The sequence below is a fragment of the Sesamum indicum genome, linkage group LG12 (genome assembly GCF_026168435.1).
Source record: "Sesamum indicum cultivar Baizhima isolate 11 linkage group LG12, ASM2616843v1, whole genome shotgun sequence".
Taxonomy (NCBI): Eukaryota; Viridiplantae; Streptophyta; class Magnoliopsida; order Lamiales; family Pedaliaceae; genus Sesamum; species Sesamum indicum.
The window spans coordinates 10,233,379-10,342,245 of NC_142668.1; the positions used below are offsets into that span (position 1 = coordinate 10,233,379).

At 33.7% G+C, this 108,867-nt stretch overlaps 13 protein-coding genes across 19 annotated transcripts; 3 read left to right on the forward strand and 10 right to left on the reverse strand.

The window, feature by feature from the left end:
* Positions 1–2,983: 2,983 nt before the first annotated feature.
* Positions 2,984–7,111, reverse strand: LOC105165604 (cytochrome P450 CYP72A219). Its single transcript, XM_011084667.3, has 5 exons — positions 6,792–7,111; positions 4,661–4,881; positions 4,284–4,528; positions 3,779–4,163; positions 2,984–3,573 (listed from the first exon to the last, which is right to left on the reverse strand). Exons 1-5 carry the CDS (start codon positions 7,063–7,065, stop codon positions 3,148–3,150), a joined length of 1,551 nt encoding a protein of 516 aa, XP_011082969.1. The 5' UTR covers positions 7,066–7,111; the 3' UTR covers positions 2,984–3,147.
* Positions 7,112–9,249: 2,138 nt separating this feature from the next.
* On the reverse strand, positions 9,250–12,160 carry LOC105165603 (cytochrome P450 CYP72A219). Its single transcript, XM_011084666.3, has 5 exons — positions 11,855–12,160; positions 10,945–11,165; positions 10,549–10,793; positions 10,065–10,449; positions 9,250–9,776 (listed from the first exon to the last, which is right to left on the reverse strand). The coding sequence occupies exons 1-5, from the start codon at positions 12,126–12,128 to the stop codon at positions 9,351–9,353; spliced, it is 1,551 nt and encodes a 516-aa protein (XP_011082968.1). The 5' UTR covers positions 12,129–12,160; the 3' UTR covers positions 9,250–9,350.
* A 6,916-nt stretch (positions 12,161–19,076) lies between these two features.
* On the reverse strand, positions 19,077–22,281 carry LOC105165602 (cytochrome P450 72A225). The gene is made up of 5 exons (XM_011084664.3): positions 21,863–22,281; positions 21,496–21,710; positions 21,156–21,403; positions 19,827–20,211; positions 19,077–19,729 (listed from the first exon to the last, which is right to left on the reverse strand). The coding sequence occupies exons 1-5, from the start codon at positions 22,134–22,136 to the stop codon at positions 19,304–19,306; spliced, it is 1,548 nt and encodes a 515-aa protein (XP_011082966.1). The 5' UTR covers positions 22,137–22,281; the 3' UTR covers positions 19,077–19,303.
* Positions 22,282–23,995: 1,714 nt separating this feature from the next.
* LOC105165601 (cytochrome P450 CYP72A219-like) lies at positions 23,996–26,975 on the reverse strand. 2 transcript variants are annotated; one of them, NM_001304395.1, is given in 5 exon segments: positions 23,996–24,546; positions 24,823–25,204; positions 25,293–25,537; positions 25,649–25,866; positions 26,529–26,975. In NM_001304395.1, coding segments are annotated over 5 exon segments (1,545 nt in total). In that variant the 5' UTR covers positions 26,803–26,975; the 3' UTR covers positions 23,996–24,120.
* Positions 26,976–33,862: 6,887 nt separating this feature from the next.
* LOC105165600 (cytochrome P450 CYP72A219-like) lies at positions 33,863–39,055 on the reverse strand. Its single transcript, XM_088876623.1, has 5 exons — positions 38,590–39,055; positions 36,889–37,103; positions 35,864–36,108; positions 34,819–35,200; positions 33,863–34,454 (listed from the first exon to the last, which is right to left on the reverse strand). Exons 1-5 carry the CDS (start codon positions 38,861–38,863, stop codon positions 34,029–34,031), a joined length of 1,542 nt encoding a protein of 513 aa, XP_088732749.1. The 5' UTR covers positions 38,864–39,055; the 3' UTR covers positions 33,863–34,028.
* Positions 39,056–39,817: 762 nt separating this feature from the next.
* LOC105165598 (cytochrome P450 CYP72A219-like) lies at positions 39,818–46,259 on the reverse strand. The gene is made up of 5 exons (XM_088876449.1): positions 45,747–46,259; positions 44,067–44,281; positions 42,982–43,226; positions 41,924–42,305; positions 39,818–40,370 (listed from the first exon to the last, which is right to left on the reverse strand). The coding sequence occupies exons 1-5, from the start codon at positions 46,018–46,020 to the stop codon at positions 39,945–39,947; spliced, it is 1,542 nt and encodes a 513-aa protein (XP_088732575.1). The 5' UTR covers positions 46,021–46,259; the 3' UTR covers positions 39,818–39,944.
* Positions 46,260–47,265: 1,006 nt separating this feature from the next.
* On the reverse strand, positions 47,266–57,337 carry LOC105165597 (putative sugar phosphate/phosphate translocator At1g06470). Of its 3 annotated transcripts, none has more exons than XM_020694816.2 (13): positions 57,082–57,337; positions 56,063–56,810; positions 55,775–55,941; positions 54,091–54,176; positions 53,421–53,470; positions 52,201–52,268; positions 51,284–51,384; positions 51,111–51,123; positions 49,710–49,894; positions 49,304–49,390; positions 48,536–48,630; positions 47,803–47,944; positions 47,266–47,654 (listed from the first exon to the last, which is right to left on the reverse strand). In XM_020694816.2, exons 2-12 carry the CDS (start codon positions 56,578–56,580, stop codon positions 47,812–47,814), a joined length of 1,503 nt encoding a protein of 500 aa, XP_020550475.1. In that variant the 5' UTR covers positions 56,581–56,810; positions 57,082–57,337; the 3' UTR covers positions 47,266–47,654; positions 47,803–47,811. The 3 variants fall into 3 exon arrangements, with proteins under 3 accessions (XP_020550475.1, XP_011082963.1, XP_011082964.1); XM_011084661.3 differs by having other exon boundaries at positions 57,051–57,337; XM_011084662.3 differs by having other exon boundaries at positions 57,013–57,337.
* A 2,868-nt stretch (positions 57,338–60,205) lies between these two features.
* Positions 60,206–63,190, reverse strand: LOC105165596 (heat stress transcription factor A-4c). The gene is made up of 2 exons (XM_011084660.3): positions 62,230–63,190; positions 60,206–61,653 (listed from the first exon to the last, which is right to left on the reverse strand). Exons 1-2 carry the CDS (start codon positions 62,464–62,466, stop codon positions 60,547–60,549), a joined length of 1,344 nt encoding a protein of 447 aa, XP_011082962.1. The 5' UTR covers positions 62,467–63,190; the 3' UTR covers positions 60,206–60,546.
* Positions 63,191–66,816: 3,626 nt separating this feature from the next.
* ACD32.1 (alpha-crystallin domain 32.1) lies at positions 66,817–71,044 on the forward strand. Its single transcript, XM_011084659.3, has 6 exons — positions 66,817–67,037; positions 69,290–69,403; positions 69,482–69,710; positions 69,933–70,047; positions 70,263–70,421; positions 70,793–71,044. Exons 1-6 carry the CDS (start codon positions 66,939–66,941, stop codon positions 70,860–70,862), a joined length of 786 nt encoding a protein of 261 aa, XP_011082961.1. The 5' UTR covers positions 66,817–66,938; the 3' UTR covers positions 70,863–71,044.
* A 2,274-nt stretch (positions 71,045–73,318) lies between these two features.
* Positions 73,319–75,214, forward strand: EMB975 (Tetratricopeptide repeat (TPR)-like superfamily protein). Its single transcript, XM_011084658.3, has one exon. The coding sequence runs from the start codon at positions 73,632–73,634 to the stop codon at positions 75,108–75,110; it is 1,479 nt and encodes a 492-aa protein (XP_011082960.1). The 5' UTR covers positions 73,319–73,631; the 3' UTR covers positions 75,111–75,214.
* Positions 75,215–76,972: 1,758 nt separating this feature from the next.
* On the forward strand, positions 76,973–85,454 carry LOC105165593 (actin-related protein 2/3 complex subunit 1A). Of its 4 annotated transcripts, none has more exons than XM_020695178.2 (16): positions 76,973–77,130; positions 77,239–77,323; positions 77,409–77,494; positions 78,165–78,241; positions 78,430–78,524; positions 79,866–79,935; positions 80,497–80,566; positions 81,199–81,272; positions 81,366–81,405; positions 82,862–82,943; positions 83,104–83,192; positions 83,290–83,375; positions 84,114–84,174; positions 84,384–84,487; positions 84,595–84,653; positions 84,744–85,050. In XM_020695178.2, exons 2-16 carry the CDS (start codon positions 77,254–77,256, stop codon positions 84,806–84,808), a joined length of 1,128 nt encoding a protein of 375 aa, XP_020550837.1. In that variant the 5' UTR covers positions 76,973–77,130; positions 77,239–77,253; the 3' UTR covers positions 84,809–85,050. The 4 variants fall into 4 exon arrangements, with proteins under 4 accessions (XP_020550837.1, XP_020550838.1, XP_011082956.1 ...); XM_020695179.2 differs by having other exon boundaries at positions 77,007–77,142; XM_011084654.3 differs by adding an exon at positions 85,057–85,454 and having other exon boundaries at positions 77,012–77,323; positions 84,744–84,843.
* Positions 85,455–86,202: 748 nt separating this feature from the next.
* On the reverse strand, positions 86,203–91,488 carry CSY3 (citrate synthase 3). Its single transcript, XM_011084653.3, has 13 exons — positions 91,052–91,488; positions 90,522–90,702; positions 90,054–90,139; positions 89,711–89,815; positions 89,235–89,297; positions 88,969–89,078; positions 88,650–88,769; positions 88,498–88,573; positions 88,271–88,344; positions 88,051–88,171; positions 87,136–87,233; positions 86,879–87,002; positions 86,203–86,530 (listed from the first exon to the last, which is right to left on the reverse strand). Exons 1-13 carry the CDS (start codon positions 91,298–91,300, stop codon positions 86,399–86,401), a joined length of 1,539 nt encoding a protein of 512 aa, XP_011082955.1. The 5' UTR covers positions 91,301–91,488; the 3' UTR covers positions 86,203–86,398.
* Positions 91,489–97,827: 6,339 nt separating this feature from the next.
* Positions 97,828–103,703, reverse strand: COQ3 (coenzyme Q 3). Its single transcript, XM_011084652.3, has 9 exons — positions 103,419–103,703; positions 103,237–103,326; positions 100,641–100,719; positions 100,364–100,441; positions 99,763–99,811; positions 98,879–98,928; positions 98,485–98,634; positions 98,131–98,211; positions 97,828–98,041 (listed from the first exon to the last, which is right to left on the reverse strand). Exons 1-9 carry the CDS (start codon positions 103,664–103,666, stop codon positions 97,934–97,936), a joined length of 933 nt encoding a protein of 310 aa, XP_011082954.2. The 5' UTR covers positions 103,667–103,703; the 3' UTR covers positions 97,828–97,933.
* Between the last annotated feature and the right edge of the window lie 5,164 nt (positions 103,704–108,867).

Consider the following 108,867-nt stretch of genomic DNA (forward strand, 5'->3'; position numbering starts at 1 on the left):
GATTTTTCTTTGAAATTAAATGAATGAATGTGGTAGTTATTATAAATTTAATTCTGACGTCTTTACAACGAATATTGTGAATTTTAGATAAAGGACAAAATGCATTTTGCCCTCAGTATTATATGAAAATTGTAATTTACCCCTTTGTGAAAAAAAATTCTCAATTTACCCCTTTGTATTCTTAAAAAAGAAGCAAAATACCCCCTCATGCGAGAGATGCAACACACACGCCTTATGTGTGATTTTAATTAAATTTTACTTATAAAATAATATTTATATCCCTAAATCTGAACTGTTGAATTTTCTTGTACATATATATATATTAATAGTGGAGATTTATAAAAAAATCAATGGCTTAGATAATTTCTTATTTAGATAATTTAACATAGATCGATGGTTTAAGATTTATAAAAGTTGTAAACATAAATTATAAATTTTATAATATACATATAATATAAATAAAGAAATATAAAAATAATTATTTACAAAAAAGAAATTATAAATTATACATACACATACATATATACAATATATATCTAATATTAATAAAAAAATACAAAAAAATTAAAAAAAATAGGAGAGGAGTAGTCGGGCTCGTTGGCGACGAGGGGTGGGCAACGACAATGGGTAGCGAAGGGGGAAAGAAGGCACAGTTGGGTTTGCGGGGGTGGGATTCTGGGCATGGGAAAGGGGAGACGGCTGCTAGGGAGGGGAGGGGGGCGGTCTGTGGGGGATCGAGGAGAATGGACGCAGGCGACGAGGGGAAATGGGGGGTCGACTAGGGGCGGGGGAGGGGGTTTGGGGCTATACATACATATATTTAAATATTATATATAATATATATTATCTACATATATCATATATTATATATATTACATATATTACAAATATATATTTTTAAATTTTGTATATAAATTATATATGTAAATTAAATTTGGACCATTAATTTTTTAAGACTAGATATCAGCCGTTAATTTAAATAAGATTTTATATGAACCATAGATCATTACAAATGTAATATGAGCCGTTAATTTGTGTTAGATAAGATTCAATAATTGTAGAATAAAGAAAACTATTTTTTTTTAAAAAAAGGCACGTATATCACACTACTCATGCGAGGGAGGTATTTTGTTTATTTTTTTAAAATATAAAAAAATAAACTACTTATTTTTTTAACATAAGAGCAATAATTTAGTCGGTACAAATATTACACACCAAAGTGATTGTCATATATGTATGGGTTATTTTACCAAAATTATTAAACTTTATTATTCTCCCTTTTGGACCCAAATGAACTGATTTGGATTCATTTCAGAGCCAAGACCCAATTAAACCCCACAAAGCGCAACCCTATCCAATCAAAAACATCTCGAAACCAACCCCACATTTATGAGTCGGGTCAAAATTGGTGGATCCTAACACATTTCGCCATCATTATATAAACATTTTTCTTGTAAATGAATTTGAATCTGATCGGGTCTGATTAAATCTGAACCCATTATATAATAAGTGTATTGTTACTAACATGATTACCACTATTAACTACTAGCATTCTTGAGTCATGCAACATAGAAAGAGTCAAAACTCTAGAGCTTGTGCAGAACCAAATGAGCATCATGCTGAGGTTGAAGCGTTATGACCATGTGAGGAGCGTGCGTATAAGGCGGTGAAAGCTCGAACGGAAACGTCGTAGAATCATGGCCAGCGCCACCTTTGCCTCCAGCATTGCAAACATTTGGCCGATACATATGCGAGGTCCCCAGCCGAATGGGAAGAATATGCCTTGCCTCTTCTGCACCTTTGCAACGCCTTCGATAAACCCAGAGGGATGTCACATTGCTCATCACCCCTGAACACAGGGTCGCCATCTTCAGGAGCAGCGGACTTTATAGGGCTAGAGGTATTAATGTAGAACAATTAACCTAAAACTAAACTAAATTAATTAAGGAAAAATTACAATTTTAGTTCGGTCACTTAGGGAGTGGCATTTTTAGTCCTGTACAAATTGATTTTCACAATTTAGTCCTGTAACTTTATATTTTTTTGGCAATTTTAGTCTTTTCCCGACCAATTTGACTGGAAATTGTAATATAACTTGCAATTTTAGTCCTGTAAATAAATTCATGAAGGACCAAATCAATTCTCTCAAGTTATAGGACTAAATATGCCAACGTCTCTTAAGTTACAGGACTAAAATTGTAATTTAATTGGATCATGTGCAAGTCACATTCAATTATTTGGCTGAAAAAAAAAGATGAAAATTGCCAAAATTTTAAAGTTACAGGACTAAATTGGCGAAAATCAATTTTGTGCAAGAACAAAATTGCCACCCCCATAAGTTACACAACTAAAATTACATTTTTTTCCATTAATTGATTATGCTAAAATTTAAGATTTTTGAAAAAAAATAGTATTAATTCAATAATAAGAAAGTATTGAATAATGAGTTTACCCCACGTATTTATAGACTTACAATGAAGAAACCTAATAGAATAAGACTAGGAAATGAACATGTCTACCATGCACATAATCAGGAAGTTTGTAATAGAAACCTGTTTGGAGGGGGATGGAAACACAACTATTTCCCTCCAATTTTATGATTTTCTTCAAACTTTGGTCCAAAGCACCATTTCTTTTTCAATTTCAATGGATAAGAGACCATATTAATTAAAAGAATAAATATTTTTGGAAAAATAAGTACATTTAAGGGTACTTTTATCAATAAATATTTTGTCATTCAAATTAATTACTCTGAGGTCGTATTTTCAATGAATAATACAGACATAGATATTGAAATATATATTTATCTTTTCTTTGTTATCATTAATTTATTTTTCGTTCAGACCAAAAGTTCGGCTAATCTTGAAAAAATCGAGTCCGAAACTCGGAATCGTATATGATCATACCTGAAGTTACTATATGAAAAGTGCATTATTAATAATGTGAGTGATAAAGAGTTTAAAAAGAGTAATGAATGACGACCAAGTAAAATCATCATATGGTGCATCAAACATGAAGCAAGGACTGTAATTTAGTCTGAGCAACAATATGTTCAAAAACAGTACACCAATTTATCCCCATACAAAGTATTATAATACACCACCAGCAATCTCACTTCATGCAAATGTAGAAACAGTGATCAAAACTCTAGAGCTTGTGCAGAAGCAAATGAGCACCATGCTGAGGCTGAAGCGCTACCACCCTCTGAGGAGCGTGTTGGTAAGACGGTGAAAGCTCGAACGAGAAACGTTGTAGAATCATAGCCAACACCACTTTCGCCTCCATCATTGCGAACACTTGGCCGATGCATATGCGAGATCCCCAGCCGAACGGGAAGAATATGCCTTGCCTCTTCTGCGCCTTGGCAACGCCTTGGCTAAACCTCTCTGGCTTGAATTCCATTGCGTCGTCCCCCCAAATATCTCGGTTGTGATGTAATGAGATAAGTGGCAATGAGATCTGCACCCCGGCTGGCAACGTTAAGTTCCCCAACTTGGTTTCTTCAGTCACTCTTCGACCAAGAGTAACTACCGGTGGGTAAAACCTCAAAACCTCGTATAAGATCATGGTGACCTGCAATTATATAGGACCCCTCAAGAGTTATGTCAAGTGAATATATATAACATACAAAAGATCACTGTATATTTAAATATGTCCGATCTTAGAGAGTGTCAATATATTTATCCTGAGCATAAATCAAGTATGAGCTATGCACTTGATTAAATAGTTCTGGTTCGAGCTTAGGCAGATTCAAATTTTTTTATAGGAAACTACTTACGATCTTCAGGTAATTCAACCCATCAAAAGCTGGAGTTTGTCTTCCGAAAACTTGCAAAACCTCTTCACGGGCTCGTTTCTGCCAGTCGGGATATCGACTCAACAGAACCAAGGTCCACACGAGCAACGATGAAGTTGTCTCCTGGCCAGCAAAATAAAACAGCTTGCACTCCTCAACCACTTCATCAATAGTCATTCCAAAGGTCTTGTTACCATGTTGTTCGATTTCTCGGGCATTGGACTCCAACAATATGCCCAATAAGTCTTCGTTGTTCGCTTCCCCTGCTTTCATTGCCTCAACCCTTCTACTAATGATACCTCGGATCAAAGACTGAACTTCCTCTGCGATTTCCTTCATTCTCTTGTTCCGTTTTGTCGGGACAAATCTACAGCGAAAAAGCAAGTTTAGAGCATAGGAAGATAAGTTTTTTTCTTTATAATTTTGTGTGATCAAAGGCTCAGTTTGGATGATGTTTTTCATCAGAATCTAAGCATGTCTTGTTTACCTCCATCCTGGAATATACATAGACCGCGAGGCGATGAAGAAGTGCCCGGCCTGTTCTCTCTGAAGTTCGAATATTCTTCTCCCTTCTTGGTAGCTGCTACCAAACGCGGTTCTTGATATTGCATCACTCGACAAATTCTGTAGAAACGGCCACACGTCCACCTCACACGACCCTTCTGGCGATAGACTCTTTTCCCATTTGTTCAAAACTTCGTCACAACTCAAATAGAAGGCCGGAATCATGAGCTGTTGCCATGCAATCGCCAAAAAGCAGCACATGATCATCTTATGATGCATGAAAGTTTAAGGTAGTTTACTAAAGTATGAAATATTCTTTCAGACATCTTGGAACTAGGTAATAACATGGCAATAAAAAACCTTCAATTTCTCCATATGGAAAGCAGGGTTGATGATTTTCTTGTGTTTTGCCCATTTATCCAAATCATAGCTGAAAAGGCCTTGTGCAAGCAGCCTCGTCAGTGGATTCGCATTCTTGATCTTCTTGTAGATGTGAGTCTTGGTCATCACCTCCTTGATGAGTTCAGGATCTGATATTATAACCGTAGGGCTTAGGCCAAGCCACATAAAGGACTCAGTTCCTGCAAGTTATGATCGCACAAAAACGATCAATTTCATCTACTAAGGCTCAATAATCGACTTACAGTACATCGCTAAAGTTTCATCTGAACTCGGTCCACTTATCGTTTCATTTGTTATCATGTACTAACAATATATATATATATATATATATATATACCAAGAATCAAACTATTCGAACTCCACTCATATTTCAGGTTGATTAGAGCCCGTCTGACATAGAGTGTTTTCCATTTGTTATCTTGTACTAACAATATATATATATATACCAAAAATCAAACTATTCGAGCTCCACTCATGTTTCAGATTTATTAGAGCCCGTCTGACATCGAATCATATGACAATCAAAGCAAACTCAAACACAATTTTACGTTCCATGAGAAGTTCAAATCAAGATTGAGTACCACTTGTCCTAATCCATTGGTTCATTTACATCCATCCCACTACTATCTGGCTCTCAAGAATTTTATAAAGTTGAGACCTGATAAATCCACTCAATCATAGAATACTATTTCATGTTACTCTAACTTCAGTAAGTAACCCCGCCTGTCCCTATGCACATGATATGCATATGTTAATTATAAGGAAAAAATTTAAAAATGCCCTTTTAATAATAGGAATGTTTAAAACATCCCTTATAAAAATTAAAGTATCGTATATCCCTGTGATATAAAATAAAGTTCAAAAAACCCCCTCGCTACAGAAATTGGGCAACACGTGCTTCGACTGCGAATTTGCTATGAAAATACCCTTTTTGATATTTTTGCCCTTCTCTCACATCTAATATATATAATAATATATATATATTTATAAAAAATAAGATATTATTTTATATAATAATATTTATTAATAATTATATAATTATTTATATAATAAAATATAATTTAAATTAAATTAATTAAAAATTATATATTAAAAGAAAAAAAATGTAGCGGCAATGGCGAAGAGGAGGGCGCAGCGCCCTCCTCACCCCTGGCGACAGCCGTTGTCTATCTCCATCGAGGACGACATCGATCGCCCAGATCTAGGCGATCGACATTGCCCAAACGGGCGGTGGGCCAAGGGAAGGGGAGGAGGGAATTTATAATTATTATTTTAAATTTTTTAAAATTATAATTATATATATTATAAATAGTAAATTAAAATAATTATATATTAATAGACCTAATTTGATCGGTTGACTAAAAGGGCTATTTTAGTCATTGTTTCTAAAAAATAGGTTCAAGTTGACCAAGGGACGGTGCGATGATTTATTCATAATATAGGGATGATTTTTTATATTGCAAATTTCAGAAAGGGATTTTTGATATTTTGATATATCACAAGAGATAAAAATAAATTTAACCCTTAATTATAATTAAGGGTAAATATTACATCAAAAATAATTTGGGGGATAAAATATATTTTATATTAAAAAAATTATAATAAAAAACCCCATAGAATTTGAAATAAAAAATCCAATACACATTTGCCCGTTCACTTAAATTAACCAAACAAATAATAAAATTGGGGCACTGGAATCTTTTCTGAAAATGCTACAACACTAATAGCATCAATCAAGAGCTCACATACAAAACAATCAATCCAGCAAGACTTCATGAAAAATATTGGGTTAAATATCCCTATAAAAACACCATTAGATCAATTTCCAGGAATAAATTAAAGGACAATAATTTTTCTTTAAAAAATTTAAGCAAATATAAAGGGTTTAAAACATGAAAAATAAAAAAAAGAACGACATAACCCCTGAACTTCTAAAAAACCGGGGGAGTTATGGAGGTTTTTTTTTTCTTTTTTTTTTCCGAAAAGTTAGAATTTGCTATATATATATATATTCTTCTCACTATAGGCTAAAATTCAATCAACCCAAAAAAAAATAAAATAATAAATAAATACAAGAAAACAATCATACCATATGTTTGAATGGTTTTGGTATAAAAAGGAAGGATTCTTGGCTTGATATCATCATCAAGATTGATGGGGTTGGACTTAGCTTCTTTCACCATCTTCAGCCGCTCTTTCAATTCCCTATTCACCAATCTATAGGAACTCCCATTGAAACCCTGCTTTCTTAGCAACTTTTCCACCCTCTTCGGCCTCATGTAAGCCCATTTCACCACTCTCCATGCCCATATTAACACCACAAAGCCTAAAGATGCAGCAATTATTTGCCATACACCTTCCATTTTGTCTTTATGTTAACCTTTGTCAGTGTAGTACATATCTCCAGCTGACTGTCCCTTTTTATAGCTCCCTAAAAACTTAACTCAAATTGGATTTGATCGGACTCAAATCAATTATACAGTAAATACAATAAATCTGTGGTGTTATTGGTTTGTAGTTGATAGAAAGTGACCAATCATAGGAAAATTCTTATCCAGACTTGGTTCGACTGAACTAATCCAATTCATAGAGCAAGTATCAATATACTTACTTTGTGATTGGTCACTTTTCTTAAACTGTACATCAATCACATGGCAAGTGTATTGCATTTGTAATATAATTGGTTCAAATTTGATTGAGCCAAGAAAAAAAATTTTTTTGGCTGAATTTTCTTCCTAATTTTTAGTAAAATAAAAATATTGTTATTTACTATATACATATATATATATTAAGTGATAAAAGTTTTTAAGTTAATTTATAATAATGGGTTTTATAAATATAAAATTGATACCGGCAATAATCAGTGGTAAAAGTTCATATATAGCTTTATTATTAAAAATAATTTGTGATACATTTATAATAATAATTCAATAATAGATGATCGGCTACAATTAAGCTAATTTTTTTATTAAATACTAATTTTTGAAAATTTTATTATTTTTAATTATAAATAAAAAAATTGGTCAGAGGCACCTGATCTACTTTAAATTAATTAGGAATTTTCTTTGTATATTAGGATACTAATTAATTCAATTTGCATTTATCTTATGTTTGAGGATTATATTTTATATTTAATTTAGTTAGAAACCTCATCTACTATAAATAAACTATAAAAAATTTTACTCAGTCCTTATCTAAATTTATCTATCCCAAATTTTATCTTTCGAGATTAGAATACAGATTTTACTTTTTTACAAAATGCGGAATTAATTTAAAATTTATTATTTTCACAGAAAAAATAATATGAGATAATCATTAGCAACGTAAAAATATATACATATATAAACACACAATATTAAATAAAGTCAATAACATATTAGTTATATAGATGCAATATTGGTAATAATATAGTTTTTTATAATAATTTTCATAGGCAAATCTATCTATTATATATCTATACTCTTAATTAAATGAAAGGGGTATATAGTAACTAAGGATTCGATCTTATACACACACGAGGAAGGTAATATATAAGAAAGGAAAGAAGATGAGTTCTTCTTTCTTTGATCACTTAGATGCCGTGAGAGATGAACGTCTCATGCATGCACGGTTTCGAATAAGAGGAAGAAATAAGGAATTCTCTTTTCGACTCTGACTCTTCCACTCTAGTCACTGCTTTTCGTTCTATTACTTCACAAGTAGCTGCTTCAACTTTAGCCACTCGAACTTTCTATATTCCTTTTATTTCTTAGCAAATAATGACGCTTTGGTTGAAAAATGTGCATCGATCTAAATGTACATTTTTCATAAATTGCGATGAACTCACGTGATGTTTAATTAATTATTAATATCTTTTTAGTATTTAACAAATTATCAATTCTTTTTTATTTAAAAGACTGTTCAACAACTAACATAGTCTCCATTAGATTTTTATCTATTTTTTGTGGTAAACTAATCAAAATGTTTTTGTGACTATAACTTATCATTTTAATCATATTTTAATATTTTCTAATTTTTTTTATGAACATAGTGGACATACTTTTTAAAATAATTTTTCACCCAACTCGAGTTTTTTTTTTTTTTTTTTTACAAATTTTCAATTCTTTTTCTAAAGAAAAGAAAAATATAAAAAAGAACTAACAATTCCAAACCTCTATCCAAAATTACACAATTTCATCAAATATTGAGGAGGTGTTGATAATTTCTCAAATAAAAAAAAATATTCATAATTAGATCAAATTTTAAAAGAGTTCGTCATGATTTATGTTAAGAAAATATCCAGCCCACCAAATCTAGTATTAGACCTTGCATGTAAAAGTACGCTGGGCCCGCCAAATCTTATGTATGATTTTATCATTTAACAGCAAACCATTTTTTGACTACACTAGTAAACATAATATGTAAGTATTTTATCCCATCTCCTCCAAGTTTCTGCCATGCATTAATCCATCCATCCTTGAAAATAAACATGGCCTTAAAGTTCGAGAATTACTAGGTTTTGTGTATTAATTTTATCAATTTTAGTTCACTGTCCAATGCGAGCAACATTAGATTCATAAAGAGTACACCAATTATTCCCATATAAAGTATTACTTTACACCACCAGAAATCTCACTTCATGCAAATGTAGAAACAGTGATCTAAACTCTTAGAGCTTGTGCAGAAGCAAGTGAGCACCATGCTGAGGTTGCAGCGTTATTATCGTCTGAGGAGCGTGCGTGTAAGACGGTGAAAGCTCGAACGAGAACCGTTGTAGAATCATAGCAAGCGCCACTTTCGCCTCCATCATTGCGAACATTTGGCCAATGCATATTCGAGGCCCCCACCCAAAGGGGAAAAATATACCTTGCCTCTTCTGCGCCTTTGCAACACCTTCGCTAAACCTCTCTGGATTGAAATCCATTGCGTCATCCCCCCAAATTTCTCGGCTGTGATGTAATAAGATAATTGGCAATGAGATCTGCACCCCGGCTGGTAATGTTAGTTTCCCCAACTTGGTTTCTTCGGTGACTTTTCGACCAAGACCAACTACAGGTGGGTAAAGTCTTAAGACTTCATTCAAGATCATGGTAACCTGCAATCAAGAAGACGATTAAGAAGGACCTCACTAGAGTTATGTACCCCATTGCAGTTCAAGAATACCACTGATTTCTGCATGTGCAGTCGTGTTTTAAATTACAAATCCTTCCTGAAAATCAAATGACTAGGGGGAAATTCTGTATTACAAAAATAAACAGCATGGATGCCAATGTAATGTATAAAGATGTCCAACATCAGAGAGTGTGTGAATGCAAGTTATGCGATTAAATGGTTATGTCTCATGCTTGGGGAGATTCAAAGTTTTTGGTTGGGAACTACTTACAATTTTCAGGTGATTCAGACTATCGAAATCAGGTGTCTGGCTCCCGAAGACTTGCAAAACCTCTTCACGGGCTCGTTTCTGCCAGTCGGGAAATCTACTCAACAAAATCAACGTCCACACGAGTAACACTGAAGTGGTTTCTTGACCAGCAAAATAAAACAGCTTGCACTCTTCCACCACCTCGTCAATGGTCATTCCGAAACTCTTGTTACCATGTTGTTTGATTTCCTGGAAATTGGACTCTAATAAAATGCCCAATAAGTCTTCGCTACTTGCTTCCCCTGCTTTCATTGCCTTAATCCTTCTACTAATGATACTCCGGATCGATGATTGAACTTCTTTTTCGATTTCTTTCATTCTCTTGTTTCTTTTCGTCGGCACAAATCTACACAGCGAAAAGATTGGAAGATCCTTTTCAATAAAATCTAAGCTTTTGCTACAAAGATTTCTTAGAGGCAGGTCATTGACATGTTTCATTTTTTACCTCCATCCTGGAATATATATAGACTGTGAAGCCTTGATGACGTGCTCTGCCTGTTCTCTCTGAAGTTCGAATATTCTTGTCCCTTCTTGGTAGCTACTGCCGAACGCAGTTCTTGATATTGCATCGCTCGTTAAATTTTGTAGATATGGCCACACGTCCACCTCACATGATCCTTCCGGCGATAGACTCTTTTCCCATTTGTTCAAAACTTCATCACAACTCAGATAGAATGCCGGAATCATGAGCTGTTCCAAGCAATAGCCATAAAGCAGCCTTGTCTCAGTACATCACAGTATGATGAAAGTTTAAGATTGTTCACTTAATTATGAAATCTTTAGACATCTAGGAATCAAGTAATAACGAGCATGTAAAATACAAATCATAGCCACGGAGAACCTTCAATTTCTCCATATGAAAAGCAGGGTTGATTAGTTTTCTGTGCTTTGCCCATTTATCCATCTCATAGCTGACAACTCCCTGTGCAAGCAGCTTCGTCAGCGGATTTGGGTTATTGGGCTTCTGGTAGATGTCATACTTGTTCATCACCTCCTTAACGAGTTCAGGATCCGATATTGTAACTGTAGGCCTTGGGCCAAGCCACAGAAAGGACTCAGTTCCTGCAAGTTATGATCACACAAAAACAATCACTTTCATTCTGCTAGGACTGAAGAACAAACTAAATCACTCACGATTCATCCGTACAGTTTCATTTGAACTTCATCCGCTCATCTTGTTTCTTTCGTAAACATTCGATGCTATGTTCAAACCCGAATATGTCAATCAAAGACCACTAAATATACCCGAAAGATCTAACTATTCGACCCCACTTACGTTCAAGGTGAGTACATTCCATTCGAATCAAGGCAAACTCAAACACAATTTTAGGTTCAATAAGTAGTTCAAATCAAGCTTGATTACCACCTTGCTCTATTCCACTGATTCATTCACATCCATACCAGTGACTATCTCACTCTTTTCTCTGTCAAGAATTCAATAAAGCTAAAACCTGATGAACCCACTCAATCACTGAATGGTACATCATTTTACTCTAACTTCACTATGTAATCTCAGCTCCCCACTTACTTAAATTAGCCAACAGTTCAACAGATTAGGCAACAACTGCATCTTTCCCAGTCAGGCAAGAACACTAACATTATCATCAAATAATGTAAACCAAAGCTCAGACCACATAGCAAAAAATCAAGATCAATCACAACAAGATTTTATATACAGTATTTTCTTCACAAATTCCACATGCATAAACTTCAACCCACCACAAAACAATTACAAGAAATCAATCATATACCATATTTCTGAACGGTTTTGAAGACAAAATGAAGGACTCTTGGCTTGATATCATCATCAAGATTGATGGGCTTGGACCTGCCGTCCTCCATCATCTTCAACATCTCTTTCAAGTCCCCATACACCAATCTATAGGAATTCCCACTGAGACCCTGCTTCCTCAGGAATTTCTCCAGCCTCTTCGGCCTGATGTAAGCCCAATTCACTACTCTCCATGAGTACATTAACACCACAAAGGCAGAAGAGGCTGCAAGTATTTGCCATACAACTTCCATTTTCTCTTAACCTTGCTGTGGACCATCTACTGAGACTATCCCTTTTTATAGTCTCATTATCCATGTCCCTTTCCTTTTAAGGAAAATAGAAAGAAAATAAAATGCTTTCCTGCTCGAATTTATAAATACTTTTTTGGTTATTTCATATAATTATGAATATGTTTCGTAATTTATAAATATTTTTTAATTATAATGTCGTTCTAACAACAAGCCAGTTTCGTTAACTTCTTCTACATTTTCATTCAATTTTACGGTGAACAAAGCAAATGGCTTTTTGAATTGTAAATTATAATTTTATAAAATTTTTAAAACATTTTTTCAAAGTAATCTGCTCTATAGATTATTTATTTTGTTCACCCTTAGATTTTCTTTTACCTTTTTCAAAATACTTTTTTTTTTCAAATAAATCAGCAAGGGTAAATTAATAATTTCTACCTTAATGTCTAGACACTACATAATTATGTTCCATTTGAAGGGTATTTTTATAATTCTTTTGACAAAGAGTATTTATAATTATGATAAATCTCGATTAATATAGTTACAGTTTACCCAAATTTTTGTATTTTGGTTTGGGTACTGTTTATTTTGGAACTATTTGCCTTGGTGTCATCTCCATTTCTTTAATTTATATTTTATATTGTACTAAACAAATAAAAATAAGCTAAATAAAATTGTGCATTTGTAAAAAGCATAAAAAAATATTTCAAATTTTAATTACAATAATAAAAAAATAGAAAGAAATTTAGTGGGAAGGAGTAGGAGATTATTGCAAAGTTGAAAGTGATCCAAACTCTAGAAATTTGTGTACTGGGAGAAGAAGACAAGAGGGAAAAGGCATCAATGACATCATCGTCTCTTGTGCATTTGAGATATCTACACTCATGCCAAACCCGACAAAATTATTCCAATTTTGCAAGAAATTTCATGAATAATATCCCAATTATGAACTTAAAATAGCAAAATATAAATAAATAAATTATTCCCAAATACATATTTCTTGCTATGTGCTTGATAGGGAAACTATAATAATTTATAATTCCAAAAAAAATAAATTTGTCTTTCATAAATGAGAAAAACTTTAAACACTTTAAGGGTCTGCGTCTTTTTTTAACGGATCGGGGTGCCTGCCCGAACGACCTGAATTGTCAACCATTTATCTCAAACCCATCATGTGGCTATCGAAGATATGTCGCTCCTAAAATCTAGTACAATTGGCCCTCTAAAAATATCGATTGATACACTTTACAAGGTATGTCATTTATTACTATCAGAACATACTGTGCAACTCTTAGAACCTCGACATCAATATTAACTTAAGCATGAGAGGGTATTAATTGAGAGTCACCCATAAATTTAATATTTTGTGTGTAGGTCAATTATTACTAGTTCAACTCGAGATACTCATCCCGATTCGTATTTGCAAAAGGCAATAATTTGCAAGTGTGGCGTATTATATATAAATATATGATTTTTAAGAATTATTTAAATAAAATATTTGTATAAATCATATCATTTATTTTTCATATAAGATAATGAGTTAATATAAATATAATTTATAAAAAGATTTTGATAAAAGAAGATAATATATACATTGGAGAGATTAAAAATACATGAGGAAGATAAAAGATCATGATGAGTGAAAAAGTTAAAAAAAATAATTATTGAATTTAAAAAACTTAAAAATAAATGGCAGACCAAAATTATTTTGGATACCAAAAGAACTTCTCCAATAATATATAGAATTCTATTACATCTTCTGTCAAATTTAAAACATACACGTAAGGTGGACACTCTTTTTCAGTAAAATAAATAATATTTTTTGGGATAATTATACTTCCGATTTTAAGTTTGGTGTAATTGCACGTAGAGTACTCCCTGTGGATTGAAAAATTACATAAATTACTCCCAAGATTTACTTTTCTCTAACAAATAGGTACTTTCATCAGTAAAATCCACTTGAATTTTTGTTTATATTAACAGAAAAAGTTAAATGACCTTTGATTGACTTATTACTGACTCATTACATGTTAACCAATTTTTTTTTACAAAACTACCCTTACAATAACGAAAATATGCCTTCAACCACGCATATACCTGTAAGTTGCAAGTTTCTGTAACTCCACTATACATATAGAGTCCATAGACTCTAAAATACATCGACTAATACGTTTTTTCAAGAAAACGTAAAACATCTCACATCACAAAATGCAATAGATATTGCGAAAACCATCACAAAACTTCAAAATTTTGAGTACGAACGTCAAAAAAGATAGCGATTGCCATCTTTTGGCTTATACATAGGACCGTCGAGTAAGAGAGAAGGTACTTTCTAACTTAATTTGTACAAAATTCACAATATATCGATATTTCGTTGTCTGCATCCATTTGTTTGATTGTACTATTTCTTGCAATTTACCCATAATCTCAAGCCCTTGTTTCAATAAAATTAATTAAGACAGCTAGCGGATGCTGACATTGATATAAATAGATAGTTACATACGTGGAGTTTTCTCACCTCCTCGTAAGGGGGTTAAGTTAACCTCGTTTTCGGCTAAATAGGAATTTGGATTAATGATGATGACAAATAATATAATTCAAAATGTATGTTAGAACCCAAGTAGTGATGAGGTAGCTTTGGATCATCAGCTTAATCTTTGTGCTTGTCATGAAATGAAAGAATTGGACATCAGCTCTATGTAATTTATTGCTCAGTTACTTTGAGTGATAGTATTTATTTATTAATTTTTACGATCATATATTAATTTTTATAAGGGTATAATTTATTTTGATACCCCAATAATATATGAGTACTATCTGAAAAATTATAAATGATCCAATCAGTACCAACTTCGCCGTTGGTATTAATTTGGTACCTGATTAATTTTTTTTTATATATTTTTATATTGTATTTTTACATAGTAACCATTTTACCCTTATATTATAAAATAAAATATAATAATATACTTAAAAAAATATTTGCATAAATATGAATTAATGACATATTTTATTTTTATTTTCATATGTAACTATCAAAATAAATATTATATTTTATTATGTTTGATATTCTTTTACTATATTCATTTTTACTATTTTTAAAAAAATATTATTAAATAAATTATATCGTAGTCAAGTAAGTCTACTTAAGGAAAAGGTTTAAAACATAAATTTTTCTCTAATTAATATAATAAAGATATAGGACATGAGTATATCTTTATTCATCCTCAAAAAGTATTTGTTTGTATTTAATTGAGATACTAAAGTCTGATTGCAAATAATTAAATTTAAATAAATAAAAATTGATTTTTTCAAGTTTGCAATACATCTTGGAATTCAGTTTTAATGTGATTAATTACTAAAAATAATAAGTTATCTTATAAATAAAATTAGTGAAAAATAAACCAAACGAAAATATTTTTATCAGGTATAATAATTAAAATAAAACTTGAAAGTCAAATACTTCAAATAAAGAGAAACTATGTCGATTGAAATTTATAAAATTATTCTTTGGTATATTAATTATTTTCATTTCAGTATCTAAGAATAAAATAGTCATTATATAAAAAAATAATAGAAAAAATAATAAAAAAATCAATTAGGTATCGAAATGATATTAATGGTGAAACTGGAGCCCACCAATCAAGTTATATATAATTACTCGTATATCGAAATGATATTAATAATAAAATTTGAGTATTAGAATGAATTTTATTTTAATTTACAATATAGAAAATAATTTATCTTTCAGCAATAATGGTGAAAGTGAAGTGGTGTGTTTTGTGATTTTGGTGGCCTGGGGTTGACAAGGGACATCTAACAGCTTGGCCAAAAATTGTGTGGTCTTATTTCATTACAAGAACTATCAAGATGACGAGATAAACGTTTGAGTTTGTGATGGAAAAGGTTTTTCAGGTGCGTTCATATTTTGATATTATTGACAAAATATTAAGTGATAATTTAGAATTATTATAAAAGATATTTTATTATATGACAATAAATTTTATCTTGTCACTATATAGTTATTAGTGACAAAAATTATATAAAAAGTTGTCACTAAATATAATTAGTGATACATTCATAGCACCAATTGTTATTTATCGTCACTAGCTAGGCCGTCACCAATACATGTGTTTCTAATCGGAGATATAACATTTTTAGTCTCATAAGTGATGTTCAGTTTCACTTTTGGTCTCCTTCATTATGGAATTAGCACTTCCAGTCACGTAATTTAGAAAAATTAGTATTTTTTATTTTCATCTTTTTTTCCGGTCGTTACAAGTTAACAGTTCAGGTCACAGGCCAGCACGCGACCATTAAGTATTTTTGGTGTGAGGAAAAAATTGACCCTTCTTTCAATTGTAGCATAGGATGTTCCATTTGGCACACTTCTTCACTTGTGAAATTCTTTGTGTTACTTTTATGTGGTTTCAACTTACAGAAATATATGAAGCGCTGGGATCTAAGTTTTCAAGATTTATATTTTTTTTCTTAAATGTAGTTATATTTTCTGCCAGATATGGTCACAAGTTAGAAAACACGTCAATTTTTTGTCCAACAAAAAATATTTAATCAGCACGTGCCATTAAATTATAGACAAAAAAGTGGATATAAATTAAAAGTACTAATTTTTGTATTTTACAGGGCTACAAGTGCTAATCCCATAACGAATGGGATTATAAGAGAAATCGCTTAATTTATGGGATCAAAAATTCTATTTTTGCTTCACTATTTGTATTTAGTAACAATGTCGTGCATATTTTTTACTCATTAATTAAAGCAAATATAGTAATTATTAAAGGTAAATATTCTTATTATTGAATATATATAATTAATAGTAATATCAAAACTATTATTGATTCTTTTTTTTTTTTTGTCAGGAATCTTCTGTTTTGGTGTAGCGTGGCGGAGGTCTGCCGGCTTGTGGACACCCTTGTTGTTATTACTCATGTATAAACAAAAAAATGTCAATTTTAGATGACAGACGCCATGACGACAGATCAATCATACCAACAATTGAGGCCTACGTCATGCTATGTACCTCCGCCCACAAACTTACCAAAACACAGGTGAGCTTTGATTCTATCATTTTGATTCGTACTCGTTATGTTTGTTACTATGTAATAAATAAATTTCTTTTATTAATTAAAATTTATTGATATTAGTTCAAATACTGAATCATAATTTAAATTTATATTTGAAAAACTTATTACTTATTTATTACAAGTTAAATAAATTATTTTTAATCAAAATACCCTTATAAGGGTGAAAATATACCTCTTGATATGCATTAATCGTGTGAACATGTATAATAGTTTGGTCAGAAAAAATTTGTATGACATGCAGTAAGTCAGTTTTAAGTTAATAGGGGTAAATACTTATTTTCATTCAATTTATTTGCTAATATCCGCAAATTTGATAAATTTGAATTAGTAGAGGGCTATATTCATTAAACAGAAACAAATGTTAATAATATCAAATGTAATTTTTTAAATCACGATGACTGTATATATAATTATATCAAATATTAGGAGAAAATTATGTAATTATCTATATTATCAAATATTACGTTTTTAGAATATTAATTTACCACAACTCTTAACGGCCAACCATTATTGCGAATTCAATAATAAAAGGATTGCGAGTACAATCAATCTATGTGCGATCAAACCTCTTGATGTGCAGTAAATAATTTTTTCATGGTGAGAAAAACTCACTTTTTGTATCTATTTTATTTAACCATGGTTAATACACTATAAAAAATGCAACATTTAACTATAGCTTATTGCCATGGTTAAAAACAAAATAGCAGTAGAAAATAGTCATTGGCCACGACCATGCAACGGTTGTTAGCTGTGGTACCTGCGAGGGTGACTACAATATTTGTTATAGCTAAAAGTCATGACAAATTTTTTTACCATGACTATTAGCTGTGGCAAATAACTTTTTCTTGGTGGAAAATTTATATTTTCGCATCGATTTTATTTAATCGTGGTTAATAAAAATTATTTATCACAACTTTTAGTCTATAGCTATTAAAATTGTAGCCAATAGTCATTACTTTTTCTAGTGATAATAGCTTTTTACTACGATTTTTAACTGCCATTAATGTTGTAGTTAATACTAATATCTTTTCTGGTGATGTGTTTTTTAATTTCACTATTTTAGAACAAATTTGATTGGAATTTTGAAAGTTGGTCGGAAAAGTGACATCACAATTTCCACCAACTTTGAAAATGCTAACTCCTAAAATATCAAAATTAAAAAAAATGAAAGACCATTTTACTATTCCAACAAATTACAAAATTAAAATATCAAATAACTATAAGACTAAAAATACAATTAATTAAACCTTTTACCTATTGTTCTCTACCTTTGAAGCCCTGAAGAGCGCTCTTCTCTTTGCAATTTTTGTTGCTTCAATATCGTAAGTAAAATTCATATAGTAACTTTTTTTGAGATAAGTGTAATGAACTATTATTAATTGAAATAAATTAATTATAATTATTTCTATTGGATATCAATATCTAACAATTAAAAACTATTACAACAATTGTACTCTGATCAATAATATTAACACCTACTTCAGTAGAAACAACACCTACTATTTAGTAGACACAATTTCTTACTCATAAGGCGGGGTCCGAACCCATGCCTTTAAGGTCATAGGACCGCGATTTTGCCAACTAAACTATGCCTCCTTAGCAATTCATATACTAATAATAAAGCATACTACGTCCCAACCAGAAGCACGACTCTTTTGTCAAAATAAAGAATAATTCTATTTAAAAGTAAAATAATATTTTTAATAATAATTAATCACAATCGCACAATAACTATTGACGTAATAGATGTGGCTAAAATATTAATTAATTAATTAGAGTTGAAAATAGCGGAAATACTTTTATCCCATAGTTAATTAAGAACTATAACAAATATACTTTAAACACAATTCAGATCACGATAAATTACATTGATTAACGGTGATGAAAACTCAAATTTTTATATTACTATTTCTTACATCGATTGATAGCATTGATTCGTTTAACAAAATTTTGAGCCATACGTATTTATAGCGAAGAAAATTGTTTATTTCTTTGTAGGGGATTCAAACAACAGTAGCAACTATGTATATGTATAGCATTTTTAAGACGTAACAAGTAATCCTGGAGGCTGGAGGCCTAAAGTTTGCGCAGGATTAAGTGCGCGCCAAATTGAGGTTGAAGTGTCACAATCATATTGGGTGCATGAGCATAGGACGGAGAAAGCTCGAAAGAATAACGTTGTAGAATCATGGCTAGTGCCATTTTGGCTTCTAACATTGCAAAGTTCTGTCCGATGCATATCCGAGGCCCCCCGCCAAAAGGGAAGTACGAGAACTGCACGTTCGTTGCCTTGGCAACTCCATCACTAAACCTCTCGGGCTTGAACTCTTTTGCATCGTCGCCCCATATTTTGGGATCGTGGTGTACTGCAACTGTAGGCAGCAAGAGCTGAAGCCCGGCAGGAAGAGTTACGTTTCCTAATGGAGTTTCCTTATGAATGGCTCGTCCGAGCATCACTGCAGGTGGATACAACCTCATAACCTCGTGAAAAATCATATTCACCTGCAAGAAACGTAGGAATTTGTCACTCTAGAGAGTTCTAACACGTTTATAATGACAACACAAATATAACAAAAGTAGGAAAATTAACATCACTCACAATTTTCAGGCGATTTAGGTGTTGGAAATCAGGTTTTCCAGCAGTTCCAAGAACTTGCAAAACCTCGTCCCTGGCGCGAGCCTGCCAACCCGAATGCTTGCTCAATAGAATCATGGTCCAGGTGATCAAGGAGGACGTCGTCTCCTGCCCGGCGATGTAGAAAAGCTTGCACTCATCAATCACCTCCTTCATGCTCATTCCTGATTGAGTTCCATTCTGTTGGATTTCCCGGAAATTGGACTCCAACAATATTCCCAGCAGGTCGTCGGAATTGGATTCCCCCGCTTCGATCATTTGCATTCTTTTTTTGATGATTCCTAGTATAGTCGACTCCACTTCCTTCACGATTTCCTTCATTCTTCTGTTTCGTTTCGTCGGCAAAAACCTGCAGCCCACAAAATTGATTGCGGTTCCACAAAATCTAATTAATTAATTACGGAATTTTCATTAATTGTTACATAAGCTAAAAAACTTCCCAATTTACTTCTTTTGTTAGTATTTGAATGAAAAAGACATATGGCCGTTAATTTTTCGACATTTTGAATAACGGCCACGTGCTTGGTGCAGGCCTTTCATCGAAATACTTATAATGTAATTTGATGAAAGGACTAAAAGGGAGAATTTTCGTAATTTTTATAGGACCATTAATTACGAGAATTATGTAACTAATTGGACGATACTGATACTAAGATGTGGGACAAAAAATATTATTTTTTTTCTGATTTAGCACCACATTAAAGATTTTTACATTGCGTATGCATGTATTGATGTTCGCAGTTTTATGGTATTTTATATATTAATTTCGTTTATACTGATTGTTTTTAATCTAAATCAATTAATGTGTTCGTTGTTGTTGTTAGGTGTGTTTTTATTATTTTGTAATTGGTCAATCTGGTAGAATTGAAAATAATTAAATTCAATCTTATAGTCTATGTTAGTAATGAATATATAAGTTGTCGAAAATTAAATTTTTTAATATAAATATTTCAGAGACAAAATCAACAACGTTTTGTTATTAGTAGCGAAAGAATTATTCCCTACTGATTAATTAGTAACGAATATTTTTGTTGGTAATTCTTTTAACAAAGTCAGCAACATTAAATAAATTCGTCACTGAAATTAGTTACGAACGATTATCCTCGTTGAATTGGCTGTCAATGTAAATTGATAATTAGCAACAAATTAATTATTTCTTGAGTACCTTGTCGTAAGCAGATTAAGCCCGCGTATATCTACAGTAAAAGTTATAACTGCTAGCAATAATGCGTCTGAAATCTTTAAACGTTCAACGATGCATGCAAGAATCGAGTATCTAGCAATTGTACGTACCTCCATCCAGGGATGTAAAGTGTTTGAAGTGCCTGTAAGAGATGTTCCTCTTGTTCTCTTTGGAGTTCAAATATCTTTCTTCCTTCTTCATAGTTGCTGCCAAATGCTGTACGAGAAATCACATCGCTCGACATGCTTTGAAGATAAGGCCAGACGTCGACTTCGCATGATCCTTCCTTGGCTACAATCTTCTCATCCCATTTGCTCAACATGTCCGCACAGCTGAGGTAAAATGATGGAACCATATGCTGCAAGAATCAGACAAAACCTCAACACCCTAAGACATATTCATCGTACAGTTGCATTTGAGTAAAGAAATGAAAATTGACATCGAGTTTACCTTCAGTTTCTCTAGATGAAAAGCAGGATTAATCAGTCTTCTGTGCTTGTCCCATTTGTCTGCTTCGTAGGCCGCCACGCCTTTCGCTAGTAGTTGATCAAGTGGATTGGAAATCTTCTGAAAAACATAGTTCTTGGACATGATCTCTTTTATCATTTCAGGGTCGGAGATAAGTGCTGCTGGCTTTGGACCAAACCATATGAAGCAATTTTCACCTACAATTATAACCAGGGCTCAAAGAATGATGAAAACTTCAATAAGTAAACAAAACCATGAATAGCTATTGAATATTTATGAATCACACGGCACATCGCATGTAGTATGATTGGGGGTCGGATTCTCTATTCCAAATCTCATATTTGCGTACCATATTTGTGAAGAGAATGATGGATGAAAGGCATGACTCTGTGCACAATATCATTGGAAAAATTGATGGGCTTAGACTGTGCTTCTTCCCCCATGCTGCTCATTTCCTTAGAATCTCCGACCAAAAACCTGTAAGAGTTGCCATTGAAACCCTGCTCCCTCAGCCGTTTCTCCACCTTTCTTGGCTCCAACCACACCCAATTCAAGAATCTCCATGCATTTACTGACACAAAAACACCAAAGATTACTGCCACTAAGCTGTACAATATTTCCATTATATAATTTAATTAATTCCCTCTTGCTAGCTAAATTTTGTGTGTAAATATATGATTTTGCTCTTCAACCACATATATTTACGTAAAGCTTTGGAAAGAAGACCTTTCCTTGGGAGATATATATTTCCTGTATTTTGCACTGTCTCTGTTTATTTCCACAGTTGTCTTCTACTTTTCTACTATGTTGCGTGTTGTCCCTTCTATCTTCATTCTTGGGTTGAAAATTCTAACATATGTTCATCTCTCCACGGAAATTGAAGTCGTAAATAGACAAATATACAGACGTAATGCATCGACAACTATACATATTTGTTCAACGATTCCCTCAATTAAATATATATATGGAATTATTTAATATTAATATTTTACCACGTTATTTTGATATACATTCTTGTATAGGAAATAATTATATAATAAATCAGCAGCAACGAAATTTCAACATGGTTAAGAGAGAAAAGTTTGAAAGACTTACCCCATAATTTGGATGATACATTCTATTTGTGTTGCAATAAGGAATTCAAGATGCCAATAATTGAAGCGCAAATCTATAATTGCAAAATAATGGAGACGGAATTTTTTAATTTATTTGAGAATGGGTAGGATATTTAATTTGCTTAAAGGCAATTTTCGTTCCCTAACTTCAAACCATTCTCATTTTAATCCCCTAAGTTACTAAGGTTTTATTTTGGTCCCGTAAAACTGAAAAAATCTCAATTTTGGTACAAATTTGGTCGAAAAGTTGAGTCACTCGTCGGAAAAAGTCACATGCCAGACATGTGACTTTTTGAATTGGGGCTTGCATTGTGATTGGCTGAAAAAGATGATGTGGTGAAGACATAGCCTGAAGTTAGGGGACTAAAATGAGAATGACTTGAAGTTAGGGGACGAAAATTGCCTTAAACCTTTTATTTTCGGCCAATCACAATGCAAGCCCCAATTTAAAAAGTCACATGCGTGGCATGTGACTTTTTCCGGCAAGTGACTCAACTTTCCGACCATATTTGTATCAAAATTGAGATTTTTTCAGTTTTACGGGACCAAAATGAAACCCTAGTAACTTAAGGGACTAAAACGAGAATGATCTGAAGTTAGAGGACGAAAATTACCTTTAATCCTATTTAATTTTAGAAGAAGAATTTGAACTTATTTTAATTTGAGATCTTTCCTTGCCATTATTATTTTTTTTTTATTTTTTTATATATTCAACATACCGATTCTGACCTTTCTTTGCCATTGTTCTCCATTCTTGCTTCTGCAATGAGCAAAAATTAGTGCCTTCTATCTCAACCTTGAAGAGGTCCACCTTTCAAGAGGGAAATAGTAGTTTTTTTCTCCCCTCCAACCAGCCCACGTGTTTGGCATGTGAGATTTTTCATTACCGCCCCATGCCGTCCGCCAACGCCACTCCGTTCACCAAACGAGAGGTTAGTAAAATTTGTTGAATTTTCTGTAAATTTAGGAAACTTTTGTGTAATTTCTGTAAATATGTATGTATTAGGTTGTTTTGTGTAATTATTTTTCTGTAGTTTTAATTTATGTTCACTTATATAATTTTCTACAAATTAGACTTTATTTATGGGTTTCTGAAAATAGTTAGATATATATATACTATGAATTTTTGGTTAATTGTTAATATATATATATATATATATATTGTAATTTTTGATTAAATGTTGATAAAAATATGTTACGGGTGATTATTATTAATTTTTGGTGTATAATTCAAGAAAAGTGATCAATCACATATCAAGTGTAATACAGTTGCTGTGTGATTGGTTTTGTTTTGCCAAACTTGATCCGAAAAAGAATTTTCCCATTTATACATGGAACAAGATTTAAAAGTTTATTAAACTGATAAATTTACAGAATAAAATTCAAAACTTTTATTAATACTCAACACATCTTATACATGTTACAAACACAATTATGCACTAAATTCTCACTGATAAAACAAATTTCAGTCCGAAACCCTAAACCATAAACCCTACAACTTTCTCAGAATTAAGTGTGCGCCGTGTTGAGGTTGAAGGGTGATCACTGTGGCAGGAGCGTGTGAATAGGATGGAGAAAGCTCGAAAGAGTAGTGCTGCAAGATCATAGCCATCGCCAATTTGGCTTCTAACATTGCAAAGCTCTGCCCGATGCATATCCGAGGCCCCCAGCCGAACGGGAAATAGACGAGCTGCCCCTGCGTTGCCTTAGAAACTCCTTCACTGAACCTCTCCGGCTTGAATTCCTCAGCATCATCGCCCCATATTTTGCGGTCATGGTGCAACAAAACGGCCGGCATCAGAAGCTGCACTCCGGCTGGTAGAGTTACCTTTCCTAGTGTACTTTCCTTCATTGTAATTCGATTGAGCATTACTCCTGGTGGATATAACCTTAGAACCTCATGGAATATCATGCTTACCTGTTTAAAAAATTCAGACATTAATGCTTCTTAATCAGAAACATCATTTTATTTACACATTTTTTGGATCATTGCATGACACTCCTTTAATTATGGTCAAATTACGAAATCACATCTACTCTTTGAGTAATTATGCTGACAACCCCTACATGTCTTAATAATACTGAGGGGTTGTTGGTGTAATAAAAACATCATTAACACAGGATGTCAGAGTAACAAAAACATCCCTGATATGGGGTGTAATTAAACAGTAAGGACAATAGACATAGTACTTACAATTTTGAGGTGGTTTAGCTCTTGATAATCAGGTTTGTCTCTTCCAAAGAGCTGCAAAACCTCGTCTCTCGCGCGTTCCTGCCAATCCTTATGCTTGCTCAATAAAATCATCGTCCAAACAAGCAGAGTCGAAGTTGTCTCCTGCCCCGCAAAGTAGAAGAGCTTGCACTCTTCAATCACCTCCTTCAAGCTCATTCCAAACTTATTTCCGTGTTGCTCGATTTCCTTAAGATTGGACTCCAATAGTAAACCCAATAAGTCGTCGCCTGCAGTTTCCCCTGCTTTGATTGCTTTCATTCTTTTATTGATAATGCCGAGCACGGATGATTCCACTTCCCTCACAATTTTGTTCATCCTTTTGTTGTTCTTGGTCGGCAAAAACCTACGTGAAGCACGTAAACAAGTCACGAAAAATCTAGTACCGACATAAATAAGCAAACATCATGGCCAACAAGACCAGTTAATTGCACCTCGATCCGGGGATGTAAACAGTGCGAAGCGCTTCCATGATAAGCTCGGCCTGCTCTTTTTGAAGCTCAAATATCCTTCTTCCTTCTTCATAGCTACTCCCAAATGCAGTACGTGAGATCGCATCGCTTGTCAAGGTTTGAAGATACGGCCACACGTCCAACTCACACAATCCTTCCCTCGGCACAATCTTTTCCCATTTGCTCAACATGTCCGCACAACTCAAGTAAAATGCCGGAACCATATGCTGTAGAAAGGTAAAAAGAAACATCTCATGCATCTAGTCCAAAACTGAATACTTTTTTGCCAAAATGAGTAATCAAAAAACACCCATTCTCATACTCATTGAAACTACTACCTTTAATTTCTCGACGTGAAACGCAGGATTGATCAATCTTCTGTGCTTGGCCCACTTATCTGTTTCATAGGATGCAATTCCTCTTGCCAGCATTCTACTTGTTGGATTACCGCCAGGCTTCTGAAATACGTAACTTTTCGACAGAATCTCTCTTACCATTTCAGGGTCCAAGACAATTACTGCTGGCCTTGGTCCAAACCACAGAAAAGACTGCTCACCTGCACTTTCAGTATTACCTCCAAATCCTCAGTATTCAATCAAAATCTTAGCAAATAACTCAAACTATACAGTGTACACAGAAATTTTTGCAACTTCGTCATCAAGAACTTGAAATCCCTAGCAGTATATGTAGCGAAATTACACTTTTAATTTCATTGGCAAGGGATTCAACACATTTTAATCCTACATTCTATGCGATTTTTAAAATAATCCTAAAATTGAAAAAATTCCATAAATTTAATCTTTGCTTGGAATTTTTAAAAAATAGTCTCAAAATTAGAAAACTCGACAAAAGATTTAGTCCCATAAATCTCATAATATTGAGGACTAAATATTTCAAGTTTTTCAAATTTTGGACTACTTTAAAAATTTCGTAAAATATATAACTAAATGTGTTGATTTTTTTCAATTTTAACATCATTTTCAAAATCCTGTGGTGAAGTGTTGAACTCCAATTATATAGGACAAAGAGTGTAATTTAATCCGATATTTGGCATCAAGAACTGAAATTCTTGTGGGCTATAGCAACTACAGTTCCCACCACTAAAACAAGACCAAGAATTGCATTTCAATCATTCATCTACTACTCATCACTGGTAATTTACTGACAGAAAATCAAGAAAAATGAAATTTACATGTAAATAAACAAACAGGCGCATACCATAGTTCTTGACAGTTTTAATAATTGAGGGAGCCACTCTAGGCACAATTTCGTGGGAAAAACTCATGGGCTTGGACTTGGCTTCTTTCGTCATCGCCTTCATTTCATTGAAATCCCCGAAGAAAAGCTTGTAAGAATTCCCCTTGAAACCCTGCTGTCTGAGGATTTTCTCCAGCTTTCTCGGCCTGAACCATGCCCAGTTCAGTATTTTCCAGGCATACACTAATGCAACAGCACAAGAAATTAGCGCCAGTGAGCTGAGCAAAGTCTCCATTTTTCTTCAAATTTCTTTATCTGGAAGAGCAGTTGTTCGAGCTGTGTTTGCTCTGTGTGCTGTAAGAATCAGAGCTGCGAATTTATAAGTGATGACAGCGGAGTGGAAACTCTGTTCTTGTGTCTTTCCTCGATTCTTCCGTTCGTTGTGTGCGTCCACGCTCTCAATCAGACAAAGATGCACGAGATCAAGACGGGTGCATTTGGACAACCAGGAATATATATAATATTTTGGAAAACAGTTTGAGTAATGGTAAAAGAATATTTGGAAATGATCAAATATATTTATTTTTCCATTAGAACGTATGTTTCAATCTTTGAATTAATTTTTTCCACATTATTTTTTCAACTAAAATTATGCAAAATTGTACTTAATTTTATCTTATTATAAAGTCTGTTTATGATATTAAACTAACTTTAATTGACATTATTTTCAAAAGCTATATATCCCCTATTGTCAAAAAAGCATACTCTATATATAAATTTAATTATTACTAACTTATGTATGTTAATTATAATGGCATGTTTCACTAGAAATAATAATAATAATAATAATAATAATAATAATAATAATAATAATAAATAATAATAATTGTCGAGGATTCAATGCAGTCTCGGGCAGATACACTAAAATATTATTGTGAGTGAAGTCATTGGTTACGTACGTATTTTGGCACATGTGTCGAAACTTGATCTTCAAGTAATAGACTTGCGAGTTCAAGACGACAAACAAATGAGTTCATTGTCAAATGCGATCCATATCTCTCTCTCCTCTTCAATGCAATGTTTGAAAACCAATCAGGCTTAGATCCGTCATCAAAATTGAGATTTTATAATTTTAAAAGTTATAAATTTTAATTTCGTCATATACGTGAAATATTATTTTATTTTATAATAGGTATTGTTAAAATTTTATTTATTTGATAAAATTGATTAGGATTAAATGTTATAATTATCTTTGTTCGGTATTTATATTTGACAAGTATAATTGTAATCGAGTTATTTTAATTAATAATAATTCATCGTTTCAAATTAAGAAAAAAATAGCAATGTTTGAAATTAGAATTATCCAAGCTAAAAAGCATCTTAGTAATTAGGATGCTCATCATATTTATTGTTGTCCAAGCATACCTAATATTGCAAATACTTCCATAATATTTAATACGTACACAAAAGGAAAAATTATAATTTTATTTTTGTAATTTGGGGGGATACATTTTGTTCGAATTGATTTTTGTAATTTAATACTGTAATTTTAATTATTTTTTTGGGACAATTTGGCTGAAAAATTGCAGGGGACTTGCGCATGAACTAATTTAAATTTTAATCCCCGTAAATTAATTCGTGCGGGACCAACCAACTACCCTAAGAACAACAATAAAATTGCAATTTAATTAGATCGTGTGCAAGTAACATATAATTTTTTGACCAAATTGACCAGAAAACAAATACTAAAATTACCAAAATTTTAAAGTTTAAATCAATTCGCATAGGACTAAAAATACCATTCCCTAATTACAGGATTGAAATTCCATAAAAAATGTCCAATTAATGTAATATCGTGGATAAAATCGTTAGATTAGCGTTGATGTGGTCTTATAGAACAATCCGTTGAAAATTTTCGGACAGTTTTACCTCCTCAACACTTGTATATATGTTTGAGTTGTTGTGTATTTGCATCCAAAATAATGAAGCAAAATCATATCCAGAAAATCAAGCCAACGTGCAAGAAAAAAATTGCAGCAGATACTCTTTCTCTTTCCTTTTTTGTCCCTCTAGATTTATTAATTTATTTTAAATCTATTAATTTCTTATTTGTTACTCATTTTAGAGTATATAATTTTACTAAAACCTTTCAATCAACTTAAAAAATTATGACATTCGGTCTAGAAGCATTCATGTGGTAACATTTTAAAATTTGTTAGACGATCATTAGTATCAGGGAATTTTTATAATTTTTTAAATAATTGTGGAATAATCATAATTATAATAAATTATTAGGAGAGTTCGTTGTAATTTATTCTTTTTTATATATAGTTGTTGGTTCGTAGTGGATATTTAAGTATTAATAAACGTATTAATTCATTTTGAACATTTATTTGAAAAATAATATTGTATTATGTTAAGATATTAATATTAAACAATTATTCTATTTAAACAAACAACTTAAATTTTTAAATAAGGTGATCGTCTAACATTATATCATAATCAAACGAAATAAAAGATATTAAATTTAAATTTTATAGCCACTTATTTATAAAAAAGAAAATTTACAGACAAACTTTTAAGCGTCATTATGATTCGGCTGTCAGATTTTGACTAACAACGACACATAAACTGGCTTGCGAACTGTGTCGTGGATTTCTTAATCATTTTGACAAATCAAAACCTTATCTCCAACAACATCAACATATTTAGTGAATGTTGCATTACTTTTCAAAGAAAAACAATAAATAGTAAATTGTCTTGTCAAATTGATTTTTTGGATCAAATGTTTGTATTTTCTATTATATTTTATCATACGTATAGTATTTATTTTAAATAAAATATAAGTTACAATTTTTTACCCAAATATTTTATCCAATAAGATATATACATAAATTGAATTAAATTTTATTTTATATTCTTGAAATAAATAAAATAGTGACTTATTTGAGCAGCGTCAATGGGTGATCAACAAGGTCCATGGTCTAGGTCGGCACTTAGGAGGGACACCCAACTAGAGCATGTTCGAATGGTCGAGTTTACGTCATAATTTATGATAAAAAGAGGCTTACGCTCGTGAGGTCCCTATAAATACATGTACTTAAAAAAATAAAGTGGTGGATGACGAAAATTAGACTATGGCCGCCCATACACCCTATGACACAAGTGCTATTTATGATCCATCATGTCTTGGGTCACTTACTTTGGACACCTTGCAACTCAATACGTGTCAAATCAAGAATTTTTTATTATATTTTTATATTATATAATAATATTTTATTAATAATTAGAATAAATTATAATAGATTTTTTCGTATATTATTTTAATTATAAATATTCATACTTTTATTAAATTATAAATATACTAGTAAATATTTCATTGTGATAGCTCATTATAGGGGATGTATGCATTTGTAATTTTATAAGGTATTTATGATTTTTTAAATAATAACAGAATATATGTAATTAAGATAAATTTCAAGAGTACCTATTCTAACTTACTCTAATAATTAATAAATATGCATTTTTATTAAAAAAATAATTAAATTACAATATTATTTTAAAATGGAGCCGCATACAATACATGCATGAATGTAACACAATCGTGTAACATTGAATCCGGACAAAAGATCTTCCCCCACGACACTCCCTGATTTTCTGCAACGTTGTTTTATCCATTTATGGGCAACTATATATCTACCAAAATACAACTCTTTTTGTAAAAATAATGATTACATCATTAGTAATTAAGTTGACTACATTAATTAATATGTTCATAATAATCAAACAATAAACGATAATAAAATAATAAATTATAATAAATTCACATAAAATAAAATAAAAATTAATATATGTAATAGAATTCAAACTAATCAATGGTATTTATTTATAGGATGTCAGTCTTAACTACGGAATTAAAATGTGGTTGACCTTTGGAAATATTATTAAGTAATTATCATGAAAAAGACAACATTCCAGAAGACAGTGTATTCTATAGGAACCACTGATTTGAAGCATATATATGTATATATATGTATGGGCTGTAATTGCAGCTCTTTGGCAAGTAACTGGAATGTTCCTTGTCCCTCCAACCGACACTTGACATATGAACCTTATCAAACATCACACGGAACCACCTCCAAAAATATAAATTAAGAAAGATTACTAGGAAAAAAAAAAAACTTATTTTAGCTGTTGGTTAAAAAATTGTAGTAAATAATTTTTTAATAATCATAATTAAATAAATATCGATGCAAAATTTAAATTATTCAGCACAGAAATTATTTTTGGACTTGTGAGTCGTAGCAACTATTTTGGCTATGATTTTTAACTATAACTAACGTTTTAGCCATACTCGCAAAAATCATAGCAAACAGCTGTTGTGTGACCGTGATGATAATTGTTTACAACGGCTATTTATTTTGAATCATAGCAACATATTATGATTAATGTTAAATTTCTTTCGAAGAGAGTAAAACATAATCTAATCTTTTCAAATTTTATACACAATCTACTAAAGTACTGGAATTTGTCATAATTATGAAGGATGTGTTACATAGATCAGAGAGATCATGGATTCTTCCTTCATATTGGTTTTTGTTTTCATCTTTAATTTTTAACTTTCAGTGATAAATATATGTGTTTAATTTCATATAAGTTTTGATTATGTTTCTATTTTTAATTTTTAGTTTTGAGTAAAATGTACATATATTTTATTTTGTACATGCTTTCGTATGAAAATAAGAATATATTTGGACGAGTTGATGAAGTATTTTTTTTTATTCGATAATAATGATACTATTATTTTTTAGTATTAGTGGTATCAAATTGGATGCATTCTTTATTTAAATAAAACTGAATGTTATTTTTTTATCAATTTGAATTGTTAGTGATGTCATATCAAAGTATTCTGAAAAAAAAAAAAACATATTATTACTTTGTAAAATAATTAATTAATGATTTAATTTTTTCCAAATACGTATGCAAAATATATAGAAAAAGAGTAACGGTTGAGATGAGAATGATACTAAAACATTTCCAGTGAGAATATATTGGACTGGCATATTTTTATTTCCATTACTGTTTCGAAAATCGAAAACTAAAAATAGAAATGGAACCAAATGAGGCAATATTTTGATGTAGACGCATGTTCTTGATTTGATTAAAACTTATTCAAGTTCAAATTTAATAGATCATTAAACTAAATTCAAAAAATAATTTCTGAAATTAAAAAATAATAGAATATTAAGCTAAATTCGAATTTGGGTCACTTTTCTACTCCATTTTTCGAGATATAATATATATATATATATATATATATATATAGTCCAGTTCTTGCACGCAAAGCAACGGTGGAAAGATGTACGAAAGTTTGCGTCTGCATAGTGAATGTTAATACTTGTCAAAGCACAAAGGCAGAAGACCAAATTCAAGTGTTGTGCGCAGACTATGATTGCAGTGACTCCAGTTTAGGAGATAATAGTCCAATTCTTGCACACAAAGTAATTACATAACATTGTTGTTTGAAACGAAAGAGCTCATGACGTTTTCAATTATTATAATATCCTCAAGCAGCAAGCAGAAGACCAAATTCAATTAATGTCTACAGTCTACACAGCACATGATTTCTGTAAAGGGATAATACCCCACTTTACCTTAAATATCAATGAGTTAGGTATATGTATATTCATTCACCCAAAACTATTAATACTACCTTTCTCTAAGCTTACGACATCTTTCAGAGCTTATAAGTTTAAAAAATGTGTTTGATAAATTTTTTTTAAAGAGTTTATAAGATCTCAAAATAAAATATTTTAGATATTATAAATAACATTTCTAACTTTTTCAAAAGATGTTTTAAAATCTATAAGATTAATATGTAATTCGACCAAAATATTCTTACATGCACAACCACATTCTCTCTCTTTCACACACACACACTCTCTCTCTCTCAAACTTTTTCAGATACCTCCTATATTTTTATATTGTAGAATTAAATAAAGTTTTTTTGAAATGGGTCTATCTGACTGATTACAATTTAATATTTGCGATGGGCTTTCTGATAACAAAGAGAAGTCGCAGTAGAACCCGACACAAATAATTTGCAATGGATTATCGTTTCCGTCGCAAGTATTTGCAATGGGTAGTTTATTCCATTGTGATACTTGATGGTGTGACGAATAATAGAATAAACAATTTTTGACGAATATTAACATATTCCTATTGTAACAATTGCAACAGTGTTCGTTGGTTCAAATGAAAAGAAAAAGAAAGTGAAAGGGGGAGGGGAACGAAAAGAATAATAATTTTTCTTCAAATTGTTTGGTATGATTGAAAGGGAAGTAAATCTCAAATATTTTCACTTGTTTGGTATAAGAAAAACAGATTGAGAAGAAAAGACTATTTTTTTTGTAATTTTACTGAATAATCCCTCTCTTCATTTTGTATCAGAAAACAAATATATTAATATTATACTAATATAATTTTAGTATATAAAAAATTTAAAAATCTTATTGATAAAAATATTATCAAACAAGAACAAAAATATTTTTTATTAATAAAAATATTCATCGTTGACTTCGATCCAATAGATTTTTAGTAATTTTATTATCTTTTCTCCAGTGATTTTAGATTTTTTATCACAATTTGGAAACATTAAATTTTTAAGTACAAATACAAAAAAAAAAGTCTAATGAGTACCATAGTCAAACTTTCTGGAGAAACTTTTATAAATTTTGACTAATAAATATAGAACTTTCCATTTTACTAAAATAATGAAGCTGATCGAATTGTAAAATGTTAAGATAATTTGCAGGGTAATAATAAATATTAGCAAAGGTGTATGTAATTTTTAAAAACTTAAGAGGGGTGTATATGTAATTAGCCAAATTTTAAGGGTTTTTATGTAATTATTAAATACTTGAATTAGTCCATTAAAGGATAAAATTGAATTATCATTCAATTTTTATGCTGGCGTCAACAAACACCCATTAATATCATTAATTGACAGTTCCATGATTCGATCTATTTGTTAGATAATATTATACAATAAGGGTACTAGACGTAATTTTTTAATCTTTAGGGAATTTATGGATAATTAGACAACTAAATCTTAGGAGATGGCACTATATAGTTATCTAGGAATATTTTTATTCAAACCTGATTTAGTTGAATCAAACTAATTACGGAACAAATGTGATACGCGTGCTATATAAGTTGTCATTTCTCTAAAATTGTACACCAATCGCATGACAATAGTAATACACTTGTCAGATAATAATTGACCCTGATCCGACCAAATTTGATCTGAGTTAGAATTTTAATATTATTCAAATTAAAAATCATATAATCTATAATTACAATACCTCCCAAATAATTCTTATTATTAATCCAAAAAAAATTACTACTAAGGAATTTGTTTTATTCCGAGCCCAAATTTCACATAAATGTTATGAGCACACAATGTCAAGCATCATACCTACTTAAAAAGGAATGAACTCCCTAAATTCTGAACCACAGATACTACAGCTTGCGCAGCATCAAGTGTGCGCCGTGCTGAGGCCGAAGATTTATCTCGCCATGAGGAGCATGCGAGTAGGATGGGGAGAGCTCAAAAGAATAGCGTTGCAAGATCATGGCCAGCGCCAATTTGGCTTCTGACATAGCAAAGTTCTGTCCAATACATATACGAGGTCCCCAGCCAAAGGGGAAGTACGAGAGCTCGCCCCGCGTTGCCTTTGTAACTCCTTCACTGAACCGCTCGGGTTTGAACTCCTTTGCATCGTCGCCCCATATTTTTCTGTCGTGGTGCAGTAGGATTGCCGGCAGTATGAGCTGCACTCCGGCCGGTAACGTTATCTTGCCCAGTGTTGTTTCCTTGTGAACAGCTCGACCGAGCATGAAGCCTGGTGGATATAGTCTTAGGACCTCGTGAAGAATCATCGTTACCTGCATGCAGGATATATATCAGAGGGCTCAAAAGTGGACTAAGAGGGTGTTTCAGTAAGGTTATAAAACTCTTTAAAACCTCTAATAAGATATTGCAAGCTTATTAAAAGTAGCAACATTGTAAAATTAAAAGATAAGATGGTTACGAGCTTATGAACTCTTTCTAGAAATGTAAGAATTTACTAACATCTTATAAACTCTATTATTCATTTTATGCAAATGCTCTAAAATTTTATTTATGAATAAGATCTGACGTCTGCTAAGTTTTAAAAATATTTTGCAAGATCTTTCTAAATAAATTTAGCCTCTAAGTTTCAAGAATATGCAAAATATACTTAAAGCTGAAGATGTGAGCAATACTTACAATTTTCAGGCGATCTAAATCTTGAAAATCCGGTTGTCTACTTCCGATAACATGCAGCACCTCATCTCTAGCGCGAGCCTGCCAGTCTGTATGCTTGCTCAACAGAATCATCGTCCACACTAGCACGACCGACGTCGTCTCCTGCCCAGCAAAGTAAAAGAGCTTGCACTCTTCAACAACGTCCTGCAAGCTCATTCCAAATTTATTTCCATGCTGCTGTATTTCCTTGAGATTTGACTGTAGCAGTATATCCAACAAGTCATCCCTGCTAGCTTCCCCTGCTTCTATTGCCTTCATTCTTTCATCGATGATGCCAAGCACCCGCGAGTCAACTTCCTTCCGAATGTGCTTCATCCTTGTGTTAGCTTTTGTGGGCAAAAACCTGCAGAAGTAATGTAAACAAGCTGAGGCAAAAAGCCCTTGAGGGTGTTTGGAGTGGCTTCTGTTTTTGTGGTGGGAATTAATTACAGAGAACGTTGTAAGTGTGGCTACTGTGACAGTTGGGAGTGTTTGAAAATAATTTAAAAAAAACAAATGAAAAAAAAAAACTGAAGTTGGAGTATTTGGTAATTTTGGTCCCATTATTTTTTTATTCAACATATTACATCCCATAAGTTCAAAAAATTTGTAATTCTAGTCTAAAGATTTGATGCCATTAAACTTCTTATGGAAACAATTCGTGCACAGTACAAGCTTCGTTAAGTCTTGAGGGACAAAAATTGCAAAAATTTTGGATTTATGGGATGTAATATGCAGGTGAATTCAAAAAAATGAGATCACAATCGCAAATGAGGTTAATTTGTGGGACGTAAAATATAATTTTTTCCGTAATTTTCTAATGAAGTTGGTGGAGAGAAACTTACAGCGTTTTAATTTAAATGAGTTTAGTTTAAGCTAAATAGTTCTAGAGTAGCATAAAGTGTAAATAAAAAACGTTCTTTTCAGCTAATTTATCTTTGATAAACACTCAAATTAAGTTATTGCAAACACGCTTTGAACATGTATGATCAACAATGACGAGATCCAAGAGGACGAATGGTTATACCTCCATCCAGGGATGTGAGCCAACAGAAACGACTTTCCGAGGATCGTGGTTTGTTCTTTCTGAAGTTCAAATATCTTTCTTCCTTCTTCATAGCTACTGCCGAATGCAGTACGCGAAATGGCATCACTCGTCAAGGTCTGAAGATACGGCCACACGTCCAACTCACACCATCCATCGCTTGCTACAATCTTTTCCCATTTGCTCAACATGTCGCAAGAACTCAAATAGAAGGACGGAATCATATGCTGTGTGAAGCAAAAAGTGTCAAACTCTGTTGCTGCCAAATTTCAGGAACTATGAACGAAGGTAAAGCGTGTGAAGATGCAGAAACAAGAACTTAAACGGAAGAACTCGTCACAAGATTTACGTGGTTCAGATATTGGATTCATTTTACTTACACATCGAAGAAGTTTTATTACTAGGAGAAATATTATTATTACAGTAGACGAACACTCATCAATTTATGAAGAAAAATTCATTGTCAATGATTTTACTTCATTTTCCACTTATTCTTCTTTATCCTCTCAAACCCGCAAAAATATAATGCATCATGCAATATCAGACACATGTTGGACACAATATTTACCTATATACTGAAAACATTAAATAAGGAAGAAAAAAAAATCCGATATGATATAGACACGACACTTACACAACTGATGGCATGTATGAGCTGCCTCGAGTTTTGTTACTAGGAGAATAGTACAAATTGTAATAGATGTCCACCCATCAACTATTTAACTGGCAAACACGTAAAACATGATAAAATTACCAGAAAACATCCCTAAGATAACAACATATATAGGTTTTGGTCAAAGAACTCAAGTGTATCAATTCGATATTCCTTTTCCGCTAGTTGTTCGCAATCTTTTACTTTTAAATATCATACATATCATTACGAAAAACCATGTTCCTTCTAGCAAAAATGCCCCATTTTTCCCCTTTTGCACAAAGGCCATCCAGTTGAAACCAAATCGTTAGCTGAAATTACATGAAGCAAAATAGAGCAAAGTGCAAAAGTTTACCTTTACTTTCTGTATGTGAAAAGCGGGATTGAGGAGCCTTCTGTGCTTGGCCCATTTATCAGTTTCATAGTTTGCTATTCCTCGAGCCAGCATCTGCCCTATCGGATTGTAAGGCTTCTGAAAAACGTTACTCTTTGACAGAATCTCTCTTACATTCTCAGTGTCCGAGATGAGTACTGCAGGACGAGGCCCAAGCCATACATAACAATTCTGACCTGAAAAGCTCCGAATTAATCAACTCTGCTTCTTCAGTTATTTATTCAAAATTCCAGCAAAATATAGGAATCATACAAGTCCAAAGCTGATATATAGCTTTACGCTGTCAAGAATCCATCCATGAATCAGGGAAATTGTATATAGATTTCTATAACTACAATGGGGGTGAATGAAAATTACCACTGAAATATTGGAAAATGGCAAAAAAAACCCCTAGAAAAGATAAAATGGCAAAAAGAGAAGCGTGCTGCAATATAAGGAAAGAGAAAGTGATAATATTTTTTAGCTTTTATATTTTAGTAATTAGGGGTTAAAGTGACCATTTACAAACCAAAATAGCTAAACCAGTCGCAAAATGGGCGAGTGCCCAGTGGAGGGAGGTAATATGCTTATTTATTAAAAGGTTGGGGAGTCTCTTTGCCCTTTTATTTTTTTAAGGGGTTTTTTTTTTGCCCTTTTCTAATATTTTAGGGGAGGTAATTTGCATTTATCCAAATTGAAATGTGTATATTTATATTGTACATAAAATTTATATAATACCTATGTCCGACTTAAATTTTCTAAAATCTTCATGTTTGCAGTTTTTGTATTGACGTGCCCATTTCAGTGTATTTGTCGTCCATATTTGCTTTCTCCACAATATTTTGGAGTTCTACATCGTAGAATATATGCCTCGCTCTCTAATTGGCAAAATTATAATATTGATTCTATAAGATTGGGTCATTTCAACTTTGATCTCGTATTTGGAATTTTATGTTTTGCCGCAAGTTCCATTAAGAATTGTACCAATGGTCCAAAGTTATAGCACATTAGGTCATTTATTCACTCCGCCTTTAGTCGCTAATTGATGATTCAAAAATCACCACATGAGCTTGATCACACACATGCAACAAATATCCAATTGCCCTAGCATTAAAAGAAAAGTTTCGAAGCCCTAAATCCTTTATTAATCCTCTCGAAAACTTTCCAAATTCTTTGAAAAATCATCAGCTAACAGCCAAATAAATACCACATAGGTTGTTGCGTTAGTTTATAACAGCGGAGTGCCAAAAAGGACCGAATTTGCTATCTTTTTGGACTAGTGGTTCAAATTTTAAAAGGGAGCCAAATTGAAATGATCCTTCTATAGGACCAACTTTGCAATTTTGCCCTCTCTAATTATATTTGATAATGTCTAACTTTTCTATCATAAAATGATATTCTATATTACATATGATACTTTACTAAGTAAATTACAACAGATTTTTTTGAAATTTACTATAATTATAAATACCTTTTAAAATTAAAAATCGTGTAACAAGTACCTAACAGATCATTCTACTATTGTAGGAGAGCCCATTACTGAGACATTATAAAAGAAATATATATACACATAAGATTAACGTATGAATACAATGGAAACTGAAGCCACCCAAATGTATATATACCAAGAAAATAAAAGAAATACTCGTGAAATCTGACAATTAAAAACAAAGACAAACGCACCATAGTTATTAACAATTTTATGGATGAAGGGAGCAATCCTAGGCACAAAATCATCCGAGAAATCGATGGGCTTGGAGTAGGCTTCTTTCGCCATCCCCGTCATTTCCATCACATCCCCAAGCAAAAATCTGTAGGGGTTTCCGACAAAACCTTGCTGTCTGAGGGATTTCTCTAGCTTCCTCGGCACAAACCACACCCAATTCAAGATTTTCCATGCGTATATTGTTAGCACAACAGTACAAGAAAGTGCCACTGCGCTGAGCAGTAACTCCATCACAATAAGCTTTCACAGTGCGTGTTCTGTGTGAAATGTGAGGCTGTATATTATCAGAGATTGAGAACTGAGAAGAGCTGAGTGCAAAGATTAGAGCCATCAATCAGTATATATGTAGATTGCTGCAGGACAGGTAAGAAAGAAAAGTATTTTATGGACATTTCTTTTCCTTCTGCCGTGTTGTTGGTGAGTAGACAAGAGGAGACGATGATTGGAAAATTTGGACTAGTATTTAGAGTAAATTTCGGGGAAAATTCTTATTAAAATTAGGTTTGGTTGAATTAAATCGGTCGCACAGTAAGTATGATATATTTGTCATGTGATTAGTCATTTTTATTGTATCGTACATATTTACATGATAAGTGTATTATATTTGCTATATATTAATTCAAGTTAATTTTGCTAGACCTGATTCAGGCCATAATAGTATGTTGTATTCGTATAACTTTAGTCTGTCTTCTCAATTAATAATAGGATTAATTATATTTACCATTCTTGAACTACATTCAGTGTCGCAAATACTCTTTTAATGTTCAAAATGTACAAAAAAAAGGTCCAGCTAATTTAAATTTTTTGGAGAAACTATTGAATTAATGTTTATGTGTCACTGATACAGTCTTTATGATTGTTGAAAATATCTATTACAATTTTCTGGATGTAAGCCTGCTAAACACTTAAATATATGTTTGAGCTATGTATATTCCAAAAAAAAAAAAATCAAACAAAATGCCTATTTGATTTTATTTATCATGGAAAAGACATCATTCTAGAAGACAGTCTATTCTATAAGAACCACTGATATGAAGCATTTATATGTATATATATGTATGGGCTGTAATCTTTGGCAAGTAACTGGAATGTTCCTTGTCCCTCCAACCGACACTTGACATATGAACCTTATCAAACATCACACGGAACCACCTCCAAATATATAATTAAGAAAAATTACTAGGAAAAAAAAAACTTATTATTATTCCGAACCCAAATTTCACATGCAACACATAAATGTTATCAGCACACAACGTCAAGCATCATGCCTACGTAAAAAGGAATTCACTCCCTAAATTCTACACCACAGATCCTACAGCTTGCGCAGCATCAAGTGTGCGCCATGCTGAGGCCGAAGACTTATCTCGCCATGAGGAGCATGAGAGTACGATGGGGAGAGCTCAAAAGAATAGCGTTGCAAGATCGTGGCCAGTGCCATTTTGGCTTCTGACATAGCAAAGTTCTGCGCAATACATATACGAGGTCCCCAGCCAAAGGGGAAGTACGAGAGCTCGCCCCGCGTTGCCTTTGTAACTCCTTCACTGAACCGCTCGGGGTTGAACTCCTTTGCATCGTCGCCCCATATTTTGCTGTCGTGGTGCAGTAGGATTGCCGGCAGCATGACTTGCACTCCAGCCGGTAACGTTATCTTGCCCAGTCTCGTTTCCTTGTGAACAGCTCGACTAAGCATGAACGCTGGTGGATATAATCTTAGGACCTCGTGAAGAATCATCGTTACCTGCATGCAGGATATATATCAGAAGGCTCAGAAGTGGCCCAAGAGGGTGTTTCAGTGAGGTTATAAAGATATTGCAAGCTTATTAAAAGTAGCGACATTATAAAATTAAAAAATAAGATATTACGTACTTATAAACTCTTTTTAGAAATGTAAGAATTTACTAACATCTTATATGGCTAAATTGTATTTACTGCCCCGTATATTGGGGGTAGCATTTCAAGGACTGTAATTAAGGGTGTAGCAAATAACATCCCAGAATTAAATTTTTTTTGGCAATTTAAGGACTCCGGCAACCGAATTTTTCAAATGCGCCGGAAACTGCTTACCTGGACACAAATTAGGGTTCAAATTTGGGATTTTTGCTGATGTGACCGTGAGGTTATAAATTAGTGCCTACTAAGCTGCCGACGTGGCTGTGGTGTAGGATAAAATTGCCAAGTCCCTCGTTGATGTGGAAAAGAACATAAAACAAAAAGAAAAAGAAAACAAAAACAAAAACAAAATGCTACTCCTTCATATCCCGATCCTTCACGATGTGGATTTTGAAGGGGATTTGGCAATCACAAGCGACTGCCCCAGATCGGATGCCTTCGTAGTGGTGAAGGTGTCGAAATCATCTTCCAGCTTTTGCTGAGACTCCTCGTTCTCTGTGTCGACGATGGAGAGGTCGACAGAGCCCCAGTCAACACCATAAAGGCGTGTGCCCGTGTTGCGGCGGTCGGCTTCATCGTCGCAGGAAGTTGAGTCGACTGAGAAAACGGCATATGTGTATATATCTATACACTTAAACCCAAGAACAAGAACCCGCACACAAAAATTGAGGAAGAAGGTGGGTTGTGGGAATAGATACAAGGGCTGTATGTATATGCTGAGAGAGAGAGAGAGAGAGAGAGAGAGAGAGAGGCAAGTTGGGGTTCCAAAATATGTGAAAAGGAGATCAGAGGAGTTGCATTTCATGAGAAAATTTCATGATTTTTTGGAGAAAGAAGAACAAGAACTAAGAAATGTAAAGAGAGAAAGGGAGGAGAGAGAGAGAGAGAGAGACGAAGATGATGATGGTGACGATGAAGATGATGACGGTGATAATGAAGATGATGAAGCCCCAAATTGGAAATAATTTTTTAGCGTAGTTGGCAATATTTTTTAGCTTAGTTGGCAATAATTTTTTAACGCCCGGCCACATCAGCAAAAGCCCCAAATTGAAACCCTAATTTGTGTCCAGGTAAGCAGTTTCCGGCGAATTTACAAAATTCGATTGCCGGAGTCATTAAATTGCCAAAAAAAATTTAATTCTGGAATGTTATTTGCTGCACCCTTAACTACAGTCCCTGAAATGCTACCCCCCTAATATACGGGCCAGTAAATGCAATTTAGCCCATCTTATAAACTCCATTGTTCATTTTATGCAAACGCTTGAAAATTTTATTTATGAATAAGATTTGACGTCTGCTAAGTTTTAAAAATATTTTGAAGATCTTTCTAAATAAATTTAGCCTCTAAGTTTCAAGAATATGCAAAATATACTTAAAACTTAAGATGCGAGCAATACTTACAATTTTCAGGCGATCTAAATCTTGAAAATCCGGTTGTCTACTTCCAATAACATGCAGCACCTCATCTCTAGCGCGAGCCTGCCAATCTGTATGCTTGCTCAACAGAATCATCGTCCACACTAGCACGTTCGATGTCGTCTCCTGCCCAGCAAAGTAAAAGAGCTTGCACTCTTCAACAACTTCCTGCAAGCTCATTCCAAATTTATTTCCATGCTGCTGTATTTCCTTGAGATTTGATTGTAGCAGTATATCCAACAAGTCATCCCTGCTAGCTTCCCCTGCTTCTATTGCCTTCATTCTTTTATCGATTATGCCAAGCACCCGCGAGTCGACTTCCTTCCCAATGTGCTTCATCCTTGTGTTAGCTTTTGTGGGCAAAAACCTGCAGAAGTAATGTAAACAAGCTGAGGCAAAAAACCCTTGAGGGTGGTGTTTGGAGTAGCTCCTGTTTTTGGTGAGAATAAATTGCAGAGAACATTGTAAGTATCGCTAGTGTAAAAATTGGGAGTGTTTGAAAATAATTTTAGGAAAACATATGAAAAAAACAAAAACTGAAGTTGGAGTATTTGGTCACACAAGTTAACCTTTTTGGTAATTTTGGTCCCATTATTTTTTATTCAACATATTAAACCAATAAGTTCAAAAAATTTGTAATTTAGTCCAAAGATTTAATGCCGTTAAATTTTTTATGGAAACAATTCGTGCACTGCACGAGCTTTGTTAAGTCTTGAGGGGACAAAAATTGCAACAATTTTGGATTTATGGGATGTAATATGCAGGTGATTTCAAAAACCATCACAAATGAGGTTAATTTATGGGACATAAATATAATTTTTTCTGTAATTTTACTAATGAAGTTGGTGGAGAGAAACTTACAGCGTTTTAGTTTAAATGAGTTTAGTTTAAGCTAAATAGTTCTAGAGTAGCATAAAGTGTAAATAGAAAACGTTCTTTTCCGCTAATTTATCTTTGATAAACACTTAAATTAAGTTATTGCAAACACGCTTTGAACATGTATGATCAACAATGACGAGATCCAAGAGGACAAATGGTTATACCTCCATCCAGGGATGTGAGCCAACATAAACGACTTTCCAACGATCGTGGTTTGTTCTTTCTGAAGTTCAAATATCTTTCTTCCTTCTTCGTAGCTACTGCCGAATGCAGTACGCGAAATGGCATCACTCGTCAAGGTCTGAAGATACGGCCACACGTCCAACTCACACCATCCATCGCTTGGTACAATCTTTTCCCATTTGCTCAACATGTCGCAAGAACTCAAATAGAAGGACGGAATCATATGCTGTGTGAAGCAGAAAGTGTCAAACTCTGTTGCTGCCAAATTTCAGGAACTATGAACGAAGGTAAGCGTGTGCAGATGCAGAAACAAGAACTCAGCTCGTCACAAGCTTTACATTGTTCAGATATTGGACTCGTCTTACGTACACATCGCAGAAGTTCTATTACTAGGAGAAATCTTATTATTACAGTAGACGAGCACTCATCAATTTATGAAGAAAAATTCGTTCTCAATGATTCTACTTCATTTTGTCACTTATTCTTCTTTATCCTCTCAAACAGCAAAAATATAATGCATCATGCAATATCAGACACATGCTGGACACAATATTTACCATACTCAAAACATTAAATAAGAAAGAAAAAAAAAATCCGACATGATATAGACACAACACTTACACAACTCATGGCATGTATGAGTTTCCTCGAGTTTTGGTACAAATTGTAATAGACGTCCACCCATCAACTATTTAACTAGCAAACTTGTAAAACATGATAAAAGTACCAATAAAACATCCCTAAGATAACAACATACATGTTTTGGTCAAATAACTCAAGTGTATCAATTCGATATTCCTTTTCGGCTAGTTGTTCATAGCTGAATTTTAGGATGGTGCCAAATGGGGGCATGACAATAACCATTATACAGCCGTAATAATTAACATTTCTCACAACCTTTTACTTTTAAACATCGTAATTATAATTATGAAAAAGCATGTTCCTTCTCGCGACGATGCCCTATTTTTTTTCCCTTTTGCACAAAGGCGACCAATGCAAAACAATTGAAACCAAATCATTAGCTGAAATTAGATGAAGCAAAATAGAGCAAAGTGCAAAAGTTTACCTTTACTTTCTGTATGTGAAAAGCAGGATTGAGGAGCCTTCTGTGCTTGGCCCATTTATCAGTTTCATAGCTTAATATTCCTCGAGCCAGCATCTGCCCTATCGGATTGTAAGGCTTCTGAAAAACGTTAGTCTTTGACAGAATCTCTCTTACATTCTCAGTGTCCGAGATGAGTACTGCAGGGCGAGGCCCAAGCCATACATAACAATTCTGACCTGAAAAAGCTCCAAATTAATCAAATCTGCTTCTTCAGTTATTTATTCAAAATATAGGAATCATACAAGTCTAAAGCTGATATATAGCTTTACTCTCTCAAGAATCCATCCATGAATCAGGGAAATTGTATATAGATTTCTATAATTAAAATGGGGGTAAATGCAAATTACCCACTGAAATATTGGAAAAGTGAAAAAAAAAACCCTAAAAAAAATAAAATGGCAAAGAGAGAAGCGTGCTGCAATATAAAGAAAGAGACAGTGATAATGTTTTTTAGCTTTTATATTTAGTAATTAGGGTTAAAGTGATCAGTTACACACCAAAATAGCTAAATCAGTCGCAAAATGGGCGAGTGAGCTACACTGCCTAGCGGAGGGGGATAATATCTTTCTTTATTAAAAGGTTAGGGAGGCTCTTTGCCCTTTTATTTTTTTTAAGGGAGGTAATTTGCATTTATCCCAATTGAAATGTGTATACTTATGTTGTACATAAAACTTATATAATACCTATGTCCGACCTAACTTTGCATGTTGCAGTTTTTGTGTTGACGTGCCTGTTTTAGTGCATTCGTCGTCCATATTTACTCTCCCCACAATATTTTGGAGTTCTACATCGCAGGATATATGCCTCACTCTCTAATTGGCAAAATTATAATATTGATCCTATAAGATTGGGTTATTTCAATTTTGATATCATATTTGGAATTTTATTTTTTTGTCGCAAGTTCCATTAAGAATTGTTACTATTGGTCCAAAGTTATAGCAAATTTGGTCATTTATTCACTCCGCCTTTAGTCGTTAGTTGATGATTCAAAAATCAACACATGAGCTTGATCACACGCATGCAATAAATACCCAACCGTCCTAGCATTAAAAAAAAGTTCCAACGACCTAAATTCTCTCGAAAATCTTTTCAAATCCTTTCAAAAATCACCAGCTAACAGCTAAATAAATACCACATAGGTTTTTCCATTAGTTTATAACAGCGGAGTGCCAAAAAGGGCCGGATGTGCTATCTTTTTGGACTAGTGGTTCAAATTTTAACTGGGAGCCAAATTGAAATGATCCTTCTATGGGACCAACTTTGCAATTTTACCCTCTCTAATCATATTTATATAATGTCTAACGTTTCTATCATAAAATGATATTCTATATCACATATGATACTTTACCGAGTAAATAATGAAGGATTTTCTTGAGATTTACTATAATTATAAATACCTACGCAATCTTTGAAAAATTATAAATAACCTTTTAAAATTAAAAATCGTGTAACAAATACCTAATGGATCATTCTATTATTGTAGGAGAGCCCACAACGAGACATTATAAAAGAAACATATATACACATAAGATTAACATTTGAAAAAATATAATGCAACTGAAGGCACCCAAATTTATATATACCAAGAAAATAAAAGAAATACTCATAAAATCTGAGTATTAAAAAGAAAGACAAACATACCATAGTTATTAACAATTTTAAGGAAAAAGGGAGCAATCCTAGGCACAAAATCATCCGAGAAATCGATGGGCTTGGAGTAGGCTTTTTTCGCCATCCCCGTCATTTCCATCACATCCCCAAGCAAAAATCTGTAGGGGTTTCCGACAAAACCTTGTTGTCTGAGGGATTTCTCCAGCTTCCTCGGCACAAACCACACCCAATTCAAGATTTTCCATGCGTATATTGTTAGCACAACAGTACAAGAAAGTGCCACTGCGCTGAGCAGTAAGTCCATTACAATATGCTTTCACAGTGCGTGTTCTATGTGAAATGTGGGGCTGTATATTATCAGAGATTGAGAACTGAGAAGAGCTGAGTGCAAAGATTAGAGCCATCAATCAGTATATATGTAGATTGCTGCAGGGCAGGTAAGAAAGAAAAGTCTTTCATGGACATTTCTTCTCCTTCTGCTGTGTTTTCTTCACCACAACCTATTTTGAGCTGTCTTAATTGACTTCAATATATGCTCCTCCTCCACACAAAATATATCCACACCCTTCTCGGCCTTAATCAACAAGTATGGGTTGAGGTCTTTTTGTGCCATCTGAACCACATCGTCTCGACTATTTTGATGGATAACTTAATTGTTAGATTTACGTACATTAAGGAACAAAAAAAAAAAACATTAATGTAATAGAAGAATTAAATCGTGGTTGCATGGTGTTCACCTTTAGCAAGCATAATTGTGTCGTTATTCTTCTAATACTAAATTTTTAGTAATAAATAAATAATAATAGTCTAAGAATTATTGAGATATTAAAAGTTATTCAAATGTAGAGTGATTTTTGTAACAATTTTTTACGAAAATATATTTAAGGTTAAAATAGTGTTCTAATATAACAACTATATGGTGTAGTCAAATGGAGAAAATCAAAATATCAATATAGGAAAAATTTCAACAGTTATCATTACAGATACTTCTTTATTGTTTAAAAAATTATAAATATTCTTTTAAAATTAATAATCGTCTAATAAATATCCTCTCGTGACAATTTATAATAAGTAAGTATTTGTTAGACCACAATTAATTCCAAAAGATATCGTTATTTTTTAAATAATAAAAAAATATTTATAATTATATCAAATTTCCAAAGAGCCGATTATAATTTACCTATTAATATACTAAACCAAGAGTGAAAATAGAAGAGAGCAGATTCTTTGCTTCTATTGATTATAACAGTGGAAACGGAAACCACAACTGACCAATAGACACAATTTAAGCTTCACCCCAAGAGAAATAACCAAAGAGTTTATTATATAAGTTTTATAATTTTATTTTATTTAAATATTAAAATATATTAATTAAAATAAAATCCAACATCTTATAAATTTTAAAAATATTTTATAAAAATGTATCAACTTTTGAGATATTTTAAATAAATTTAGCAGAACACCCTCCAAGCCTGAATTCGGTAATATATTTGCTCCATAATTTTCTTTTCAAAAAAAAAAAAAAGAAAAGAAAAGATGGACAGGATAATAATGGACAAATGCCAATTAGAGATCATTTATTAAAGAAGGGAAGTAGAAATTATGAATACAAGGAAGTTGAATATTCTCCAGAATCTGAATATACACTCAACTGAACGTGAAGGAAAAATTTTGACTTATAACTCCCAAAAGCAGTTGGGGTCTCCTATTTTAAATTGATGTCAACAAATTCTTTAAATCTACACCACCTTGTGAACAATGTTGATACAAGAAACCATTTGGGACCAAATGCTTATAAATCTTTCACCAAAATCTGTGAAGTAGTTACAAACTCCGGCACTCAATATCCCATGTCTTTTACAAAATCGAGCCAACGATACATGGCCCATTAGACAACGTCGACATTTACAGAAGCAAGCAAGGGCAAGTTCATACCATCTGTCAGATGAAAGACAACACCGGCCTCGTCAATGTAAATATTTGGAGCACAAAATCCTCAAGAAATGTTAACAAATGGCAGCTGCCAAGTGTCGGGAAATAGCTTAAAAGAGTCGGTGGCATTCATACCAATAGGTAATATGCTTACCCGAGTTTATTAGTTCAAATGCATAGTTGAGCTTTCAGGATCCTCTTCTTCCTCGTCCATTTCGTCAAGAATAACATACTTTGAAGCTGTACCATCTGTTGGTGACCCAGCAGTTGTCTCGCCATTGTGTAACTTCTGGTACCTGACAGACAGAAGAATGAAATTCGAGCTATTAGGTAAAGGGCTTCTGGTTGTATTACTTCTTGATTTTATCCAACATTTTATCGCTATCATCACAAAAACGAAAGTTTCTACAACCTATTCGCAAATTTTCATGAAAACCAAGTGGTAACTAGCAACATATTCACCGGAATGTCAAAACAGAGTCTTCGTTGCAATCTAAACTGCAAAAGCTATACAATGGATAACAGCCAAAAAAGAGGTTCTTAAATATCACCACAGGTCATATCTTTCAGCTCAGCCCAAAGTTGGCAAGAAAGCTTCTTCACTATTGCCTTAAGTCCTACCTTTCAGCTATTGATCAAGGATGTCTTGATAAGTAAATAAATAAACGTTTCTTTTCCATTAATGGGAAAATGACTTGCATGGATCAACCAACAGTCGGGCAAGCGACGATACGCATATATTTGAAAAAAACTAGCAAAAATAAATCACTAATAATAAATGTGCATGGGTATACTTAATTGACCCAGTTTGACTTTATTCACGAGAATAGGAAATAGAAACATAACAATGTAACGTTTTGGTGAATGGCATGCAGCTGATGACTTACTTGTACCAGTTAAACAAACTGACACCAACCATTATCGTTAAAAGGCCAACCCCTTTCATCCATGTGAACTCATCATGGAAATAAAATACAGCCACCTGAAAAGATATCATACGTCAAAAACAAAAGTAGTTCTGCACAAAATTTCAAAGATAGCAGAGATTAGCACAGTTGAGCGACAAGATGACTCTTGCGTTTTTCATGAGACTAAACTCCAGGATATCAGAGGACCCCCGATAGAGTTATTCGTTGTCAATTCCATACTGAAAACCTATCTCATGAGACATCTCCATCTTAATCAACCAAAACTGAGACTGCACCTAATTAAATTCCATCAGATTAAGGATCTCTAATTTGTCCAAGATAGCCAATGTTATGATGTTTGATTCCCACTTTTAATCCATAAAAAGATATTACCAGTACAGCAAATTAAATCTGATCACGTTTCTACTCCTTAAAATGTGATGAATAAATTTTTTAACTTGGATGAAACGAGCTGCCTTCAGCGTTTAATTCGGCCCCAAGAACTGTTATAAAGGCATAGAATCATCCATACTTGACTTCGAAAAATATCCAAGTTGATAATTTCAACTTTATAATGTGGAGTAAATTGCTCCACTTATATAACTGATTCACTGACGATTATCCCCTCAACTATGTGGAAAAACACTTAGCCATGCAAATCAGCAAACAAACCAACGTATCAAACTAACAGTTTTTCAGCAAAATGTAGCAAATATATAAGCAAAATAAAAGAGTAGTCTTATATACCAATATAGTTACAGCTTCCTTCACAACCCCGGCAATCGTTACTGTTACTGCACTAGTAACTGACACAAGAATATATTCTGTTAATACCTGCAACATGACCAAAGTCAAGCTTTTCTCAGAAGCAAGGAATTCAAACTTCGGAGTGCAAAACATGATCAATTGAAATTTAAAGATGGTTTTCAACTGGCTCTTTGTCCTTTAACTTTAGAGACAATGAAGCGGCATGGAAAAGAGGAGTTATGCAGCAGAAATGAGACAATAGGCTTTATTGAGTTTTTTAGAGTCTACTGACATGACTGGAGTAGTCCATTGATTTTTCCAGATTAAGAAAAGAAAGTTACTGAAAAACAAAACTACCATGTATCGCAAGCACCATATTCGAAATATTGAATCCAGAATCTCTTACCATGAAGAAAGCAAGTGTTCCACCAAACAACATCAGCAAACAACTTCTCAATATATTCCATGAGCTGTTAAAATAAGTACTCGTCCTGAACTCATGCCATGGGTCCAACATAAGAGAAAATAGAGCAGTTGCAATTGCCATAATGGGGGTCACGTAGCTCATCAAAACAAGTGGATTTTTAAGACCTTGAAAAGGACAAAAAGTGTCAGTGATTAGACATGATAAAAAAGGTCAACAAAATGAAACAACTGACAACAATTAACTTCATAGATAAACTATCAATAATGTAACAGAGCTCTTAACCGAGCATCAAATTAGACCTCAGAATTTGTAAGTAGCTTAGACATCACTAAATGTTGAAAAATGAATGCAGTATAGCTTACTAAACAGAATTGCATCCTTGTTAAATGGAATCGACTTACCAATTAATAATTCTATTTAATTATGAAAACAAGAGTGTAGTCCATCAAAAAAACATCTTTCATCCATAAAATACTTTGATCTGTAAGACCACATTTATAGTCCCTGGACGTGCAAAAATCTGAGTCATATTACTTTCTCCTGACGACTTCAGGGGTGGATTTTGGGAGACAAACTGAAATTATGTAAATGGCCCTCCTCACATGTACAAACAAAATCTGGATAGAAGCCAATTTTCAACATAAGCCTTAGTTTCTAGGTCCAGTTGAACATGAAAAATGCAGGACAACAGCAAAGAGCAAACTAGACCGAACTAATTTTACAATTAAAAATGTTGCAGAAGACAAAAGGTGTCATTAACAGACAGATAAAGCAGCTAGGACAATTTCAAGCCTCGATGTTGGAAACAATTCAGTTGAATAATAAACTATCAATAAATGTAATGCAAAAATTAAGGATCAAGTATAGACCTTAGCTAGAATTGTATATGGCTTAGTCTTCACTAAGTGTTGAAAAAAATCATACAGATTTTCTAAGACAAAGAGCATCCTTGTTAAATAAATTTAACAGACTGATTAAATTCTATTTAAATCATAAATAGGCTCCTCGATACACCTGTCAGAATCATGAACTGCCAGCATTCAATCACAAGGAATGTGAATAAGATGTATGCAAACTACTTAAGCTTCATAACTATTTGAATCTGCCATAAGAAGCTCACAATTTAACTATGGAATTAGCCCTTTGGGCAGAGTGGAAGAAGAGGTCTATATTCTGTCCTAAAAGATACAGTTGTGTTTAATTGAGATAAGTTGGGAAATTGAAAACTCAAAGTGCTTTAATTTCAACAAACATAAATATATTGGTTAAAAATGAGAACTTCATAAGTAAATATTCCCAAAATAGCAAAGAGAAGTAAACATATGCACATATAAGCTAAAATTTTCATGTTGAAAGCAGGAGCTTAACGATAACACTCACCATAGGCTTCTTTCTTCAATGGCAGTTTTCATGTCAGCACGACCAATCAGTAATGTAACAAGCCAAGAAAAGAGACATGTGAGAGCATATACGAATAATTTATAATAGAAACAAGGAAAATAAGTTCAGAAACCAGAAATAAAGACTAGTCACAAGCGTAATATTGCTCACACCTGGAGAAGAATTTGTGTCATTGTCCAGCGGAACCCAGACATGACAGCAGCAAGCATAACAAATAGGAAACCCCAGAACTCAAACTCTGTCTCCTTTGCAACTGCATTACAGGCTAAAAAGGTTAGAACCACAATAATCAAGATAGACTGTTTTGAGCTGACTTTGTCTTGATTTTAATAGTTAGCAATATATTCAGAATCTAGAACAGCATTCCCCTTCACAAGGTAAAATAATAGAAATCATTTCAGGTCTTTCCATTGCTTATTCTTTTCAATTTGGATAAGTCAGATTACGATATAAGGCTAATTCTATTTATCTATTTGCATTTCTACTCTAATTTGTACATGTATAAGGCTCAGCCTTAACCAGAGGAAATTTTGCAGAAGAAACTCAGCATGCATCAGCAACAGAAGTGCCCAGGAATCCACAAAGTGACTTTTCGCACTTGCATCAAGTCAGTCAAAATTTTGCTTAAGCAGTATCTTGAATAATAAAGTTTATTAGCTTGGACAAAATATAAAGTCATTCTTTTCAAGTAACAATTATTAAATACGTTCATCATCCGATGTCTAGAATATTGATGGAGCATTTATGCTGGAAACACTGGAGAAACACCAATGGTCTTTTAAAACACACTTAAATACTCAAACATGGGCATCTGCGGAAGTAAGGCCTCATTGAAAATGCTGGCTTCTTAAGCTACTTGCTGTTGTTCATCAAAAAACATGGTGGAAGAAACCTGGAAAATGAACAATTACATATACAGAAAGTCTTCGATTATTTATCAATATCATTACTTAAAATGACAGGTGACAATATCAAAGGCCGTCCCTGAATTTGGAAGATATTCATGACAGAATCTCCCCCCCAAGACATATAAATTCAGCAACAAGAATGAATATGACACACATGATACCTGTTAACAGTATCCCAACTGAAATGACCAAGATAATGCCAAGAAGCTTAACACTTGGAGACTCCAATCTTCAAAAGAACATGTGTTGAGTCAAAAGCCAGGTCAAATAACTAAGAATGTATGTGATATACAGCCAAAAAATGAAAGGAAAGAACACGAAAAAACTTCACATGATAATGATTTTAGGATAACACGTGACATAAAAGAAATTGAAATATGATGATACATTGAACAATAACAAATTTGCAGAAAAAAGTGCATTTTTACACATGTCACTAGTTAATGGCAAGATATTCCTCATAATTAAATATGAACCAACACTGTGTGTCCTTCAGTGACCATGCACCCTCATCTGCTGTTTATCAATCTATAAGCATTTTATGCTCCTGCACTACCCAACTATAACAGACTAGGTCACCCTATCCCGGCCCCCGTTTGTCCGAACGGCAACAATTATTCTTCCCCTTGCTTCACCTATAGTCTGAACCAAAAAGTTTTGGAAAATCCTGGTAAAATTTGGCCTTCCCTTGCCTAATTAGTGCCACACACCGTTGATGCATGTACTAGTTCCTTTTTCCTTTCCAACCTAATGAAATACCTATCTTCATTTGCCATTAAATTTCAGGTGTTATATTGTAGACTTCTAGTTCTCTTTTATATGCATGGTAGAAACACCTTACCATTCACATCCTCTATGAAACATCATATGCACAAGGACCTCGTAAATAATGCAGAGATCATGTCACATGAGAAACATTCTGCAGAGTATGATCTTTATCCGAGATAAAATGTATCAAGTTCATAAAAACTTCACAAGGATTTTTTACCAGAAAATATTAATGGGAATTGAAATTTCCCATTTCAGGATGAGAATGAGGCAAAAGAAATTGAGAAAGCCCAGTAGTCTATTTTGCCGAAATTTGCAAGTCACCATGTCTGAGTATGGCCATCAAGAAAATGCTATCAGCAACAATAAGTACCAGATTGGAACCCATATGTCAAAATCACTAAATGAGCTTTTCAAAAATTAAGTTTGTCCACACATTCGTGATTGATCTGAATAAAATCCTCAATTCATCTACCTTACATAGACTAAAAGATTATTGAGCTTCATAAACTTCTTAGGAAGTGAAAGTGTTTTTCACACACAGTACAGAAAGGTAAGATTATCGCTAGGAGGAGGTGATGTAAAGCAACCAGATCAGTTCATGAAGAAATACCTGAATGCAAAGGCAAAAAGAAGGAGAAATATTGGGGCCGCTGATTTACACTGCAAATACAAATATAATGGACTTAGTTATCTTAAATTTTCTTGTGACATAAATGACCCAGGGGAATGGAACATATGTCAATCTAGAAGACTAAGTCAGGAAAAGCCAAAAGATCATTCTGTATGTTCTTGAAAGCAAATTAATCGGAAACTAACTTTAATATAAAAGTGGAGGCTGTACTTCCTTTGCATTTGAAAGTCATTTATTAGTTATGTTCCATTTGTATAAGACACCCAAAGCACGTCTTTTCGACAATGGGGTTAATAGTGTTTTTGTCTCTTAGAGGATACCAGGTCCAAGATCCACTATTTGTTCAGTCTTGTTTATGAGTACTCAAGAATTACACCCGAAAGATAGCTATTAGTTTCGGCTTAACATATCAGATTTCTTGTTGGATTCTTCAGCATTGGAATATAACTCTCAACCTTCATTGACTTCAAGTCTTGGTCATCCTCATTTTTATTAGCCAATTTGTTCATTAGCTATACATGTTAACAAATTTTAACTAAGACCAGCCAGCTGAAATTCTCAGATACCATAAGCCAAGTCGCCAGAACCTCAAAGTTTTAAAGCAGTTTGATTCCAGTGATGCATAAATAATGGATAGAGAAGAACTAACCATAGTGGCAAAAGTGACGGAGATGAAAACCAGGGATGCATTGCTTAGATTTACATCCAATGCAGTGCTGAGAGCCGTTGGTACAACTGTGAAAGGCAAAGGCCATCTGTAGCATTAGTTGTCAGAGAAGTCAATGATGCTAGCAAACTCAATGAAACAGGAGAAATGATACAAAAACAAAAATCATGCTTCAGTAAATACTTGAGCTCCCAGGTGACAAATAGAAGCGGCAAAAATTTTGTGCCAAACATAATTTGGATGAAGAAAAATTGTCTAGGTAGGCCTATAAACATTCTACACCATAGCAGAAAATAGTGGGAGTAGTCCTAAAGGTAATTTAGAGGGAAGGTTGAAGCAGAATAAAATGGAATGACATAGTGGAAAAGAACTTACACCATTTCCTAAGCTAATTAGATGGCCCTGGCCCTTGATACAGAAGTGTCAAAAAGAAAAGAGTCAATATATATAAACTCAAAAGTTGGAGTAAAGACTGGTCAAGGTAGGTTGATTTATATACCGCTAAGTAAGGACTAGACAAAAATCGATACATACTGTTTCTCCTATGAACTTTTTTCTAGAGGTTGCTTCCAGTTTTAGGGATTGCACTCAACTAATCATTTGGAGAACATGAGTAACACCCAGATGCATAAACAGATAACAGATGCAGGAACAAAGAAAAACTTCAGCCTATGAAGGAAGAAACTGCATCCAAAATGAAGCAACAGAAAAACTTCAGCCTCTTAAGGAAGAAACTGCACCCAAACCTTTTAAGGAAGAAACTACATCTGAAATCTTCAGTATCTATACAACCAGCTTTCATCATGCTCTTCGATTTGACTCAAGTACTAAACCAAGGTCCTAAATTTTGATCAATTTATACGGCATGCTTTTATGAGCAGTACGAAGCATAATTCCACTATTAACACAACATTCCATTTGCTCATACATGGAGTTGTTGGTCTCGGTTCCAAAGGAAAACTTCTCCATGTCAAATCCATCCCCCAACCCACCCCATTTGGTTCAGAAGATACAGAATTACATGAAACAAGCAATAGCTTAGAGATGGAAAAGCAGCTTGCTCCTGCTAGCCAAAAGAACATAAACCGAACCCTTTAGATGCAGACTCCTATCCTAAGTAACTCAATTTAATATTTCATGGTACATGGACAGAATGGAGGATTAGATAATTGCATAAGCTGATATATGTCGAATCTTTCAGTATTATGAAAACAAACAAACAATCACTCCTAATAATCTCAGCACAAACACAACAAACGAACAGAGAATATATTGGAATTCACTTTTGTATATTTAAAAGGATTTTTTATTTTTGTCTTGTGAAAATAACTAGTTGACCCTCTATCCTTATTTTTTTCCCTGACTAGCTGCTGATCTTCGATACCAAGGAGAAGAATGAAAAATCAAAATAACAATCAAATAGCTTGTAAATCTATGTTTTCTAACACAAACTTAAACATCTAAAATATATGAGAACTTAACTAGTTTTCCATTTTCGAAACAAATAGACAAAACTCAGTCACAAATAATCAGTAAAGTTATAATTAATATGGCTATTACTTGAATGAAAAGAAAGCCCCATGAAACATACAAGTAACTATTTGAATATTGACTACATATGTGAAGATGTTTAAGAACTAATGTGAGCTACAGAATTTCCTCCTACCTCTCACAAAATAATCCTTCCATGACATAACAGAGGAATGAAATCTGTCAGACCAAAACCATGTAATGCCCATTGACAACACAGCTTGCATGGCAAAGTGGATAGTATTCATCAATAGTGGGGCAGGGAATTTTCCCATGTCATCCCCTAATAAAGTTTTATTATACCTGCTCCAAGCAAAACCAACAAATCAACAAAGAGTAAGTAAGAACCATAATTTTTAAGAAGCAATAATTCAAGAGAATCCATGTAAAAAGAAAACAGAACAACTAAGAACAAAGCACTTACAGTGTCAAGAATGTACTAAACGTGTACCAGACCAGTATAAGAACCAACGTCTTCAGCACATCAGAAACTGAAATAGGGTTCTCCTCATTTCTCCTAAATGGACTATTGTAATCAACTCGATTATAACTGCTGGTGCTACTTGTATATGTCTTATCTATATCATGGCTATTTTCAATGTCCAAAGGCACATAACTCTCATTTTGCTTTCTCAAACCATTGGTGGAAGCACCATCAGTATCTCCACCGTGCTCCATCCTGTGCCGACAATTATTAGAGCCCTCTCTGTCTAAAACTCCATTCTCTGATCCCTGTGGCTGAACCAAATGCAACCTGAAAACAAAGTCTTCTTCATTTACTTCATCATTTCTCAATCGAGCTGGAAGTGGGATTCCATCCTCATCAAACCAGCCCGAGAAGGAAGGTTCCCGGCTAATTCTTACACTCTTATCTTCACGCGTTAATAAATCGACACTTCCACTGTCCTCAACTCTTTCAGTTACTAAACTGCTACCGACCATTGCCTTCACCGCATTGTTTCCCAGCCATTTAAATGCTAAACTCTACACCACATAATGCCTTCGCCAATATTTTATTTTCTCAAGTGTTTTTTTGAAAAGCTAATACCAAAGTAGTGCTTTAAACCTCAGAACTAACAAATCTCAACGAAAAATAACAAGGGCTCAGCCCAACCCGGACCGCCTGAAGAACCGTTGTTCCAGAAATTCCAGTGTTACCACCTCAAAAGTAGCTACATAAAACAACAGATAAAAAGTACTCAGATCCAAGAAACTCAAACTCGAATAGTACAATACGCAAACACTGTTCCAGAAAAACCTTGCTTGTACTTAAATATAAAGCAAAGTCATACTCAAATCTGGGCAAACTTTATTAAAAACAAATTAATGCCCATAACTACAAATGCAAATTTCGATAAAAAAAAGCGAACATACAGGATAACAATGTTGAGAAAGGAGAGATCGAAACTGACCCGTGTTATTGAGTTGTCTGGGTTTCCTCACCTTTAGATGTTGCTATAAAGAGAAGAGGAGATGGGTTTCAACTTTCAAGGGTTGATTGGATCTGTGTCTTCTTTTCTGGTTTGGTGAAGTGTTGTGGTCTGTGGGTGAATTGGTGTCGGCAGTTAAACTGTTAAATGTTTTATGCTTTTATGATCATCAAATAGGCCAAAAGATTCTTCTTTGTTTACCTTGCGTACGTAATAATTTCGTTCCAAACCTACGGAACCAAACTGTATTCCCGTAGCTGTTACCTAACAAGAAATCAAAGAGTAGAAAATAAGACAAGGAAAATCAATGGGGACAGAGAAAAAGATATCAGATTCTGGTCTTAGTAATTCAATTTTCAAAATTTGGATAATTTGCCGTTTCACTGTCTAATTAGGTAATCTAAATCTGCATTTCAATTACAAAAGCAATTTCTAGAGTTATTTGGGCTTTTTTCTTACTACGTTTTTTTTAAAATGGTGCATTTTATAAATTATCAATTATATTTAATAAGTCGCTTTCAAATAATGAAATAACATATTGAAATGGTCAACACCCTCATCAGTCAAAAATCGAGCAGAGCTGATGAGGTTGTGAGAGATTGTATTGCTCTTTCTTTTAGCAGAGCACATTATAAAGTTAGGAAATAAAGAGAGAATATGCTTAGTATATACAATTATCGACTCTAACAATGAAACTCCGCAACATCATATTCGAGACAAAGAACGAAGAGCAAAGCAATTTTCTTTCAGGATGATTTTTGGTCGGTGATAATTATGAGGCAGCGTCCATTATATCTGGAAATTGCTTTTTGCACCACACCAAGTAGGTACCTTATTAGTCCCATTACACCACCCACACGTTGACGCTCGTGTGGCTTTGAAACCACGTACGGGACTTCAAGCACAATGTCTTAAAATCTTTGGACATACTCCCAGAGGCCCTCATGTTCATGTTGAACTATGGTGAACAAATATGAAGCGGTCTTCAGATATCTTTTGTTGATTGCAAAGTGGTGTAGAAAACTCTAAGAGAATTGCTCAAAGTTTTCTATCGTCCTAATGGGTAGCTGGTTAAACCATGTCATGGTTTTTCGGCTAGGGTACTTACAGTATGCATTGTCGCTTATGTCTAGCAAGTCTATTTTTGCTATGAATCGATCTAAATGATCCTGCAGGTCTATGGTCCCTTCATACCCGCTCCTCCTACTTCTCAGGTCTTCGATTGTCCTCACCCCTCCTAGGGTTGAGTGGTTGTTGGACTTCTTCTTAGGGGGCATGCTCGGAGATCCCTTCAAGCTCCCCTAGGCTCCCATTCTCATTTCGTTCCATGCTCTTGATCTAGTGTTCATCTTCGAGTATTGAATCACAACTTTCGTACAGATAGCACCAAATGATGCGGCTCAATCGGTGCCCATTGCGCTATGTATTGTCCTCTCTGGCTTCGTATAAGCCTCATGGATCTGTCCTGAAAATGCGCCCTACTCGAAAAAGGAGGTATTGGGTCTTATAAGCTATTCAAGCTTTTCATCTGCAGCCAATGTAGGAGACTTGCCTATATGGATATAATTAAAAATTATTCATACTCTTGCCTGTCAAGCTTTTTCGTGATAAATTTGATCCACTTACGAGGGATAATTGGGGAATTTCAATATTCACTCCTACCAAGATTGGATCAAGTCCCAGTTGACAGTTCTACCGTGTGATCAGGCAAGCAAGTAGGAAGTGACGAATCTCTTCAGTGGGGAATAAGCAATCAACAAGCTCGCTATAGCAGCAGTGCCTTCAAAAGTTACCTGCAGTTGGGATATAGCCTCTTTGCATGCTCTTCACTCGAAAAACATTGATCTTGTTGAGGATTTTTGCTACCAAAATATAAACTTCTCCTTATTATCCTTCATTCGCCAAAGGAACCTATTCCAACCCAATTTTCTCCTTTTTCCAGCTCCAGAAAAGAGGTGATTCGTACTACCTCACCATATCTATATTCTAAGATTGGCTATCCTTGGCCTTAAGACACGACACTCGGGCATCCTGACCAAGTGCATTTTTAGTGCTGGACCCACTTATCTTTTCATATGCTATCGACTCTCTACACCTCACTTGCCATTGCAGACTTGCATACACTAGGTCTCTGCTTCCAATGTAAAACTTAGGCTTAACCCTATTTGAGCTTTGAAAATGTTGCTCTTTTTGGAAAATACATTACCTTTACCACTCGATTCTAAAAGTTGTTTCGACTGTTCATAACTCGTAGTATAACTTAACAAGCCAGACTCAATTGAAGAATCCCCAAGTTACAACACCTCATACCCTCATCTTTCTTCCCGCATGCAATACTTTAGCCAACCCACTGAATGTATTTCGCCAGTGTCCGAAGGTCACCACCTGAACTTCACAATTGGGTAATCGGTACACCCTTCAAATTCCCAAAGGATTCCTCCCTTTAAATCATCTTACTTAAGCCTCTCCACAAAAAAGAAAAAGATAAAATGTCCCGAGACACTTTGCCTAATTCCCATTTGAGGTCATTTGAAATCGCGACTCGTAATATTAATATTAGTATATTTATATAAATTATATTAATGTAATTTATTTATTTTTAGTAATAAAAAAATAATTAATCCGAGCATACCAATCAAGATGTAGGAATGAACTTGGGAATGCCCATTCTATTCCCACTCCATTTCTACGTACCAATCACACCCTTAGGAGCTTGTGATGTTTTTCCTCTGTTATTAAGAGCAATTATGAATTTATTCAATCTTTATTAAAAAATACAAGAGATCTCTTTTATAATTTTCATTTAACAATATCCTCTTCAGTTATTATTATTATTATTATTTTATTTTTGGGAGGGGGGTGGGGTGGGGGGTGTTGTTCTTTAGATGAAAGAAGAGGATTTCCTTTCTTTCATTTAAAAAAAAAAAAAAAACAAAACAAAACAAAAGAAACTTAAAAAATTGTATAAAATTGAGCAAACCAACCGTGTTTTAAGCCTAGAAGAAAAAGTATGAAATGTTTATTTCATCAATTTTAGTCCATCATTCATTTAATATTTTTTCTAGTTTATAGTTAGTAATAAATAAAATTTCGAATCTACACACATCTCCGCTGTGATGAATACATTTTTCTCGGTCTAAAATTTAAAGCAGACCAGATTTTCTATTCCAAATCTTGTTGCATCTTCTATAAGGATTCGGATCATCTCTGATGCTGAATAGGCAACCTAGCTATAAACTTACTATACATAGAATTCAGATGTTTCTAATAAATCACTAATGTACAAAAACCTGCAATTTTACAATCTCGGAGACACACTAAGTTGAAGAAAACAGGCAAAAACAAGCAAAATCAAGATGTAAGAACTTAATGCATCTAATATGTACCACACAGCATCTTCAAAATTTGTATCTGAAGGACAATGTCCGACGTAGGTGCTCAATACCTTGTGCTCGAAAATTAGATCTTGGAAGGTGGATTACGTCCTCTCAACTCGAGCTAGATGTCCTATCTGTTGGGTAAGCTTATCGACATTCCACCAAGGCACACGTTCATCCGCATATCCACTGTGATCTTTCCAATCATCTAAGTCTCTTCTTTCCAGTTGTACTTCCCGGGTCGTAGAGGAAGCTGGAGACTCTGTCAGGAACTGCTGCCAAAATACATCATTAACCGTGGGCTGCACAGAAGGAATTGAGCTGTATTGCTCTTGTTCCTTGGCTAATTCAATGTCCAGATCTTTGGTTGGGCTCATGTTCACATCGACTCCTGAGGATTTGTGCCTGGAGTCGGGATCAATGCAAATGGATGATACTGCTGGGCTGTCGATGTAAGCTGAAGATGCAGCTAGCTTGTGAGAGGAATAACAGTCTTGTGGTGTTGGCGCTGAGGTGTGGCACTCGGTTGTGCAAAATGGGACATTCTTATCAGAATCTCCAGATGACAAAGGTGTTTCTGTATTAGCCACTTCTGGAGGCAGAAGGGGCAAATCAAAATCATGTGAATCTTCCGTTGAAATTTGGTTGACCCCATGCACAAACTTCTCCCAGAAAGTTAGCGAAGAATCCAATTTTTCTATTACTTCCAAGTTTAACAATGGAAGAGATGAAGGGCTCAAATTCTCCTGGAAAGTATTTTTCAGGTTCTCATCCAGATTGGCTTCGTCGTATAAATATTGCAAAGCTGAAAATCTTCTCTTCTTGTTTTGAGGTTCCATTTTTTCATCGACACTTGAGGCATATCCAGGTTTCTGCAACAGCTGAGCCAAGGTGACCACCAACTGCTGCTGCCTTTGATCAATAACTCGCAATACCTGAGCTAACGATCCGAGTTGATGTTCATATCCTCGATTCTCCTCTTTATGCCTCTCTACCTCTGAATGAAGCGAAAGCTTTTCTTGTTTCAGCTTTTCAATTTCCTTCTCAAACTCCTCTCTCTCTGAGTCAGTTAAGGGAACAGCATTTCCTTGACCTGAGTGGCTGTGGATCGGTTTTCGCCTGTGTATATTCTTTAGTAGATGTCTTTCTCCTCGTATAAACTCTTCATTTGCAAACTCCCACTGATCAGGATCAACCTTCCTAAAACCCTACAAATAGAAAGAAATGGTTGAGTCCAAGTACCTCAAAGCAACTATCTCAAAACTGATTACGACCAGACAGAAATTGAGAGCAAGATTCAACAGAACTACTCCATCAAGTGCTGGAGAGCTCCACTTTCAAGATCCAGTTAGTTCCAGTTTTAGTCAGCTACTTCAATAAAAAAAGCCTGTTCTAAACCCGGACTACTTGTTCACATCAATTCCTCATCATTTCTATTCACTTGAGGTGCATACTTTGTGAATTAAAAAGCTAGGAATTCAACATATATGCTAATGAACACCGTACATGGCTGCAATTTTTCAATCTCCTTTCTAGCTCCAAATATATATTAAAACATTGTCCAGAGCATCACAGCACACACACACACAGACATTATAAGCAAGAAAAGAACTATAGCTACATGGCCATGGGACTTGAAAATTAACACTAATGAGTTTCACGATCTTGAATGCTTGAATGTAACGAACCAATGAGTTTCACGAATCTTGATTTTTTTAATGTAACGAATGATGTAAAGAGATCATATACATAAAAGAAAACATTGGAGGAAGCAAAGAGCTTACATATGTATTCAGTTGCCTGATGAAGCTGGAGAAGTTATTGTGTTTGAAGTATTTTGGCAACAACTCACCCGCAAATTCGGGCGGATTCCAAACAACAAAACTATGCCCTGTGTGACTCCAAGAAACAATAGGATTAGTTAAAGGGTCATCCACCATCTCATATGTCTTGAGCAGAAAAGGCGCCGGCGAATTTGAACTACCATTTGATCCATCCATCATTGATGATCCCATAATCATTCAAATATATACTTTTAGACGTATAATCCTCACTCTTGGGATTAATCACCTCAATTCTTTTCTCACAAATCCCTCACTCTTCCAATACTCCAACTTCCATACACCACACCAGCCAAGAACAGAACCTGGAAACTCGCTTGATTCAAGAAGAGATAACCAATCCCCCTCAATCCCAGCAAAGATCAGCCTCAAGAAGCAAATAAAACTACTGGAAAACAACCCAACAAATTGAAATCCTACTAGATCAGTCTTGACAAATTACTCAATACACATAAGTCCCGAATTGCAATCTGCAACTGCGATCATAAAAAAGACAACTGAAACCCAATAAATTTGTTCACCAGAAACCCATCTTTCTTGATTATCACCTATGCTTTCGTGGACTGCAGCTGAACAATTTCAAATCAGACAAAGAAAACCCGGCAAATTAGAAAACTCGAGATTCTTGGAAAAGAAGAAACCGAAGACCCTGACGGGTCAGTTATAAACGGAGACAAAAACAGAGTGGCGCGAGGGTCAAATTTGGGTTCTGACGATTGGGCATCAATGAATGGGATGGAGAAGACGAGTGGACTTGACTTTTACAGGTCGTGGAGAAAAATTTCCTGTGGAGAAACAGTAGCAGAGTGTGTAACTTCACTACTTGGTATTTGTTTTTGTTGCCTTTTTGTATGTTTCTTTTTCGTGAATGGAGCTGAATTTTCAAAGATGCTTTTGCTTTTACATGTTTGATTGGAGCGTTGAATTCAACTTTGGCGAAGAGCAAAGGGTTAATGGTGAGAGAGAGAGAGCGACGAAGTCATGAGATTTCGGTTCTCGTGAACAAGTCTCCATTCATGGGATTGGGAGCTGCACCAACCCCTACACGTACCTATGTTCTATTAATCACAAAATCACCCAAATCAATCAATCAATTCAACATTTGCATGTCGAAGTCCTTTTCTTTTTTGTGGGTATATTACATAAAACTCCATTTTGCCCCATTTATTTGATATTTAAATATGTTTTAATATATTGTATATTATAGATTAATTTAAATTATTGTGTAATTTAATTTTTTTTTAGTAAATATATATTTGATTAGTTAAAAATATTATAAAAAACTATATTTATTTGTGGAATATACTACTTAAATATCAAAACACCTAAGAAAATATATAAAAATTTTAAATTAAAAAATCACAATACAAAAATAAATATACTAAAATTTAAAATACTTATATAAATATAAATAAAATCAATTGTAATCACATATTATTAATTGAATTAAATTATAATTTAACTTAAATTTATTTCAATAAATTATGTTTTACTGCGGATCTAATAACAACATTAATTTATTTAAAAACATCTTTCTTATCCCTCCATATGCTGCATAGTATGAATATTTTTATTTATTTATATTGTGATAAATAATTTTGATTTTAATTATTTTTTTTAAATTTTTTTACTTTTAGGTGGTCGTATCATATATCTCGTACGCATACGGCTCACAATGCTCTATGCATTGTAAGGAATACGTTGGAACATATGCAAGCAAATAAAGTACACCGCTGGTAATATATTTTTTTAGGTATAGTATATTTTTCAGTGATATTTTTCCAAAAATATTAATTGTGTTGTATGATATTGTAATTTATTTTGACTTCGTATGATAGTGAAACATCGGATGCGGGTTCATTGTTTTATGCAACTCGCACACCATGAAATATACGATGCTCGTTGATTAATTATTCGTTGGTTGAGATGCATCATCCGGAGCGGGTTCTCCGATAATTTGGCTACGTGCAAAACATTCCCCTAAACCCACTGCAACAGGTTGCTTTGACCACAATTATAATTTTTTTATTTTTTTATTTTTAAATTATTGTCACCGCAATCAGAGAACGTCGTGACAGTCAATTAATTTTTTTTCTAAAAAGCATGTCAGCGCGATGTGTAATTGTGGTGACTTTGAATTTATTTTATCTTTTTGAAAAAAAAATGACAGCACCGTGTTTTGACAAGACGGTGCTGCTCAAATCTTTAAAAATTTGATATTCACCCCCAATTTATTATTATTTTTTTATATTTTTTAAATAATTTTTGCCCATATACATGTATAATTTAAAAATAATAATATCATAATAAATTTTTTAATATGACAAAATGATATTACTAAGAAAGGACTAATAATTTATAATTTATATGTGCATCATAATTTATAAAAAAAAAAAAAAAACAAAGTTATAATTAACATTATGTTTATGTTTGGTAAGATGCACAGACAAACACACAGACTTCATATAAATGCACTATAATAAAAATAATAATATAAATAATTTATTATATATATTAAATATAATCATCCCTAAAATAAAATTAATTAACTGCGACTAATCTTAAACTGTGCAAGAAGTTTCCTAATTCCATAAGAGTTTGCCAAGAGTACCAACTCAACATAAAGTGCCAAAAAATGGCTCCAAACTATAATAAAAGATAGTATTACTAATAATACAGAAAATAGTATTTTTTATCCCATAAGTTATGGTCATTTCACTTTTAATCTTATTCATTATAGGATTAGTATTTTTAATTCAATAATTTAGAAAAATTAGCACTTTTTGTCCTAATCTATTTTTTTATTTATAATTTAACAGCACACGGGGCAACGTGCCCAATATGTGGTTGTTAAGTACTTTTGGTTGGAAGAAAAATTAACATATTTTCCAGCTTGCGACTACCTTTGTGGGAAACATAACTACATTTGAAGGGATTTTTTTTTTTTTTGAAGGAACTTAGGACAAACGAAAGGGGATTTTTCTCTTCTCTCACAAAAAGTGAATCTCATTTTTCCTATATTTATGTAAGTTGAAGTCAAGTAAAAACAACACAAAGAATCATGTCTTCCACCAGTGAATCAAGTAGGCCAAGTTGAGCATTCATATGTTATTGTTGGAAGAATGACCAATTTTTCCTCCAGCCAAAAATACTTAACAATTGCGTGTTAGGCACGTGACTTACACCATTAAATTGTAGATGACAAAATGGATAAGGACCAAAAGTGTTATTTTTTGTAAGTTACAGGATTAAAAGTGCTAATCATATATTGAATGAGATCAAAAGTGAAAAAGACATAGCTTATGGAAATAAAAATGTTATTTCCCCATAATAATAATTTTGAAATAATTATATATATATATTAAATGACAATAATTTTGACATTTCTTGTCATAATAGAATTGTTATTGGCAGTCATTTATAAAGTTGTCAGTAATCACTTCAATAGAAAAATAATATTAATGACAAATTCTTAAATACAAGTTTGAAGTTGTCATTAAAATTATAATTGTGACACCTTCATAGTGATAATTTAAATGACAATACAAATATAGTAAAACAATTATATTTATTATCCCTATATGAGTATCACTAACTATTCCAAGTAAAAATTGCATGCACAAACTTTTTGTCACTAATATAACATGTGACAAGATTTTACTTATATATTATCAGTATTAAAATCATTATAACGATAAAATAAAAATTATTATTGCTTAATCTATAAAATGAGTGACGTTTTTAATATCACCACTTATTTTTTTGTTGTTAATACTATCTTGTTTTGTCCGTGGAACTTCGTGCACTATTTTTATCACTAATTATTATAAATAGTAATAGCAATGAGGCGGGTCTCGGGTGGGTCTATCCGCACTCGAGATCTATCCCGTTTTATGAAATCTCGTCCCGCCTCGCTTTGTTAAGATAAACAATACATTCATCTATTTTTTTTAATTTTTGAATAAGTAATATCATTTAAATAAACATAACTTTTTTTTGCCTAAAATGAATTATATAATATAAATATTACCATCCTTACAAGTGCTAATTTTTGTGCAAATATTACCATTATTAAAATTATAAAAATCATTATAATATCAAAATAATTATTTTATCCCCTATACTAATATAAAAGAAAAACTCCTTCATATTCACAAATGACCATTAATGATACTGTTGTACCAATTTTTTGTAAGGTCGAAAATGTCCTTCATAACAAAATAACTAACTATATTTATTGATAATTTTTTTCTTTCTTTTTTTAGTAATGTCCTGTACTATTTTATATATTACTTTTATTATAATATATTTTAAAATATAAAAGATTATTTATTATATACAACTTGATCCATGGACTAATATAATATAAAAAAAAACTTTAATATCACAAATTTAATTTTCAACGCAGTTTGTAGTGCCAATCCAGAGCTGCAAAGATATCTGTTTCTGATATTTTTGGATTAAAAGATATTTTTGGCTCTGATCACCACAAAAATATCTGCACTTTACATCAAAATCATCATCATTCGTCACTTCAATAGCAAAAATATCCACAAAAAACACGCTCTTAAATTGAGTTCCAACTCCAAGAGCAAACTCTATCCGAGAAACCCTTTTGCTGGATTTGGTGTGTGTTTGCGATAAGCAGCGAAATGGAGAATCAAATGGTGAGGAGAAGAAGCGGTGTTATCGCAGCCCATTTAGCTTCTCATGAAGATATGTCAGCCTCTGCCACCCACGTTTTCCCCATGGTACGTAGTTCCTGAAATTCTTGCATATGATTCTGTTTCTTTGCTGGGAATGTTTTAGGGGAACGATCTTGTGAAATTTTACGGTGTTGATTCTTGGCTGCTTTCGCTTCTGTTCAGGTGGATGTGGCGTTTCCTTGATTAGTTGTTCATATGATTGTGGTATCTATGTTTCTTGTTTTCTTTTTGGTTATTTATTATGATCAGCTGAAGAATTTACCCTTTAGGATTCTTGGTTTTGTATGTCGAAATCTGCGTTATATATAGTGAGAAATGTGAAGCTTGATGGAGAAATTGCTTGAGATTTTGTGTCAAAGAAGATTTTGAAAAAAATGACTCTGAGATTTGCTGTTGTTTGGTTTTGAGCCTTACCTGGGGTGTGGGGAGTGTTTGGGCCAACTTCGAAAAGTGCTTTTGAGCCTTTGGCTTCGGGAAAAGCTATGTTGGAATGTCTAGGAGCAATTTTTGCTTCTGAAACTTAATATATATACATATCTATACTTTTATGTCAAAAGCTAGAAGTTATCCGCTCTGGTAGAGCGATTTCTGTAAATAACTTCAACTTCATCTTGGACTATTTTATTCTCGGTATAATAATTTTAATATAAAATTCTACTTTGATTTATTCTTTAAATCTGTACATCTAGAGGTGATATTTGGTTCTTCAAATAAATTTGAATATCTTAACACTATTAAGAATTAAATTTCACAATTTTTTTTTTGTATTTGGTAAAACATTTGATATTATTTCTATGCTATAGAAAAATATGACTACTTTGTTGCGATTAGTTAACAAGAAAGTAATTTTGTCTTTTAACAGTTCTACAAATTTACTTATCGTTGAACAATCATATTAGTTAGTTGGAACTTTATTTAATTAAATATTGTTTTTATTAGTATTTAATATTCTAATAATACATGTAATAATTATTTGTAAACAATTAAACGTGAAATATATCAATTAAACTAATTTTTATTATGTTTTAGAAAAAAATCAATAATATTGGTAACTTGACAAGTGTAAATGTTAGCAAAACAATATCCTTGTAACACGGATAAAAATGGTTTTTAATGAGTGAAACTCTTTCCCAAACACTCATAGTTTAGCTTTTATATATTTCTTTGATTCTACTATAATTTTCAACTTTACTGCAATAAGCACTCCTCTAAAATTGAAAGTTTTCACAAACACTTGTCTAAACGTAGAAGTTTTCAAAGAGTTGTCTAAAAACATGATAAGTTTTCGCTGACTCTTGCTTTGTGATCTGAACAAGATATCTGCCACTCTTTTGTGATTCCTACTTTTGTATTTTCCCCTGTGAATTAATTTTTGTGCATTGATGGTTTTGCTTCTTCTTTTGATCATAGGATGAAGTTTTGCATGTGTAGTTCAGATAAAGAACTTCTAGACTGTGGGAATGTTTTTTAATGGAGTACACACAGTTGAAAATTACAGGACCTTTAAGGTTACGATTCAATCAATACAATAACAATCAATAATATGGAATTAAGGAGTAGCTTTATTCAGCTCTTGGGGAATGATGTCGAGCTTAGCCGTTACAAGGCCCTGAATTAATAGCTTACGGCATTCAATAGTAACGAAATGGTGTCTGCTTAATGAATTTCATACACTCTGCACCAACTACAAGCTAACACATCTAGACAAAATTCTTCAATTCAGCCTAGTGGTTGAAATCTGCAAGAAAATTAGAACTGATTATATATGGATATGTACATGGATTAGTTATAATCCTAGTCGAAGATGCATATCGCAAAGACTCAAAAGAATCGTCATCGTCACTTCTCCAGAATTTTAACATGAAGTTGTTGCCAAGCAAAAAGTTCAAAATTTTTGGCTTGACGAACTTTACAAGTTGAATGCTCAAATGAATATTCGTGGATGCAATGTCTTTTCAGTTATGTAACTTTTGACCACTTCCAATGAAGTGATGCATAATGTTTGTAAGAAACTTCATAGTGGCACCACAACGGAGGTAGTCACCAAGTAAGTTTGCTTTATTTAATACAGTCCCCCACCTGTCTTGGGAAACCACGAATGACCAAAGCAGCAAAGTTCATCTCCATTTTCTGTGTTCTTGAATCTCCACTATTTGGATAAGTTATAGTTTAACTGCTTCTTAGCAAGCAATATAACTTTCTGATGTCATCTGTGCTTCTCTTCTTTATGCATTTTGTTATATCAAATATATTTTTGTGCACGCTCTTGACTTTTTCACTTGCATAACCATCTCTAGAGCTGCAGCAATAGTCTGAACACTGTCATGGGGAGGCGTGACAACAGAACATATTTTGCTCGGCAAGGGTCCAGCGCTCATGGTCCCCACATGAGACAGGCTTCAAGCGAGCAGGTGTAAAAGATGTCAACAATAATTCCATGTTTTATGATCTGGTGGTGTAGTAACACTGTATTTTTTGTCCTTGCACAGGGAAACTATACACAACCTAGGACACCTTTCAAGACCACTGATCATGGAAACAAAGGGCCTAATGCTCTTGGAACACCCGCATTTTCCAGACCTGCTCAGTTACAACCTGATATTCCAAGCGTAAAAGGAATCCAGACTGCAGATGCTCCCAGATTTGCACGGCCAAATGGAAAACATGGGCAGCCCGAGTTCCACTCTGAGGAGAAAACAAATAATTTTGCATCGAAGGGTAAGTAAAGTGAGTTGTCTGACTTTCGTGCTCTCTATTGAAGTATTGCATCATTTTGAGAGACTTATCTCTCTTAAAACCTGTAACGACATGCTATTAACCTTGTTTGTATATTGACTTCTCAGGCCGACCATCAGCATTTCTTACTTCAATCTGTTATCTTTAATGTGCATGTTCTTGTTTTTATCATTGATTCTATACCATTTTGCCTCATTTTCGCAGGATCTGAGTGGTCGCCAAAAATGGATGTTTTAGAATCTGGACTCAATTATGTTGTTACGTTGGAAATTCCCGGTGTCAGTATTGACAACATAAAGGTGGAGGTCGACGACCAAAAGTAAGTTAGCATCTTTACAACTGCCATCCACATTTACATTTTCACTTCGTAGAATTTAGTTCAGGTCTGATCTATAGAGATCTTTTCTTACTCCTATTCAGTAAATGAAAAAAGAACCCAATGTTGGATTGTATCCGCGCACAGCTTGCATTTGTAAAACGACACTTGTAATCTGATTTGATCTTATGCCTAATGATATACCTCATCTCTGACAGTGTGATTGTAACCGGGAATCGTCCAAACTGGTCTTGCGCAGTGGCATCTTCAAAAACAACACCGTGTTACCTCAGAAGGGAAATTTTACAGGGTCCATATCGAATTGTATGGCCGCTTCCCACTAACGCAAACAAGGAGCTTGTTTCAGCAGAAATTCAGTACGTTTCAGCTTTACATCATGATTTTCATATGAATGCTTGTCATTGACGAGGAGTCGCTATTATTAGTGTTTAGTGTGTTGATGTAATACGCCGATGGAGCGAGTATCATCTTGTTTGTCTATTGAAGCATCACATTAGGAAAACTCAGAATCTTGCATATTTCAAAGAACCGAGGTGAGAAGTTATGATAACATGTTCAACTGAAAATACATAGAAACGAATATGTTTTCATATCTGTTAAGTAGATAACAAGTAGAATATGAGGGTTACGTGTTTCTGTAGGGCGATCTGCGTGGTTTCTCTATTATGAATTTGCCATTTCCTTGTGAAGCATCCTAAGCTGATAGTTGCGGTTGTTCTGGGTGCAGGGACGGACTTCTTCGGATTACAATTCCCAAACTTTCAGGGCTAAGGTGGCTGAGAAAGGCATACATGTAGCTTAAATATATATATATATATATATATATATATGTACTAGTACTCTGCATTGTAATATCTACAGTGTCTGTTATCAATTTCTTCAGTGCTCTTGATGCAGCATAAAAATGTGTTTGTGTGTGTGTGTGTGTGTGTTGTATTACATAAAAGAGATGTCTATGAGGAGCTTTGTTATTAATATATATCTATATATCTATATATATATATATATCTATATATATATATATTGCACTTCTTTTGTTAGCAACATTTCCTGATTATGTCAAAAACATACTATAACGGGAAAAATGTAATAAATTTGTACTGATAGAGAAAAATGTAATATGGCTATCCTTATTCCATTTATATATTTTACATTTATGCTTGGATGGGACAAAAATATACATAAAAATGTAGATGGGGACAAAATTGAAAATTTTGTGTAACTGTTTTTGTTGACGTCAACATTTTTTGCATCCAAATCTTAATGAAAGGGGTTAGGTGTAAATGGATTTTTTGAAAATGGTGTAAGTATAATTTTGAATATTTTTGGGGCCAAAATATAATTTTGTATTTTTAATGGGGGTTTAAGTTTAATTAAGTCTAATACATATTGCACTTTTTTAGCAACTTCTTTTAGCAACATTTCTTGGTTATGTCGAAAACACATTATTATCACTATCTTGATGCGGGGACTTCTTATGGGCACTTGAAATGATCAAAATACCCTTAATTATAATTTTTAAATCTTAAAAGATCTTGAATTTGCGTGTACTATCAGGTTCTACATAAACTGACCGCAATTCAAATCCAAATATGTATGTACTTACGAAAATTTTGTGATAAAATTTATATTATTCGTTTACGTGAAAATATACAATTAAATGATATTTATAAACACATCTTTCATACGCCAAATTTTTACTATTATATTTGCTTTGTAGAGTGCATCCTTTAAATAACTTTCTTGACAAACATGGAAGGGCTATAAACAAAACTTTTCCGAGCTTGTCTTGTTGGACAATTAGAAGAGTTTGGACTTGATAATAGACTTAGGAGATCTTCCATATTCAACCTAAATTCAAAATCAAATGTTAATTAATAAAAAAGAAAGAAAAGAAAACTGTAGGTTTAACAAATTCTAAAGCTATAAAATAAATAAATAATTTTTACTTATATAATTTTAAGATACTTGGGTGTAATTTCAAAAAAATGGGGGCGTTAAAAAATTCCTTAATTTTAAAAGGAGGGTGGTTGTAATTAATGATAATAAAAAAAATTATAATGAAAACATAATTGAATTATTGAAAAAAATTGCACCACCATTAAAGTGGCGTAGAACCAAACAAAAAAAAAAAAAAAAGACTAATTACATTTTGTTATTCAAATTATAATCTTTTTTATATTTTGGTATCTAAAATTTTGCACATTTTTATCACCAAGTTTTTTATCAAAAAAATATTACATGCAGTGCGTACATGTGATATTTAAGGGTTATGTAATGTGATACTTTCACATATGCACGCATTTGATGCATTTTCAGCAAAAACATGATCATATATGGTAAAAGTACAAATTTTATAAAGTTGAGATGACAAGTTGATATAAAAAAAATATTTAGATGCCAAAATATAAAAATGGGCATAATTCGAATGACAAAATATAATTTACCTTAAAAAAAGTGAATAATGCTGGGACAAATGTCTATAAATAAATGGGATAATTACGTTTATCTTTTTGATTTATGATCTATTTATATAAATCATTTATGTTCTTTGTATAATTATACAAATCACCTGAGCCAAACAAAAAAAAAAAGAGGGTGTGAGTGTTAATTATCCCTAAACAGATTCACAAACAAAAAATAAAAATGGTGATTGCAAATACTGAGAATTTCACTAATTAAATCATTAACTCAAAGACTAATATATTGAAATCATTGGAAAAATTTTAATTAGCTCCAAATTGTTATTGAAATTCCAAATCCTTAATAATTGAAAACCCATGTCACATCACCATTTTATCTTGTCCAAAACTTATCTCGTACTTCTCCTCTCAGTACTTAGAAAACGCTTCCACGTTTCATTTTCCGCTTGGATTATTCAAAATTATTATACTTTTAAATTTTTATTTTTTGGAAAAAAATTATATATACATTCATACGAGCGACGTTTCCAAACCATATCAAGCCCATGAGGCCGACAGGGCTTGGCCCAAGACAAAGGGCTATTAGCCCATGATTAGAATTTGAGTCCAATGCCTATTTTGATATATATTTTTTAATTATAAGTTATAAGCCCATGATTAGAATTTGAGTCCAAATTTTTATTATTTTTGTATTTTATATTTTTAATTTTTACCAACTTGTTTTTGTTAGTTTTGTAATTTTTTTATTTATTAGATAAAAGATATGTTTGTTTTTTTTATATATTTATTCAAGTGGACAAATAAACAAACTTAAATATAATAATTGATTTCTGTTTTACAGAGTTATCTAGTGAGTTTGTGGCGGAGGGGGGAGGTGGTGGGGCAGCAAGTGGCCGTGGAAGAAGATTTCATCGGCCGGAGATAAGGGAGGAAGGGATTTGGTTTTGTTGTCGCGGCGGCCGGGGTGGTTTTGGACGGCGGGTGGAGGGAGATGGTGAAGGAGAATTCATGGGATGGAGAGGATGAGTAAGAGATTGGGAATTCTAGCGTTCTTGGTAACAACCACCTGGTGTTTGATGAAATGTCTGTTGAAGTTGTCAGGTTGATTTGATTAGGACCTCGCTGGTTGTTTGATTTTGATGGATGGAGAGCTTACTCTGCTGTTTGTTTTCATATCCAGTTTCTAACTGCGGTAGCATTACTAGATTTTCGCGAGGTGTAGTGTTTGCCTCACGCTCTGACAGCAAGAAACCTTACCATAGAAAACTGCAGCTTCCCAAGAACCTTCGTCATCGTCGACGGACTGAGGCTCCACCTGACTTCCATCCTGTGCTTCATCGCGACGACGAGGAACAGATTCCATGTGAAGAGCTGCAGCCGGATTCTGAATCAGCTGACCTTGAGTCCGATTATGATGAAATTGATGCTAGTGGAAGTTATGATGGAAATGTAGTTTGGGAGTCGGATGAGATTGAAACTATTTCATCCCTTTTCCAGGGAAGGATTCCTCAAAAGCCAGGAAAGATAAATCGGGAAAGGCCTCTCCCACTCCCGCTTCCTCACAAGATTCGACCTTTGGGACTTCCCGTGCCAAAGAATCTAATCAGGACTAGTCATGCTCGTTCTGCGAGGCAGCCCATATCCAATCAGATGTACAAAAATCCGGCTTTCTTGATTAGCTTAGCCAGGGATATCAGAAGCCTTCCTCCTGAGGATGATGTGTCCACAGTTCTCAACCAGTGGGCTAGGTTTCTCCGAAAAGGGTCCTTGTCGCTGACAGTCCGGGAGTTGGGCCACATGGGCCTTCCGAACCGAGCCTTACATGTGTTTTGTTGGGTTCAGAGCCAGCCTCACTTGTTCCCAGATGATCGTATCCTTGCCTCCACTGTCGAGGTCTTAGCCAGGGCGCACGAGTTGAAAATGCCTTTCGATTTGGATAAATTCATCAACTTGGCAAGTCGTAGCGTCTATGAGGCCATGGTAAAGGGTTTCATTAAAGGAGGGAAATTGAGACTTGCCCGGAGGCTTGTTGCAGCTGCCACAGAAGGTAAAAGAATGTTGGACTCTAACTTGTACGCTAAACTAATTCTAGAACTAGGGAAGAATCCTGATAAAAGAAAGCATGTATTGCCATTGTTGGAGGAGCTTGCAAAGAGAGAGGATCTTAAACTGAGTCAGCAGGATTGCACTGCTATCATGAAAGTCTGCATAAAACTGGAGAAGTTTGACATTGTGGAGGCATTATATGATTGGTTCAAAAAGTCAGGCGGAGCTCCCAGTGTAGTCATGTACACCACTATAATACATAGTTGGTATTTGGAGAATAGATATAGGGATGCAATGGCTGTCGTCTGGGAAATGGAGGCTTCAAATTGTCCGCTTGATCTCCCAGCTTATCGTGTGCTTATAAAGCTTTTTGTTGCTCTGAATGATCTTTCCAGGACTTCCAGATATTATTCTAAGCTCAAGGAATCTGGTTTTACTGCAACTTATGATATTTACAGGGAAGTAATTGGAATTTATATGGCTTCTGGGAGATTAGCCAGGTGCAAGGAAATCTGCCGCGAGGCTGAGATGGCTGGATTCAAGTTGGATGAACAAACAAGGAAAGTTTTGCTGTAGCTTGGAGTAATACTATGTTGAAACCTGAAGATGTATAAATATTGGATCGGAATGCTACTGTCTTTAAGTTACCATTCAATGAAAAAATATAGCTTTAGTTTCAACCTGAGTATTCGGTCGAGTTTTCTATTTCAAGTTCTATTATATATTTTATTCCATTATATGTACACCACACGTATTAAATTTTCTCTACATAAATTAGATAACTGAATATGTTAAATGATATAAACAGTGTAATAAAATATAAATCCCAATCCAAGAATCGATAAGAAATATTTGAACCCGATTCGATTTTCATCCTAATGTAGTAGTATACCAATGAAGGGAACTATTTCGATTTCATTGAAGTTCCAGATTCGAGTAACTCTACTAAATTGTGATTATCAAAACATATGCTTGGATGTGGAACTCTGTTGTTAATTTTAGCAATAATAATTTCGATTTCTTCAAAAAATTTGGAAACACAGGCGTGTTGCGCAACCGTATTGCACAACACAGTCTTAACATGTGCAAACACAGGCGTATTGCGCAACCGGAGAGATATGGTCGTGGCTTGACACGGCCATGTGGCGTGGGAGTGAAAGGTTGATGCTCTTCCCTCCTTTATTAGTCATGGTTTTCTTGGTGTTTTATTCTCATTTTGGTGTGTTCATGCTGGGGGATAAAAATAATGAGTGCAAAATCTTCCAACAAATCCACAAAATTATGAAGTTTAAGAATAATCAAATGTGACAATTACAATGTATCAAAATTGGAACCTGACTGAAATATAATGAACACGTAAATAAACGGAGTCGTTGACAGATAAGCAGCATTAGACATGATCATCTTTCCTACAACTAATGTCAACCAACAGTGTCATGATCAACCAATATGATAAGCAACATCTTTAATAGAGTATAACATGTTCATGATCAGTCATTGAAGCCTCAAGCGCATACTAGGCTGGTGCCTTCTTCCTTCTTAAGGGAGTGACCAAACTGATTGAAAGCAAAATGAGACAGTGTCTTTGAAAAAGCAAGAATAACATAGGGTGCCCCACGATGGCCTGGGAGCGAGCATGCGTTTCAAAGGATCAAGGTGGCTTGGGCATGTGCAGTGTAGCGGCCATGAATCAAGCACCGATGACCAAGCAGTTTTGGGGGATCATTAAGCATATTACCAAATCAATCTGGGTGCAATGGATGCTCAAGTATAGGCTGAAAAACAAAACCATCTGGACAACTTCTGATAGAAGTGGACATTAACAGATATTACAGAAGGGGAGGATGTAGTGGCATAGTAGGTGTTTGGCTATCAGAATGAGCTCAGCTAGGTTTCGGTGGTCCTACCGACAGTGGTATCAGGGGGATTACTTGGGTTTCTAGGCGATGGAGAGGAAGCCATCTTCTAAACTAATCATCTCGGGCATTACTAGCATCACTGACTCATCATATTTGGATGGAGCGTAACAAACATAGGTTCTCCAACGACACTAATCCTCCAGAACTGGTGGCAAAGCTGGTGTTGGACCAAGTCCGCATGGGAACTTTGTTGAAGCCTGCTTCGGTTCCCTATAGATTATGAAAAACTGCATGGATTTGAATTCTTCTTTAATTGCAATTTACCTTAACCCATAATTGGTCTACTTCTTCACGGTCTGATAGGGTATTTTTGCCTCATTTTTCTGTGAATTGGACGACTAGGTTGTGTTGTGCGACATGATCATATTTTCTATCTTCTTTTTTTTAATATTTTCTTTAATAATTGGACCAAAAAAAAATATATATATATATAGATAAAAGATTAAACATCAAAAGAGTAGGTATCAAAAGTATATAAGTGAGTATATAAAGGGACTAAAACATAATTAATCCTAAAGTTTAAATATGGAAGGAGACAAAGGCAAAGTATGTAATAGAAAATAGATATAGAATGACCATTTTGGGTATTCCTCCGATCAGTCTCTGAAGGGAGTTCTCATTTTGGGAACCCATGAGAGCTACTAATCACCAACTATAGAACAAACCAATACGACAAGGTGAAGATTAGGGTTTGTGCTGAATATCTCGTCACCAAGTTCAGATCTTACGCAATTCATCCAAACTTCCAACCCTAATTCCCCCCCGGTTAATACTTCTGGTTTCAGGCAGTCGCAGATATTATGGCCGCTGTTTCAGTTCATCAGTTCGCTCAGTGCATCACTTGCCACGCTTGGAGTCCCGATCACTCCAGTAACCCTCTTTGGCGAATGTCTTTTGTTTCGAGACGTTGTGGTTGATTTAATGGGTGGTGATTTGTTTCGTTTTTGAATTGTAGTGATAGCGTTTTGTCCGAATAACAACGAAGTGCACATCTATAAACTGTTGGAAGGCAAGTGGGAGAAGATCCATGTTCTTCAAAAGGTAAACTGGGAGTGGTTCTTTCTGTTTTGCATATTTTTATGTTCTGTGAGATTTCCGTTTCCTAGTGTTTTCAGTTGTGGGTCTGATTAAGGGGTTTCGATGCTGGCAATTTCACAGGGAAGAATTGGATGATAGCACATATAAGAAAAAATTATCTCTGTTAATTCTATAACTGAGTGAGCATGGGTCTTAATTGGCAAGGGTTTAGATCAGACGGATAACTTTTTTTTTTTTTTTTGAGAAACCGCTTCATTCGTTGACATCAGCAAAATGAAAGTAATGAATTAACATTTCTTAAGATGCCGCTTCATTTGTTGCTGTCAGCAAATTGAAAGTAATGAATGAACAAAAGTTATGTCCCTTATAAGTTGTAAGCAAGGCAAATGTAAGTTCAATTTAATAGAATCATAACAGGTGCCTTGTTTGGGGATCAGGATCTGGCCAGAAATAAAAAAAGAAAAAGATGTGGAAAAAGAAATATGAGAACAAATTATGCTGCCAGGATCTGAAATCTTATCATTGTGCAGTTCATCATCTTCTATCTGTTTTAAGTTCTTGAACAAGACATAGCTTAATCCTTTTCATCTAATTCATTGCCTTGATTACGCTTGGACTTGGAGAAAAATCAATCGTCATTTCTTTTCTTCTAACTTTTTTCTTTTGGTCACAGCATGATCAAATTGTTTCCGGTGTGGATTGGGGCACAGAATCAAATAGGATAGTTACTGTTTCTCATGATCGGAATTCGTAAGTGTCAGAGCTTGAAGAATTGACAATGCATTTCTCTATGTGTGGTTCCCAGGATCTGATTGCGTTATTCTCCCTTTCTTGCTCCCAAAAGTTTGCATGTGGTTTTTCCTGCAATACGATGCTGTTTTCAGTTTTTTTCTTGCACTCGAGGGTCATAATGACAGATGTAGTTAACTCTATTTCAGATATGTTTGGTCCCAAGAAGCCACAGAGTGGGTGCCAACACTTGTTATTCTTAGGCTAAATCGTGCAGCACTTTGTGTACAATGGAGTCCAACAGGTATGGATGTCAATTAAGAGTTTCTGGATTTTATTATTTGTAATCACGATCCAGTTTATTTTCATATTCTGGTTACTGTCTGTAAGAAATGGCAGCAAGTGTGTTCAACATTATCCATCAATTTATGCACTATTATTTATTAATTCATCTTGAAGCATAAACTTTTAGATTTATTCCTGCATCCTATTAACAAGTCTAAACTGGCATGAGGATGTTGCTTGGGTAGGATTAATGTCAAAGTTGGGTTTCTCTTTCAGTTGAGGGAAGCTGTAAATACTATCCTGCTAAATAGTGAGAAACAGATTTTACAGAAACAAAATATGTGGCGTGCTGCATTCTTGCACGCCATAAACTTTTTGCTGTTCCTAGTTAAGAGTTGTCTGTCTTATGTTAGATGCATGGAAAGTTTATATAAAGAGGCTTTCTGCAAAAGGCATGAGAGCGTTTCTCGACAAATGACTCAACTTGCAATATTTAGCTTTTTCTCAGACTTCTTGTATAATAGTTGAGGAGAATCCATGAAGTGAACTTCAAGGGAAAAGGATCTATTAGAGCAGATTATTCCTGAAGTCAGCTTAGAATTTCTTCTATATAAGTGCATTTTTGGCATTCTTTATTGCATGATATGCAGCATGATAAGTTGCTCATACAACACGTATTTTTCGTACATTGTTTCGTTTGGGTTGTTGGCAATCTAATAATGCTTTCCTGGCCTGGTTGCAATTCCATCTGTTGCTTGATTGGGCAGTTAGTTGAGGATATTTTAAAGCTGGTTCACAATATTAGACTTCTGCTGTGCTTCAGTGATACAAGAGAGTGAGTTAATCATTAGAAGCATATGCGTGTATCTTGAGTTGGGGGGGGGGGTTGTTTAGATTACAGTTAGGCTGTACTATTGAACATCCAAGGAAGTTCTGTCAATCATATTTGCTGGATGAAACATCAACCTAGTGGTTACACAAGTGAATATTTGCTTTTGAGAATTCTATATTTCCTTGTCTTTCTTCAGCTTCATTCACAATGCAGGTGCTTTTCACAATGTTAGTTTAAATGATTTAGCTAAAAAGATTCTGCGACCTATAACATCCCTAGATAGTTCAACAAGCATTCTGCCCCTTGGTAATAAGGTTGCATGTTAAAGGTAGCAGTTGTTGCTTTAACTTGCACTTACCTTTCCTATTCTGCAGCAATAGAAAAAAAGACTGCTGGTGTACTGACCATTCAGTCCATTCCAATGGAAATTACTAAGCTCATGTTGCTTTTCTTGTCTCTTAATTCTTAAAACCTTTAATTGGGTGATTCTGATCAGTTTTTCATCAATTTTGTCGATTCTCTTTTCAGAAAACAAGTTTGCTGTTGGAAGTGGGGCTAAGACTGTTTGCGTATGCTACTATGAACAAGAAAACAATTGGTAAGACCTCGTAGGTTTTGTCTCTTTCACACTTTTAGGTGACATTACATGAAATCTTTTAGAGTAAATTGTTCTGGCTTGACTGAACCCTGTTTAAGTTGTTTTTATTTGGTTATTTTGAGTAGCATCTCAAATTGCCTTTTCCAGATGCAGTTAGTTAATTATTGATATATTAAACTATGACACTTGGCAAGAACTCTTTTCATGCCTGGGATTAAACATATGCATATGATATGCGGCGGTCTGATTATAAGTGCTGGACTTAATTCTGGTTATTGCTTGTTTCTCTCTGATCAACTTATAATTAAGAACATTAGTTCAGGATGCTTTTCTCAGAAGTATTGCTGCCAGTTTAGATGGGTAATCTCTATCGCATTAAGATTAATATTTGGATAAAGATACATCTGTGACCTTTGTAATATTTTTCCTCTGTACAAAATCAGTCCTCGTAAACTTGGTCTTTGCTTTTTGGCATTACATTATGTTTCTGCAAGTGTAAATTTGTATTGTTACTCTTTCAAATGTCTATGTCTCAATATATCTCTGTTACACATTTCACAGGTGGGTCAGTAAAGTTATAAGGAAGCGGCATGATTCTTCTGTGACGAGTGTTGCCTGGCATCCTGATAATGTTAGTATTTCTCAACTGTTATCTGTACTTGTATACCGAAGTGCTCAATTGTTTTTGGATCCAAGTACATATTTGCAAGTTTTATTGCTTCTACATAAAAGTTTCATGTGGTACACCAGTATATCTTCTCTTAAGAGGATCAAGAAGGGTTGTTGTATGGCTTCATATGCTCTTGAGCATTCAAGGCTTATTAAATTTTGAGGTTACAAGGAAAAAAGGTTCCTAGATATTTTACAGAGCCTCTAGTTTCAAACAAATGAAGAAATTAACAAAGTCATGGGTAGGCAAGTCAAATTGCTCAAGTCAAGCTATTCATTTAATTGTTATCCACGTTAGGTTTTAAGTAGAATGAAAAGGTTGCAAGAGCAAAATTCAATAATTAGGTGTTGTGATTTTCTGCATCCATAGATATACAGGTCTTTGGAAAAATTTGATGCATTTGATCCATATAAATTGTCATCCTTTAGTATCTTTTACCCAAATGTTACTGCTGCTGTGCTAAGGCTGTCCGTCAATTTCGGATTCAGACATATTAGCGATATATGGCTTACTGTGACTTAAGCGTAACAAGCGAGTATATCGATTACTATTTCTGCATTTTACTTTTTCATCTTAATTTAATATTGTCTCAGATATTACTTGCAACCACATCAACAGATGGGAAATGCCGAGTATTCTCTACTTTCATCAAAGGTGTAGACGTCAAGTATGTTTTTTTAAATTTACTGAGAATTCTAACTTTGTTGCCACGAACTTCATCATTATGACTGTCTACATGTGTTGACAATTTTTACTACAGGAACTCTGCAAGGGCTTCATCTGAGTCCAAATTCGGAGAGGTTTGAACTTATTCTTGCATATGTAGTTGCCTAATTGCCATTATGTGTGAGAAAATATTTGGTTTGGTTGAGGATTGGCTTGATTAGTAGCACCAGATTTCAATGTCAGGACTAGTTAAGAAACAGTTTTTCATGTTGTGTGTTAATGTTAAGGACAGAAATAGCCTCTGATTCACTGTCCCAATTTCTTCCTCACCTAAAGATGCATTTTTCCTGTTTGTGGCAAAGTTTAAGATTATTAGAGTTGGAGATTAATCAGTTAAATATGAAATAAGGGTAAGTTACATGCCGACCCTTATAGTTGGGATTAATTACAACTACTATTTTATTGTTTGAGAAATTACTAATAATACCTCCTAGTACTAACATCTGTCCAATAGTGGAACCCCCTCCATTAAGGTTCTGTTAAAAAATTGGTGAACTTTGAATAATGCCCTTTTGTAGGCAGAAAAGTAATTTGGCCCTATTTTAACTAAATTGTAACTTGTCCAAATCTAATATTGGTTCCGTTAACTAATTGCTTCATTAGCCCATAAAATGCACTATAACTTCAATAAAATAGGAAAATAGCTGAAGTTATCTAACTATCATTTTGACATATATATGTATTTTTCCCTTAAAATTCATTATATATTTAACAATGAATATGCGTAATCTGTACAGATATGAATGTGTATACTATTTTATATATACACTAATACATATATACATATATGCGTGTGTGATTAATGCGCTCGGAATTGGGTGGGCGAGAAGAGCAAGCAGGGCAGGGTGGAGCCGAGTGGTGGCAGTGGAAAGGGTGAAATGTAGAAGAAATAGGAACTTAAAGAAACATCTGTAGAAGTAATATAGAAAAGTACATAGTTGTTTCTGATTATTGATTAACAGATTGTGGAAAGTGGTAAGGGATTAAGTTGTTCAAATCATAATTAGGTAAGCTCAAAAAGTGTTGGGCTGAACTTGTACTCTATATGAGGTTTTAAATTCATCTTATCGTGGGTATAGACATGTGTATTGAAGTATTGATATGACATTTAACCATCTAAATATTAACAGAATGCCGTGGAAATCTGCTGGTCTTTCCATTTGATTTATCCTTCACACAATTTTTACATTGGATTCTTATTAGCACAAATCTCCTCTTACTTTTTGTTCTTTGTATTTGGGATAATAGGCTACCTCAACTAAGCAATGAAGCGTACAAAATAGTAGAAGTTGGATTCGATCACCTTATGCACTGTAGGCCTTAAATAGCTAATAGACAAGAAGTTATAGTAACTTGAGAAGTTGGAATAAAGATAGAGGTCTTGTCTAGTTAGCCTGATCTACACATTGCTCATTAATAGTTGTTTTGTCGCCAACTGCATCCTTGTAAGCTTCGGTCTGCAGCAATATCACTTCACTTGCATGGTAAATTTGTCTCTAACACCATTTTCATTCTTTTGGCTTGGAACAGCAAATCATGCAGCTTGATCTCTCATATAGTTGGGCATTTGGCATGAAGTGGTCTCCAAGTGGCAATATGTTAGCATATGTAGGTCAGAAATTCATCACTTGGCTTGGTTGACATGTGAATCACTTAAAGATCAGTTGTGTTAGATTTACTTTTCAGTCCTTTCTATCATTTAAAATCTACTTTCATTGATTTTTGGAATAGAAACCCAATGTTCAACCCCTCTTATTGTATAAAAATCTCAGGTCACAATTCAATGATCTACTTTGTTGATGATGTTGGTCCTTCTCCATCTGCTCAGAGTGTGGCATTCCGTGATTTGCCTCTTCGTGATGTGGGTCAGCATCCACTCTTGGAACATTTATTTTTTCCATGATCTTCTTTACGATGATGATATTAATGAAATTTCATGACTAATATATTTGATTTAGGTTTTGTTCATTTCTGAGAGAATGGTCATTGGTGTGGGATTTGATTGCAACCCAATGGTATTCACAGCAGATCGAAGGGGATTATGGTGAGTTGAGCTTCCAGCATGAACTATTTTGTTTTCTGATTGGATTATTTATTTCCTTAGTTTTCTTTTCAATTCAAAGTGTTAATTGCATAAATGTTCACATGTTTAACATATTTTTGTGCTTTTGTGTAGTGTATGTTAGAGATATCTATACTATTTATTAAGGGGGACACCCTTAGAGTAATCACCAGAGTTGGCAAAATGTTATTGTCTAAAATTCCCTTAACTTTATTTATTTCTTCCACAAATAATCATCTCTTTTTATTAGTTAAGTTTATTAATAATTCTTAATCATGTAAATTTGAAATAATCTCTTTTATTAGTTCTTATCAATTATTTATTATATCTTTTTTTTTCATTTGGTTAAATAAATATAGTAAAATTTTAGTTATGCACAAGCATTGTGTGTGCTTCATTGGGTAGTTGAATATTAAATGGTTCTCCTCTTTGATGTCTTAAGCTTTTAGATGAGTTGCATATTCAACATGGTATGGGGGCCAGGCCAAACAATATATTCCATCATTTTTAGGGCATTAGAGATTCTTTTCCGTTAAATACTGTGAGAAACAGTAAAGCAATTCTCTTGATGACACGTAATAAGTTTGTCGATCACCATGTTGGAGGCCCTTTATTGATTTTCACATGTGTAAAATGCTGAAATCTGCAATTTGAGTGCTGCACGTGATGTGGCATCAAGGGATTTCATTGAGGATTAATTGGATGCTTTATTTCCTGTAGGAGTTTCTTGAGGTTCCTTGATGAGAGGATAACATCTTCAAGTGCAAAATCTGGCTCACAGGTATCTGTTTGTTATCTCAACTCTTTTCAGGTTTATATACCACTGAGTTGTTAATGCTGAGTTGTGAGCAACAAGTGTCAAACCTGAGTTGTCACATTACGTGGGAGTCTTGTAACTGATAATCTGCAATGTCAAGTTGGTTCTCGACCTAATTTTCAGTCATTAGCTGGCATCACACTTATGAATCTTTTATTTTTCTTATTTTCCAGATTTCAGGAAAATTTGGAAAATTTTATGGCCAATCAAAATATGGAAGCAATGACACCGTTGAAACTTCAAGAACACATGGGCGAGCACATGAAAACTGTATCACGTATGTATGCTGATGCTACCTATACTGTTTCCATTTTGACCATTATTTATTTTCTCTTCCCTAAAACACGACCATAATTCTTCCCTTTCTCGGCTTCCAAATTGTAGTAATATTGTACCCCTCAAGAAACCAGGGGATACTGCTGTTACACAATTCAGCACTTCAGGTTAGAAATCTTGAACTTAAGTCCATTTTTTCGACCAACTTTATCGTACTCTGACTTGTGTATCATCCATTGTGCAACCATTCCTCTCAGGATTGGATGGCAAGGTAGTCATATGGGAATTACAATCGCAAGACGACCTCTCGGAGTACTTATGAGGATGAAGTTTCGTCAAACTACATTAAGAGGAAAGGTTGTCCTCAAAGAGTCTATGTTCATTATTGTATTGTGGCTGTATTTTATTCTGATTGATTTACAGAAGCTTTTTAACTTTTAGTCATAATGAATTTATGCTTCCATGTAGAGTTTATTAATGTACTTGGTTTTGTTGTCTTGTTTGTATCTATGTTCCAATAGTGGTTGGAAGAAAAACAATTAATTACCTTGATTTTCATATAAATTGCAGATTTATTTAACAGACAGCATATACAATACTGTCACTCTGTAGATGCCATTCCAACGTAAATCTGATCCGAGAATTGAGTTCTAACAGGCATTGATTGATCTCAGTAGGCTCGAGAGCAATTGACAGTCTGATACAGCTGATTGGATGGTCCCATGGGTTTAGAGTGATTGCAAATGGAGATATTTTGCCTGGGCAACTTGGAGGCATAAAACCTGATCATCCTGATAATGTGACTTGCCTTAAATAGTCGCTCTTCCATCAACATAATTTTAGTTGCATGTTGTACTGAATCTGAATTAGGACCTGTGTTGAAATGAAAGATTTTGGTCTCTTATTCATGATGCCAAATTCAGTGCTGTTTGAATGATATTGAGTTATTATGGCCTTTTCATTTCTTCCGCATTTTATTATCAATTATTTTTTCAATCAAGTTCGAAAATCATAAGGTTCAACCCGCTCATGGCAGCCAAATTCCAATCTGCTGGTGTTTATACTCACGAATGCATCTATACAAGTATGAAAATAACATGATATGGATGAAGGAAGATGCGGGATATCATTAAGTAATACATTTGAAAGAGTAATCGCTATAATGTTTCGCACTGGTTTTTATTTCATTTTCACGTTAATTTTATTTAATATCCGTTGGGAACAAGTATATATTTTATTAGAAGCAGCAGTGGAATGATAAAGAAATTGTATACCATTACAAATAGTCATAAGAATTATCCGTAAAATGTTCAACATATGCGAAGCGGCCTGCAATGTCTCGTCATGACCCGACGCTCCTGTGTGAAATATTACCTATTTTGGTTGAAAGAGGAGGCTTTCTATTCTTGAGTCAAAATGACTAGCACCACAGGAAAATGGCATTCTTCAATATTTGTCCATGCTACAACATCATTTCAGTTGACTATTATTTGTTAGAAGAGTTGCACGCATTTGCATTCTCTCTGCCATACTTGTTACTAACATATCAAGAAGCTAGCTACTTGAAACAGAAACACAAACAGTCCGACCAAAGGCTGGTTCTGGATGCCCTTTATTTACAGAACAATAACTAGGAAATGCAGCTACCTCAGATATGCAGATATCTAAGTTCAAAGCTTTAGCTGCTAACAGGATGCTTGTGCAATAAGTAGGACATTCGCGGCAAACATTATTACTGCCTAATAATGTAAATTTGAGCATTAATATAACATTTTACACTTAAAAAATATGTCTAAGACGGTTTCCAAGAGAATATAATCCCAACTGTTTATGCAAAACACACCTAAAAATCAATTCTTATTTTGTTCTATCTGTATGAAATCGGACAATGTGATGCAGATAGTTTAAGAAACTAGGCCCCAGATCCAGCCAACCGTCTCCTAGTTGCGTTGGAAACCGAAACTTGACCCAGTTTATCCTCTGCTTTTGTTATCATCCTTTCTTTGAGTGGCATGTAGTGCCTTAGCCATACACCGGTATATACCTGAAACATAAAAGCGAAAGGATAAAAATGCAGTTATATCACGCAAAAAGAGAAAGCAGATGACACCATAGTTGCTTCTAACTCATGTAACCAAGTTGAGAAAGAAAATGTATAAACAGTTTGATAGTTGAGGGCCAGAGACCACCCTCACCATTCCCCCTCTTTTTGATCTATGGAAAGTTGATGTAGCAATTCATACATAACGTCTATGACAATTCAAACGAATTTAAGAAACTAGAATGACATAGAGAAATGCTCCATTCTAGCTTAATTTTGTTACAAAGTGAAAATATACATTAAGTCACAATGTCCAAAAGAAAGAACTAAAAGAAGTGAGGTAAAACATACCTGTGCTGGCCTCATTATCTTTGTATCTGGATCATCCAGAGACTCTCGCCAGTGAGATAAATAGCCAGCCATTCGAGGAATTGCAAACAAAACAGGAAAGAACTCTGTCGGAAAACCCATGGCTCTGACAAATAATTGGGAATATACTTGAATTACTCGAGATGAAACAATCACAAAGACAATAAAACATAAAAATGGATATGAAAGAAAAAGATATGAAGGGAAATGAAGCAAAAAGGCTGTTTATACTCTAGTACCTGTAAATCAACCCAGAATAGAAATCCACATTAGGATACAACTTCCTCTTCACAAAATACTCATCTGATAGGGCAGCCTTCTCTAAAGCTATGGCCACCTGCAAATAACATGTTTGATATGAGACCCAGGAAAATGCATTCCCAGTATTCTCTGCTAAAAGTTAGCTTACTGTTGGTCCAAAATCGGGAGTTACAACCATATGAAACATGTAAGTATGTCTGCTGGGGCACACACAACATTAATTATAAGTTTATTGACCGTATGTTAGAGATCGACAATGCATAAGTAATGTATAAAACATAAATCTAGTTTATTAGTATTGAAAGCATAGCTTTGTCCTCCTGAATCATCAAGGGCCCACAGGGTAAAATATTTCCTTTGTGCATTTACGAAAGCAGAAAATCACAGGAAGTCATGGGGACAGGCATTCATGTCATGAGTCTAAATTCACAAGGCTATGTGAAGAAATTCTAGTCCCTCCCATCTATCATTAAGGTCTTCTTTTCCCTCATATTGGAGGCTGTAACTCATTTCGCCCTGGATGTGACCATCAAGAGGTTAAAGGAGCAAGGAGTAAGGCACTTTTTTGGCCGGATAACTTAAATATACTTCACCAAGTCTTTTTCTCTATCAAGCCGCATAATCAGGTAGCACTACATTCCCCACAGATAAGGATAGGCAAGAAACATATTCTCATACTTCTCTAAATATATGGATTTCTATATCATTTTCCGAAGGAGCACCTGGTATTGTACTCTGGAATTTCATTTGATGTTCATATGAGTTGTAAAATAAGTTTTTCATGCAACAGATTTCCAATTCAACACTTCCGCCTGGTCTTAGGGATTAACTACCTCATTATATCTAGCTTCTAATAGTAAATAAAGCATCTAGTTCACTATAAACAAACCCACCTCTATAAGAGGATCCCTGCCAACAATTGAAAATACTTCTTCTGCAAGTTTCTTGATGACCTTTGCTCGGGGATCGTAGTTCTTGTAGACACGGTGTCCAAAACCGGACATCTTACGCTTCCTAGAGATTATGGAATTTGACAAATATGTAGAGTTACGACCACTCATAGAAACCTTTTCAAAACCCATGGAAAAATTAGCCCATTAGATGAATACCAACCTGTTTTTTACACCTTCAATGAAATCTGGTATATTGTCGATGCTTCCTATCTCACTCAGCATCTTAAGCACGGCCTACAAAATATACAAGAAAAGAAACACTTTCAGACTTAATGTGGCTTGTAAGGATAGCATAAGTACTATGTCTGTCTTTAGTAAGTACTTCGTTCATCCCATTTGAATACCAAAATTTTCCTAGCAGCTTCACAAACAGTAAATGCCAAGTACCTCATTGGCTCCACCATGAAGAGGGCCATACAGGGCTCCAACTGCACCAGCGAGGGCTGTATACACATCAACACCACTGCACACAACAATTTGCATGAGTTACAAACCAAAAAAATGATTTTCCCATGTTCACGAAGACAATAAGATACAACCTTGAAGCAAGGTGCCTTGCAGCTGCAGTGGAGCAATTCATTTCATGTTCTGCATGTAATATGAAAAGAATATCAAGAGCACGAGCAAGCCGTGGATTAGGTTTATAAGACCTGTTGCCCCTGTTTGTTCCATGATCAAAACCCTTGGTTAGATTAAGAAGATAGTTTCAAAGAGGAAATACACTTGCTAGTGTAGTTTTATGCTGCAGTTAAACTTGAAAATATAAGTGGAAACAAAAAGTTAATCCACTTAAACTAGCAATTACCCAAATTTGATCTTGTCGGCAAAAATTATCTAGAACAAAAGTACAGCACTTACAATGAATCAAGCATATATAAGAAGTTCTCTGAGTATGAGAGGTTGCTGGATGGAAGAACAGGTGGCCTTCCAGCCATTCTCAAGTAAGCGGCTGCAGCAATTGTAGGCGCCTGCAGATATAATTACTAGACTCTTAGTACTGATGCCACCAAAACTCATGACCAGCTGTATGATATTATGAAAGACGCAGAAATAGACAAAAGATGCACATCCTAGACATGAACCAGTATTACAACTGTCAATATAAGTGAAGGAAGAAACACCACCTTCCCGAGTATGCGGACAATTTGCTTATCTCTCACTTGTTTAGACTTGTATATGTCTTGGCCCTATATGAAAAATGAACCAAATAATCATAATAGCCATAAATTGCCGTATATTATGATACAACAAGGGAAGATGATATCTTAGCAATGAGGCGATGATCTTTTAAGCCATTCACTGCCAAAAGTGCAAAACTCTATGAAGTAATTCCAAGCAAGTAGAAAGCTGCTAAACAGATATAAAAAAGATAAAGGTAAAAGTATTGATGCTGCTGAAATCCTTCATATTTAAACACTACTCTTGTCCACAAAAAAAGAAAAAGTTCAACACTACTGGAGATGAATAGAGCACTATTCCATGGTATGGCAGCAGAGTCCATACACTGGACGTTGGGATTGTCTTTATGTCCAGTACCAGAGAAAGATTTAGCAGAGGAGAAGAGTCGCAAGAACGCAAGATTTTTTTAATATTGGCTTACCCTTAAAGCTGGATTCGCATCTGGGTGAAAGACTGAAAGAGCACTCATTGCACTGACAAGAACACCCATTGGGTGAGCATCATGGGGCATTGCCTGGATGATATCCTGCAAAACATGATCAGATGCATTCAGGAAATTTACCTCACATAGAAACAGGATTGGGATTAAGGCGATGGCACGCCTACAATCAGAAGCAAGAAAGACCAAGAACACTATGGTTTGTCAAACCACAATTGGAGCTGATTCTTGATTGCATAAAGGATTGCGAGGATGAAAGCAAAACAACTACACATAAACAATCTTCGTAATAGAAACTAGTGCAGGTAAAAGAAGACATGCATACCAATATTCCTTGTGGGACAGCTGAATGCTGTGAAACAGCAAACTCCCAATCTGCCAATTGCGCTTCAGATGGTAAATTCCCATACACTGCCATAGAAAGGGAAAGAATGAATTAAAAATTTGATGTTTTCAACTGAAAAAGCAACCAGTGCAGACAACCGAACAGACTAGTGTATCTGCCAGAAAAAAGAATGAGCAAACATGAAAGTCAGCCATTCCAATAAACTAAAGGAGTCTCACTTAAACATATTACATATCTTATTGCATCAGGGATATGTTCAAAGATTTAACCACATCCAATCAGTATACAGTGAATGAAATCAGCAGAGATCTAGGGTAGAATTTTTAAGGTGCATCAATACTACAAAGTAAACAGTTTGATAACTGAATCCAGCGCAAATGAAACCAGGGCTTAGTTCCTTGAAATGCAAACACACAAGAAATCCATAACAATTGGTGTAATTCTTACTCAAAAGATAAGCCACTTCCAGAAAAGAACTCCCTTCGGCCAGCTCCTCAATCGGATAACCCCTGTATCTAAGAATCCCTTCATCACCATCAATGTAGCAAATCGATGATCGCACAGGAGCAGTGTTGAGGTATCCTGGATCATAAAGCTTCAGCCCCTTGTCATCCTTTCCGGTTGTTATCTGCAAGACTCACTTGAATCATAAATCTTGAACAAAATTATACAGATTCCACCAATAAAAAGTACATGAATACACCGTCCTGGAGATCCAAGTTTCGGATATGCATACACATAGTTTACAGATTAAAGTTTTAGCGCCAGCCCTGATTTTTCATGTAAACAAGCATTCTAGCCTTCAGAATTCCACGAACCAACAGAATTACAATAAACGAAAATGAAATATAGGCTCCACGATATCCTTTAAAGACATACGCTCCCAACAAGATAACACTAGACTGTCCAGTTAAAATTAGAATAACAACAACAAGAGTACAAATCACAACCGCGTTTTTAACATTTGAAAAAAATACCCTTTTGAAGTCGGTGGCTTTGATAGTGCCTTCCTCAGAGACCTGAACCTGGTACCTCTTCCCAGTACGCTCATCAACCACAATCAACGAGCCTTTCAGATTAGGCGGCGGCGCCACGGCGGCAGAGCAGGTAGAAGATTCCAGAATCCCATTGGGAACTCCCCCAAATTGATCATATGAAGCGGCGAGATGAGCTGAGAGCACAGCCAAGCGGCCTCGAGCAACAGTTGAATGATCGACACTCTCCATTTCCTTCGATTCTCTGTTCTTTGAAAATCTAACAAAAACTTTCTTCTCGTGATCGTGTGTGTGTGTGTGTGTGCGTGTCTATATATATATATAAATAAAGCCAATTTCGAGTTTGCTGCGAAAATAATCCGCTTGCTTTGAACAGACGGATGATGAGCCTCTCTCTCTCTCTCTCTCTCTCTCTCTCTCTCTCTCAACTGTGTTGTCATGATCGCTTATTTGCTTAATTTATTTATTTTCTTTTTTTTTTTTACCAAAATGCATTTTACCCCATATTTTATTGAAATAGTTAAAAATCCCTTATAGTTTTTCAATAGGCTAAAATTTCTCTTATATTTTGGAGAACTTAGAAAAAAATACCCCTTCTGTTAGTACTTAATGTAAGGTGCATTATATGGTGATTTTTAGCAATTTTTGACCTTATTTTTTTTGATATTTTTGACAAAAATACCCCCATAAGATTTATATATTTTCACATATATATTTTTTACTTGTTTTAGATGATTTTTTTTGTATGTTTATTTATCTAAAAATAAAATATTTTTTTAAATATATTTAATTAAAAATATAAAAAATTATAGAAATTTTTATATTTTAAATTGAAATATTAAATTAAAGTAACAGTATAAAAATTAATATAGTAAATTTATTTTTCAAATTTAAAATATCTTAACTAATATAAATATTGGTAATTGTAAAAATCATATAATATTAATTATTTAATTAAAATATATAAATAAATTATATTTAAACTTAAATATTTTTTATAATTATTAAAATTGAAATTTAAAACTTTCCTTTATTTATATTTAAAAATATTTCAATCAATTATTTCTAATTTTTTTTAGTTAGTCAAAAATTCAAAATTTAGAAATTAAAAAAAATTATCTAAAATTATCCTTAATCAACTATATATTTAAAATTATTATTAATTAAAATCTATTTGATTAATATAATTAAATTAATTAAAAAATTAAAAAAAATTATGGGCCGCAGTCATCCGACGATGATGCGTCATCGCAGTCGCCTATTTCTTTATTTGGGCGATATCGCCGTCGACCCCATCTGCAAGGTGACATCGCCATCCCCCAATTTGAGGGGGAAAGCAGGGGCGGGTTCGGCGGAAGGGGGAGGAGGGAAGTGGAGGAGTGAGGGTTGCGGTGCTTGGGAAGAGGTAGGCAGCGGGTAGTTAGTTTTTTTTTATATTTTTTTAATATATAATAATTTTTTATAATTTTAAATTATTTATCTATAATATAAATTAAATAATTTGTTGAATTTAGACCTTCTATTTTTTTTTTAAATCTAAGAATCAAGATTAATTGATTATCTATCAATTATTATTTAATCAAAAAAAATCTAACGATCATTAACATAAAAAATAATATATATTAAATAAGGGTATAACAATCATTTATAAAAAGTTAACACCATTAGTTAGATTTAATGGAGAAGGACGATTGAGCTACGTTTAAGAAAATAGAGAGGGATTTTCACCTGCTTTTAAAACACAGGGGGTTTTTAGCGAACTTTTTAAAACACTTAGTTGGAGTTTTTATGCATTTTAGTCTAAATTTTTAAACGCATACAAATTAAAGAATAATAATATGAAACAACACTATATAATTTATATGAATCTATACTAATATAAAAAGAAAATGTCATCCACACCCACAAAAAGCATCTAATAAAACCACCACACTATTTTTTTGTAAAGCCGAAAATACAATCAATTGATAAAATAACTAACTTATTCAAGTTTTTAAATTGTATATTAACTAATAAATTAATTTTTATTAATGTAATGTATTGATTTATATATTTACAATATATTTTAAAACATAAAAGAATATTTATTATATGCATGTAGGAGTGACTTTCCATAATGGCTAGTATAAAATAAAAAAAATAAAAAAAAGTCACTCATAAACAATAATTTATGATACCACTACACCAAATTTTAAAGCAGCAATTATACTCTTAAACATTTGCATTACTTATTTATTCTAAATAGTTCACATTATTTATTAATCGTCTATATGGTATCATATTTATATTTCATGTTAATCACTTGATCCACTTTTAATCAAATTCTTGTATTTTGTGTCCTCTTTAATTATATGAGCACAAATATTAAGTGTAACACTAGTTAGTTGGAGAAAAATAAAAGATTAGGAGAATTTGCAAAAGAGACCATTAGCAAAATCACTAATTCACTAGTTTTCATGAAAAGGATAATTATTTTTATGTATAATATACATAAATTTTTTGTAGTGAATAATTGCATATAATACGCCTGAGGATTACTTCCGTCTAACAAATAAGTTCATCCATTAGTCAAGATTCACCGAATTTGCTTATATTAGTCAAAAAGGAAAAAAGAAGGGATAAAAGTTCATATTTGTCCCGATTGATTCGTCGATGATTTATCACAGGTCAAATAATTCTTTTTATATTCAAATTATCCATTTTATCTTCACACCTTATTGAATGTGATGAAAGGTATATTTTCACCATTATAACGGTAGTTTAGTTAGAAAAAAAATTGTTCGATGTGCAACAATTAATACAAAGTAAACATTATTTCTCATTTATTTTTTTTTATTAATATCAACAAATTCATTAAATTTTGACTAACAGAGTGATCTATTTGTTAGACGATAACAAACCTCATATGTACTAAATATAATTTTCAAACAATACATATTTACGTATAATTACACCAAACTTCAAATACTAAGAGTGTAATTATCCCTTATTTTTATACTAGAATACGTTATATCTATATTATTTATTAAGGGGGATTTCTAAAATAATTGTCAGGATCCATAAAATATAAATTATTGAATCATTCTTAATTATACTTATATCTTCCAATACGTGTATAACTAACCGTCTCTACGTACATGTACTACATAATCTTTTGTACTCTAAAATATATTGTGAATAAGAATAAAATATATTAATTAACACGTCATATTTAAAAAAAAAATAATTAGGTGTATTATCGAACAATAAAAAATTAATATAATAATATCACAAATTACGTTAAAAAAATATTATTTTTTTATATTAATATAGATAAAAAGCCAAAAAAGATTATATTCTTTAATTTCTGTCAGGAAAAGAAAAATATCTGAATTTTATTATTAGTTTAAGAAATTACCAAGAAGCCCTTGAGAGAGAGAGTTCCTGGCGTGTTGAATTAAGAAGGATGAGGATAAAAAAGTCAATTAGGCAAGGGCAATACTAAATACACCGTTGTGTTGGGATGCACAATATGTTATCTCTAGGGACAGGATAAGGACAGTTGGAGGATTCAGACTTGGACTTTTTTATGCATACTAAATTATATCCTTATCCTTCCTATTTACTTTTTATTTACTATAATGAATAATTACACACCCCTCCCTTCAAATTTGGTATAATTACATATAAATTTTTTATAATTAGAGAAATTACATTTAATATATCTGAGGTTTGCTTCTATCCAACAAATAAGTCTCATTATTAGTCAAAATTTAACGAATTTCCTGATATTAACAAAAAAATCTATATTTTCCTCCATTGACCTATAGCAGGTCAAATAAAATTTTTGATGATCAAATTACCCTTATACGTCTTCACGCTTTGATGCATATGAGAAGGCATATCTTCATTGTTATAAGGGTAATTTAATTTGAAAAAAAATATTTGACCTACAATAAGTTTGTTTATGAGAAATCAAAAGGGCAGTAAGTATTTATGTCTATATGGTGGGAATTTTCATCACACATTCACATGTTTTTTTTTTTAAATAATGTAAAATTGCATATCATAGCTGCATTAATGTAAAACTATTGTATAATATTTAGGAAGTGTATGCAAAAATTTCTGCTTTTATAGAAGTAATTTTTGTAGAAAAAAAAGTTGGAAGTTGTAGTAAAATCAAAAATATGTAGTGTTTGTAAAAAAAGTGAAAAATGGATTAAAGGTAAATTCGATAGTGTTTTGAGTAAAATCACCTTTAAAATAAACTTAATTGATTAAATGCCTATATCTCTATGTGTTAAAAAGATACTATTTTTTGTTTATTATTTTACTTGTTGTTTGTCAATAATATTTTTCCCAAACGATAATAAATTCTATTTTGATTAGTATATTTATTTTTGAAAAGTTATGACAAAAAATGTGTTCAATTAAATAATAATATATGAACGAAATAATATAAGTAGATGATATAGTAAATAAAATGTAAAAAAATTAAAATATTAAATATGTGTAAGTGTAAATTTGATTCTTGTTAAATTATTTAAATTATTTGAAAACTTCAATATCAATTTTAAAAATAAATTAAAAACGATAAAGTTGAATTAAAATAATCATAATAAGAGTAAAAAAGTCAAAATAAAGTTGAATTTATTCGCAAAAATGCCAAAACAGCTAGAAGCACCCCCAAGATGCTTTTAACTTTTGAAAAGCAAAAACTGACGTTCCAAACACTTTGAAAATACTTTTTGCAAGTTAGAAGCTGAAAAATACTTTTCTAAGGAGCTCACAGACACTACCTTAGTGATAAATTAATGGACCCCCTTCAAATTTTCAAAATTACCCGTCATTTTAAAAAGATCAAATTGCATAATATCCCACTGTGTTTTAAAAACTCAACAAACCCCCCTCCTCTCTGATTTGAAAATAGGCAAAATCCCTCTTATGTTTTATAAATTCAGCGCAATCGTCCATCTCCGTTAAATATGATTAATGGTGTTAACTTTTTGATAAATGACTGTTATACCATTACATATTACATATTGACTTTTCTAATGACTGCTGGATTTTTATTGTTTAGATGAGAGTCGCCAGATCTAATTAATTAATTTTAACCGTTAAATTTTAAATTTATAAACAAAAAATGAGCCTTTAGATTTATTAATTTTAAATATATATTCTAAAAAATAAAATTAAAAAAAGAAAAAAAAAATACTCTGCTCCCACCCCCAACCCCCACCTGCGCCAACCCTCGTCCCGTGCCCCCGTCGCCCTCATTGCCTCCCCCACCGTCGCCCTCAAATTTGGGCATTGTCGTCGTCACTCAGATCAAATTTAAACGGATGATGCCGCCCAGATAAAGAAAGAGGGCGACAACATCGCTTCTGTGCGGGGGCGGCAGCCATCGCGGTCACCCCCAATTTCTTTTTAATTAATTTAATTATATTAATTAAATATATTTTAGTTAATTAAAAATAATTTTTTATAATTATAATAGTAAAATATATTTAAATTAATCTATAACTTATAATTATTATAATTTTTTAATATTTATATTAATGTAGATATCTAAATTTACAAAATAAAATTTTAGTTTTTTTATTTTATATTTTGATATTTAATATATATATACATATTTAAGAATAAAATAAATGTGTTGTGTGTTGTGTGTGCAAGAAAGGGAAAAAGAAAAGAGAGGTGGGGTGGTGGAGGTTGGTGGCCCCACCCGCCCACTCTCCACTCTCTCTCCTCTCTCTTTACATATATATATATGTATATATTGTATTTACTTATTTATATATATAATATTATTATTATTTTATTTACCTCATTAGACTTTTATCAAAATGTTCATCCTTTCAAATTTTTTTAATTAATATAAGTTGTCCCCTAATATTATAACAAATTTCAATTTAATCCGTTCAAATTTCATTATATTCCAATTGTGATCTATAATTTATTTACTAATTAACTAAATTTTATAAAAATTTATCAATTAATCTCTCAATTATGTATTATGCAATTTTTTTTTTTCAAAAAATCAATCTGACAATAGTAATTTTAGATATAATATAGAAATGTTTTAGTCAGTTAAAGTTAAAAAAGGTCAAAATATGCTAAAAAGAAGCCCAATCGCACTTCAAGGGCGTGCAACCCTCCTTTTGTTAGGGGGATTTTTGGCTGAATTTATTAAAATACAAGAGGGATTTTTAGCAATTTTTAAAACACATGGGAGTTTTTAATACATAAGGTAATATGAAATATAGCCTTTAAAAAATTACAAATGCTCCATTAAAAATTAACAGGCATCTCACAAATATCCCCTATAATGAATTGTTACAAAAAAGTCGTTAGATATCTACTAATTTTAATAAATACTTGTAAGCTTTTAAAAAATAAAGAATATTTATAATTCAAGAGAGCTCGTTGTAATTTTATCATAATATTAAAAGTAAAATAGGAAAGCCTGCACATATATGTGGACCTTCCCTTTTATCTTTGATTGGGTGCAGGTATTGTTCCAATGTAGGATAATTTTGAGTCGTTCGAAGTTCCATTCTTTTTGTCTTTTGTTGAGCTCACCTGTGTCAGAATTGAATGCACCAAAACTCTTCTTCTTTGCAATTCCTAGAACAATAGATTCTTTTTTTTTCTTTTGGATCTAATTAGAACAATAGATCCAACCATGTGGTGCGTACGACTTTCTGTTAGAGAAAAACATAGTGCAGTGTAGTAAAGCATAAAGTACTATCATTTGAAGCAAGAAAGAAGACGAAAACTGAGTAATACACATATGAGACTAACATAAAACGGGATACGTTGAGGACGAAAGCAGAATATGAATTCAACAAAAGTTATACAATAAAAGACAGTAATTTGGATGATCTATTTGCTGTTCTTTGTGCCATATGCGATGAAATTTACACTGATATCATCAGAGAGATACCACCGTCCCGTCAGGGGGTTGTAAACGAACCCAGCCATCTCTTGGACCTGGACAAAGGAATACAGGCAGCAAATTGACATCTCAGTTCTTACATAAAGGGCAAAGAGAATGCTGCGGGAATTCGCTTCTGACTTACAGAAATAGAAGCACGATCAAGAATTAGGACGAGTTCTTCTGGCGTGAGAAAGCTCGACCATTGATGCGTGCCCATTGGGAGCTGAAAGTTTCACACGTCAATGAAATGTAAACAGTTGTATATACACTAACCAAGAAATCTTGAAGGGAAACTTCCAGGGATATAGGCATGGAGGCATCAAATGTCTCTTTGGAACGCATAGTTTATGATTCTAATTACAAAAAACTTTAATGCTTTATGATTTCCGAAGCCAGATCTGCCCCCATCCTGGACCAAACTCAGCATTGCACACAAAAGATGTTTTGTTTGCCCAACAACCATACAAACTCAAGCAAGAAGGCGAACTAAACATACCCAGTGTAAGACATATTCAGCCATGAGAATGGCTGTTGCATATGCTCTCATTGAACGATTAATTGTTGAAATGAGAGTAGCTCCACCAATGCTAGTCAATGCTGACAAGGATTTGCAGAATTCAGCAGGATCCGCCACATGCTCAATTACCTAGGGAGTACAAACAATCAGATGTATATCCATAATCCAGTAAATATGTGACACGGAAATGATGAAGCAGATAACGGAGAAACAATACAACGCGAGGCAAACTCCACCCAGTCAAAAACATTAACGAGCAGATAACCTGACTCAGTGAATATTAACAAATTACTGCAGGCAACACATCACAAGTTGCAAATTTTTTGCTCCAGATGATTGCTCAAATTTTCCAATTGAATCAACAATAACTTACTTCCAGTGCAATTACAGCGTCAAATTTCCTCTGCTCTTCCACCAATTTTTCTGTCCAGTGGTAGCAATCACATCAGATTCTGAAGGATAGGTTTAGAAGTTCAGAAAGTAATGGTTCCGAAATGGATTAAACAACAAACATACAAAGACATGAATATTAGGAACGAATCAAAGCCATACAGAAAAAGACAGGATACATATGAAATGAAGAAAAAATGAAGAAAAAAGCTAACTGATTAATACAGCATATCTGTCAAACAACAGTAACAAAAAAAAGTGATATGTAAAAGGTATATGACAAATAAAAAGATGTCATGATTGCATGTCGCGACAAATGATGAGAAAATTATGCTTGTTGTAAAAAATGTCTGAAGTCGAATGCATAAATAAGGAAATACATATTACAAAGTACTGAGACAACTTTAATCACCCCACTCACTAACTCAGGTCAAACACCAATCCCAGCCCCCCAGCCAAACTGAAAAAAATAAACAGAAAAAATACAAAGAAAAGAAACACAGACTCGGAAAAATAGTGGATAAAAGATGCAGATCTTTATACATGGAAGACAAAAAAAACAGCTCATCCTAATTACTAAAGAAAGAACAGAAAGAAAAGAAATATGGACCAACAAGATCAATGCTAAGAAGCAGATCAGTAAACATGGAAGAGGTGGAGACATCTCGTACTTGTTGTTGATCATGTGTAGGTTGGTCTAAATTGGTGGAACATTTGAAGTTTGGAGAATAGCTCACAGCAAAGGAGTTACAACCAAACATGAAGAAGTAAGATGTAAGCACTAAGGAGAGTGATTTGAATATGTGAAGAAGTAAAATTGATCATTTAGTTTAACCTTTATATTCAACAAGTAAGTATGACGTGTACCAGCTGTTGTGCAACAATAGTCAATAGATGAAGTCAAAGGATCCAAATCCTGCAAAAAAGAAACATAGACACTCACTGATATAAAAAACAGACGGCAACATTTTCTTCTTTTATATAAATGTCATGCAGTTGCATATACTGAACAAACTAGAGTTAAAAGTAAGTTAAGTTCAGCAGGATTGGAAATATAAACTCTTCCAGAATGAGAGAAAAAAAAAGGTTTATTAAAGATACTATTTATGTTGAACCCCCCTTTCGCGCCAAGTGTATATATGAAGAAGTCAAATAGGGTGGGAGAATTCAAATTACTTTCATTCTTACATCAGATTTGAATTTGATGGGTCAAGTTTATCAGAAATAAGGCTTGATTGTTCAGATATGTATACATGAATTTGCTTCCACTCCATTTCAACTTCCTCAATGTGAAAACATCCACCACTATCCTATACTGATTTTGAGGGGTCTAGCAATTCATGGACATGAAATTAGAGGACATGCATTTTTGCACTAGCAAAGTACGAGACTGAATATTTCTCATATTTCTGCGCGAATGTATACGACTGGTCGATTTCTCTTCTTTTCCATCTATAATAGAACATACCGCATGAAGCCGTGCAATCTTGATATTCTTTTCCACAGCATCAACTCCTGTGACAGTAGCACCCATACGAGCCAAAGGCTGAAATATGATGAAAAATGACCATTAGAGACAAGAGCTGTTGCTGGTGCAAAAGAAAACATACTACTACAAATTACATGTATTAATTCAACAAAAATGGTAAATATATATTTAATTGCCATACAGAGTACAAAATCTCCTGAATATATACAACAAACCATCCCAAATTTGAGCATCAACAAAAAGCAAAGATGCATACCTCAGATAAAATCCCCCCTCCACAGCCAACATCGACGAACTTCAATCCTTCAAATGGCCTTGTACAGTTTGGATCCTTTCTGAAACATGTTACAATCATCAGCTTGTATCAGACAGCCAAGAAAAGAAGTATATCAATGTTTACCGGTGGTTCTTAGGTTCCTTCAAATACAGTATATTTCTATTTAAGGGATACATTCATGAACATAAAAGAGAAATAAATTCAGAAATAAACTCAGGATGTTCCATATATCAGGTTTAGCCGATGAACACCTTAACAATGATATAGAACCTTTCAAGATGTCGGAGAAGTGACTTTATCATCTATGCTTATAAAACTCCAAGCAACCAATCTCATTCTAATCCTCCAGCGTAAAGGTCATTAATTCTTGATTATGCTAATACAGTACTAAGCAGCAAATTGTTTTAACATTACGTATTCTTATGATTTTAGCAGTTTAAGAGAGAGGGAAGGTTATGTAGCTCAAAGTACGGACAGGATGAATGAAAAGTGAAAAATGTCTAAAGCATCCGGTTTGTTGAAAGAAAAAGTAAACATTCAACCAGGAAAATGACAACAGGGTACATATAACAATAAACTCATGTTTCACACAGTAATGGATATATACTCCCATTGGTTCCATCCCAGTAAAGCATCTTGTTTGACTTGCTCTGGCTCTGGCTTGGATACCAGGTTAAACAATCTCATCTAAAAGCTTAAATTGTTGTCCAAGAGAAGAATCATTCAATATTAAAATCTTAACAACGTGAACTGAGAGTAATAGGTGCACTGGTTCAGCAGGTATGCTAGGACCAGGATGAGTGAGGAATGGTCTAGCTTCATTAAGTAGCTAAGCTGAACTGAGCCAGTGAAAGATGAGTCAGAGGACTGTTGTAGTATGTGAATGAGGACAGATCACATAGGTGTGCATCCATTGCCTCTGAGATGTCGAGTAAGGAAAGGGCTGTCCAAATATACCCTACTTGGCTAGATTAAGGTCACTGTCTCATGCTTTATTACGGGCTCTATACCTAAAGACAACTGGGGATTTAATCATGCCGTGATACCCTCTATAAAGAACCAAATCCCTTTATGCAGATAGGCCTTTCATATTCAAACCAGTGAAAGGACAATTACTCAACATCTAGTAGAAATGCATAATATTAATATTCATGAAAAGCCAGGTTCAACATTATCCATGTCGTAATAATGAAGCTTATCTTATTAATTTAAAGATGGATAAGGCCTCTAATGCATATTAAAGGAAGCTTCTTTTGGTCTCAATTTAGAGAAGAGTCTTGGAGGAACTCCAAAGTTGACTGAAAATGCTTAGAGTCTGAAATTGTTTTACTAAGTTTAAAGAACTCTGCAAGAAGGTCCCAAGTTAAAGAAGAGATGCTCAAAGGGGAGCAGAAGTGGGCCTGGCCTAGTAACATTTACCTCTCAAGCTTGAGGTCATAGGCAAAGCTATGCAATGTCCAGAAATACATTTATGGGTTCAAACAAGTGAAAAGGAGCTTCATTCATGAAGAACATGAACTTCTATAGGGTGCCCCTCAATGGCTGGGAGACTACGGTGCAGAAAGAGTAGAGATACAAACTCTAGTGTGATTGATTTCTCACCACTCCATTTTTCTAGTTCCACAGATGATCGAGCAACATAATGCTTTTTTTCTAATCTCACCTGCTTTAAGACATATAGTTTCCTACAACCAATTTCTATTGAACCTACTCTTTGGTTTTTCTCAATTTCAGATTTACAAAAATTTTAGCAAGTAATACTTATCTCGAAAGTCCAATCTATAAAGGATATGTGGTTCTCTGCAACCGATCGGTTACCACCTAATGTGCATATTCATCCTATGCTCCCTTTCAAGGATCTCCTTTCCAACCAAGGATATTCTGCTAAATTTTTTTCAAGACTAGTAAAATGATCCATGGCTGCACATATACTTCCACGTTCACTCTCAACTTTTTTCACCAAATAGAGATTGAAAAAAGAAGCTTCCATTCATAGGTTTCTGGAGCCTTACCCATTTTATAACATATGCCATCTTGGTATTGTAAAATTAAACAAATCCGAGTTTTCATGATTATCATTCCTCATACTAGATTTTCTTTTAATAATTCTCCTTTTCTCCGTACAAATTCCGCATTACAAATTTAATCCCCAAAATGGAGACTTGAGATAGCAGTTATTCCTGTTTTTTATCTCAACGGATATCATCATGCAACTTGGTGCTAGTGAATCGTTCAATTACAGGAGCCAATAATAAAAGCACATCCGAGCCTAATACAGCAGCTTTCTAAAACCCAGTTTTAAGAGACTAAGCAATTTTTTACAGAGAGCTCAAAGATGATCAATACAAGACCATGTGATCTACCTGGTTTACATACAGTATTGGTAAAAAGAACCATCCGTGCAAATCTCTTTGTTTCCTTTAGTAACTCTATCAAAGTTAACCAGAAGTATAAGAGAAAAATGATCTTGCAGACGAATTAACAACTTCTTCAAAAAGTTTCAAACTATTTTCACCCCTATTTTACACAAGAAGAAAAATTTAATCATAATTCCCAAAAGCACAATCAGAATTACCCAAAATGCCGGCACAAAGAGGACCTAATAAAAGCAAGTCTCGTGGGATTCATCACATGCAATGGCTTAAACGGCCCTTCAGCATCCCACCTAAAATTCATTCAATAAAGAATCAAACAAATTGATAAACATAACACAATCAAATTCGGGTAAAATGTCCAAAATTAACCAATAAAAAGTACCAGGTCTCTGCAATGGCGGCGAACTTTTTAAGCTCAGCTTCATTCAAGGAGCTCTTCGAATGTAAACTGGACACCGGTGGAGTAGCCGAAGCCTGAGCCGCTGGAGATGGCTGGGGAGCATTCGAATACGTCCTTGTTTGGTGTTCATGCAGATAATTAGGGTTCCGGTAGAGAAATCTAGGTGGGGAATAGTGCAAAGCGGGTCGGGTTAGAGTTCGTAGGCGAGCTAAGAGATGCTTTGAAGCCATGATGGCCAGTGAAGAAAGAGGAACGTTTTTCGGGGAAGTACGGTGCGATGTAAACTGTGAAAGAGAGGAACGCAAAACGGGCTGGGCCTTACCAGCAACATAATTGAGCGGCCTTTTGGAATTCATATGGGCCGTATTTCCTACATTTTTTAAAGGCCCAATCACTATTTGCTAAAGTATCATCTACCATTTGAAATTAATCAAATATATTATCTTGGTTTGAATATTCTACTCTGAAATAAAATATTTATAGAAGAATTAGATAAAATGGAATTTATGGATGTTATTAGATTTTATCTTAAAAATAACTAATGGTTTCTCTATGCTACATTATTATTATTATTATTATTATTATTTGGGTTGTTGCTCTTAAAAAGAAATTGCTATTTTATAAAATAGAACATATCAATACGACATATTTATAGTATATAAAAAAGAAAACTTTATTTTTACTCATAAATATCGATTATTTACACCATGATTTTATATACATAAGTACTTTGTGCCACGATAACTAATTTAGATAAAGGGATCGAGTATACAATCTAAATAACTAATTTAGATAAAGGGATCGAGTACACAACCTAAATAACTAATTTAGTTAAAGGGATCGAGTAAACAACCTAAATATGTCAAATATCAAAAAAGTTGGTCTGAATTTACCATTAAATTTATAATCCAAATACACAACCTAAAAAATATACATAAGTAGTTCATGAACAAGACAGAGCCCAGTTCTTGGTTTCCACACGTGAGGCTTCTGCGGAGAAACAAATCAAGCACTAAACGTTCTCACCTGTACTTGCATAGCAGCGCTTTCTCTCGGGTTAAAAGGGTTACCTTTTAGCGATTTCCATTGATGCATTTCATTACCCAGAGGAATAATAAGGCCTTGTTTGGGAACAAAAAAGTGAAATGTCTGTGGCATTAATGATGACATCTTGCTAAAATTTGCTACATGAAAAACATACATACATATATAGCAGTTGATAGTTATATATATATATATATATATATACCTATTGTGAGGGGGGGGGGGGGGGTAGTCTAGCTTTTGTTTTTTAGTTTATGTTTTCTCTTTACAAATGGGGAGGGTAGAATATATGTTTTCCACCATTGCTTTCCTCTTATATGTGTTTAGTTTGTGTGGTACATTCATATGTGTGTACAAAATTAATTGTGTCTGAAATTAATAAGATTTAAGGTATTAAATCTATTTTAAAAAAGCTCCAAAATATTTGGGGAAGTTTTTTGATCTTTTTACGTAATATGCAAGAAATGAACACGTAAAAATAATACTGATAATAACTATATTATAGTCATGTGATGATTAAGTTAGTAAAGTTGTAAAGAAAATTGAACTAATCAGGATAGACAAGGTAGCAAAAATTATACATGGGCGTGGAGGGTTAGTATTTATAAGTGTACCAAAATTGTATGATTATATATGGATCAACGATACAGAATTGACTCATGGTCATCGTGAGTCCATATATACCACAATTTTAGTCAGATTTGAGACTGAAAATAGCTCGCATGAATCATGGACCATTTCTGATGTTAAACAACAATTCAAGGGTATTTTATTCGATTTAGAAAGTTGGGTGGGGTCTCCATACCAAATTCAAAGAAAAAATCAAAAAATAATTGTTAATTTCTTAGAAAATGTATGTTTTAATTGAATAAATAAAAAATAGTGTAAAAGTTAGAGTTGAGATGAAAGAGAATTGGAGGTTGAGAAGAGATAAGAAAGTAAAAATTAGTGAGATGATTCTAAAAGTAAGAAAATAACATATTACAAATTTTGAAACACTAAAATGGCGTTGTTCAATTATAAAAAAAAGGTACATATTGATAGTTACTTCGAGCGATCTATCATTTCTCCTTTGCTAGAGCATGCGTATTGGTTTGTTGTAGGTGATTGGAGTTAAATTATCTAAATTTTCTTGTAACAAAAACTTCAATGGCAGGATGTGCTCTGAAAAAAATTTCAAGTCTACACTTTCTATCCTAAGTACTTCAGCAGTACTATAGTTCTCCATGCTTACTGTCCTTTCATTGATGGCCTGATAAGACATAAAGAGAGATTTATCAGCATAAACATGCACATTTGCTTTAGTGTTAATCAACCAATCACAAGGTTCGTATATAGTCAGAAGTTCGGGTTTTACAGATGCATACCTTTCAGTTGCTCTTGAGGTGCTAGCACCGCTAGAACCTCCCACAATTATGTTAACAGTTGTCTGCCTAGTTTTGGCCTTTTTATTAGGACAAAGTTTGGCCCAGCGTCCAACCTGCCCATAGTTCCAGCATGGTTTGTTTGCTTTTCATTCCTTATTTTTTGTGGTCTTGTCTTTATTGATGGCATTTGAGTTTGAGTTAACTTTATTCACTTTCTGTTTCCCCAATATTAGATTGGCCCTGGGTTGATGCTCAACTGACATTTTTTGGGTCTGATTTCTATACTCTTCCTTAGTGCTGATAGCAACCATAAGATCATCCAGAGATAGTTTCCTTTTCTGATATTTGAGCGTCATGCCAAAATTTTCTCAAGATTTGGGAAATTTGTCCACTTTGAACATCACCAGAAATTTCTCAGGAAGCTTCATCTCAACATCAGCCAGAGCATGCTCAAGGTTGATGAGTTTGTTCAGCTACAGACCTGTCCCCAACCATTTGATTCCGCATGAACTTGGAAACAAAATACTTTTCGAGCTCTTGTTCTTCAGTATTATATTTTCGGTCCAACTCATCCCACAAAAACTTAGCAGTTTAAGAATTAGAACAATAGACGTCAAAGAGCGTATTTGACAAAGCCGACAAAATCGCTCCTCAACCTATTTTATCCCTCTCTATCCACTGAACTATCTCAGCAATTCTGAGATCGGTATCAGTAAGTTCAGCTCTGGTCACCTAAAGAGCCCTTTCATTGTTAAACCAAATTTTCATTCATTGTTGCCAGCGTTTGAAAAACTGGCCCCAAAAACTTATCGGACAAATTGATTAAATCGATTTTTGGTGCGATCGGAATCACAACAGAAATAAGCTTGGCCATTCTTAATATCTTTGGTAACTAAAAATAGCATTCAAAAAATTTCAGGAAAAAAATTCGAGTTTCCAAAAACAACGTTTGCAAAACTATTTACGACGTTCTAATAAATACGATTTTTCAAAACTTGTAAATTTTCTTCAAGATTGTTGAAAAAAATCAGTTTCATGTAATTGAAATGACGTCTTGAAATACAACAATCAGATTTAAAAATTAAAAGCAATGAAAGCCACATTGGAATAAATAACGTATTACAGTTAGAACGCTATTCACGATAAGAAATTAAATCGAAAACTTACAACGAGAATTGTATCATAACAATTCTTAGTCCAATGGTAATTGTAAATTTAATTGAATCACATAATTCACTGCTTGACTTGAAGAAAATATACGTCCCATATCAGTAGTGCACCAGGTACAACATAATTTCTCTCAATAAGACGGTTGCATATTTTTTTATTTTAGCACTATACCTAAAAACACCTCGACCAAACACTCAAAATTTTTTATTTGAAAGTTAAGCTAAAATCTGTAAAAATTTGAGAGATGGCATAGAGGGAGAGAGCTTGAAGTGTGTTTTACAAATAGAAATGACAAGCCTTTATACAGGCAAAGTCAAAACCACCACTTAATGCAGCACTTAAGGAGCCAATAATGACATTTTATTACCAAATGAAACAACCACTAAAATACCTTAATAATTTGGATGATAACTGGCTACTAACAATTGAAATAGTAGGCTATTGATCCGACTCGATCAAGTTCGATCAAGTCGGATCAATGTTCACTCTAGCTAGTTTATTATACTAATAAACTTCCTATGTTGATAAAATATGAGTGTATAATACTCATCTCCGCAACATCTTATATACTTAACAATTCTCATCATTGTCCCATTATTCTCCTACAAATATTTTTTTTTTCTCATTTTCTCAACCTAATTACATCAAAGTTTGGTACTGGGTGGTTGAAACTCTTGCGGCGACCTATGTTTTTGGAACATGCATGAAGAGAAAGGTTTTCAATTGACGGAGAATTCTAGTCCGAAATCAATTCAATCGAATTTGAATTAATCATATGTTAAATACAATATACATATTGTATGATTGATGTATATTTATTTTGTGATTGATTGAGTTCAACCAAATCTGATCAGGACAAGAATTTTACTTCAACTGAGAAAGAAATATGCATGTGGGCGAGAGAAAGCTTATAGTGAATGATTTTCACGAATCTGTAAGTCTGTCAGAAGAAGCAAGATCACTGTCCTTTAATAACATGAACAGAATTCATGATCATGTCTTAATTTGCAGTACGTGCATTTGGTGTAATTTGCATTTGTCTCGTTGAGGCAGCTCAGCTCATGTGTGTGTCTTTGGAGCAGAGCATCTTTTGCTTTGCAGCACCAACGGGGTCGGGTAGAGGCAGAGGTAGAGGGTAGATATCTGTTGAAGTTCAGGCATCTCCCTTGCTTTCATCACTTTTCTCATTCGGTGCTATTTCACTAAAATACAGGGGGTGTTATGCAATTTTTTTAAAATAATAATAGGCACAAAATTTTCTTGAATGAAAAGAAAAAAAAAATAATGAATTGGGATGAAATCCTGAATTTTTAAAAATAAACTTAATTTTAATCAATTTAAAAATAGGAGTTATAAAACAAAACACTCTTTTAAAATAGTAGGCTGATTTGCCCTTTTTTTGGTAAAAGTGTAGGTATTCGTAATTTTTCAAACAACCATGAATGTTATAATTATCATGGTGGTATTCGTAGTTTTTCAAACAACAATGGAGTATTTATAATCGTATCAAAACCCCTACACGGATATCCTCTAACCTATAATCTGTTTACACAAACTACCCATATATTTTGAACAACCATACACACACGAAGACGCCCCGCAGAAATGGCAACATGATCTGCACAAACCACCTTTGATTTTTGAAAAATTACGCACACAAGCCACAAAAATGTCAGTATCACCACATAAATTGCCCCTCCTTTATGAAAATTAGAGATGATTTATGTAATTATTCATAAAAATTAAGAACAATTTATGTAACAGACCATAAATTAAAAGATATAAATGCAGTTATCCTTATAATATAATAGTCCATTTCTATTTAAAAACAGAAAAATAGAGAAGGCCAT

What these genes read in the sequence shown, in the direction of transcription:
- LOC105165593 (XM_020695178.2), top strand. Translation starts at nt 77,254, where the DNA reads ATGGCCGCTGTTTCAGTTCATCAGTTCGCTCAGTGCATCACTTGCCAC. An exon ending in GTTTCTCATGATCGGAATTC is followed by an intron (nt 78,242 to 78,429) that starts GTAAGTGTCAGA and finishes ACTCTATTTCAG; the next exon opens with ATATGTTTGGTCCCAAGAAG. An exon ending in CTGAGTCCAAATTCGGAGAG is followed by an intron (nt 81,406 to 82,861) that starts GTTTGAACTTAT and finishes GGCTTGGAACAG; the next exon opens with CAAATCATGCAGCTTGATCT.
- LOC105165604 (XM_011084667.3), bottom strand. Translation starts at nt 7,065, where the DNA reads ATGGAAGGTGTATGGCAAATAATTGCTGCATCTTTAGGCTTTGTGGTG. An exon ending in CAAAACCATTCAAACATATG is followed by an intron (nt 4,882 to 6,791) that starts GTATGATTGTTT and finishes CATAACTTGCAG; the next exon opens with GAACTGAGTCCTTTATGTGG. An exon ending in TCCATATGGAGAAATTGAAG is followed by an intron (nt 4,529 to 4,660) that starts GTTTTTTATTGC and finishes GCATGGCAACAG; the next exon opens with CTCATGATTCCGGCCTTCTA.
- LOC105165598 (XM_088876449.1), bottom strand. Translation starts at nt 46,020, where the DNA reads ATGGACTTACTGCTCAGCGCAGTGGCACTTTCTTGTACTGTTGTGCTA. An exon ending in TAAAATTGTTAATAACTATG is followed by an intron (nt 44,282 to 45,746) that starts GTATGTTTGTCT and finishes GAGCTTTTTCAG; the next exon opens with GTCAGAATTGTTATGTATGG. An exon ending in TTCACATACAGAAAGTAAAG is followed by an intron (nt 43,227 to 44,066) that starts GTAAACTTTTGC and finishes TGCTTCACACAG; the next exon opens with CATATGATTCCGTCCTTCTA.
- COQ3 (XM_011084652.3), bottom strand. Translation starts at nt 103,666, where the DNA reads ATGGCTTCAAAGCATCTCTTAGCTCGCCTACGAACTCTAACCCGACCC. An exon ending in CTATTGTTGCACAACAGCTG is followed by an intron (nt 98,929 to 99,762) that starts GTACACGTCATA and finishes ACCACTGGACAG; the next exon opens with AAAAATTGGTGGAAGAGCAG. An exon ending in ACGCTGTAATTGCACTGGAA is followed by an intron (nt 98,635 to 98,878) that starts GTAAGTTATTGT and finishes TGTACTCCCTAG; the next exon opens with GTAATTGAGCATGTGGCGGA.
- LOC105165603 (XM_011084666.3), bottom strand. Translation starts at nt 12,128, where the DNA reads ATGGAAGTTGTATGGCAAATACTTGCAGCCTCTTCTGCCTTTGTGGTG. An exon ending in CAAAACCGTTCAGAAATATG is followed by an intron (nt 11,166 to 11,854) that starts GTATATGATTGA and finishes CATAACTTGCAG; the next exon opens with GAACTGAGTCCTTTCTGTGG. An exon ending in ATATATATTCCAGGATGGAG is followed by an intron (nt 10,450 to 10,548) that starts GTAAAAAATGAA and finishes TTCGCTGTGTAG; the next exon opens with ATTTGTGCCGACGAAAAGAA.
- LOC105165596 (XM_011084660.3), bottom strand. Translation starts at nt 62,466, where the DNA reads ATGATTATGGGATCATCAATGATGGATGGATCAAATGGTAGTTCAAAT. An exon ending in TCAGGCAACTGAATACATAT is followed by an intron (nt 61,654 to 62,229) that starts GTAAGCTCTTTG and finishes TTCTATTTGTAG; the next exon opens with GGTTTTAGGAAGGTTGATCC.
- LOC105165597 (XM_020694816.2), bottom strand. Translation starts at nt 56,580, where the DNA reads ATGGTCGGTAGCAGTTTAGTAACTGAAAGAGTTGAGGACAGTGGAAGT. An exon ending in TTTAGTACATTCTTGACACT is followed by an intron (nt 55,942 to 56,062) that starts GTAAGTGCTTTG and finishes TGCTTGGAGCAG; the next exon opens with GTATAATAAAACTTTATTAG. An exon ending in AGTTGGGATACTGTTAACAG is followed by an intron (nt 51,385 to 52,200) that starts GTATCATGTGTG and finishes CCTGTAATGCAG; the next exon opens with TTGCAAAGGAGACAGAGTTT.
- ACD32.1 (XM_011084659.3), top strand. Translation starts at nt 66,939, where the DNA reads ATGGAGAATCAAATGGTGAGGAGAAGAAGCGGTGTTATCGCAGCCCAT. An exon ending in CCACCCACGTTTTCCCCATG is followed by an intron (nt 67,038 to 69,289) that starts GTACGTAGTTCC and finishes AACCATCTCTAG; the next exon opens with AGCTGCAGCAATAGTCTGAA. An exon ending in GTGGAGGTCGACGACCAAAA is followed by an intron (nt 70,048 to 70,262) that starts GTAAGTTAGCAT and finishes CATCTCTGACAG; the next exon opens with TGTGATTGTAACCGGGAATC.
- EMB975 (XM_011084658.3), top strand. Translation starts at nt 73,632, where the DNA reads ATGGAGAGCTTACTCTGCTGTTTGTTTTCATATCCAGTTTCTAACTGC.
- LOC105165601 (XM_088875902.1), bottom strand. Translation starts at nt 25,807, where the DNA reads ATGGTAAGAGAGATTCTGTCGAAAAGTTACGTATTTCAGAAGCCTGGC. An exon ending in TTCACGTCGAGAAATTAAAG is followed by an intron (nt 25,538 to 25,648) that starts GTAGTAGTTTCA and finishes ACCTTTCTACAG; the next exon opens with CATATGGTTCCGGCATTTTA. An exon ending in AGCTAAACCACCTCAAAATT is followed by an intron (nt 24,547 to 24,822) that starts GTAAGTACTATG and finishes TTTTTTAAACAG; the next exon opens with GTAAGCATGATATTCCATGA.
- LOC105165600 (XM_088876623.1), bottom strand. Translation starts at nt 38,863, where the DNA reads ATGGAGTTACTGCTCAGCGCAGTGGCACTTTCTTGTACTGTTGTGCTA. An exon ending in TTCACATACAGAAAGTAAAG is followed by an intron (nt 36,109 to 36,888) that starts GTAAACTTTTGC and finishes TGCTTCACACAG; the next exon opens with CATATGATTCCGTCCTTCTA. An exon ending in GCTCACATCCCTGGATGGAG is followed by an intron (nt 35,201 to 35,863) that starts GTATAACCATTC and finishes TTACTTCTGCAG; the next exon opens with GTTTTTGCCCACAAAAGCTA.
- LOC105165602 (XM_011084664.3), bottom strand. Translation starts at nt 22,136, where the DNA reads ATGGAAATATTGTACAGCTTAGTGGCAGTAATCTTTGGTGTTTTTGTG. An exon ending in TCATTCTCTTCACAAATATG is followed by an intron (nt 21,711 to 21,862) that starts GTACGCAAATAT and finishes TTATAATTGTAG; the next exon opens with GTGAAAATTGCTTCATATGG. An exon ending in TTCATCTAGAGAAACTGAAG is followed by an intron (nt 21,404 to 21,495) that starts GTAAACTCGATG and finishes TGATTCTTGCAG; the next exon opens with CATATGGTTCCATCATTTTA.
- CSY3 (XM_011084653.3), bottom strand. Translation starts at nt 91,300, where the DNA reads ATGGAGAGTGTCGATCATTCAACTGTTGCTCGAGGCCGCTTGGCTGTG. An exon ending in ATTGAAGGTGTAAAAAACAG is followed by an intron (nt 88,172 to 88,270) that starts GTTGGTATTCAT and finishes CATAATCTCTAG; the next exon opens with GAAGCGTAAGATGTCCGGTT. An exon ending in TATTCTGGGTTGATTTACAG is followed by an intron (nt 87,003 to 87,135) that starts GTACTAGAGTAT and finishes ATTATTTGTCAG; the next exon opens with AGCCATGGGTTTTCCGACAG.